General features: G+C 46.0%; 2 protein-coding genes across 2 annotated transcripts; both read right to left on the reverse strand.

Annotated features, from left to right (window-relative positions):
* Window positions 1-12,423: 12,423 nt before the first annotated feature.
* LOC115459113 (amine oxidase [flavin-containing] B-like) lies at window positions 12,424-87,574 on the reverse strand (the record flags this gene model as incomplete). Its single annotated transcript, XM_030188978.1, has 5 exons — window positions 87,464-87,574; window positions 40,012-40,106; window positions 37,951-38,088; window positions 21,366-21,470; window positions 12,424-12,515 (listed from the first exon to the last, which is right to left on the reverse strand). Coding segments are annotated over exons 1-5 (476 nt in total), but the record flags the coding sequence as incomplete, so codon positions are not given.
* Window positions 87,575-117,476: 29,902 nt separating this feature from the next.
* Window positions 117,477-118,801, reverse strand: LOC115459112 (norrin-like). Its single transcript, XM_030188977.1, has 2 exons — window positions 118,685-118,801; window positions 117,477-117,704 (listed from the first exon to the last, which is right to left on the reverse strand). The coding sequence occupies exons 1-2, from the start codon at window positions 118,799-118,801 to the stop codon at window positions 117,477-117,479; spliced, it is 345 nt and encodes a 114-aa protein (XP_030044837.1).
* Window positions 118,802-133,313: the final 14,512 nt, after the last annotated feature.

The following is a 133,313-nucleotide window of genomic DNA, read 5'->3' on the forward strand; positions in this document are numbered from 1 at the left end:
AAACGAGAGAGTAAGAGAGCGGAACTAGAAAAGGTTCAAAGGAGAGCGACCAAATGATAAAGGGGATGGAACTCCTCTCGTATGAGGAAAGGCTAAAGAGGTTAGGGCTCTTCAGCTTGGAAAAGAGATGGATGAGGGAGATATGATTGAGGTCTATAAAAGTAAATCAAATTTTTACTTGTTCCGAAAGTACAAAGACTAGGGGACACTCGAGGAAGTTACATGGAAATACTTTTACAACAAATAGGAGGAAACATTTTTTCACTCAACGAACAGTTAAGCTCTGGAACTCTTTGCCGGAGGATGTGGTAACAGCGGTTAGCGTATCTGGGTTTAAAAAAGGTTTGGACAAATTCCTGGAGGAAAAGTCCATAGTCTGCTATTGAGACAGACATGGGAAGCAACTGCTTGCCCTGGGAGTTGTAGTATGGAATGTTGCTACTCTGAGATTCTGAATGGAATCTTGTCACTCTTTAGGATTCCAGAATCTTGATATTCATTGGGGTTCTAAATGGAATCTTGTCACACTTTAGGATTCCAGAATCTTGATATTCATTGGGGTTCTAAATGGAATGTTGGAACTCTGAGGTTCTGAATGGAATCTTGTCACTCTTTAGGATTCCAGAATCTTGATATTCTTTGGGGTTCCAAATGGCATTCATCAATGGGTCACACTAAAATATTTGCCCTCCCTATTCTCCCCATTACAATTACTTAGGAGCCACATGTGCACTATATAATTAGCCAGATTGTTAAATTTAAGAATGCACATTAGATGCTATGACGCTGGCCACACAGATCTTTCCCATGGGCTGCATGTTCCACACGCCTGCTGAAAGCCAAGTCCATTAAACCAGAAAGGAAAATCTCTGCTTTTTCCTCTCTAGATTAAATTTAGTTTCCCTTAGCAGGAGTAGCTTTATTTGTTGCTCCGAATGTGCGAACATGCTCAGTTTCATTAAACAAGCGTGCACAGCGACTGAAAACAGGGCAGGGTGCCAGGGAATGTGAGACCAGCGTGGGACAAACATTTTAGCGAGAGGGGGCTGGGGACCCCCGCCAGCCAAAGCGGGGGCTCCAGAGCCAATTTGAGGGGAGCCCAGGCCCCTGTGGCCCCCTGTAGCTATGCCACTGCCTTGTCCAAGCAATAATCACCATCTTGGACAGTTCTTCAGCCTCCAAAACCCCTTCTACTCTATAGCAAGATTACTTTAATCTCTCACTCTCTGTATAGAAGGCCAACAAAGGGGCAGGGCTGCTAAGAGACTGGGTCGGGGCCCGGGGCAGGGCCGGACCCGGGGCAAGGCCATCCCCGGGGGCCCCGCCCCTGCCGCCCTCGCCGCCCGCCCCCGAGGTCGCCGCCACCACTCCCCCCTCCACCCCCCTGAGGTCGCCACCGCTCCCCCCCCAAGATTGCCGCAGCCACTGCTCCCCTCCCCCCCGAGGTTGCCGCCACCGCTCCCCCCTTCCGTCCGCCACCAGGCCGGGCCCCCTGCATTGAAATCGCAGTCTCATCTCCGTGAAAGCAGCGCTGCAGGCAGCAGAACGCCTCCCTTCGGCCCTCCTTCCCTCCTTGTGTCCCGCCCTCGGAAGTTACGTCAGGCAAGGGGGACACAGGGAGGGAAGGAGAGCCGAAGGGAGGCGTTCTGCTGCCTGCAGCGCTGCTTTCACGGAGGTAAGACTGCGATTTCAATGCAGGGGGCAGACGGTCGATGACGGAGGGCGGGTGGGACTGCAGCCCAGGGCCATCTTTGGAGGCCCGGGGAATTTTGTCCCCCCTGCCCCCCCCCCTCGGCGGCTATGCAAAGGGGCACAGGATCGAAGAAGGCCAGCTGTAATTCTGCCATCCTTGGTTATAAAGGATTGTGAAGGCTTCCTAATCACAGAATGGTTGCTCGCTTTAGCTAATAACATCGACATTTTTTAATGGCGGTTTCACTCTTGAACAACCAATATTGTGCCTATTTATTACTGCCTTTCAACGCTTCTTCACTGCCTTCGAGTAAATCAGTTATAAATGAGCCATTATGAATGGGAGCATGAGAGGACAAGAGTAACACTGGGTAATCTATCAAGCTTCTGATTAGATATTCTTCAATAGAGAAAAGCTTTCATCTGCAGGAAGGGAACATCTGGCATTTGCAATTCAATCAACATAAAAATGCCAGCGTTGCTAGAGGACAAGTCCTATTACTGCTACTACTTATGATTTCTATAGTGCTACTAGGCATAAGCAGCGCTGTACACTTGAACATGAAGAGACAGTCCCTGCTCGACAGAGCTTACAATCTAATCAGAACAGACAAACAGGACAAATAAGGGATAAGGACAAAGAGTAGCAAGATTCCGGAATTCCAGAGTAGCAAGGTTCCGGAATCCCAAAGAATAGAAATTTCTGTGTAGAATCCCAAAGAGTAGCAAGATTCCAGAATCCCAAAGACTACTACTACTACTTATCATTTCTATAGCGCTATTAGATGTACGCAGCGCTGTACACTTGAACATGAAGAGACAGTCCCTGCTCGACAGAGCTTACAATCTAATCAGGACAGACAAACAAGGGATAAGGACAAAGAGTAGCAAGATTCTGGAATCCCAAAGACTACTACTACTACTTATCATTTCTATAGCGCTATTAGATGTACGCAGCGCTGTACACTTGAACATGAAGAGACAGTCCCTGCTTGACAGAGCTTACAATCTAATTAGGACAAACAGGACAAATAAGGGATAAGGACAAAGAGTAGCAAATTCCTGTGTGGAATCCCAAAGAGTAGCAAGATTCCAGAATCCCAAAGACTACTACTACTACTTATCATTTCTATAGCGCCACTAGACGTAAGCAGCGCTGTACACTTGAACATGAAGAGCCAGTCCCTGCTCGACAGAGCTTACAATTTAATTAGGACAGACAAACAGGACAAATAAGGGATAAGGACAAAGAGTAGCAAGATTCCGGAATCCCAAAGACTACTACTACTTATGATTTCTATAGTGCTACTAGGCATAAGCAGCGCTGTACACTTGAACATGAAGAGACAGACCCTGCTCGACAGAATTTACAATCTAATGAAGAAAGACAACAGGTCAAAGAGTAGCAAGATTCCGGAATCCCAAAGAGTAGCAAGATTCCGGAATCCCAAAGACTATTTCTACTACTGCTACCGTACTTATCATTTCTATAGCACTACTAGACATACGCAGTGCTGTACACTAAACATGAAGAGACAGTCCCTGCTCGACAGAGCTTACAATCTAATTAGGACAGACAAACAGGACAAATAAGGGATAAGGACAAAGAGTAGCAAGATTCCGGAATTCCAGAGTAGCAAGGTTCCGGAATCCCAAAGAATAGAAATTTCTGTGTAGAATCCCAAAGAGTAGCAAGATTCCAGAATCCCAAAGACTACTACTACTACTACTTATCATTTCTATAGCGCCACTGGACATGAAGGGACGGTCCCTGTTCGACAGAGCTTACAATCTAATTAGGACAGACAAACAGGACAAATAACAGATAAGGGAATTACTAAGGTGGGAATGATAAAATAGGGGTACTGAACAAGTGGTCTCACCTATATCCCGCAAAACACGAACCTCGATCAAAATTCAGATACAAATGTAGATTTAAAAAACAAACAGTCAGCCTAGGGGAGATCAAACAGTTTGTCCAGGGTCCAGGAAGAAGTTAGGCCATGCCCTGGCATTCCCATATGTCATTCATTTTGTCAGGGGGGGGAGGAGCTTTCTCAAAACTGGTCACACATTCATGTCTGGTAGGCAACTTTACCATTGTAATAATGTCACAAATATTTTGTGTGACCTGAGTCTGAAATGAGAGCTAGGATAGAGCAGTGGGGAACTGAAATGTGAAGGCCAGATTTTCAGAGGCATATATCCAGCCTCACCGGGGCCATATCTGGATTTGGAGGATGCTGGATAACCATCTTTGACTACCTCAGCTTTATTGTTGCTGGAACAGTCTGGGGGGCCATAGCTGGAAGCATCTGGGTGCTTCTGACATTCAATGTTGGTATCTGGTTAACTAGCTGGGTAAGTTGGCACAATAAAATAACTGTTCTAACATACCAGGAGAGTTATATGGGTATCAGGGCCCAGTACAGACCGTACCCTACAGAGTGGAGGAGTAGCCTAAGTGGTCAGTGCAGTAAGACTTTGATCCTAGGGAACTGGGTTCAATTCCCACTACAACTCCCTTGTGATTTGGGCAAGTCACTTAAACCCTGCCATTGCCCCTGGCATGCCTCCAAGGTCTATGCCCTAAAAATGGCCAGGATATGCCAAGACAGTCACAGAAGAGAGGGTAAAAAACAGCATACAAGCATAAACAAAAAAAAGCAACACTGGGCCTTCAGGATAGAGATAACGGTCGTCCTTTAATCTGAAAAATGACCCGACATGGGCCGTGTTTCGGCATACAAATGCTGCCTCAGGGGTCAGAATGGTTCTTATGTGGTTTAATATGGAATAAATGGAAATGAGCCACGAAGTTAGGGCACCTCGAATATGTGTTCAATTCTGGTTGCCGCATCTCAAAAAAGATATAGTGGAATTAGAAAAGGTGCAGAGAAGGGCGACGAAAATGATAAAGAGGATGGGACGACTTCCTATGAGGAAAGGCTAAAGCGGCTAGGGCTCTTCAGCTTGGAGAAAAGGCGGCTGAGAGGAGATATGATAGAGGGTCTATAAAATATGAGTGGAGTTGAATGGGTAGATGTGAAGCGTCTGTTCACAGCTTTCCAAGAATACGAGGACTAGGGGCATGCAATGAAGGTACAATGAGGTACATTTAAAAAGAATCAGAGAAAATTTTTCTTCACTCAACGTGTAATTAAACTCTGGAATTCGTTGCCAGAGAATGTGGTAAAGGCGGTTAGCTTAGCGGAGTTTAAAAAAGTTGGAAGTCCATAGACCGTTATTAAATGAACTTAGGGAAAATCCACTATTTCTGGGATAAGCGGGTAGAAAATGTTTTGTACATTTTTGGGGATCTTGCCGGGTATTTGTGAGCTGGATTGGCCACTGTTGGAAACAGGATGCTGGGCTCCATGGACCTTTGGTCTTTCCCAGTATGGCAATGCTTATGTACGTTGTGATTGTCCTATTAGATAACGGTCATTTGGCGTTTTTTTTCACAGACGGCGTTCTGTTGATTAAACGGACAATCACAAACGTAGTTGACAATATGCCCTAACTTCGTGGTTCATTTCCATTATTCCATATTAAACACATAAGAACCATTCTGACCCCTGAGGCAGGCGTTTGTACGCCGAAACATGGCCCGTGTCGGGGTCATTTTCAGATTCAAGGACGACCGTTATCTCTATCCTGAAGGCCCAGTGTTGCTTTTTTTTCTGTTTCAGGATATGTCAAGATCATATGTAACGAATTTATCTTTTTTTTTTTTTTTATTTTATTTATCGTTTTTATAAATAGTAAACAAGTATAAACTTGTAAAGAAAAATCCACTATTACAATTAAATCTAAAGATATTATTTATTCATAACACAAATTAAGTATTATAGCTTCATTTAAAGTCCACAACAGGAGTCCAAGATTCCTAAATAGGAGAAAACAGGTAATAAACTTTATAAATCAAATTTTGAGATGCAGACGAGTTTCTATTCGACTTTACTTAACTAGGAGCTCTCTAGATGTTAAAAAAGATGACAATTGGTCAGGATCAAATAAACATATTTCACGGCTTGATAGGAGATTAAACATTTGCAAGGATATTTAAGGTAAAAAGTTGCGCCAAGTTGAAGTGTCTCCTGTCTCATCTGTAAAAACTTTTGTCGTCGCCTTTGCGTTTCCCTCGCTAGATCTGGAAAAACAGGAGTTTGCAAACCACGAAAGGTTTTTTTTCTTTATTCTGAAAAAACTTCTTTAAGATCCAGATCTTGTCCGAAGGTAACGCTACTGTGGCCAACATAGTAGTTGGTGTTATCTGTTCTGAATCCGACATTTCAAGAAGGGCAGAAACATCCAATGGTTGCGCATTCTGAATATTATTCCTTTGTAAAGGATCCAAACCCTTCACAGGTATATAAAAAACCTGTGAAAAGGGCGGCATATCTTTATCTTCTCTCTCTAGAATTTCTCTGAGGTAATTTTTTAGTATCTCCCGAGGGGAGATAAGTGGTTGTCGCGGAAAATTTATAAAACGCAGATTAGATTTTGAAGTATTTTCCACATTTCTGATTTTCTCCTTAGGTTATCAAACAAAATAAAACATGGAAAAGAAAATAAGATGACACCTTTTTTATTGGACATAACTTAATACATTTCTTGATTAGCTTTCGAAGGTTGCCCTTCTTCGTCAGATCGGAAATAAGCAAATGTGCTAGCTGACAGTGTATATAAGTGAAAACATTCAAGCATTACTATGACAGTCTGACAGGGTGGGAGGATGGGGGTGGGTAGGAGGTATGGAAGGAGGCATCAAAGCATATCATTGATATTCTAACAGGATGGGTGTGGATAGGTGAGGGGTGGGGTGATCAACAGAGACATACAGCTTTATGGTTTATAATGGGCTAGGAACCCCAGATCCTTGTTAAGTCCTTTCTGTTGGGTGTTAAAATATTCAATCATTCTGACTTCAAAGGTCTTATGTTCTTGTATGGTTTTAAAGTTACCTTTCAGGATTCTCACTGTGAAGTCACTGGTACAATGTCCTGGTCCTGTAAAATGTTGACCAACAGGCGTGGGAGCCCTACTGGCACCAGTATTGTTCAAGTGATGTCTATGTAAATTGAATCTTGTCTTAAGCATCTGGCCTGTTTCTCCAATATAGCATCCTTCCTTACATTTTTTACACTGAAAGATATATACCACATTGGAAGATGATTTTCTCCTTAAATTAACCAAGTCTTTAAGCATTGTTGTTTGCTGTGATTTCAACTCTAAAACAGTAACGAATTTATCTTGTTGGATGGACTATACAGGTCTTTATCTGCCGTCGTCATCTACTATGACTACATGATACAAATGAAGCCCTGGATGTCTTCCAATTTTTAATCCTGGATTGCTTCCCTTTTCCTACTGTGTATTACATAGAGCAGGGATGCAGGAGTTCAGGCCTTGAGTGCCGCAAACAGGCCAGGTTTTCAGGACATCCCTAATAAATAAACATGAGAGAGATCTGCATGGACACCACCTCATTGCATGAAAATCTATCTCTTGCAAATTCATCATTTACATCAAATAACTATTCAAATGCTAAACTCTGTCCCTATAATAGACACAGCCCAAGCCTACACAATCCCTGCCATATACAGTGTTTACAAAAGTCCAGAGAAAAAAACCCAAAACGTTCAATGTGGAATAATCTATATATATAAAAGGCACCTTCAACGTTCTGAAGCCTCAAGCCGGAAACTTGAGGCACCAGAGATATCCGGTTTGCCAATGAGTGTCTGGCCCGCCCTCTCGAGGGCGGAGCATTCACACGCAGTGAAACGCCATCTCCCCCTGGCCCTGCCCCTCGGCGACCATTTCCCACCTCCGGAGGACTACATCGCCCGAACAACGGCGGAGGGAGGGAGGGAGGCGGGGACGCGGGCAGCGCCGACACGCGATCTCCCCCTGCCCCTCGGTGGCCAATTTCCGCATCCGCAGGACTCCCATCGCCCCGCACAACCTCCGACTCACACACGGAGCCAGCCAGCCTGCCTGCCTCCCTGAACGTGTGAGGAACGTAACCACCTTCAGCAGACGGAGACAGCCTGCTTCCCTGAACCTGTGAAGAAGGGAAACCAGCTTCACCGTCACAGTTTCACCCTGAAAGGCGGAGCGAGGGGGGGCACTTGACCCTGAAGCTGCGAGGGGGAAACGGGGAGGCCAGGAAGGGGAGGAGGGAAGACAGGGGGGAGAGGGACAAAGGGCGGAAGAAAGAGGGACCACCATCCTGAAAGGCCCGGGGGGGGGGGGGGCAACCCTGGAGCTGCAAGGAGGGGAGGGAAGACAGGGGGGACCACCATCCTGAAAGGCCCAGGGAGGGGGGGGGGAACTCCCTGAAGCTAGGATTCTCTCTCACACACACACTCGCGCATTCACTCTGTCTCTCTCACACACTTACTCTCAAACATACACACTACAATGCAGAAAAAAGGCCCCAGACGGAAGGCCCACGATCCTGAAAGCCAGACAGCGGTGGGGGGGGGTGGGGGTGGGAGGGGCCACAACCCTCAGGCGCTGTGGGGAGGACACATGGGAGGGGGAGGAGAAGGAAACGGGAAAACGAAACACAGGGGGGAGCGGGAAGGACGCCAACAGACGGAGGGGGGGCCCCTGCAGCACACTCTCATTCTCAAACACACACTCACTCTCTCACACACACACTCGCACATTCACTCTTTCTCTCTCTCACACACACTCACTCTCAAACATACACACTACGATGAAAACCTTGCTAGCGCCCGTTTCATTGCTCTCAGAAACGGGCCTTTTTTACTAGTGATTTAGATAAATAATAACTGGGGATAATCAGGTCAATAACACGTTTTCTTTGTTTACTGTTGTTTAATTGATCTCCTTGTCTTCTTTCACTCTCCCTATTTATTTTGTGGTCTAAGAAAGATTGTATATAAGTCCATAAACCACTACTAAATGGACTTGGGAAAAATCCACAATTCCAGGAATGTATAGAATGTTTGTACGTTTGGGAAGCTTGCCAGGTGCCCTTGGCCTGGATTGGCCGCTGTCGTGGACAGGATGCTGGGCTCGATGGACCCTTGGTCTTTTCCCAGTGTGGCATTACTTATGTACTTATGTCCTCTACTTGGCTCACTTTTATTACATAGAGCAGTGATTTAACCTATTGTGATGTCATAGTGGCTCATTCCACCAATAAGAGCCAACCTCATTAGTGATGTCACAATGGCTTGATTGTATAGAATGTCTGTACGTTTGGGAAGCTTGCCAGGTGCCCTTGGCCTGGATTGGCCGCTGTCGTGGACAGGATGCTGGGCTCGATGGACCTTGGTCTTTTCCCAGTGTGGTATTACTTATGTACTTATGTATCCATTATCTAGTTGAGATTGTTTTCTTCTAATATTGTATTATTGTACAGTCATCTATGTATTACTGTTTGCAAGTGACCCTTGCAAAATGAAAAATTATATATATACTAGTAAAAAAGGCCCGTTTCTGACACAAATAAAACGGGCGCTAGCAAGGTTTTCTTCGGAGTGTGTATGTTTGAGAGAGTGTATGTGAGAGTGACTGTGTGTGAGAGAGTGAATGAGCAAGTGTGTGTGTGAGAGAGAGAGAGAGAGTGAGTCTGGGTGCGAGTGTGTCTGTGTGAGAGAGTATGTGTGTGTGTGAGAATGAGAGTGTGTGCAAATGTGAATGTGAGACACAGTGTGAGAGAGAGAGAGAGTGTGTTTCACACAGATACAGTGTGTGCAAGACAGAGAGTGTTTGTGAGACACAGATTCTCTGTGAGACTGAGTGTATGAGACCAAGAGAGTGTGTGAGTGACTGTGTGACACATAGAGAGTGAATGTGATACAGTGTGAGAGACAGTGTGTGAGAGTGAGAGAGAGAAAGACATTGACTGTGAGAGAGAGAGAGTGTGTCAGAGAGAGAGAGTGTCTGTGTGACAGAGATACCCACCCCTCCCTCTCTCTCTCTCTCTCTCTGGTGTCAGCCCCCCCCCCCCCCCCTCTCTCTCTGGTGTCTGAGCGTTACTGTGCAGGACGCTGAGCTCTGGCTGTGCTTCAAGGAACTGACCAATCCTATTTAATAGAATGCACCTCCAACATTCTGAAGCCGAGAAACCTCGTGTGGTTGGTCACTTCTGCTTATGACGAACCCGGAAGTACGTGATGTCAATTCAGGAGATGGATACAGAGAGCAGGAATGCCTCAGCCATGCAGTCAGCTTCAGAATGTGGGAGGTGCCTTTTATTATATAGGATGATTAAAAAAAAAAAAGAAAAACCCAAAACGTTCTCAAACAGGTCTGTTGGATAATACTCATCTGCAGGTTAAACAACCAATTTGCCACTGGATCAATCGCTGAATTCAAAGAGAGGAATATAACTCTGTTTTAAGTCTGTAAAGCATGCTCGATAGCAGAAATGCACATGGAACAACCATGGCACAGAACTGTTGACTCACTGCGTCTTCCACCTTCCATTCAACAAACAGAATGTTGTAAGTACATAAGTGTTGCCATACTGGGACAGACTGAAGGTCCATCAAGCCCAGTATCCTGTTTCCAAGTGATGGTACTAGGGGTTCCTCATTCATTATACTGCCTTTCTGCGGTTACAATCAAAGTGGTTTACATATATTCAGGTACTTATTTTGTACCTGGGGCAATGGAGGGTTAAGCGACTTGCCCATGGTCACAAGGAGCTGTAATGGGAATTGAATCCAGTTCCCCAGAATCAAAGTCCACTGCACTAACCATTAGACGACTCCTCCACTAGCAACATTCCAGGTAGAATCTCAATAGTAGCAACAGAATCTCAAATAGTAGCAACATTCCATGCAGGGGTGTAGCCAGACTTCAGCGGGAGGGGGGTCCAGAGCCCAAGGTGAGGGGGCAGATTTTAGCCTCCCCTGGTGCTGCCGACCCCCTACCGCCACTTTTGAACCCCCCCTGGTGCTGACGCCCCCTCCCCCATCCCTTTCGACCCCCCCTCCCGCCGCTGCCACCAAGCCTTCCCCACCACCACCAGGTACCTTTGCTGGTGGGGGTCCCCAACTCCCGCCGGCTGAAGTCCTCTTCAGCGCCGGTCTCCGGCGCGTTGCTGATCTGGATTCTGTTTCTGTGAGTCCTGTCGCTCTGCATGTAGGAACATGTAGGACGTCAGGACTCACAGAAACAGAATCCAGATCAGCAATGCGCCGGAGACCGGCGCTGAAGAGGACTTCAGCTGGCAGGGGTTGGGGACCCCCGCCAGCAAAGGTACCTGACGGCGGCGGCGGAAGGGGGGTTGAATGTGGTGGGGGAGGGTTGGCGGTGGGGGGCGGGGGGAAAGCAGGGGGGCCAGAGCTAAATCTGCAGGGGCCCATGCCCCCGTGGCCCCACATAGCTACGCCCCTGATTCCATGTAGCATCTCAAATAGGGAAATGGAAATGAGACTTGATATGCTGCCTTGCTGTGGTTTTTGCAACTACATTCAAAGCGGTTTATATGTTATATACAGGTACTTATGTGTACCTGGGACAATGGAGGGTTAAGTCACTTGCCCAGAGTCACAAGCACCAGCAGTGAGAATTGAACCTGGTTCTCAGACCACTGACCTAACTATAAGGCGAGTACGTGCTCTCTGCGCTATCCTAAAAAATAATGAGCAAGCAGGACTGCCAAGAGGTGGGGGGCAAAATTCCCTGGGCCCGGCCTCCAAGGGGGGCCTGTCTCTCTCCTGCTCCTTTTGGGACCCGTGCGATTGTGTTCACAGGAGCAGGAGAGGACAGACCCCAGTGTCGGGTCCCCCTTGGAGGCCGGGAAGGAGCAGATGCAATGACGCAGGAAGGTAGGTGGTGGGGGGGCAATGACGGCCTGAGTGAGGGGCGGCAGCAGCTGCGTCTCGAGTGGGTGGGGGCGGCAGCGGTGGCCATGGCAGCCCTGCCCCAGGCCCGGCTCTGTCTCTCAGCGGCCCTGTGAACAAGGCATTAGCATGTACCTGCAAGGGGACACACATGTGGGCACAGCATGGGAGGGGCATGGGCATGTTTCCAAGTTACGCACAAAACTTAGAGAAATCTTAGATGCCAACATTTATACCTGCCATTGACTTGGTGTAACTCTTTGCACCTAACCTTAGATGCATTAATGTTGACTTACGCACAGATGCCATTATCAACACAGCTACCTCAGGGGGCCCAGTTCTAGAATCTAATATAATAATTTGCTCCTCCAACATTCCAATGTGTCTCACTGGGATCGTAACCACCTGCTGACATCACTCCTCCAACGTTCTCCTCCAACGTTCTCCTCCAACGTTCCAATGTGTGTCACTGGGATTGTAATCACATGCTGACGTCACGCCTCCAACGTTCTCCGTCCCCCCACCCTCCCAGTTCCATGGGACCCTGGAACTGGGAGGGAGGGAGGGAGGGGGGGACGACGACCCTGGAACTGGGAGGGAGGGGGGGGGCCCTGGCACACACTCTCATGCTCACACACACACACTCTCTCTCTCACAGACACACTCGCACCCAGTCTCACTCTCTCTCTCTCTGTCACACACACACACTCGCACATTCACTCTCTCTCTCTCACACAGTCACTCTCACACACACTCTCTCAAACATTCACACTCCGAGGAAAACCTTGCTAGCGCCCGTTTCATTTGTGTCAGAAACGGGCCTTTTTTTACTAGTTTTCCCATAAATGGTTGATTTAATACGTGAACGACCTTCAGTGCGATTCAGACACCTTACGTTGTCCAACAAATCTTGTCCAAGAGCTCCTTCATGGTCATCCTGTCCCATTCTTCTGCATGTGGTGCTGTCCAAGGAGCGTCACAAGGAATCTGTCATAAAAGAAGCAGATCTGTGTGGGTTTAGCTTTCAGCAGCCTAGGGGTAGCTTAGTGGTGAGCTGTGAACGAACATGTACAGGAGCGAACTCGTGCCGTTCCCGAACAATGGAAGACTCTTAGGTCAGATAACAGCTACTTCAGCTTCTGGAACAGGTTAATCTTTTCTCTTTCCAAAACTGTTATATAACAAACCATTACTACTGTTGTAAGCTTTGACCTCTACAAGACTATTCCTGATGTACTTTTATATACTCTAATCGGTCTATGCCAAGTCCACTTAGAACGTAAACTGCACTGAACCGTGAAAAGGGGATTTTAGTGGATTATAAGATTTGATTTGATTTGTACGAGTCTCTGCCTAAAAGGCAGAACGTAATTGGGTGTTTCCATCTGTGCCTCTGCTCTCAGGCTAAGCTGTTCCAAGAACAAGCTGGCACAGGAAAATTAGGTAAATTCATTTTTGGTAGGGGCACAGTTAAAACAGAGAAGAGATTCATTCTTAAGAGCAGGGCAGGTTTTCAGGATATGCAGAGCACAGATTCTTATCAACTGCGCTGTAATGTAAGGCCATGTCAATTCTGTTCTAAGGGGGGGGGGGATCATTTTCTAAATTGGCATGAAAAAGTAAGCGCCACAATGGGGCACAGAGTGCCAGTTCTAGAATGTCTTCTGAGTGCACCAGAACCGTTACTGAATACCAGCACAAAGCTGCTTTCCAGCACCAGGGCTTATGTCATGTCCGTGGCCTGGTACAATGATAGTATTCTGTAAGTTACATGTGTTGTTTGGCAGCATGCCCATGATTTTCTTTTTGTTACATTTGTACCCCGCGCTTTCCCACTCATGGCAGGCTCAATGCGACTTACATGGGGCAATGGAGGGTTAAGTGACTTGCCCAGAGTCACAAGGAGCTGCCTGTGCCTGAAGTGGGAATCGAACTCAGTTCCCCAGGACCAAAGTCCACCACCCTAACCACTAGGCCACTATTTGAGATTCTACATGGAATGTTGCTATTCTTCCATGTAGAAGTCGGCCCTTGCAGATCACCAATGTGGCCGGGCAGGCTTCTACATGGAATGTTGCTAGTGGAATAGCAACATTCCATGTAGAATCTCCAATAGTATCTATTTTATTTTTGTTACATTTGTACCCCACACTTTCCCACTCATGGCAGGCTCAATGCGGCTTACATGGGGCAATGGAGGGTTAAGTGACTTGCCCAGAGTCACAAGGAGCTGCCTGTGCCTGAACTGGGAATCAAACTCAGTTCCTCAGTTCCCCAGGACCAAAGTCCACCACCCTAACCACTAGGCCACTCCTCCACTCTATGCCCTTACTCTGCCTGTATGTCTGCAGTAGCGTACCAAGAGCGGGGCACCCCAGGTGCAGGCAGCAAGGGGGTACACGGAGCTGTCGGCTCTTTTGCTCCCCTGTCCCCCCTGACACTACTTCCTGTTCTGGAGCAGGAGACCGGCAGAGTCAACAGCCGCATGACAGCTCCGTGCACCCCTGCTAGTAGGAAGGGTGTGTGTGTGTGTGGGGGGGGGGGGGTGATGCACTTCATGGAGGGGGGATGTGACGTGCTTCAGGGGGGGGGGGGGTGATGCTCTTTGGGGAGAGGTGTGTGATGCACTTTGGGGAGGAAGGATGTGATATGCTCCGGGGGGGGGGGGGTGATGTCCTTCAGGGAGGGGGATGTAACATGCTTCGGGAAGGGGGGTGTGATGTGGTTAATGAGCTCTTAACCATCAATAATTGATAGCCTGTCTCAGTCATTGAGCCCTCTTACTCTAGAGCAGGGGTTCTCAACTCAGACCTCAGGAAACACCCAACCAGGTTTTCAGGATATTCACAATGAATCTATATGAGATAAATCTGCATGTACTACCTTCATTGTAAGCAAAAAATAAATCTCATGCATATTCATTGTGGATCTCCTGAAAATCTGACTATCCAGTTTATAATCGAAAGTAATCGCCGGCTATTTCCCGACTCAAATCGGGATATGGCCGGCGATTTTGCAAAAGCGGGGAAAAGCGTATAATCGAAAGCTAAATTTGTGATAGCTTCACCGCTTTCCCTTCACCTCGCCGGCGAAAGTTCAAAGGGGCGTGTTGGCGGCAAAGCGAAGGCGGGACATGGGCAGGCTTGGGCGTGGCTACCAGATGGCCGGCTTTCACGGATAATGGAAAAATAAAACCCGGCGATAAGCAGTATTTCGCCGGGTTTACTTGGTCCTTTTATTTTCACGACCAAGCCTCAAAAAGGTGCCCCAACTGACCAGATGACCACCGGAGGGAATGGGGGATGACCTCCCCTTACTCCCCCAGTGGTCGCCAACCCCCTCCCACACTAAAATTATTAAAATACAAACCTTTTTTGCCAGCCTGTATGCCAGCCTCAAATGTCATACCCAGCACCCTGACAGCAGTATGCAGGTCCCTGGAACAGTTGTTGTTGGTTGCAGTGGACTGCAGAAAGGCAGAGCCAGGCCCATCCCCCCCTACCTGTTCCACTTGTGGTGGGTAATGTTGAGCCCTCCCAAACCTCCCAAAACCCACTGTACCCACATGTAGGTGCCCCCCTTCAGCCCTTAGGGCTAGGGTAATGTTGCACACTTGTGGGCAGTGGGTTTTTGGGGGGATTTGGGAGACTCAGCACACAAGGGAAGGGTGCTATGCACCTGGAAGCTAATTTGGTTGTTTATAAAAGATGTTTGAAGTGCCCCCTAGGGTGCACGGTTGGTGTCCTGGCATGTGAGGGGGGACCATTGCACTACAAATGCTGGCTCCTCCCATGGCCAAATGCCTTGGATTTCGCCGGGTTTGAGATCGCCGGCAGTTTTTTCCATTATCGCGGAAAAACAAAAGTGGCGATCTCAAACCCGGCGAAATCCAAGGCATTTCGCCGGCCCACACCGTATTATCGAAAAAAAAGATGGCCGGCCATCTTTTTTGAAAATACAGTCCTGGCCAGCTGTTGCGCCGCTGCCAAAATAGATCGCCGGCGACCTATTTCGCTGGCGACGTTCGATTATTCCCCTCTATCTGTCCTGAGGACTGGGTTGAGAACCACTGCTCTAGAGTCTGAATCCCTTATTATGGATATGAACTCATTTGAAATGGCAAAGAAATAATTTCCTTCTTTCTATCAGGAATATACCCCACAGTAACAGATTTCTTTCCAGTGTCCTTAAATTTCACCTTTTTTCCCCCCACTGTTAATAGCTTTCTGGAACAAGCCAGTACTGAACCTAGGACTCTTGGGGTAAGAGATATTAGTTTTTCAGGAGGATCTATTGTGGCTCTTGAGTCTTCTATAGCCAGCCTATACCTAGTTGTGTCTTGTATTTCTGGTAATCTTGATTCCTGTTTCCTGATTGGCTAATCAGGAACCAGCGCAGGGCAGGCTTTTCTGCCAAAGCCGGTGGTGGGAGGCGGGGCTGGTGGTTGGGAGGCGGGGATAGTGCTGGGCAGACTTATACGGTCTGTGCCAGAGCCGGTGGTGGGAGGCGGGGCTGGTGGTTGGGTGGCGGAGATAGTGCTGGGCAGACTTATACAGTCTGTGCCAGAGCTGGTGGTGGGAGGCGGGCTGGTGGTTGGGAGGCGGGGATAGTGCTGGGCAGACTTACACGGTCTGTGCCCTGAAAAAGACAGGTACAAATCAAGGTAAGGTGTACACAAAAAATGGCACATGTGAGTTTATCTTGTTGGGCAGACTGGGTGGACCGTGCAGGTCTTTTTCTGCCGTCATCTACTATGTTACTATGTTTTCTTCTGAGCTTGTTTCCATAAGTGGTCTCCCCTGTTTCTCTCATGGTGGGGTAGGGCAACAACTATTAAAATGATGCTGTCACTCCTTAATTTTTATTTGTTAAGTATTCTCCCAGTCCAATTTCCAAAATCAGTTTTTGCTAATTTTGAAAAATTACTTAGTACATTCTTATGGCAAAATAAGAGTCCACGAATTGCCCTTAAAAAGTTAAAAGCTAGTGATGGTAAAGGAGGTATCAAATTCCCAGATTATGAATCATATAACCAGGTCTTTTTATTGAGAGCAGCTGCATGGTGGACGATTGATTCTTAAGATGATTATTCTCCTTATTGGCTGTCGAATGAGCAAAGAATCTCATATACTTTACCCCTAAAAGTAAGAATGAGTACTTCCTCTTTCAGTTTTGATAATTCCAGGGCTTTTTTGTGGGGGTACTTGGGGGTACTGAGTACCAACACCTTTTCCATTGTCTGCTAAAATTGACCCACGGTCCCCAAGTTTTAATGAAAGAGCTCAGGCTCTACACACCAATTCTGCCTTGTCATAGATTCTGTGACTGGTTGCAGGGGACCTGGCTATTATAGGGTGGGTCCCTCAGTGATCACCCCATTCCAAAGGGTGGCCCTGGCATTTGAGTACCGGCACCTTTTTCAGTAGAAAAAAACGCACTGGATAATTCTGACATAAATATATTAAATGACAATTTAAGTGCTATTAAGAAATTAGATGCCACTCAAAAATATTCTATATATCAATCCAAATTTACCGCCATATGGGAACATACCAACCTTAAGGTTAAGAACTCCCCTACAATCTGGCAATCAAGGAATTCACTCGTTTAGGGATATTATGGAAGACACTCATTTGGTATCATTCACATATCTACATTCTAAATTCTCCCTTATCAACCCTCAATTTTTTCGCTGTCTTCAGCTTAGGTCAGCATTAAACTCAACTTTATGTTTTTCACATCTTTCAGATAAGTCCCCAGCTATTTATAATATTTTCAATGAGGCGTTGGTAAAGGGTGACGCAACCTCTAATTATTATTCTTTCCTCTTATCTAGTTTTGACCAACACAATTCTGCATTGCAAAATTTATGGCCCAATAAATTATTAGTTAGTTACCTTATCAAATCAGCAATGGTCTGATTTCTGGTAAACAATTAACAGACCTTTAGCATCGGCACCAATTTTACAATCCCTTTATTTTCTCATGCATAGAGTGATTTGCACACCTACAAGATTAACCAGATTAGGGGGTACTTCATCTAACCTTTGTTGGTCATGTAATTCTCAGATAGGTTCGCTAGATCACATGTTGTTCTCTTGTCCTAAGTACTAAGTACTTAAGTGTTGCCATACTGGGACAGACCGAAGGTCCATCAAGCCCAGCATCCCGTTTCCAACAGTGGCCAATCCAGGTCACAAGTACCTGGCAAGATTCCAAAACAGTACAATACATTTTATGCTGCTTTCCTAGAAATAAGCAGTGGATTTTCCCCAAGTCCACTTTAACAATGGTCTATAGACTTTTTCCTTTAGGAAGCCATCCAAACCTTTTTTTAAACTCCACTAAGCTAACTGCTTTTACTACATTATCTGGCAACGAATTCCAGAGTTTAATTACACGTTGAGTGAAGAAACATTTTCTCCGATTAGTTTTAAATTTACTACTTTGTAGCTTCATTGCATGCCCCCTAGTCCTAGTATTTTTGGAAAGAGTAAACAAGCGATTCACATCTACCCGTTCCATTCCACTCATTATTTTATAGACCTCTATCATATCTCCCCTCAGCCGTCTTTTCTCCAAGCTGGAGAGCCCTAGCCGCTTCAGCTTTTCTTCATAGGGAAGTTGTCCCATCCTCTTTATCATCTTCGTCGCCCTTCTCTGGACATTTTCTAATTCCACTTTATCTTTTTTGAGATGCGGCGACCAGAATTGAACACAATATTCGAGGTGTGGTCGCACCATGGAGCGATACAAAGGCATTATAACATCCTTGTTTTTGCTTTCCATTCCTTTCCTAATAATACCTAACATTCTATTTGCTTTCTTAGCCGCTGCCGCACACTGAGCAGAGGATTTCAACATATCATCAACAACGACACCTAGATTCCTTTCCTGGTCGGTGACTCCTAATGTGGAATCATAGCTATAATTCGGGTTCCTCTTTCCCACATGCATCACTTTGCACTTGTTCACATTAAATGTCATCTGCCATTTAGACGCCCAGTCTCGTAAGGTCCTCTTGTGATTTTTCACAATCCTCCCGCGATTTAACTACTTTGAATAACTTTGTGTCATCAGCAAATTTAATTACCTCACTAGTTACTCCCATCTCTAGGTCATTTATAAATATTTTAAAAAGCAGCGGTCCCAGCACAGACCCCTGGGGAACCCCACTAACTACCCTTCTCCATTGAGAATACCGACCATTTAACCCTACTCTCTGTTTCTATCTTTTAACCAATTTTTAATCTACCTCCTATCCCATGACTCTCCAATTTCCTCTGGAGTCTTTCATAAGGTACTTTGACAAACAATAATTTATAATTATTATGGAATCAGGTATGGGATAGAATTTCAATACTATTAAATATTCATATTACTCTAAATTTCCAAATTATTATTTTTAGGTCTCTCTGTTTTCAGTTCTCTATATCCCAAACTCAGAATAAGCTATTGGATATTGAATTGGCTATAGGTATCAAAACAATATTGTCAGAATGGAGAGATAATACCAAAGTATCATTCTCCTTTTGGTGGAACACTGTCAGTCTTACTTACAAATATGAGAGTAAAATTGCTGAAAAATTAAATCGCTGTGATTGCTTTCTGGGAGCCAATTAAGCTTTTCAGCTCTAATGTTAGCTCATAAATATAGTAACATAGTACATGACGGCAGATAAAGACCTTACGGTCCATCCAGTCTGCTCAACAAGATAAACTCATTTTACATAATACATTATACTTTGTTCCGTTGCATATTTGCTCCGATTATAGCATTCATTTCTATTACAATATAATTTCTGTATGTGCTCAAAGTTATTGGATTGTTCTATCACTGGCCACAAATTAGAGTATTCTCTGTATTTCCTTTCTCATTGTCACAAATTATCTCTTTATTATGGTATCATATCTATGGTTATATAATTATTGTACCATGACAAGATGTTTTATATATATAACTCAGTACCCTCCAAGTACCCCCTCAAAAAAAGCTCTGTGTATATATATATATACACTGAGTACCGGCACCTTTTCCATTATCTCCTATAATTGACCCATGGTCCCCAAGTTTTAATGAAAGATCTCAGGCTCTACACACCAATTCTGTCTTGTCATAGATTCTATGACTGGTTGCAGGGGGCCTGGCTATTATGGGGTGGGTCCCTCCGTGATCACCCCACCCCTGAAGGGTGGCCTGGCATTTGAGTACCGGCACCTTTTTCTCTAGAAAAAAACACACTGTATATATGATCTCTTTATATTTAGCTGTTTGTTGTACAACTGTTTTTATAAAAATTCTCAATACAAATGATTTCAACTTTAAAAAGTGGGACCTTTCCTCTTTATATAGTTTTGAATCTAAGGGGACTGCTTCAAACAGATCCTTTCAAGCTAACTCAGTAATCAGATTGTCCCTAATAACCTTGGCAAATATTCTGCTTCCTCACACCTTAATTAACACCGAATTCAGGTCAGTAGTAGGCTCTTCCCGCAACATCTTAATCCTTTGCTAAAGAACACAAATGCCATTAGGTGTTGATCGTGGAAACTTGCCGTGACAAACCTGGATCAGAATAATTTTCCCATCTAAATTGTATGACCCCAAACTAAAACTGCTTCTTTCATTTCAAAAAGTGTGCCTTTATAATCTTTTCATAGTTCCTAAACCAGTGGTTCTCAACCCAGTTGGTCAGATTTTCTGGATGCTCACAATGAACATGGATGACATACATTTCCATGCAATGGAGGAGGTGCATGCAAATTAATCTCATACATATTCATAGTGAATATCCTGAAAATCTGACTGGCGGATGATCGAAACCCCTGTGCTGTTCCAAACAGCGCTGTAAAAATAGCACTGGAACAGCGCGAAGCTTTACCACCCCTATGATCACAGATAATAGCATATAAATTTAAACACACTATTATCTCTGATCGTAGGGTAAAGTGTGGGAGGATAGTGCCTGAGCATGCACTCAAGCACAATCTTCCCACATTTGTTTGACAGGTCTGGGCTGTCAAAAGCCCAGACCTGTCAAACACAGGGGCTGGAGATCCAAGTACCCCCACCCCAAGCCAAGCGACACAAGGACTGGAGGTCTGGCGGACTTCCAGTCCCCTTGACCCTCCCCAACACACGTTCGGGGGGGGGGGGGCTGGAGATCCGGTGGGTCTCCAGCCCCCCCCCCCTAGCATTCCCTTGAATAGAGCCCTGGTGGCCTAGTGGGTCTCAAGTCAAAAAAACTCTCGGTCCCTTTGAGACCCACTGGATCTCCAGCCCCCCCTGAACCTGTGTCGGGGGTGGGGGGGGTGGGGGGAAGACTGGAGGTCCACCAGACCTCTAGCCCCTGTGTCACTGGGTGGGAGGGAGGGTTGGGTCAAAGTTCCTGCTCCTGTGGGGGGGGGGGCTGCTGCATTAGGGGGAATGGGGGGCCTGATAGCTTGCAAATGCATGCTGAACAGGACACACCAATCACCATTCCTCCCCAATGGTCTGCAAACCCTAACGCCAGCTGTGAACTGGCATTGGGTTTGGCGAGCTGCTCGCTGATCATTGGGGAAGAATACATTTAGCATGCATTTGCATGCTACTTGCACTAAGAGCCCTGTTTTGCATGCTAGTTGTGTTCAGAGCCTGCGAGCGCATTGTATCCTGCGCTCGGGGGCTCTGATCATGGAGCATTAGCAAACACAGGCGCTAGCGTGGCGCTAACAGCCTCTAGCACCTGCGTTTGCATCTGATCATCTGGGCATGAGTATGACCTGAAGCCTGGGTTGATAAGTCTTGCCCTAAACGGAGGCGTATTCTGAAGACTGGACGTGGCATACACTTACCTCCTTTCCCATGGTGTCCAAAGTCCTCCAGAGGTTGTTGTAGTCTAAGTAGGCGACTGGATTCCACATGGGAGGGAAGGGGCCCTTGAAAGGATATGATTTCCCCTACAACACACAAGATTAAGATAGAAAAAGTCAGTTCAAATGATCAAAAAGACAAATCCAAGAAACATCTTTGCAGGTACCACAGTGAATTCAAAGGAGTCCACATGCATGAATCACTCATGATGGGCTATACCCAGTGTACCTCAATGTAACTCACCTTGAGCTACTACTGAAAAAGGTGTGAGGAAAATCCAAATAAATAAATAAATAAATACTTATTGCCTTCCAACAATTATTTCTCACTCCATATTACTGTAATTAACACTGCCTGCTTCTGGCATCGCTCCTGTTTGGTCAGCGCCTTTCAAGGGTTAAGTTCCTTGCCTGCTGGATCCCACACATTAGTATCTCTGCATAGCTGGGTACTTTGGGTGCTAATTTATCAAAGACTGCCCCGTTCTCGGCCCCACTCCCCTACCACTCCCCTACGTCTAGTATAGGGACAGCTATTGAAAGCACAAACCTTTGGAAATCTGATCTCTCACTTCTGTGTGGCTAACGGAGACTCAGATCCAACATGCCAGGGCAGGGGCAGCAGAACACCTTATTGTTTGGGGGGGGGGGGACCAAGCTCCTCTTCCAACCCCAGCATCTCCCCTTCCTTATCTACCATCCCATAGTCTCCCCTAATGTGTCCAGGATTTCTTTCTTTCCCTACCTCTCAACCCCCCCCCCCCCCCCAATGGTATCCAGAATTTCTCTCCTTTCCTCTCAACCCCCTCCCCCCCCCCCCCCCCCGGTGGTATCCAGCATCTCTCTCTTTTCCTTCTTTTCCTCCCCCTACCTCTTGAGCATTTCTCCTTCCCTCTCCCCCATGGTGTCCAGAATGTTTCTCCTTCCCTACCTCTCACCCCCCCCCCCCCCCCCCGTGGTATCCAGCATCTCTCTTTTTTCCTCCCCCTACCTCTTGAACATTTCTCCTTCCCTCTCCCCCCATGGTGTCCAGAAATTTTCTCCTTCCCTACCTCTCAACCCCCACACCCATGGAGTCCAGCATCTGCCTCCTTCCCTCCCTTCCTCCTCCATCTCTTCAGCAAGCATCCCTCTCCTTCCTTCCCTCCCTCCCCCTCCCAATGGTTTCCAGGATCAATCTCCTTCCATGCACCTCCCCCTTCCCCACAAGGTGTTTATTTCCTTCCCTCCCTCCCCTGCGGTGGTGATGTTACAATCTGCATAACGGAACATGCATCATGGCCAGCTGGCATGAGGCCTTAGGCATCTGTGCATGCTCAAGGCCTGTCGGCTCCCACCATCTCCAAACTTCCTCCTTGTGGACAACCTTCATACTGTCTGAATATCTGCAAAGCCCATGGGTAGTTTCACCTCTGGTCTTTGCATTAATTCATGTACTTTCAGTTTGAAAATCAACTAAGTAAAAACAGTTTTCTATAAGGCCTGTTATGAGCCATCTCGTTTCAGACCACAACCATAAGCCCATCGTCATCAATAATTTATCCTTCTCATTTAGCACAACTCAACAAATAAATTTATTTTTATTTTTTTACAAAAATCCAATATAAACAGGAAAAAAGCACTTAGCTTTAAAAGAAGAAACAGCTGGTGAAGACGGACAGCTGTTTCTTCTGCTCTATGGGAGATTTCAAGCAGGCTGCGAGAAAGAGAAGAACTCTGGCCCAGATGATCAAAAGCAAACGCGGGCGTTAGTGCCGGACTAGCGCCTGCGTTTGCCTGCGTCCCAGGATCAGAAACGGTGAGCGCATAAAACAACACGCTCGCCAGCTCTGATTGCTGATTGCATGCAAATGTGGGTCTCCCACATTTCTCCCTTATGATCAACGGGCGGGGGGGGACATGCAAGCGGCATCTTGCCTTGGGCCGGCCCTGGTGACAGCTGATGTCATATCTCCACAAAGAGGCTAATTCCTCAGGAGCTTATCGTCCCACATTTACAGACTTAAATTCCTGCTAAACTTTTGTATCAAAAGCATTTCTCTGGAGCATTCTATTTACCAGATAAACTACTATGCAAGGAGGAGTGGAGGAGTGGCCTAGTGGTTAGGGTGGCGGACTTTGGTCCTGGGGAGCTGAGGAACTGAGTTCGATTCCCACTTCAGGCACAGGCAGCTCCTTGTGACTCTGGGCAAGTCACTTAACCCTCCATTGCCCCATGTAAGCCGCATTGAGCCTGCCATGAGTGGGAAAGCGCAGGGTACAAATGTAACAAAAATAAAATAGATACTATTGGAGATTCTACATGGAATGTTGCTATTCCACTAGCAACATTCCATGTAGAAGGCTGCGCAGGCTTCTGTGAGTCTGACGTCCTGCACAGAAGCAGAAGTCTGCGCGGCCACATTGGTGATCTGCAAGGGCCGACTTCTACATGGAATGTTGCTAGTGGAATAGCAACATTCCATGTAGAATCTCAAATAGTAGCAACAGTGGAGGAGTGGCCTAGTGGTTAGGGTGGTGGACTTTGGTCCTGATGAACTGAGTTCGATTCCCACTTCAGGCACAGGCAGCTCCTTGTGACTCTGGGCAAGTCACTTAACCCTCCATTGCCCCCATGTAAGCCGCATTGAGCCTGCCATGAGTGGGAAAGCGCAGGGTACAAATGTAACAAAAAAAAAAAAACACAATAACTGTATTTGGAATAACATTACAGAAAAAAAATGCAAAGAGTAGCTCCCCCTCCCCCCAGACTACCTTACCCTTGTGGTCTAGTGGTATAGTCAAGGCCAGGAGTGATCCCCAGCTCTACTCTCAAAATGGCTGCCGTGACCCAGGGGCATAGCCAGACTTTGGTGGGAGGGGGGTCCAGAGCCCGAGGTGAGGGGCACATTTTAGCCTCCCTCCGCCAATGCCGACCCCCTCCCCCCCCCATCGCCACCACCAACTTTGACCCCCCCCCTGCTGCCGCCAACCCTCCCCCGACATCACCGTCGCCTACCTTTGCTGGCGGGGGACCCCAACCCCCACCAGCCGAGGTCCTGTTCTTCCTTCGTACGTGTAGGACGTCAGACTCAGAAATAGAACGAAGAGGACCTCGGCTGGCGGGGTTTGGGGTCCCCCACCAGCAAAGGTAGCAGACGGCAACGGCGAGTTGGCGGCGGTCGAGTCGTCGGCAGGGGGTCCAGGGCCAAATCTGCAGGGGCCCAGGCCCCCGTGGCCCCACAAAGCTACGCCCCTGCCGTGACCTCTTGTGGCAGTCTCGCAAGATTGCCACTAGAGATAATGGCAGCCATTTTGCGAGTAGAGCCAGCGTGGAAAGGAAGGACTGGGGATCATTTCTGCCCTGATTACACCCCTAGACTGTCAGGCAGTGTTGCCACATGGGCAGTGGCGTAGGAAGGGGGGGGCGGTGGGGCGGTCCGGCCCGGGGGCACGCCGCTGGGGGGGTGTCAGCTCGCTGTTTCCCTGCTCTTTCTGCCCCGGAACAGGTTACTTCCTGTTCTGGGGCAGAGAAAGCAGAGAAGCAGCAGAGCCGACGCAGCTCCCAGTGACGTGCACTGGGGGGCGGATCGGCCCTCCTGCCTGCCCTCCGCTGCAAGGTAAGGATGCGTTTCGGGGGGGGGGGTGCGCCGTGCCCTGTACCCGGGGGGGGGGTGCGCAGCGGCGACCCGCCCCGGGTGTCAGGCACCCTCGCTACGGCACTGCACATGGGAAAAAACGTTCACACCCAAAACCAGCCCCAAACCAGCCGAAAACCGCACAAAGTTAATTTGCATGCAAATGACCTCATTAATAAATATTAATGGAGTCATTTGCATATGAATGACATAATTAATAATTAATGAGGTCATTTGCATACAAATGACATCATCGCAGCCGTGGAAAAAAACCGCAGCGGGCGAAAAAAACGCTGGCAAAGCAAGAAGAAGCCGCCCAAAATCCTGCAACCCGCACATGGCGTGAAAAAGCCGCAACGGGACACAGGAAGGAGCCCAATTGGGTGGGAAACCCGCAGCCCTGGCAACATAGCTGCAGGGGGAGGGGGAGGGAGGGAGACAAACAGGACAAAGCACAAATTTTCTGCTTCCACTGAAAACACACAGTCAGTTTCAGCCAAAACCAAAACCATGGCCAAAACCAAAACCAAGCAGAAAAAGGGCTTTGGGTCAGTTTTGGCACCATAACCGAATCTGAACCCGACATTCAGTCAACCTCTAACAGGAAGGACAAAATCCATGGCTGAACCCACCAGAGGGAATTTAAGCATTAAATCTCAGCCCATGGTTCACTGCTCCACTTGCCCCCTTCTGACGCAAAGAGGGCACCAGCTACAATACCATACAGATGCATAAACCCTCAAAGGAGAGGGGCGATTCTCAGCATGGCTTTCTAGTCGATAATCAGCTATGCATCCTCTTGAAAAGCTTCACAATTTTTCCCTGTAAATAGATTAGCAGGAAGTAGAATCGATTAGAACAAGCCCAGGGTGCTACTGTAGCTTGAAGTGTGGGAAAGCAAATGTTGCCCATTCTTATATCTCAACTGCATTTCCTTTTTTGTTTGAATGAACTTAAAAGGATGCCTGGCTTGCTGCCCAGTGACCAGAGATGTTTCAGTGCCAAGTGCCAAAAACTCATCCTTTCAAGGAAACCTCTTGCCCCACCTCCAGCCCAACCACCCTCTCTCTCCTGTTCATGCACATTCAGCCCATCACGGCCCACCTGCTTCTTTTTCCAGGAACCAACATTAAGATCTGTTAATTAGTAACCAGCTGTTGGCAAAGCCATCCTAAATTCAGACAAGCAGAAGTCAAGCACCTCAGCTGACAAGTGGAACACTCCCTGGCAGCGCCTAAGTAATTCACAGAGAGTAACTATGTTGGTCTACAGTAGCAAAAAAATCACAGTGGGCTGCAGCGGCTAAAAAAGCAAATAGAACGTTAGGTATTATTAGGAAAGGAATGGAAAACAAAAGTGAGGACGTTATAATGCCTTTGTATCGCTCCATGGTGCGACCGTACCGCGAATATTGTGTTCATTTCTGTTCGCCGCATCTCAAAAAAGATATAGTGGAATTAGAAAAGGTGCAGAGAAGGGCGACGGAAATGATAAAGGGGATGGGACGACTTCCCTATGAGGAAAGGCTAAAGCGAATAGGGCTCTTCAGCTTGGAGAAAAGGCAGCTGAGAGGAGATATGATAGAGGTCTATAAAATACTGAGTGGAGTTGAACGGGTAGATGTGAAGCGTCTGTTTACACTTTCCAAAAATACTAGGACTAGGGGGCAAGCAATGAAGCTACAAAGTAATAAATTTAAAATGAATTGGAGAAAATATTTCTTCACTCAACGTGTAATTGGAATTTGTTGCCAGAGAATGTGGTAAAGGCAGTTAGCTTAGCGGGGTTTAAAAATGGTCTGGACAGCTTCCTAAAGGAAAAGTCCATAGACCACTATTATTTCTGGGATAATCAGCATAAAATGTTTTGAGCTTTTTTGGGGATCTTACCAGGTACTTGTGACCTGGATTGGCCACCGTTGGAAATAGGATGCTGGACTTGATGGACCTTTGGTCTGTCCCAGTGTGGCAACACTTATGTACTTATGACATCACCTTTCAAAGACTAGAGGCCACATCCACCTAGCCCAGTATCTTGTTTTCAACGGTAGCTGAACCAGATCATTAGTACTTGACAGAATCCCAAAATGTAGATCAGGGCCGCCGCAAAATTCTCCAGGGCCCGGCATTCAAGGGAGGCCCGCCCGGCACTAGCATTACTCTCCTGTTCCTGTGTGAGGCAGCGCCGCAGAGCAGAGTACTTCCTTTCTGCTGTGTCCAAACAGCCTCTTTGGACGCAGCAGGAAGGAGAGAAGGATTCTGCTTTTTGGCGCTGTCGCGCACAGGAACGGGAGAGTAATGCTAGCGCCGGGCCCTGGGGAAGTTTGCTGTGCACCGTGACGGCCTGCAGCAGAAGTGCAGGACAAGTAAGCGGGGTGGTGGCGGGGTGGAGAGGGGGCGGGCCCAGGGGAGTGTTTGCCATGGGCCCGGCTTTGTCTCTCAGCGGCCCTGATGTAGATAGATTCCTTAAGAACATAACCCTTTCACAGACCTGCAAGACCAGAACCAGCAACAGCTCCTGAAGTGTCACAAACCCGTAGTCCTTTCCATACACTAGGATGCTCTCACATAAGAATATAAGTATTGCCATACTGGGACAGACCGAAGGTCCATCAAGCCCAGCATCCTGTTTCCAACAGTGGCCAATCCAGGTCACAAGTACCTAGCAGAAACCCAAAGGGTAGCAACATTCCATGTAGAACCCCAAAGAGTAGCAAGGTTCTAGAATTCTAAAGAATCACAAGATTCCATGCAGAATTTCAAAGTGCAGCAACATTCCATGTAGAACCCCAAAGAGTAGCAAGATTCCATTCAGAATCCCAAGTACATAAGTACATAAGTGTTGCCATACTGGGACAGACCGAAGGTCCATCAAGCCCAGCATCCTGTTTCCAACAGTGGCCAATCCAGGTCACAAGTACCTGGCAGAAACCCAAAGAGTAGCAACATTCCATGTAGAACCCCAAAGAGTAGCCAGATTCTAGAATTCTAAAGAATAACAAGATTCCATGCAGAATTTCAAAGTGTAGCAACATTCTATGTAGAACCCCAAAGAGTAGCAAGATTCCATTCAGAATCCCAAGTACATAAGTGTTGCCATACTGGGACAGACCAAAGGTCCATCAAGCCCAGCATCCTGTTTCCAACAGTGGCCAATCCAGGTCACAAGTACCTGGGAGAAACCCAAAGAGTAGCAACATTCCATGTAGAACCCCAAAGAGTACCAAGATTCCATTCAGAATCCCAAGTACATGTTGCCATACTGGAACAGACCGAAGGTCCATCAAGCCCAGCATCCTGTTTCCAACAGTGGCCAATCCAGGTCACAAGTACCTGGCAGAAACCCAAAGAGTGGCAACATTCCATGTAGAACCCCAAAGAGTAGCCAGATTCTAGAATTCTAAAGAATAACAAGATTCCATGCAGAATTTCAAAGTGTAGCAACATTCTATGTAGAACCCCAAAGAGTAGCAAGATTCCATTCAGAACCCCAAGTACATAAGTGTTGCCATACTGGGACAGACCAAAGGTCCATCAAGCCCAGCATCCTGTTTCCAACAGTGGCCAATCCAGGTCACAAGTACTTGGGAGAAACCCAAAGAGTAGCAACATTCCATGTAGAACCCCAAAGAGTACCAAGATTCCATTCAGAATCCCAAGTACATGTTGCCATACTGGGACAGACCGAAGGTCCATCAAGCCCAGCATCCTGTTTCCAACAGTGGCCAATCCAGGTCACAAGTACCTAGCAGAAAACCAAAGAGTAGCAACATTCCATGTAGAACCTCAAAGAGTAGCAAGGTTCTAGAATTCTAAAGAATCACAAGATTCCATGCAGAATTTCAAAGTGCAGCAACATTCCATGTAGAACCCCAAAGAGTAGCAAGATTCCATTCAGAATCCAAGTACATAAGTGTTGCCATACTGGGACAGACCGAAGGTCCATCAAGCCCAGCATCCTGTTTCCAATCCAGGTCACAAGTACCTGGCAGAAACCCAAAGAGTAGCAACATTCCATGTAGAACCCCAAAGAGTAGCCAGATTCTAGAATTCTAAAGAATAACAAGATTCCATGCAGAATTTCAAAGTGTAGCAACATTCAATGTAGAACCCCAAAGAGTAGCAAGATTCCATTCAGAATCCCAAGTACATAAGTGTTGCCATACTGGGACAGACCAAAGGTCCATCAAGCCCAGCATCCTGTTTCCAACAGTGGCCAATCCAGGTCACAAGTACCTGGGAGAAACCCAAAGAGTAGCAACATTCCATGTAGAACCCCAAAGAGTACCAAGATTCCATTCAGAATCCCAAGTACATGTTGCCATACTGGGACAGACCGAAGGTCCATCAAGCCCAGCATCCTGTTTCCAACAGTGGCCAATCCAGGTCACAAGTACCTAGCAGAAACCCAAAGAGTAGCAACATTCCATGTAGAACCTCAAAGAGTAGCAAGGTTCTAGAATTCTAAAGAATCACAAAATTCCATGCAGAATTTCAAAGTGCAGCAACATTCCATGTAGAACCCCAAAGAGTAGCAAGATTCCATTCAGAATCCAAGTACATAAGTGTTGCCATACTGGGACAGACCAAAGGTCCATCAAGCCCAGCATCCTGTTTCCAACAGTGGCCAATCCAGGTCACAAGTACCTGGCAAGATCTCAAAACAATGAAATAGATTTTATGCTGTCTATCCTAGAAATAAGTGTAATCCCATGTTAAATTGGGGATTACTAGCAGAGTAAGTCCCTGTGGAGAGTCACTGGGGGGGGGGGAGTGACTGCGAGATCCCCGGGTGGGAGGAAGCCCAGCCCGAGGAGAGCAGTTCTGGAATAAAATGCAGAGAGAAAGTGAACTGAAAGGAAGAGTGACAAGGGGGGAGGAGATAAAGGTGACAGCTTGCCTTGGAGAAGGGGGAGGGGTTTGCTGTGGGTTTTGCTTGCTTGGCAATGGGAGTTCACTTTTTGGTCCCTGGTCTTTGGTTGCCTGATGGTCCCCTGCCATTGCTCTGGAGGGTAAAGGGGAGTCCCAGAACCAGAAGAAGCGAGTCCATTGGCTATGGAAGAAGAGAATGGCTGCTAAGAATAACTGTGAAGGGGAGCTCTAGGTGGGCAGCAGAGAGACCCAGCCCAGGAGCATGGGACAGGAGCCATGGAGGTGCCCATCCCGAGCCCAGGGTGAGCCAATGAAAGGAGTTCCATCCCCTTTATCATTTCGGTTGCTCTCCTTTGAACCTCTTCTAATTTCGCTATATCTTTTTTGAGATAATGCGACCAGAACCGAACGCAGTATTCATGGAATCACTCAGCACGTGTTCTCCAGCTCTGCGATCTGGCGCTTACTGTGGTGCTGGCCACGCCTTTGACCTGTTCAGCTGTCCAGTTCAAGCAAACAGCTCCCAGCTCCCAAGGGAAGAATCTGGAAAAGGGCAACATTATAACAATCTGTCCAGTGACCCCAGCATGAGTTCCCTACTAGCTCTGGGATTTTGCAAGCAGATCGCACCTTGAGTATTGTGTTCAATTCTGGTCGCCGCATCTCAAGAAAGATGTAGCAGAATTGGAAAAGATGCAGCGAAGGGCGACTAAAATGATAGCGGGGATGGGACGACTTCCCTATGAAGAAAGAATAAGGAGGCTAGGACTTTTCAGCTTGGAGAAGAGACGGCTGAGGGGAGACATGATAGAGGTATATAAAATAATGAGTGAGTGGAACAGGTGGATGTGAAGCGTCTGTTCACGCTTTCCAAAAATACTAGGACTAGGGGGCATGCGATTAAACTACAGTGTAGTAAATTTAAAACAAATCGGAGAAAATGTTTCTTCACCCAACGCGTAATTAAACTCTGGAATTCGTTGCCGGAGAACGTGGTGAAGGCGGTTAGCTTGACAGAGTTTAAAAAGGGGTTAGACGGTTTCCTAAAGGACAAGTCCATAAACCACTACTAAATGGACTTGGGAAAAATCCACCATTCCAGGAATAACATGTATAGAATGTTTGTACGTTTGGGAAACTGCCAGGTGCCTTTGGCCTGGATTGGCCGCTGCCATCGACAGGATGCTGGGCTCCATGGACCCTCGGTCTTTTCCCAGTGTGGCATTACTTTTTGGGTAGGAGGGGGTTAGTGACCACTGGGGGAGTCAGGGCTGGTCATCCCCGATTCCCTCCGGTGGTCATCTGGTCATTTAGGGCACTTTTTGGGGACTTGTTCGTGAAAAAAAGGGTCCAAAAAAAGTGACCCAAATCCGCGCTAAAAACGCCTTTCTTTTTTTGATTATTGGCCGAGGACGGCCATCTCTCCTCGGCCGATAAACACGCCCCAGTCCCGCCTTCACCACATCTCCGACATGCCCCCGTCAACTTTGGCCGTTTCCGCGACAGATTGCAGTTGAAGACGCCCAAAATCGGCTTTCGATTATACCGATTTGGGCGCCCACGGGAGCAAGACGCCCATCTCCCGATTTGGGTCGAAATATGGGCGTCTTTCTCTTTCGAAAATAAGGCAGATAGCAATCTATGGAACTTTGTAAGGCTAAGTGCTTTGAAAATACGCCTCAAAATCATCTACGGTGAAGCCCCAGGATACATAACAGACCTGATCGACTTACCAACCAGAAACATATCCGACTCAACACGAACATTTCTAAATCTTCACTACCCAAGCTGCAAAGGTCTTACATACAAATCAATCTATGCATCCAGTTTCTCCCACATAAGCACGAAATTATGGAATGCATTACCAAAGGCCTTGAAAACGACGTACAACTACCTAAATTTCCGGAAATCACTAAAGACTAACCTGTTCCAAAAGGCATACCCTACCGACGCAACTAAATGCCTGAACTCTGCTACACAACAAAACTCAAGTACGTAATGGACATTACTCAACTCTACCGTTGTACGACTCCCTAATGTGACAGTGTTACATGAACTCTATCCTATCACAACATTACCTTGTATTTGTTCACCGGAGACTTCAAAGCCTCTCCGGTACTATGTAAGCCACATTGCGCCTGCAAATAGGTGGGAAAATGGGGGATACAAATGTAACAAATAAATAAATAAACCTCTATGTCAGCAGATTCTTTCCTAAAACACATCCTAACCTGACTGTAGGAATTCCAATTTCTACATTCTATCTTGAGTAAAGTGATGTGGTAGCCATTTCAGTCCACTTTTAAAGTTAATAAATAGAAATAAATCAAAACATAGAAAAAGTAGGCCAGCGACGAAATTACGGAGCAGCCGTAACTAACATGGCGGCTGCCTCGTGTCGGCTCCCTGCCCGAATCGCCCCCACTTCCGGCTTCCCCGCTCTCCCAGGTGACGTAGGGAGACCCGCCGCGTCATTGGAGGGGAGACCGGAAGTGGGAGGGATTTCAGCGAGCGGGCTCGGTGCACTGCTTAAATGCCTGCCGACGAGACGGAGAGAGTCTCTCGGAGGCGTGCAGGCAGTCCACCGGTTTATGATACCCTTTTTCCGATCTGAAGAAGGGTTACCTTTGAAAGCTAATCTAAAGATGTATTAAGTTAGTCCAGTAAAAAAAAGGTGTCATCTTATTTTTTCTAAGTTTTGATTTATTTCTATTTATTACATTCTATCTAAAATGGGCTTGTTTTTTTATTTTTTGGACAGCCCTTCTAGGTTTCAACAGAGAAGGACAATGAAAAGTACGAACATGTTTGCCTATTGCTTTCAAAAAGCAAGTCCTAAGCCCCCAGCTGTAGCAGCTGAGCTGAGAGGTGACAGATAAGTGCAGAGGTGATATTTGACTGCTGATCTGCTGATGGTTCCTATGGCAGACAGAATAAGGGATCTCAGCTGTTCAAACTGTGGTTTTCCCCTCTGTGTTCCTCTGCCGGGAGACCGAGGCAGTCTTTACAGACCTGCCAAGATAACAGACTCAGAAGGAGACAAAAACCACTGACAGAGCAAACAGAGAGGCCTGCGCTTGCCACCGAAGCCCGGGGCAGAGCTGGTACACCTGGGCAGGGCTCCCGTCTTCTCAGAGCATTTCGAGAAGTGCATGACCCTATGATAGCGGCCAAATAAAGAGATGTGACCCCCCCACCCCCACCCCGAGGTGCTGAATAATGAGGTACCTATGGATAGGGTTACCATATGTCCGGATTTACCCGGACATGTCCTCTTTTTGAGGACATGTCCAGGCAACCGGGCAGGTTTTGCCCATCTGCCCGTTTGTCCGGATTTCTGGACAAACGGGCAGGCTGGTGGGCGGGCTGTCCAGGACAGCCCGCCCACCAGCCTATCCGTTTGTCCAGAAATCCGGACAAACGGGCAGATTGCTATCCTCCTCTCCCCTTCCCTTACTACTGCCCTGGTGGTCTAGTGACCTCTTCCGCCTTCGCGAGACTTCAACTCTCGGCGGCCATTTTGAATCGGCGCCGAGATCAGCAACAGGAAGGAAGCATGCAGGGCAGCGCTCCGGGCAGGAAAGAGGGGGCTCAAGAAAGACCCCAAGCACTCTGGCTTCAGATTCAACTGCGAAGGTTCTAGCATCTGACAGTGTTATTGAAGTTAGGACCTCCACTCCTTGATTCCGGGACCATAGGTTCTTGGTCTTTTGCGAATTCAGTTTTAGTTAGTTTGCTAAAGCCCAAGTATGGATAGATTCATCCCAGTTGTTACAGACTGAACTAAGTCTTGATGTGAGGAGGCTAACGGTCGGAGAAGCAGGATGTTGTCCGCATAGGATAATAGTAGTTCGCTTAATCCCAGGTCCTTACGCCAAGCCCCCTCCCTGCCCGTCTTCAAGTCTTTGCTTAAAGCCCACCTGTTCAATGCTGCGTTCGGCACCTAACTCTTACCTTTCAGGAATTCCAGACTGCCCCAATTTGTCTGCCCCTATCGGTCTGACTGTTCACGTGTCCTTTAGATTGTAAGCTCTTTGAGCAGGGACTGTCCTTCTATGTTAAATTGTACAGCGATGCGTAACCCTAGTAGCGCTTTAGAAATGTTAAGTAGTAGTAGTAGTATTGAGCCAAGGGAGGACATGAAGAAATTAAACAAAATGGGAGAAAATGGGGCAGTGGCGTAGCCAGACAGCCAGTTTTGGGTGGGCCTGAGCCCAAAGTGGGTGGCCAGCTGTTGCGCCGCCGCCAAAATAGATTGCCGGCGAACTATTTCGATGTTCGATTATGCCCCTCCACGTAAGCCACATTGAGCCTGCAAAGAGGAGGGAAAATGTGGGATACAAATGTAACAAATAAAAATATCCATGTTGCCCTCGGAATTGAATGCTCTGGACTTTGAGCATGCAGCCTTTACAATACTGACTAAGGGCAGTTACTGTAAATTAGTAGCAATTATCACCAATTATAGCCAATCATCTGTTCGGTTATGCACGCAACTAACCTTATGCTCTAGGTTGCACAGGCAAATTTGCGCATCAGTCAGAAATTTGGGAGTGCAATTGTCTAGAATTAGTGGATAAATAGATAATTTGTGTGTTTGAAGTTATGCGTTCTGCGGCCCGCTGAAAAACTGCCCACATAAAGTTTTTCGTTTTGCAACTGCAGTCAACTCATCAAAAATATCAAAATACTTTAAGAACACGATGATTCGCTCCATATTTCAGGGATGATGCATTATAGGTACCCTGTGACTCAGAGTTTTCCTTCCCAGACTCCCTCACCTCCTCTCCCCATCACAAACGGAGCCCTATCGCTGTATGAGAGGTTCACCACTTTCCTTCAGGGTCAGAGGTCAGCTAACCTCATAGCTTCTACAACATAGGCAGGCTGCAAACCCTCTCGCTCCGTCCCTCGCTTTTTACCCTTAACGCACTCACAGACCAAGCATGAGACCCGCCCTACAGGGAAATGACATGCTGTTGGAACCCCAATCCCCTTTAACCCTAACAGGTGAACCCAAGCGTGAAGGGGGAGGGAGGGCGGAAAACTCCTGCGCCGCTCGCTGCTGACAAAGAGACCTCCACGCTTAGTCGGCAGCTCTTTAACGGTGCATGGGGCACCCCCGAAGCCCCGCCGCCTTCCGGCCTCCCAACCAACGACAGGGAGGGGCTCCTGCCACGTCACCCAGACTGTTGGGGAAGCCGGAAGGGAAGGGTGGCCCGGGCCGGGGAGCTACCGTGCGGCAGCCTGCATGTTACCTGCGGCTGCTCGGTATGCTCCTCACCAGCCCTCAGACGTCTCAAAATATGGCAACAAGTTGCTTATCTCATTAGCCTCTTAAGCTCCTAACATTTTTTTTGCCACCATTTTGTACACATGTTCCCAACAAACAAAAAAAGTGAGGTAAGTCCAGAGAGGATATCAAGAAGTCTTTATTGAAAACAGCAAAAGGACAACCCAACACGGCCGTGTTTCGGCACAAAGGCCTGCCTCAGGGGTCAGGTTAGTCTCTTATGTTATGGCAAAAAAGCTAAACAAAAAAGTGTAGTCAGATTCCAGGCTGTTGAATTCCTGTGAAATCCTCAGTAGGAAAAAACACTGAGCTGCTGAAACCGGCTGACGACCGGCAGACATCAGTGACGTCAATTATGCAAAACCTGTGTCGGGTCGTCCTTTTGCTGTTTGCAATAAAGGCTTCTTGATATCCTCTCTGGACTTACCTCACTTTTTTGTTTGTTGCTCACGTTCGTGTGAGGTCTTTTCAGCCTTTTTTGTGCGTACACATGTTCCCACCACTACCACGACCCTGCTGTGATTTCAAGACTAAAGCCACCTAAAGGTGAACGAAGATAAACTCAGAAGCAACCCGAGTAAATACTTCTTCACAGAAATGGTGGGGAATTTGGAGAATGGCCTCCCGGTTGAAGTGGTGGAGACAAAAGCAATTCAAGAGAGCTTGAGACATGTACATAGGATCTCTAAGGGAGCGATAGAGAGAGTTGATGGTATGGATGAGCAGACTAGATAGGCCATACGGTCTGTATCTGCCTACGTTTTTCTATGTTTTGTTTTTTTCTTTGTCTCTCATTTTACACGCATAACCCTTTCACAGACCTGCAGGACTAGAACCAGCAGCAGCTCCTGAAGTGTCACAAACCCGTAGTCCTTTCCATACACAAGGATGCTCTCACATAAGAATATAAGTATTGTCATACTGGGACAGACCGAAGGTCCATCAAGCCCAGCATCCTGTTTCCAACAGTGGCCAATCCAGGTAACAAGTACCTGGCAGAACCCCAAAGAGTAGCAACATTCCATGTAGAACCCCGAAGAGTAGCAAGATTCTAGAATTCTAAAGAATAACAAGATTCCATGCAGAATTTCAAAGTGTAGCAACATTCCATATAGAACCCCAAAGAGTAGCAAGATTCTAGAATTCTAAAGAACAACAATATTCCATGCAGAATTTCAAAGAGTAGCAACATTCCATGTAGAACCCCGAAGAGTAGCAAGATTCTAGAATTCTAAAGAATAACAAGATTCCATGCAGAATTTCAAAGTGTAGCAACATTCCATGTAGAACCCCAAAGAGTAGCAAGATTCTAGAATTCTAAAGAACAACAATATTCCATGCAGAATTTCAAAGTGCAGCAACATTCCATGTAGAACCCCAAAGAGTAGCAAGATTCCATTCAGAATCCCAAGTACATAAGTGTTGCCATACTGGAACAGACTGAAGGTCCATCAAGCCCAGCATCCTGTTTCCAACACTGGCCAATCCAGGTCACAAGTACCTGGCAGAACCCCAAAGAGTAGCAACATTCCATGTAGAGCCCTGAAGAGTAGCAAGATTTTAGAATTCTAAAGAATAACAAGATTCCATGCAGAATTTCAAAGTGCAGCAACATTCCATGTAGAACCCCAAAGAGTAGCAACATTCCATTCAGAATCCCAAGTACATAAGGGTTGCCATACTGGGACAGACCGAAGGTCCATCAAGCCCAGCATCCTGTTTCCAACACTGGCCAATCCAGGTCACAAGTACCTGGCAGAACCCCAAAGAGTAGCAACATTCCATGTAGAACCCCAAAGAGTAGCAGCATTCCATTCAGAATCCCAAGTACATAAGTGTTGCCATACTGGGACAGACCGAAGGTCCATCAAGCCCAGCATCCTGTTTCCAACAGTGGCCAATCCAGGTAACAAGTACCTGGCAGAACCCCAAAGAGTAGCAACATTCCATGTAGAACCCCGAAGAGTAGCAAGATTCTAGAATTCTAAAGAATAACAAGATTCCATGCAGAATTTCAAAGTGTAGCAACATTCCATGTAGAACCCCAAAGAGTAGCAAGATTCTAGAATTCTAAAGAACAACAATATTCCATGCAGAATTTCAAAATGCAGCAACATTCCATGTAGAACCCCTAAGAGTAGCAAGATTCTAGAATTCTAAAGAACAACAAGACTCCATGCAGAATTTCAAAGTGTAGCAACATTCCATGTAGAACCCCAAAGAGTAGCAAGATTCCATTCAGAATCCCAAGTACATAAGTGTTGCCATATTGGAACAGACTGAAGGTCCATCAAGCCCAGCATCCTGTTTCCAACACTGGCCAATCCAGGTCACAAGTACCTGGCAGAACCCCAAAGAGTAGCAACATTCCATGTAGAACCCTGAAGAGTAGCAAGATTTTAGAATTCTAAAGAATAACAAGATTCCATGCAGAATTTCAAAGTGCAGCAACATTCCATGTAGAACCCCAAAGAGTAGCAACATTCCATTCAGAATCCCAAGTACATAAGTACATAAGGGTTGCCATACTGGGACAGACCGAAGGTCCATCAATTCCAGCATCCTGTTTCCAACAGCGGCCAGTCCAGGTCACAAGTATCTGGCAAGATCTCAGAACAGTAAAACAGATTTTATATTGCCTATCCCAGAAATACATAGTGGATTTTCACCAAGTCCATCTTAATAATGGCTTATGGACTTTTCTTTTAAGAAGTTATCCAAACCTTTTTTAAACCCACCTGCTGTTTTAGGAAGGAAAGAGGGAAGCTAGTCAGTCTCAGACGTACCTTAACGTGATGAACAAGGCGTTGAACCTCATTCACTTTGTAGTTCTCCACTCCAAGCTCCTTGGCCAGCCGCAGGATACGATTCTGTGTTGGTCCCACGTAGGCCCCACCAAGATCCACATACTTGACCTGCTTGTTCTGTGAAAGGGAGGAAAAACATGGCAAATAGTTGTGATTTAAGTCACATGAGCCTTTGAAACTCATATAGATTTTTATTTAAGGAGTTATACACTCACAACAGGTACCGTAATGCAGTAAATGACGGTAGATAAAGACCTGCATGGTCCATCCCAGTCTGCCCAACGAGGTGGCCAGAGCTGTGCCAGTGTGGAAAGGCTTTTGGCTACTTAATCAGCAGGCCGGGAGAGGATATTCAGCAACACACAACAGGGTCCCCTTGATCATCGCGGTAGTCTGTTTAGTGCCGGGGTGGTCCGTGGACAGAGTCAGAGTGGACCCAGAAAATATGTGGCTTTTGGCGTATTCGGTGTCTGCGCCCACATACCTAACCAAGATAGGACTATCTTTGGCTGGTTAAGGAAGCAGGTGCCGGCACCCGCATAACTTCCAAGTCCAGCAAGAACCCGGATATTTAATGCCTGGCAAGGCCTGACACTGAACATCCGGGTCCATTTTATAAGAACAGAAGAATAGCCATACTGGGTCAGACCAATGGTCCATCTAGCCCAGTATCCTGTTTCCAGCAGTGGCCAATCCAGGTCACAAGTACCTGGCAGAAACCCAAAGAGTTGCAACATTCCAGAATCTCTGAGTAGCAAGATTCCGGAACCCAAAGAGTAGCAAGATTCCATGCTATCGATCCCAGAGCAAGCAGTGGCTTCCCTTTTTAAACTCGGATGCGCTAACCACTGTTACTACATCCTCTGGCAACTAGTTCCAGAGCTTAACTATTCGTTGAGTGAAAAAATATTTCCTCCTATTTGTTTTTAAAGTATTTCCATGTAACTTCCTCGAATGTCCCCTAGTCTTTGCACTTTTGGAATGAGTAAAAAAATCGATTTACTGCTACTCATTCTACACCACTCAGGATTTTGTAGACCTCAGTCTTATCTCCCCTTATCGGTCTCTTTTCCAAGCTGAAGAGCCCTAATCTCTTTAGCCTTTCCTCATACAAGAGGAGTTCCATCCCCTTTATCATTTTGGTCGCTCTTCTTTGAACCTTTTCTAAGTCTGCTATATCTTTTTTGAGATACGGTAACCAGAACTGAATGCAATACTCAAGGTGCGGTCGCACCACGGAGCAATACAGAGGCATTAAAGTATTTTTGGTCTTATTCACCATCCCTTTCCTAATAATTCCTAGCATCCTGTGTGTGTTTTTTTTTTTTTTTTATAGAGCACTAGCTCAGTGTACCCAGCTTGGGTGCCAGCCTTCACAACTGGTTTCAGCCATGGGGGGCACATTTTGCCCCGCCTTCTCACCACTCTCAACTCCCACCACAACTCCACATACCTGGGCTGGTGGGGGACCCCAAGCCCCACCAGCAGAATCCTTCCTGCAGCCATATTCAAAGCTGCACTGCCTGCCCCACTCCCCCCCCACCCTATGCATATGCTTGGTTTTAGTGAAATTGGGGGGGGGGGGCAGGCCCCCAAGGCCTATGCAAGATAGTCATGTATTTACAGAGTAGGGTACTGCAGTGCTCCCTAGGGTGCCCAGCTGGTGTCCTGGCATGTCAGGGGGACCAGTGCACTATGAATTCTGGCTCCGCCCACGACCAAAGGGCTTGGATTTGGTCGTTTTTGAGATGGGCTTCCTCGGTTTCCATTATGGCCGAAAACCGGGGACGACCATCTCTAAGGTCGACCATCTCAACATTTAGGTCGACCATCTCTAAGGTCGACCTAAATGTTGAGATTTGGGCGTCACCGACCGTATTATCGAAATGAAAGATGGACGCCCATCTTGTTTCGATAACACGGGTTTCCCCGCCCCTTCACGGGGCCGTCCTGCGAGGACGCCCTCATGAAAACTTGGGCGCCCCGTTGGATTATGCCCCTCCACGTTAAGTCTTATTCTATGTGTCTGACTGCACATACCCTGGCAGTGAAGGTCCTTCCGCCAACCCTGTCCCGTGCCTCCAGTACAACAACACTCAGCCCTGACTCCACCAGTAACTTGGCTGCCGAGAGACCTAGAAAGAAAGAAAAAATGAGAGGAAAAATGATTTCTAATAATGGACGGTCAAAAAACCAATGGGTTGGTTTATCATGATTGATTATCGTCTGTATTCTCCAAATAAACAAGAGCCTACGAAAAACATAGAAATTGCATAAGCCGTTATAGGGCTGCCCCTTATCAGGACAGTTGCCCCAGAATATCCTGGCAGGCCACATCAGTGCTGGGACAGTCCACGGATGGCGCTGGGGTGGAATTTAGTTATCTGGTTAGTGGTGATCTTCAGCCCATTAACCAGGATAACTATTCAGATGAAGTTATGGGAGGTATAAGGCTGGCAGGGGGGGGCTGTCCAGATAGTGTCAGCACCAAAGCTAGAGTTTCAGTATCAACCACTATCTGGGCACTGGCACTGAGACCTGCATTTAATTTAAAAAAAGCAAGCTGAATATTAACCCAATAGCTGCCCATATAAAAGAGATGGCAATTAACTAACATGGAGGGGCATTTTCGAGCTGACGCCTAAGTCGGACTTTGGATGTTTTGCGCTAAACGTCCCAAATCCGAATAGGAAATATAGCCATTTTGAAAAAAAGCAAAATGTCTATCTTTTTTTTTTTTTAACATCGTTTGTGCTTTGTGCATTTATCTTTTGGGGCCATTTTCAAAACAAAAAACAAAGAAGTGAAAAACAGAGGAAATCAAGCCATTGGGATGTAGAAGGAAACAGTATTTTTAGTGGACTGGTCTCCCAGACATCCCTGGAGAGCAATGGGGCAACCTAGGGGGCACTGCTGTGGACTTCAAGTAAATGCTCCAAAGTACATATCTCACCATTGTTCCCTTATCCTGTCTCCTGAACAGCAGCGTAGCAAGGGCGGGGCGGTGGGGACGGTCTGCTGGAGGGGTGAAGAGAGCAGCCGCACGCCTGTCGGCTCCGCTGTTTCCCTGCTTCCTCTGCCCCGGAACAGGTTACTTCCTGTTCCGGAGCAGAGGGAGCAGGGAGCCAGCGGAGCCGAGAGCCGCGCGGCTGCTCACAGCAGCCAAGAATGCACCCGGAGGGGGGGAGTGTCATTGCACCAGGGGGGGGGGGGGTGTCATTGCACCAGGGGGGTGTCATGCTGCACCCGGGGTGGGGGAGGGGTGCACATCGGCGATCCACCCCAGTTGGCAGTCGAACTAGGAACATCACTGCTCCTGAGCCCTCGAAAACCCACCGCCCCCAACTCTATACCACTACGATAGCCCTTATGGGTGAAGGGGGTCAGCTAAATCTGGATACAGTAGGGTTCTGGCGAGTTTTGGGGGGGGCTGACACTTTCCATCACAAGTGTGACAGGTTGAGGTAGATAGGGACCTGGGTCCCCCACTGTGTACTGCACTGACCACTACAGTACTCCAGGGACCTGCTTGCTGCTCTAATGGATCTGGCTATAACATTTAAATCTGTCCCAGAGGCTGGTAAATACTATTTTTATTCACATTTTGGTCATTTAGGGCACCTTTTTGTGCTGTATTCATTATAAAACCATGTCTACACCAAAACGTTGACGTTTTCGTTTTTTTCCATTGTGGCTGTAAAACGTCCAAGTGTTGGGCACACCCTAATCCCGCCCCCAGCAAACCCCCTTGTGACTTGGATGCACTGCATACCAAATGCATAGAAAAATGTCTGCAAACTAGGTTTCGAAAATACCAATTTGGACATTTTGTGAATAAAATAGAACATGGAAAAGAAAATAAGATGATACCTTTTTTATTGGACATAACTTAATACATTTCTTGATTAGGGCAACCTTCGAAAGCTAATCAAGAAATGTATTAAGTTATGTCCAATAAAAAAGGTATCATCTTATTTTCTTTTCCATCTTTTATTTTGTTTGATTTCTATTGATAACCTTAAGAGTGGACTAACACGGCTACCACACCTCTCTATATGTAGAACCCCAAAGAATAGCAAGATTCTGGAACCCTAAAGAGTAACAAGATTCCAGGCAGAATCTCAAAGAGTAGCAACGTTCCACGCAGAACCCCAAAGAACAGCAAGATTCCGGAATGCTAAAGAGTGACAAGATTCCAGGCAGAATCTCAAAGAGTAGCAGCATTCCATGTAGAATCTCAAAGACTAGCAAGATTCCATGTAGAAGAAGGGCAACCTTCGAAAGCTAATCAAGAAATGTATTAAGTTACGTCCAATAAAAAAGGTATCATCTTATTTTCTTTTCCATGTTTTATTTTGTTTGATTTCTATTGATAACCTTAAGAGTGGACTAACACGGCTACCACACTCCTCTATTTGACATTTTGTGAAGAAATTCATCCAAATGCTACACTTTTGGGGCATTTTTCTCTTTCAAAAATGAGCTCGAAAGTCACCAAAGGTATATTTTAACATTTCAGGTAGAAATCAAAGAGCAAACGATTAAGAAAAAATTACCCTCGTAATCCATCTTTTACTTGTAGAATGGGAACTACATGCGTACATTTTCAACCCTCCCAAACCATTGGCCCCTTGAAACCTCTACCTCCTAAACATCTTCATGTATAAATAAGCAGCTTCCTGAAACTGCCATTTCCACATGGAGCTAACCTACACATGCACATGCCGCTTTTCCATGTGTAAACAATGCTTCTAAAATGACCTCCAATATATTTTAGTTAAAATCGGTACCATCTTCCAGTGGGACATTGAGGTTGGAAATCCATAGCTGAGCAACACCATTCAGGCACCCTAATGCACATTCTGTATCAACATCTGGGCACCCAGATTTCTGGATAGAACACTAGCGTAACATGTCTAACATTTACACGCCTGCACTTACCACAGCCGTACACCTGGCATAACTACCGATGACTAAATGCAGCAAGTGTGCATGTAACTTATTCTGTAACTTATGTGCATGAAAGGGAGCCCCACCCATGCCCCTCATGTCACTCCAATGCTCCTTCCATGCTCCTCTCATGCCCCTTTCATGGTCCTCCCATGCTCCTTCTATACTCCTCCCCTGCCCCTCCCATGCTCTACCCATGCCCCTCCCATGCTCCCCCCATGCCCCTCCAATGCTCCTCCCATGCCCCTCCCATGCTCCTCTCGTGCCCCTCCTATGCTCTTCCCATGCCCCTCATGTCCCTCCAATGCTCCTCTCATGCCCCTCCCATGCCCCTTTCATGCTCCTGTCATGCTCCTTCTATGCTCCTCCCCTGCCCTTCCCATGCTCCTCCCATGCCTCTCTCATGCACCTCTCCTTGCCCCTTCCATGCCTCTCTCATGCTTACAGCGTCTGTTGAGTTTTCAGTGCTTCACAGCGGTTTTATCATTACAAGGTATATCACTCTACATTCTGCACCCATACTTTGTGATTTCCAATCACAAGTGTTTGACCCCTGAAGCAGACGGTTGTTCCATCGAAACATGGCCCCGTGTCGGCACATATACATAGCTGGTGCTGAATAAAGTTGCTTCGGCTGATGAGATTTCCTGGTCCACCCCTACTTTCCTGTACTAGCACTTCCCTCCATGCTTCTCTCATGCCCCATCCGTACTCCTCCCATGCTTCGCCCATGTGAATGCCCCCTTGCATTTACCTCCCTGCTGTCACTTTCACAGGTAAGTGTACATTTACCCGTGAAAGTGACAGTATTCCATTTACACGCTCAAATGGTGTATAAATGCTTGTGCCCAGTTATAGAACCAGGGGGGTAAACATTTGGGGATATTTAATCAGAAGAAGCTGGTTCTTTCTGAAAACTTTCTCCAGTCTTCCAATTATCCCACACAATAAATTCTGATCATGCATCAGGGTTGACTTCTGATGCCTTAGGATACAAGTTTGGTCCTGTAACATATCACAAGCCATAACATTCTGCTGCAAACCTGGCTCCTGACCAAGACATTTCTGTTCATCCAGACACAGCATTTCCAGGCAGTCTATCTCTCTCTAGTCTCTTCTAATGTGAATACCCTGAGGAGCGGTTAACACATTCCTGCCCAACCAGCTCACAGTCTGCAGATCTGAAACAAGTATAGCAATCCCTGTGCCATCCCGCAGGAAGGAAGCCCCTACATAAGTACATAAGTATTGCCATACTGGGACAGACCAAAGGTCCACCAAACCCAGCATCCTGTTTCCAACAGTGGCCAATCCAGGTCACAAATACCCGGCAAGATCCCAAAAAAGTACAAAACATTTCATACTGCTTATCCCAGAAATAGTGGATTTTCCTCAAGTCCATTTAATAACGGTCTATGGACTTTTCCTTTAGGAAGCCGTCCAAACCTTTTTAAAACTCCGCTAAGCTAACCGCCTTTACCACATTCTCTGGCAACGAATTCCAGAGTTTAATTACACGTTGAGTGAAGAAAAAGTTTCTCTGATCACCCCTTCCTAATACAATTATGTTTATTAAAGTTTTTAATATACTGCCACTTCTAACAAAGATCGCAGCGGTTTACAATGAAATTCAAAGCACAAAACAACAACAACTGAAAAGAACTCCATAAATGAGAGGACAGAACAATCACACAAGATCAGACACAACTGATATCACATAGCCCAGAGTCAACTGCCAGGGGGTAAAGGGAAAGGGAATGTGACTTGATATACCACCTTTCTGTGGTTTTTGCAACTACATTCAAAGCAGTTTACATAGTATATAAAGGTACTTATTTGTACCTGGGGCAATGGAGGGTTAAGTGACTTGTCCAGGGTCACAAGGGGCTGTAGTGGGATCTTGAATCCACTTCCCCAGGATCAAAGTCCACTGCATTAACCACTAGCCTACTCCTCCACTAGCAACAGACCATGTAGAACCTCACATAGCAGCAACAGAATCTCAAATAGTAGCAACATTCCATGTACAGGGCCGCCGAGAGACTGGGCCGGGCCCGGGACAAGGCCGCCCCCGGGCCCGCCCCACTGCCATCCCCCCAGGTTGTCCCCCCCCCGAGGGGGGCCCGGCGCCACAGTCCCACCCGCCTCTGTGCAGGACGTCAGACGCACAGAAGCCCTGCAGAGTACAGCGAAGATCAGCTGAGAGAAGCGTGTCTGTGTGGGCCGCGCACGCCGGAGTCAGAAGACAGCACTTCTGCTGACGGGGGTTCGGGTGGAAGGGGCACGGTGGTGGGTGGGACTGCGGCACCGGGCCCCCCTTGGAGGCCTGGGCCCCGGGAATTTTGTCCCCCCTGTCCCCCCCTCTCGGCGGCCCTGTCCATGTAGAATCTCAATACGGAGAGGGAAATGGGACTTGATATACTGCCTTTCCGTGGGGTTTGCATCAAGGAGGTTTAATAGACAGGAGATGAAGTGACGTCAAAATGCTGGAACCAGTTAGGTTAGTCTGAGTTTTCCCTTACCCGCGGTGCTGTCATCCTCGAATACTCAAAACAAAGCAAGCAAACCTATGAGATGCTGCATCTACATTGTCATTCTTAATTGTTGGTAGCATTTTTATTTAATCTCACTTATATTTTCAAACATGACAGCTTGTGCAGCATACGGACGTACACAGAGGAAGCATAAAAACGGGATAACTTTTCATAGGTAGAGTAGTCATTTGTTATACATCTTAATCAGTGGTCAGTTGAAGGGGCTGGTTACAGGGACACCCTAGCACAGTGATGGGCAACCTTTTGAGCTTGGTGTGTCAAAATTCGCCAAAAAACCGAGCATAACTCGGGTGGTGTGTCACTTCGAGAAAAATCACTGCTACTAGGACTGCCCCCGGGCCCCCCTACCCGAGATTGCTGCCCACCCGAGGTCGCCGGGGCCCCCTCCACCCGCTACCGGGCTCGGAACTAACCTTAAAGCCTCCTTTCACATCGCAGCAAGCAGCAGCAGGGCAGACCTCTCCTCCTTCCTTCTGTGCTCTGCCCTCGCGGACGTTACGTCAGGTGAGGGCGGGACATGGAAGGAAGGAGTGGCCTGCCCTGCTGCTGCGACGTGAAAGGAGGCTTTAAGGTTAGTTTCTGGGAGCGAGGAGGAAGGGCGGACCACACTGCGTCGGCTCCGCGTGTCATCGAAAATGGCTACGCGTGTCAGTGCTGACACGCGTGTCATAGGTTCGCCATCAGGGCCCTAGCATGTGTTATGTTCATGCAGAGATTTTGTTTCTCCTGGTAATGGGCCACTAAAACAGACATCACGTTATGGGAATCAGGTGCTTAACATTCAGAGTTTCTAACTATCTATTTATTTATTTATGACAGTCATGTCCCACATTTAACATGTATTAGGTCAAAACCTGGGAGCATTTGAAAACTTTTTTTTACCTGTGCCTAGATGGTTTGTGGGAACTTGCTCCTTCCATTTTGAAGAACGCAGTAGTATATTATAAATATGCACTTAGTATTGCTTATTACTATTATTTACTACTGGTTGATATAAAGCAGAAGTTAACCAAGTCAACTTCATGCTTTGTTATATAATTTTTAATAGTATTTTTCTCAGTCATTACCCAAATACAAATAAAATTATAATTAAATTACATTCCTCCCCGGGAACTCCGTTCACTGGGTAAATCTCTCTTATCTGCACCCTTCTCCTCCACCGCTAACTCCAGACTCCGTTCCTTTTATCTTGCTGCACCATATGCCTGGAATAGACTTCCTGAGCCGGTACATCAAGCTCCATCTCTGGCCGTCTTCAAATCTAAGCTAAAAGTCCACCTTTTTTATGCTGCTTTTAACTCCTAACCCTTATTCACTTTGTTCAGAACCCTTATTTTATCATCCTCACTTTAATATTCCCTTATCTCTTATTTGTCCTGTTTGTCTGTCCTAATTAGATTGTAAGCTCTGTCAAGCAGGGACTCTCTCTTCATGTTCAAGTGTACAGCGCTGCGTACGTCTAGTAGTGCTACAGAAATGATAAGTAGTAGTGGTAGTCTTTGGGATTCTAGAATCTTGCTACTCTTTGGGATTCCGGAATCTTGTTACTCTTTGGGATTCTGAATGGAATCTTGCTACTCTTGGATTCCGGAATCTTGCTACTCTTTGTCATTATCCCTTATTTGTCCTGTTTCTCTGTCCTAATTAGATTGTAAGCTCTGTCGAGCAGGGACTCTCTCTTCATGTTCAAGTGTACAGCGCTGCGTACGTCTAGTAGCGCTTTAGAAATGATAAGTAGTAGTGTTTGGGATTCTGGAATCTTGCTACTCTTTGGGATTCTGGAATCTTGCTACACTTTGGGATTATCTCTTGTTTGTCCTGTTTGTCTGTCCTGATTAGATTGTAAGCTCTGTCGAGCAGGGACTCTCTCTTCATGTTCAAGTGTACAGCGCTGCGTACGTCTAGTAGCGCTTTAGAAATGATAAGTAGTAGTGTTTGGGATTCTGGAATCTTGCTACTCTTTGGGATTCTGGAATCTTGCTACTCTTTGGGATTATCTCTTGTTTGTCCTGTTTGTCTGTCCTGATTAGATTGTAAGCTCTGTCGAGCAGGGACTCTCTCTTCATGTTCAAGTGTACAGCACTGCGTACGTCTAGTAGTGCTATAGAAATGATAAGTAGTAGTAGTAGTAATGTTAATTATGCGATCGTGTCTGCCTCTTATGGTAGCTTTTGTTAATTAAAGCCGTGTCAGAAAAATATTTGCAAGTGCGATTTTATTATGTAGGCAAACAATACACTGCCAAAATACAAAACAGGAAGCAGCACAGTATTAGTCGCCAAGTTTATACAAAGATGATTATTTTCAGTGGGAAATAAATCTGTTGGCTGCCTGCTATGTGAATATTCCATCACTGTTTAATTATTGCTACCAATTATTACATATTTAGGGCGTATGCCTTAAACATAGATTGTTTACATTTGTTTACCTAGACCTTGCATGCACATGGTATTTCTTATTAAACCAAAGTGTGTTTAAACAATTTGGTATGAACTGTGTTGTTTATGGCTTTACTTGTTATGAAATGCTTTGAATCCTACTGTTGTGTTATTTTGGCCGGTGGAGACAGTCAGATGGGCTCATAGGGAGGGAGGGGAGTACGGGAGGGAGGGTTCTTGGAGTAAAAGCAAAAGTTTTTATTGTGCCATGTTGGATGGTTTACTGTTTTTTTTTTTTTCTTGATCTGTATGAAGTTTATCAACCAACATGTTTTGCACTTAATAAAGATGATTAAAACATAAAAAATAAGTTTTGGATGTTACTGAATTCTATTATTCTGTCTCACTGTATTTCCAGTTTTGGCACAGTATCAGCCATCACAAGAACAAATTATAAGAAAACCAATGGTCTTATAGCCCATTTAGTTATGTTTCCACAAATGAGAGATCTGTTTGACAGAAAATATTTGTATTATTTTGACTTGCAAACCACTTGTCCCTGAAACATGCTCAAACAACAGAATAATCCATTTGTGTTATCTAACAGGTAAAGTTCTACAAAACAGATGAAGACGTGATTACATGTGCCCCAATGAAAGGAGAGCTGAATTCAGCTTCCATTTAATTTCAATATATTCCATCATCTTTATAACACTAGGCTTCCCAAAGCAGATTACAACAACATTTAAGATGAACCCATCAGGAAACAGGATATCCTCACTGAAATTTGGCTATCTGTATTGTATACAGTGTATTTATTTAGTGTTGTGTCGAAAAATGAGCACAAAATATAGAATTTTTTCCCTAGGGAGCCGGAATGGGAATTGACAGCTTCACAGATCTACTACAATCTAATTAGGACAGACAAACAGGACAAATAAGAGGGAATTACTAAGGTGAGAATGATAGAACATGGGTACTGAACAAGTGAATAAGGGTTAGGAGTTAAAAGCAGCATCAAAAAGTTGGGCTTTTAGCTTAGATTTGAAGACGGCTAGAGATGGAGCTTGTCGTACCAGCTCAGGAAGTCTATTCCAGGCATATGGTGCAGCAAGATAAAAGGAACAGAGTCTAGAGTTAGCGGTGGAGGAGAAGGATGCAGATAAGAGAGATTTACCCAGTGAACTGAAGAGATTTTAGACTATGTGAGAAATTTTACAGTTATTTTCAATTTCAGTTTTGTACAAAAACTTAGGAGGCAGTGATATAATTTAGAACCTCCAGTCAACCAATGTGCGTGCCAATTTTATAACAACATCTGGGAACTAAGATGTCATTTGTGAGACCCTGGGTGATGGTCGTGGGGTAGGGTTACCATATTTTGTCCCCCAAAAAGGACACATGCCCCGCCCCTTTCACACCCACCCTGCCCCCATTTGACACCCTCGCTCCGCCCCCTGTCATAGTTTCCCCTCTCCCCTGTCACACACCCCGTCACCCCCCTCCCCTTACCTAACTACTGCCCTGGTGGTCTAGTGACTTCTTTGGGGCAGGAAAGAGCCCCCTCTTTCCTGCCCGGAGTGCTGCCGTGCATGCATCCTTCCTGTTGGTGATCTCAATGCCGATTCAAAATGGCCACCAAGAGTTGACGTCTCGTGAGGTCACGTCAACTCTCGGCAGCCATCTTGAATTGGCGCCGAGATCAGCAACAGGAAGGATGCATGCAGGGCAGCGCTCCGGCCAGGAACGAGGGGGCTCTTTCCTGCCCCGAAGGCGGAAGAGGTCACTAGACCACCAGGGCAGTAGTAAGTAATGGGAAAGGAGGCTAGCAATCTGCCCGTTTGTCCAAGTTTCTGGACAAATGGGCAGGCTAGCGGGGGGGGGGGGGGGCGTCCTATAGTTTCTTTATGATTTGTTCTTTGCATCCCGATAGAATTCCATTGCAGTAGTCTACCTGGCTTAGTACCATTGATTGTATCAAGTTGCGGAATATTTCCTTGGGGAAGAATGGTTTCACGCGATTTGAGTTTCCACATTGAGTGAAACAATAGCGTTCCTAGCTCTTTTCACACTTCAATAACCACTGTCCTGTTTTCTGCACACCTCATTTTTCTTTTGCTGTCAGGAATCCGTAGCTGTGCCCCCCTTTTTGGACCCACGTTTGATTTTTACTTGCAGGCCTCAGCGCCTAAATTTATGCAAGTAATTTCTAATTGACGCCAATTAGAACCAATGATTGATTGTTAGGGCCCAATTATGGCACTAATTGGCTCATTATTCAATTGCATTATGGGCACAAATTGGGGATGCGCACAATGTTTAGCTACTTTTATAGAATTGGGGTGATAAAGTCCATTCTGTTAAATACTTTTATTCTATTAAATAGTTCGAATGCTCTCATTAGGAGCTCAAATATTGAACTTAATCATCAGAAAAACTTATCTTTCCTTCTTCTTTCTTCCCGTAACAGCACGAGAGAACTGACACAGATCTTCAGTCTACAGCAGAAACATCCTCCATGGACAAGCAGTGGCTCCTATCCACTACCCTTTCTCTAGATTTGATTTGCATTGGATCCAACCTTCAATCGAATAAAACTTGTGTCTTTAATTGTTACTGTAGGGGATACTCTATGTCTGCTGCATCTCTAGCCATAGGCAGCCTCTACTTTGTGCTTAATTCAGTAATGCTCTGAGACAACCCTATTACATCTGTCCTTTGATATTGTATCACCAAAGACTGCTACCCTAATGAAAGACAAGCAGCCAACTGCTATGCAAGGTAAGGCCGCTGAGTAACAGCATTTGTAGAATTCTAGACAGCGCCCTGTGGAAAGACTGGGATCACCATCCACCGTGGCTGAGGAGAACCCACTCTGCTACCACCACGCCCTTCAAACAGTGGCATTCTCTGCAGCCACAGAGGTCATGTATCCGTAAAGCTGCCATGCAAGTGTTGCATTGACTCAGTGGCTCTTGCATCATTCGCCATCTCCTTTAGAACGTATGGAATATTACAGAAATACACATTCAAGACTCATTGGGGAAGCGGGTCGGCTAAATCCCATGGTCGGTGCTTAGCCCAGATATTCAGTGCCGGGCCATTTATGGTGACTAGCATTACATATCCAGGGGGGTTATTCGGCTGTTTTAAGCTTCTGGCTAAGGGGGCCCTTTTACTAAAGGTTGGAACACAGCAACAGGTAACTACCACTGGGCTACCACGGGGGGCCTGGCAGTAGTTCCCATCCCCAGCCCGCGCCAAAAACAATTTTCTATTTTTGTAACGCCGGTGCTTACCCAGCAGTAATCGGGCAGCGCCACCAGGTTAGCGAGGGAGCCCTTTCCGCCACCTCAATGGGTGGTGGTATGTGCTCCCCCCCCCCACTGAAATGGCCGCACGGCATGTGGTTCACTTACCGCACAGCAGGGCCGTAGCTACGGGGTGCCACGGGGGCATGGGTCCCCCCAAATTTCAACCGGGCCCCAGGTTTGGCTGGTGGGGGTCCCCAACCCCCACCAGCCGAAGCCTTCTTCAGCGCCGGTCTCTGGCACAGCCACGTTCTCTGCCTGCAGGGGGCAGACAGCGAACGTGGCTACACCGGAGACCGGCGCTAAAGAAGGCTTCGGCTAGCGGGGGTTGGGGACCCCCGCCAGCAAAGGTATTTGTTTGTGAGGGAGTGAGGCGAGGCAGTGGGTGGGCGAGGAGGCGAGGTGAGGCGAGGGGGGTGGCGGGGTGGCACTCAAAATGTGCCCCCAACCTCGGGCTCTGGCCCCCTCCCACCGTGAGGTCTGGCTACGCCCCTGCCACGCGGCCATTTCTTTTCCAGCAAATAAAAGACAGCCTTTTACCCTCTGTGGTAAAAGGGGGCCTCAGTGCGAGTCAAAAGCACGTGCTGACGCTAGCGCAGACCCACTTTTATCGCAGCTTAGTAAAAACACCCCTTAATATTCAGCACTGGCTGGTTAAGTTTGTAGCAGCCAGAGATAGGCCTGCTATTGAAGCGGTCCGATATGGCTGCTTAACTTAGCTAGTGAAGCGCTAAATAGTCGTGTCTAGCCAGCTATATTGCGCGATATAGCCAGTTAGCCACTATAGAGCACGGCTATCCCCTGCTGAATATTCACGGATAACCGGTTAAGTGCTATTTAACTGGCCAGGAGACATTCCTGGCTGGTTAAATACTTTTGAACATCAGGGGGATTATGAATGGCTTAAATTCTAGACCAAAAATAAGCAAAATCTCTGTAGGACACCGCCCTCTTCCTTCTAAGGAGCCCTTTTACTGAAGTATGTTAGGCACTTAAAATGCGATGTAGCATGCGATAACTACTACTACTACTTATCATTTCTATAGTGCTACTAGACGTACGCAGTGCTGTACACTTGAACATGAAGAGACAGTCCCTGCTCGACAGAGCTTACAATCTAATCAGAACAGACAAACAGGCCAGATAAGGGATAAGGACAAAGAGCAGCAAGATTCCGGAATCCCAAAGAGTAGCAAGGTTCCGGAATCCCAAAGACTACTACTAGTTATCATTTCTATAGCGCTATTAGACGTACGCAGTGCTGTACACTTCAACATGAAGAGACAGTCCCTGCTCGACAGAGCTTACAATCTAATCAGAACAAACAGGTCAGATAAGGGATAAGGACAAAGAATAGCAAGATTCCGGAATCCCAAAGAGTAGCAAGATTCTGACTACTACTACTACTACTTATCATTTCTATAGCGCTACTAGACGTACGCAGCGCTGTACACTTGAACATGAAGAGACAGTCCCTGCTCAACAGAGCTTACTATCTAATTAGGACAGACAAACAGGACAAATAAGAGACCAGGGAATTACTAAGGTGGGAATGATAAAACATGGGTACTGAACAAGTGAGTAAGGGTTAGGAGTTAAAAGCAGCATCAACAAGGTGGGCTTTCAGCCTAGATTTGAAGACGGCCAGAGATGGAGCTTGACGTACTGGCTCAGGAAGTCTATTCCAGGCATATGATGCAGCAAGGTAAAAGGAAAGGAGTCTGGAGTTAGCAGTAACATGTTTTCATTATTTTGACATTTATCACACACTAACCCACGTACTAAGGGCATTCAGTGTTACGGGCAGAGCATGGGTGGAGAGTGGGCATGGAAGGCATATTGTAGGTAGTGCACAACACATACTACGCTCTAACCATCATTTCCGCAGTTAGCTTGGGCCTACTTAATGCGACCTGAGTACGGTTCAGTAATGGACATTTTAATGCGGGACTTGCTTAAGGACATGCTGGGCAAGTCCCTATAAGTTGCTGTGTTAGATTTGGAACGACCATTGCATAAATATTCTGTGTTAAGCCAAAATAACTGAAAAATCTAATGGATGTTACTATAGGGCCCCCAGGGCCACCGCTGAGAGACATACGTAGACCTGGAGCAAACAGTCTTAGGGGGGCCCCCACCCCCGCACCATCAGTTAAGAAACATAGGGGCGTAGCCAGCAGCCCATGGAGGGGGGGAATCTGGGGCCACCCATTTATTTCTGCTCTCTCCCCAACTCTATCCCACCCGCCTATTAAAAACGTTACCTTTGCTGGCTGGGATGACCAAGCCTCCCCTGATGTAAAGAAGTTGGCAGCATGTTCTCTAACCACTGACCCCAGCAATCCTCGCGCATGCTCAGTTCATGTGCGCAAACTGAGCATGTGCAGAGTGCTGGCGTTGGCTGCTAGAAAGCATGTTGCCGACTCCCTCACTCCAGGGCAAGTTTGGGCTTTGGAGCTATTTGGCTGGCATCCCCACCAGCCATTCAAGGTACTGCAGTTGGGCAGGCCGAAGCCCAAAGTGGAAGCACCCCATGCCACTGGGTCAGCCAGGCCCCCCCTTCGAGGCTGGGCCTTGGAAATCTTGCCCCCCCCTCTCAGAGGGCCTGAGAGCCCCCTAAGAGACAGCCATTCCACAGCTGACCCTACAAAAAAATGTCCTAAAACTCCAATATTTCGGGTCCATTCTCTGAAGCCTTTACCCGTCTTGCCCCAGTAAGGTGTCCTTGAAGAGTATTACCTTTAGTCATTTGGCAGAGCAATGCAAGATTACCATTAAATGAAAAGACTCAATTTCCACATATAAAGGGAATCTAAATGTTTACTTTCTGATTTTTTAGCTGCCACCTCTAGCCTAGCGGTTAGTGCAGTGGACTTTGATCCTGGGGAACTGAGTTCAATTCCCACTGCAGCTCCTTGTGACTCTGGGCAAGTCACTTAACCCTCCATTGCCCCTGGTACAAAATAAGTACCTGAATATATGTAAACCGCTTTCAATGTAGTTGCAAAAAAAAAAAAAAAAAACAACTCAGAAAGGCGGTACATCAAGTCCCATTTCCCTTTCCCTATTTCAGATTCTAAATGGAATGTTGCTGCTATCTAAGATTCTACATGGAATGTTGCTACTATTGAGATTCTGTTGCTACTATTGGAGATTCTAAATGGAATGTTGCTACTATTTGAGATTCTACATGGAATATTGCTATTCCACTAGCAACATTCCATGTAGAAGCCTGCCCTTGCAGATCAGCAACGCGGCCGCGCAGGTCCGTTTCTGTGAGTCTGACGTCCTGCACACATGTGCAGGACATCAGACTCACAGAAACAGAAGCCTGCGCGGCCGCATTGGTGATCTGCAAGGGCAGGCTTCTACATGGAATGTTGCTAGTGGAGGAGTAGCCTAGTGGTTAGTGCAGCAGACTCTGATTCTGGGGAACAGGGTTCGATTCCCACTGAGGCTCCTTGTGACTCTGGGCAAGTCACTTAACCCTCCACTGCCCCTGGTACAAAATAAGTACCTGAATATATGTAAACCTCTTTGAATGCAGTTGCAAAAAAACCTCAGGAAGGCGGTATATCAAGTCCCATTTCCCTTTCTGCCCCAGAAGTACAAAGCAAGGAACTTTTCAGGACGAAGCAAATGAATACATTGAAGAGAAATGCACAGATTATTAGCTTTCTTTGAAGCCTCCAGCGAGTAGCAGACTCAGGCTTCCATCCATTGAGTGATGGCAGGGTAGCAGGTCTTGGAAAGTTGCTATGGCAACCAAAAGCCCAACGACCTCTTGTTATCCGGGAGAGCAGAACTAGAAATTCTGGCTTTCACCTTCTTTGCTTTGAGCTGTTTTAAGTGTAGCAAGGCAATCATAATGAAACCCCTGTTGAAATCCTTTCCAATTTGCCTTTCAAACATGCATTCCGAAGTCTAATCGCTGTACGTTACAGAAATGTCAGACATTGCAATCATCAAACTTTCATATCCTGCTGAATAGGTTATTGCTTTGTCTGTTAGAATTGTTTGCTGTGCCCGAGGAGAGCTGTCAGCTGGTTTTGAAAAGAAAGAAACTGGAAGGGGGCACGTCCAGGACTAATGGGGAAAATTTCTGTAGGGAAAGGTAGTGAATGCATGGAAAGGCCTTGAAGGGAGGAAATGGAAACAAAAACTTTGAAGGTATCTGAGTGGAGGAGAGGCCTAGTGGTTAGGGTGGTGGACTTTGGACCTGGGGAACTGAGGAACTGAGTTCGATTCCCACTTCAGGCACAGGCAGCTCCTTGTGACTCTGGGCAAGTCACTTAACCCTCCATTGCCCCATGTAAGCCGCATTGAGCCTGCCACGAGTGGGAAAGCGCAGGGTACAAATGTAACAAAAATAAAATAGATACTATTGGAGATTCTACATGGAATGTTGCTATTCCACTAGCAACATTCCATGTAGAAGGCTGCGCAGGCTTCTGTGAGTCTGACGTCCTGCACAGAAGCAGAAGTCTGCGCGGCCACATTGGTGATCTGCAAGGGCCGACTTGTACATGGAATGTTGCTAGTGGAATAGCAACATTCCATGTAGAATCTCCAATAGTAGCAACAGTGGAGGAGTGAACAGTGGAGGAGTGGCCTAGTGGTTAGTGGTTAGGGTGGTGGACTTTGGTCCTGAGGACATGAGTTCAATTCCCACTTCAGGCACAGGCAGCTCCTTGTGACTCTGGGCAAGTCACTTAACCCTCCATTGCCCCATGTAAGCCACATTGAGCCTGCCATGAGTGGGAAAGCAAAGCACAGGGGTACAAATGTAACAAAACAAAAAGAAAAGTTAAGAGGAAATAGACTTAGGAAGAATCTAAGAAATTACTCTTTAATGAAAAGGGTGGTGGATGCATCAGGGGCGTAGTCAGACTTCCGTGGGAGGGGGGTCCAAAGCCTGAGGGGAGGGGGCACATTTTAGCCCTCCCCCGGCGCCGCCGCCATTGCCACCCCCCACGTCTTTTCCGACCCCCCTCCCACCGCAAACCCTCCCCCGCCGCCGCCTACCTTCACTTTTGCTGGCGAGGGACCCCACTCCCCGCCAGCCGACGTCCTCTCCGTCCTGCCCCTGCTCTTGTTGCATGCATTGCTGACATCCTGCACGTTGTACGTGCATGACGTCAGACTCAGAGAACAGAGTTCTGTTCTCCGAGTCTGACGTCGCACGTACAACGTGCAGAACATCAGCAATGCATGCAACAAGAGCAGGGGCAGGACGGAGAGGACGTCGGCTGGCGGGGACTGGGGTCCCCTGCCAGCAAAAGTGAAGGTAGGCGGCGGCGGGGGTGGGTTCGCCGGGAGGGGGGTCCAAGCTGGAATCTACGGGGGCCCAGGTCCCCTCAGGCCCCACGTAGCTACGCCACCGATTCGTGGAATGGCCTCCTGGTGGAGGTCGTGGAGTTGAGAATTTAAGGAAGTGTGGGACAGGCATGTGGAATCCCTTAGGAAAAGGAGGATTTAGGGGTTACTGTGGAAGGGCAGGCTGGATGGGCCATTTGGCCCTTATCTGCCATCATGTATCTATGTTTTGTTCGTACTTGTATGCATTTCTAGTCTTAATTATTGTAAGCCCCATAGAACTGAATAATTAACATTCAGATTACGTGGGCTATAAGCACCAATAAATATAGATATACATGTAACTTATATTCTATAAGGTACGTGCATAACTTATAACTTTGTGCCCCACCCACATCCCTCCCAAACCTCGCCTAAGTGTACATCCACGTTCAAACTACGATAAGTGCATATTTATAAACTAGCTTGTAGAGTCTTCTGAGAAGATGAAGCTGTCACCTACATATACCACAACACGTTGATGTAGTAGCTCCCGGAATATATCATTGGCCGGGTGTTGAAAGGTCACAAGGGCATTTCTTAAGTCAAATAGCATTATCAGATATTCACAATGTCCATGTCAGGTACAAAAGGCAGTTTTCCATTCACCCTCCTTTTGAATATGAATAAGGTAATAGGCCCCCAAAGGTTGAACATTGTGAAGATTTGGGCTGCTTGGACGCATTCCAACAATTTGTCGATGAGTGGGAGCAGATACTGATTCTGGATGGTGTGCCTGGTAATCCATACATTGCCGAAGGGAACTGTTTTTCTTGGGCACAAAAAAGATTTGGTCTCGGACTGGAGAAGTGGACAGTAGAGGTGTCTACATGGACATAATCTGGTCCTCATCCTCAACTATCCCCAGTCAGTTGGATCCATCCACACCCCATCCCTGCATCTTCTTCCCCATTCCCCATCATACTACTGCTGTCCCCTCACCATCACCAGTTTCTTTCCTATCCCGGTACCCAACCCGTATTTCAGCGATCTTGTAAATTCAAGAAAAACATTTTCTTATTATTAGCACTTTATGTTAAGCAAGTAAATAAAAACTTAAGCAAACAAGTACGTAAGTACCTGTAAGTAAGCTGTTTTCTTAACAATCAAAGTCCATAATGTTCTCTCTGTTCCACTGAATTGTGCTCATGGACGTATTCTGGTCCCCATTCCCACTCATCACCAATCAGTTTGGAACCGTCCCCATTCGATTCTTTTCCATCCCCACCCCATCCTGGCATAAATAGATCTTTTGTCACCAGCACTAGGGATTCCCTTGGATTTTCCAGGGTCTCCATCTCCATGTGAAGTCTAGTGGACAGTCTGATAAATCCCTTCTTCAGATTCTCCTGCAAATAAGTGTTCTGCTGTGGTTTTACAGCCTGCCTCACTGACACAGCACTAACAGGCTACTCAACAATTACTGTGGATTCTTTTGTATTCGTATTACTACTACTACTTAACATTTCTAAAGCGCTACTAGGGTTACGCAGCGCTGTACAATTTAACATGGAAGGACAGTCCCTGCTCAAGGAGCTTACAATCTAGAAGACAGGTGTACAATCTAAAGACAAGTGTACAATCTAAAAGACAGGTGTAAATCTTGAGACAAGTGTTAGGTAAATGAGACTTTTATTAGAGATTCTAAGATACATAATGATTAAGCTATATACACAATGATTAGCTATATAACTGAAAAGAAACAATACCTATCTAGTTAAAAAGAAACAATCATTACATCACTGGTCCCTACATCCAAGCAATGCTAGGAGTTTCTAGACCAGGAAAAGAAGCAATAATACACTATACATACATCACTGGTCCTTACATCATCCAGGCCCTTATCATCAGCTGGGGGACCCTGTTCACAGCGAAAGCCAGGAGTTTCTTTGACCAGGAAATATGGTTCTCTGCACAGTACTTACGTTACTCACAGACGAGCTCCCAATTTCACTGACAGAAACCCCCTTTTTTTTTATTAGACTTAGAACTCATGTTCAGAGCTAAGGAAAATTACAGAATGCTTAAGATGTGGGAATGTGGTCACATGTTTCTCAGTCCAGGAAACATGCTCCACCTCCCTCTTCACATACCAAATTAATTAGAGCTGTGTCTTATCTTTTTTTTCACACAAACAGAATTACTTCTAATCAGAAATACAAACCCCCGAGTGCACTTGTCGGTCAAGACAGAGTTGAAAAACAATCTTTAAATTTCACTTCTATTACAATAAGACTGTGCTCTGGCTCCATGAGGGAGTACATTCTGCCAAATGGGACTTCAGTCCCAGGTTGAAAGTCTATCAGGCAGCTGTAAGATACTCTGTGGCCCCTTTATCAAACACATTTCAATGGTGAAAGTATTATTCTGGTAAGCACCCAGCTTCCTCCAGAGTGGCTGTGCATCCCTGGACATCCATAGCAGCATCCTCTGGGTCCTGCTCTGTCATTTCCAAAGAAGACAAACAAATTTCTTGGAAAAACAGAGCTGGGAAAGTGATCTAGTGAGTTCTCTACTGGATATGAGGTTCTTGCCATTCTAACCAGGGCATCTGCAGGATTATAATTTAATGTGGTACACAAATCAGATCAAATTGTATCACTTCCTGGTGATCCTGGCCCATAGTCATTTTAAGTGATATAGATGTGCTAGCAAAAAAAAAATCATTTTGTTTAGTTTCATGTGTCATTTGCTGGCCTTTTCATTTTGTTTTTATAGAGTTTTTCTAGGGCACAACTGGACAAGAGTAACATTTAAGCAACAGGAAACAAGCCCAGAAGAGAGGCAGAAATGCTCAAGCCTGCCCTGCACTGGTTCCTGATCAGCCAACCAGGAAACAGGAATAAAGATTACCAGAAATACAAGACACAACTAGGTATAGGCTGGCTATAGAAGACTCTTAAGAGCCACAATAGATCCTCCTGAAAGACTAATATCTCTTACCCCAAGAGTCCTAGGTTCAGTACTGGCTCGTTCCAGAAAGCTATTAACAGTGGGGGAAAAAGCTGAACTGTAATGATACTGTTGATCACAGCCTACTCCTTGGTATGCTGTCCTCACTTGGATTTCAGGGCTCTGTTCTTTCCTGGTTTTCTTCTTATCTCTCCCAGTGTACCTTTAGTGTATACTCTAGTGGATCCTCCTCTATTTCTATCCCACTGTCAGTTGGTGTACCTCAGGGATCTGTCCTGGGACCTCTTCTTTTCTCCATCTATACTTCTTCCCTTGGTACTCTGATCTCATCCCATGGTTTTCAGTATCATCTTTACGCTGATGGCTCCCAGATCTACCTCTCCACACCAGAAATCTCAGCCGAAATCCAGGCCAAAGTATCAGCCTGCCTGTCTGACATTGCTGCCTGGATGTCTCAGCACCATCTGAAACTAAACATGACCAAGACTGAAATTCTCATCTTTCCCCCTAAACCAACCTCTCTTCCTCCCCCATTCTCTGTTTCTGTGGATAACGCTCTCATCCTTCCTGTCTCATCAGCTCGTAACCTTGGGGTCATCTTCGACTCCTCCCTCTCCTTCTCTGCACATATTCAGCAGACTGCTAAAACCTGTCGTTTCCTTCTCTATAATATCAGCAAAATTTGCCCTTTCCTTTCTGAGCACACTACCAGAACCCTCATCCACACTCTCGCTTAGACTATTGCAACTTGCTTCTCACAGGTCTCCCACTTAGCCATCTCTCTCCTCTTCGATCTGTTCAAAATTCTGCTGTACGACTAATATTCCGCCAGTATCATAATGCTCAAATTAGCCCTCTCCTCAAGTCACATCACTGGTTTCCTATCCGTTTCCACATACAGTTCAAACTCCTCTTATTGACCTATAAGTGCATTCACTCTGCAGCTCCTCAGTACCTCTCCACTCTCATCTCTCCCTACATTCCTCCCTGGGAACTCCGTTCACTGGGTAAATCTCTCTTATCTGCACTCTTCTCCTCCACCGCTAACTCCAGACTCCGCTCCTTTTATCTTCTGCACCATATGCCTGGAATAGACTTCCTGAGCTGGTACGTCAAGCTCCATCTCTGGCCGTCTTCAAATCTAAGCTAAAAGCCCACCTTTTTGTTGCTGCTTTTAACTCCTAACCCTTATTCACTTGTTCAGAACCCTTATTTTATCATCCTCACTTTAATATTCTCTTATCTCTTGTTTGTCCTGTTTGTCTGTCCTAATTAGTTTGTAAGCACTGTCGAGCAGGGACTGTCTCTTCATGTTCAAGTGTACAGCACTGCGTACGTCTAGTAGCGCTATAGAAATGATAAGTAGTAGTAGTAATGATACTGGAAAGAAACCTGTTACTGTGGGGTATATTCCTGTTAAGCAAAATACCAAAACAAGCGTAGCTTCAAAAATTCCCAAACTATGCACCTTTACCAAAACCAAAACCTTTTCAATCACAATCCATATTTTTTTTTCACATTCATTGATGAACTAAAGGAGGAAAAAAGCCTCAGCAGTCAAAGGTTATCGGCTGTGGAAATCAAATATTGTTGAAGCACTCTCATAGGAGAACCATAGCTGCCCAATGGCTTAGCCCAATCATTGGCAAAAACCTCCTGAAAAACCTTTTTATTTATTTTTTTTCAACTTTGTATCCAGTCTCTTAAAATTTCTTCATTTATTTCAACTTAATTTCCAAACTCTTAAAATCTCTTCAGTATCTTCCTATATAACGACTTGTTTGCAGCTGCATAACCACACTATGAATGTATTCATTTAAACATATTCTCAATGCACATCACTTAACTTTAGAAGTGTTTGTCCACGTAGATGCTCTTCACATCAATTCAACTCTAGGGGACCGGGGTCAGGCAGGAACATCCCTAGAGTTGGAGACTCTTTGAGATTCTGAATGGAATCTTGTCACTGTTTAGGATTCCAGAATCTTGCTATTCTTTGGGGTTCTACATGGAATGTTGCTACTCTTTCAGATTCTGCATGGAATCTTGTCACTCTTTAGGATTCCAGAATCTTGCTATTCTTTGGGGTTCTACATGGAATGTTGCTACTCTTTGAGATTCTGCATGGAATCTTGTCACTCTTTAGGATTCCAGAATCTTGCTATTCTTTGGGGTTCTACATGGAATGTTGCTACTCTGTGAGATTCTGCATGGAACCTTTGCACTCTTTAGGATTCCAGAATCTTGCTATTCTTTGGGGTTCTACATGGAATGTTGCTACTCTTTCAGATTCTGCATGGAATCTTGTCACTCTTTAGGATTCCAGAATCTTGCTATTCTTTGGGGTTCTACATGGAATGTTGCTACTCTTTGAGATTCTGCATGGAATCTTGTCACTCTTTAGGATTCCAGAATCTTGCTATTCTTTGGGGTTCTACATGGAATGTTGCTACTCTGTGAGATTCTGCATGGAACCTTTGCACTCTTTAGGATTCCAGAATCTTGCTATTCTTTGGGGTTCTACATGGAATGTTGCTACTCTTTGAGATTCTGCATGGAATCTTGTCACTCTTAGGGATTCCAGAATCTTGCTATTCTTTGGGGTTCTCTACATGGAATGTTGCTACTCTTTGAGGTTCTGCATGGAATCTTGTCACTCTTTAGGATTCCAGAATCTTGCTATTCTTTGGGGTTCTACATGGAATGTTGCCATGATTTAGGTTTTTGCCAAGTACTTGTGACCTGGCTTGGCCACTGTTTGGAAAACAGGATACTGGGCTAGATGGACCACTGGTGTGACCCAGTATGGCTACTCTTATGTTCATGCACTGAGAAGGCTTCCATCAGTCCAGCTAGTAGTCTGCACAGTGTAAAACCCTGCACACACTTCCAGACAGACTGAGTGACCACGATTTTCAGATGACTGATTTATCTGGGAGAACGGCTTTGAAAATTCTCCTCTTAATATCTTTCAGACTGCAGAAAGACAGAATGACAAATGATCATACATGAAACTAATTATCCAGTATTTTAAATCAATTATCCACACCATAAAATTCAAATCACGGAATATGACTAGTGGTTACCAAGCACTTGGAAATCTCACATATATTACAGGGCAGGGCTGGGGAAAGGCAGAGGCTGAATGACACTTTGCACAGTCTGAGCAGGTGCAATGGATATGAGCTAGATGTCCAAAGACAGAACAGATCTCTTGATCTCCAGATACACCTTAATGAAAAAAGGCTGCAGTCGGCATACATCAAGGAAATAGCTTTCCGCTATTGTCTGCTGTGAACAGGGTGCACAGTAACTCTCTCCTTAAATTAAAGTCTGTGGCTCAGACATAATATGATTTACAATGCAGTTATTGCACTACCCCTAGAAACCGTTCCTTCCTCTTCGAAAGCAGAAACCTAACCTCCACTTCCGATATAAACAGTGAGACCGCAGATCTGAATACTGAGCATGCCACTGGCATAGAGCTGCAAAGAAATGTCACCTTGAAACTCGCAACCATGATTTGTATCCTGTGCTTACTACTGAAAAGCAAAACACAATAGAATAAAGGACGGTGTGAAATCCCCCGTCCACGGAAGACCTGGAGCACGCTTGGAAGCACTGCAGAAAATGGAAGCCATTCATTGCTTTCGTTCTTACATCTTGATGTTATTTAAACATAAAACCAAAGAAAATGTGTAGTCAAATTGGGTTTAACGAAATATATTTTTTATTCTCCGGATCAGCTGAAATCGTTTCTAGAGTTGAAACAATTGAAACAACATGAAAAGAAATAGTTGGGCGACTGTCAGCTTTTGTTAAAATACTGTTCTTTATATGTAATCTTCTCTAATTAATAAACGCCCCCTCAGGAATTGAGGTCTAAGAAAGTGTAACATGTTACTTAATTGAACTGTTAAGTTCTCATATTGCTATATTTAGTTTTGATTTTCCTTTCCTTTTTTACCTAAATTTGATTTTATTGGGCTGCCAAAAAGTTCTGGATTACTGGTCCTGTTGTACTTCCTTGAATCAACACGGATAGCAACAGGAAGGTTCCTGAGACTTTGGAAATTGAGTGGTGCAGGGGTTGGGATGGAGGGGATGGGAAGGGGAGGGGAGGGGTGGGGTGGGGGGGGTGGAAAGGGCGGTTTACAAGCTGTATGGTTCATGCATAGTATCTTATTGTTTGTAAGTTGGCAATATTGATATGTTGTGTGTTGTGTTGCTTAACTTTGAGTTATCAATAAAATTAATTTAAACTTTAAAAAAAAAAAAATTTACTTCAGTGCACTAGAAGCAAAGTGCCAGTCAGCTAAAACAGCTCCTGAGCAGCACAAAGAGACTGTATTGATACCAAGAGGCCCAGAAATTCTGCCATTTGCTAATACAACTCAAGCAGTGAAGTGCTGAGGGCTCAAAGTAATATTGGGCCCAACGAGAGTTTACTACGATGGCTAGACGACCTACCGGAGAATGATCGCCAAAAGACAGTGGATCCAGGGTTTAAAAACACTTACCTGGAGAGCATCTGATATCCAGATTAGTGTGTCATTGGCTAGGGACATCTGTTCATCTTCAGTGACACTCTCTGGATAATGTCACCGAAAATCAATACAGACTGCCCCACGCTATCAGGACAGTACCAGAGTGGTGCACGGGTAAGGCAAGAGCAGGGCATGAAATTATCCGGAGAGCAGAGAATATTTAGCACTACCGTCCGGATAACGTGGGACAGAAAAGATGCTGTCCTGGGTAATCTGAGATAGTTATCCAGCCAGTTCCTCTGAATATGAGCATTATCCGGATAAGTCCAGTAGTTGGCATTTCATCCGGACAGTCAGCATTATTACCTGGACAGCAGTCAATCCTGAACATCTAGGAATATTTTTCAACATTTCAATGGGTGTTCAAAAGAAACACTGACGATGAAGTTTTAATGGGCAAGGAGCAGGTTTTTGAGATTATAACGTTTAGAGACTCGTCCAGAGATTCCTTCCATTGCTGCAAGATAACATCCCTCCCCCCCTGCCCTTCAAAAAAAAAATCTGTCCCTAAGAGATAAACGCAACTGCACCCTCACTGGATATTCTGACTTCTTATGGAAGGTCACGAATAACTGTAGGCCAGTGGTTCCCAAACCTGGTCCTGGAGGCACCCCAGCCAGTCAGGTTTTCAGGATATCCACAATGAATATTCATGAGAGAGATTTGCATGCACTGCCTCCAGACTCCCTTCCTGGGATCAGGGGCGTATCTGTGTGGGGGCGTATCTGTGTGGGGCCACAGGGGCCTGGGCCCCCGCAGATTTCGCCCTGGACCCCCCTACTGCCGCCGTCGGTACCTTTGCTGGTGGGGGACCCCAACCCCCACCAGCCGAGGTCCGCTTCCTCCTGCCGCTGCGAGTTTTTTAAAGTTCTTCATCGGGATTCGTCCTCCGTCACTCTGTGCTGCTGTTCAAAGAAGCTGCTAGCTGAATGCAGTTTCGGACTGAGTCTGACGTCGCTGCTGCACGTTGTACATGAGTCTGACGTCCTGCACGTACAACGTGCAGCAGCGACGTCAGACTCAGTCCGAAACTGCATTCAGCTAGCAGCTTCTTTGAACAGCAGCACAGAGTGACGGAGGACGAATCCCGATGAAGAACTTTAAAAACCTTGCAGCGGCAGGAGGAAGCGGACTTCGGCTGGTGGGGGTTGGGGTCCCCCACCAGCAAAGGTACCCACGGCGGCAGGGGGGGGGTCGGAAATGGCGGCGGCGGCGGCTGGGGGGGGGGCTATAATGTGCCCCCTCACTCTGGCTTCGGCCCCCGCTACCGCCGACTTTCAGATACGCCCCTGCCTGGGATTCTTTTCTAGTCCTACCAGGCCTTGCAGCCTGGGACTTACATAGTAACATAGTAGATGACGGCAGAAAAAGACCTGCACGGTCCATCCAGTCTGCCCAACAAGACAACTCATGTGTGCTACTTTTGTGTATATAAGTCTGCCCAGCACTAGCCCCGCCTCCCAACCACCGGCTCTGGCATAGACCGTATAAGTCTGCCCAGCACTATCCCCGCCTCCCACCACCGGCTCTGGCACAGACCGTATAAGTCTGCCCAGCGCTATCCCTGCCTCCCAACCTCCAGTCCCGCCTCCCACCACTGGCTCTGGCACAGACCGTATAAGTCTGCCCCGCACTATCCCCGCCTCCCAACCTCCAGCCCCGCTTCCCACTACCGGCTCTGCTATCCAATCTCGGTTAAGCTCCTGAGGATCCTTTCCTTCTGAACAGGATTCCTTTATGTTTATCCCACGCATGTTTGAATTTCGTTACAGTTTTCCTCTCCACCACCTCCCGCGGGAGGGCATTCCAAGCATCCACCACTCTCTCCGTGAAGAAATACTTCCTGACATTTTTCTTGAGTCTGCCCCCCTTCAATCTCATTTCATGTCCTCTAGTTCTACCGCCTTCGTATCTCCGGAAAAGGTTCGTTTGCGGATTAATACCTTTCAAATATTTGAACGTCTGTATCATATCACCCCTGTTTCTCCTTTCCTCCAGGGTATACATGTTCAGATCAGCAAGTCTCTCCTCATACGTCTTGTTACGCAAATCCCATACCATTCTCGTAGCTTTTCTTTGCACCGCTTCGATTCTTTTTACATCCTTAGCAAGATACGGCCTCCAAAACTGAACACAATACTCTAGATGGGGCCTCACCAACGACTTATACAGGGGCATCAACACCCCCTTTCTTCTGCTGGTCACACCTCTCTCTATACTTTCTCCCAGGACCCATTCTGTCCTCCAGCTGGGAGACAGGCTGAGCTTCCCTCTCCTCCACCTCCACTCTGAGAGCCTACAAACAGAACTCCTCCCTCCTCAACTGCTGGGCTCAGACTGACTGCAAGAGCCTCAGCATGAGGCGCCCCCTAGGGTCCACCTTAGGAGTCAGCACTCAAGAAAAAGATCTAGGTGTCACTGTAGACAATAAGCTGAAATCTTCTGCCCAGTATGTGGCAGTGGCCAAAAAAAGCAAACAGGATACTAGGAATTATTAGGAAAGGGATGGTAAATAAGACCAAAAATACTACAATGCCTCTGTATCGCTCCATTGTGTGACCGCCTTGAGCATTGCTTTCAATTGTGGTCGCCATATCTCAAAAAAGATATGCGGAATTAGAAAAGGTTCAAAGAAGACCGACCAAAAGGGGATGGAACTCCTCCCATATGAGGAAAGGCTAAAGAGGTTAGGGCTCTTCAGCTTGGAAAAGAGACAGATGAGGGGGGATATGACTGAGGTCTACAAAATCCTGAGTGGTGTGAAACAAGTAGAAGTGAATTGATAAGAACATAAGAATAGCCATACTAAGTCAGACCCATGGTCCATCTAGCCCAGTATCCATCTTCCAATAGTGGCCAATCCAGGTCACAAATACCTGGCAGAAACCTAAAGAGTAGCAACATTCCATTCAACCAATCCTGGGGCAAGCAGTGGCTTCACCCACGTCCATCTCAATAACAGACTATGGACTTTTCCTCCAGGAACTTGCACAAACCTTTTTTAAACTGCTGTTACCACATCCTCTGGCAGCGAGCTCCAGAGCTTAACTATTCTTGGAGTGAAAAAATATTTCCTCCTAATTGTTTTAAAAGTATTTCCATGTAAGAGTGTCCCCTGGTCTTTGTACTTTTGGAAAGAGTGAGAAATCAATTCACTTTTACCTGTTCTACTCCACTCAAGATTTTTTGTAGACCTCAATCCTATCCCCCCTCAGCCGTCTCCTTTCCAAGCTGAAGAGGCCCAACCTCTTTAGCCTTTCCTCATATAGAAGGAGTTTCAACTCCCTTTATCATTTCAGTCGTTCTTTTTTGAACTTTTTCTAATTCCACTCTGCCCGATATTCGAAAGTTATTTAACTGGCCAGGAACAGCACCTAGCCAGTTCAATACACCCAAACTGGCTATCCGCCAATATTCAGTGGTTATGTCCTGTGGTTATGTCCTGTGACATAGCCGGTTACCACTGATTTTTCAATGGCTGATCGGTTAAGGTTAGCAGCCACATAGACCGTTTGTTGAGATACGGTGAACAGAATTGAACACAACACTCAAGGTGAGGTTGCACCATGGAGCGATAATTCCTAGCATCCTGTTTGTCTTTTCAGCGTATTCACGTAGATCTTTCACTTGAGTACTGACTCCTAAGGTAGACCCCATCATCAGGTGGTAACTATGATTTGGATTATTCTTCCCAATGTGCATCACTTTGCATTTGTCCATGCTAATTTTCATCTGACATTTAGATGCCGTCTTCCAGTTTCCTAAGGTCTTCCTGCAACTTTTCACAAACCACAAAGTAGGGTATACACAAAAAGTAGCACATATGAGTTTGTCTTGTTGGGCAGACTGGATGGACCATGCAGGTCTTTTTCTGCCGTCATTTACTACGTTACATGTGTTTTGATAACTTTGAATAGTTCTGTGTCGTCTGCAAATTTAATCAGCTCACTCATCGTTCCGATTTCCAGATCATTTATAAATATGTTAAATAGTACCGGTTCCAGTATAGATCCCTGCGGTACTCTACTATTCACCCTGGCCATCTAATCCTACCCTCTGTTTTCTGTCCAATAACCCAATTCCTAATCCACAGAAGGACATTCTATCTTATCCCATGACTCTTTCATTTTCTCAGGAGTCTCTCATGAGGAACTTTGTTAAAATCTAGATCCACTATATCAACTGGTTCACCTTTATCCACATGTTTATTTACGCCTTCAAAGAAATGAAGCAAATTGGTGAGGCAAGACTTCTCTTGGCTAAACCCATGCTGATTCTGTCCCATTAAACTGTTTGTCTATATGTTCTGTAATTTTATTCTTTATCATAATTGTTTCCACTATTTTGCCCAGCACTGAAGTCAGTCTTACTGGTCTGTAATTTCTCAAATTACCCCTATGGTTATCAATAGAAATCAAACAAAATAAAACATGGAAAATAAAATAAGATGATACCTTTTTTATTGGACATAACTTAATACATTTCTTGATTAGTTTTCGAAGGTTGCCCTTCTTCGTCAGACAATCTGACGAAGAAGGGCAACCTTCGAAAGCTAATCAAGAAATGTATTAAGTTATGTCCAATAAAAAAGGTATCATCTTATTTTATTTTCCATGTTTTATTTTGTTTGATTTCTATTGATAACCTTAAGAGTGGACTAACACGGCTACCACACTCCTCAAATTACCCCTGGAACCCTTTTTAAAAATCGGCACTACATTGGCCACCCTCTAGTTTTCAGGTACTAAGGATGATTTTTAAATGACAGGTTACAGATCACTAACAGCAGATCAGCAAATTCATGTTTGAGTTCTTTCAGTACCCTGTGGTGTATGCCATCTGGTCTAGGTGATTTATCACTCTTTAACTTGTCGATTTGGATCAGTTCATCTTTTTTACTCTTTCAAAAAATGGAAAGAGTAGGGAACAATCAATGAAGTTACATGGAAATATTAAAATACTAATAGGAGGAAATATTTTTTCACTCAGCGAATAGTTAAGCTCTAGAACTCACTGCTGGAGGATGTGGTAAGATCGGTTAGCGTATCTGGGTTTTAAAAGGTTTGGACATAACTTTCTGGCTTTTGATACCTTAGCTCAAGACTACGATTTGCCTCCTTCCCATCATTATGTCTGTTTGCAACTGAAGCATCTTTTAATGACCAAATGCTAAAGGGAATGTCTGGCTGGGGAGTATACGTTTCTAGAAGATATCTTTGAGGACTTTCGACATACAAAGTTTTTGGTTAGCATTTTTCATACCTTCAGGACTCCCTACCAGCTCCTGGGGTATATAGGCAGAGATGGGAAATTGAGCTGAATCTTACCATTCTTCCAGAGGAATGGGAAAAGTTGGAACAGTCATTAGCTAAAATTGCCACAGCATCTCATCTTAAGGAGAACAATGTTAAGATCTTATATACTGTTGGTACTTGACCCCAGATCGCCTCAGCAAATGGTTTCCACAATGGAGGAGTGGCCTAGTGGTTAGGGTGGTGGACTTTGGTCCTGAGGAACTGAGTTGGATTCCCACTTCAGGCACAGGCAGCTCCTTGTGACTCTGGGCAAGTCACTTAACCCTCCATTGCCCCGTGTAAGCCGCATTGAGCCTGCCATGAGTGGGAAAGCGCAGGGTACAAATGTAACAAAAATAAAATAGATACTATTGGAGATTCTACATGGAATGTAGATACTATTGGAGATTCTACATGGAATGTTGCTATTCCACTAGCAACATTCCATGTAGAGGGCTGCGCAGGCTTCTGCTTCTGTGAGTCTGACGTCCTGCACGTCAGACTCACAGAAGCAGAAGCCTGCACGGCCACATTGGTGATCTGCAAGGGCCGACTTCTACATGGAATGTTGCTATTGGCAACATTCCATGTAGAATCTCAAATAGTAGCAACAGTGGAGGAGTGGCCTAGTGGTTAGGGTGGTGGACTTTGGTCCTGGGGAACTGAGGAACTGAGTTCAATTCCCAGCGCAGGCAGCTCTGTGTGACTCTGGGCAAGTCACTTAACCCTCCATTGCCCGCTGCATTGAGCCTGCCATGAGTGGGAAAGTGCAGGGTACAAATGTAACAACAAAAAAAATCTAATCTGGCTTGCTGGAGGTGGAGTGGCCACCGAGGTATATTTGGTCACATATAGAAATATCCAGTGTACCTGAAAGTAACTCACCTTGAGCTACTACTGAAAAAGGTGTGAGCAAAATCTAAATAAATAAATATTATTATTATTAACATTTTGTATAGCGCTACCAGAAACACGCAGCGCTGAACACCTAACACAGAGAGACAGTCCCTGCTCAATAGAGCTTACAATCTAAAAATACAGACAGACAAGACAATTAAGGGCGAGGGAAGTACTGGGTGAGAAGGAACAAGGGGAGGGCAATTGAGTAGTGGCTAGGAGCCAAAAGCAGTGGTGAAAAGGTGGGTTTTCAGCATAGATTTGAAAATAGGTAGAGATGGAGCTAGACGTACAGGCTCAGGAAGTCTATTCCAGGCATAAGGTGCTGCGAGGGAAAAGGAACGAAGCCTGGAGTTAGCAGTGGAGGAGAAGGAGGACGACAAGAGAGATTTGTCCAGTGAGCGGAGTTCACGGGGAGGAATGTAGGGAGAGTGGAGAGGTAATGGGGGGCTGCAGAATGGATGCATTTAAAGGTCAGTAAGAGAAGTTTGAACTGTATGTGGAAGCGGACAGGGAGCCAGTGAAGTGACTTGAGGAGTGGGCTAGTGTGGGTAAAACGATTTTGGCGGAAATAAGTCGTGCTGCAGAATTTTGGACAGACTGGAGAGGAGAGAGATGGCTGAGTGGAAGACCAGTGAGAAGTAAATTGCAATAGTCCAAGCGAGAGGTGACAAGGGTGTGGATAAGGGTTCTGGTAGCATATTCAGAAAGGAAGGGGTCGGATTTTGCTAATGTTGTAGATAAAGAAACGACAGATTATGGCGATCTGTTGAATATGCACAGAGAAGAGAGAGGAATCAAAGATGACTCCAAGGTTACGAGCTGAGGAGATAGGGAGGATGTGAGAGCCATTAACAGAAATAGAGAAAGGGGGAAGAGGGGAGGTGGGTTTAGGGGGAAAAATGAGAAGTTCAGTTTTAGTCATGTTTAGCTTCAGATGGCGTTGAGACATGTCCTAAAGCATGCTCATTTTGGAAGTCTATTCAATTCCAGATTTTATGGCATCCTGGCCTACGGATCCCTTGGGACCCTGGGATCTTCTTGCTCAACACAGGCATTCCTGGACTCCGCAAAAGACAAATTATACTTGTTAAGACATTTCCTACATGCAGCTAAACTGATACTTGCAGCATGTTGGAAGGACTCTGGTATTCCCTCTTTGAACCTCTGGAGGGTCAAACTTCATTATATCTACAACATGGAGAAGCTGACTGCCATTTGTCGGAAGTCTGAATCTCACTCGAAGCGGATTTGAGGTGCCTTAAAAGATGTGGACTCCTTGTGACTGCTGAGTGACTTCCCTTGATTTTACTTTACTTGCTGTTTGTGAATCCTACATTTAGACTGTGGTCAAGAACATCCCCCCCCCCCCCCCCCCCCCCTTGGCTTCCTTTGCATTTTAGTTTAGGAATGGGTTAAACATTTATAAATAAGGAAGTATTCTGTGTTGTGGTTTACTTGCATTTTTGTACGTTGCGTTGATCTTTTTGCTTGTTTGATTCTTTGCTCTACTTGTATTGTGCAAATTTCAATAAAGACTTCCTGTTACAATTAAAAAAAAAAAAAGGTTTGGACAAATTCTTGGAGAAAATGTCCATAGTCTGCTATTGAGATACACACGGGGAAGCCACTGCTTGCCCTGGGATTGGTAGCATGGAATCTTGCTACTCTGAAATTCTGCATGGAATCTTGCTGTACCTTATGATTCTGGAATGTTGTTATTTTTGATGTTCCGGAATGTTGCCACTCTTTGGGTTTCTGCCAGGTACTTGTGACCTGGATTGGCCACTATTGGACACACAGGATACTGGGCTGGATGGACCACTGGTTTGACCCAGTAGAGCAATTCTTATGTTCTCCTGTTTAAAACGAGACTTGGAATCCATAGCGTTACAGGAGCTGCCAAACATCTGCCCTGAGTTCATCAGAGCCTCCTGAAATAACAAAGTTAAAACAACTGTGAACTAAGGAAAGTTTGTATTGGAACCGAGCAAGAATTTCTCCAGCCTAGAACTGAAACGAGCCCTGAACATTGAGAGAGGGCTCGGAAGAAAAGAATGGACAGCCCTGAAACAATGGGTGCTTTACAGAAAGCAGTGCGAGTCATCGGTAGGTTAAATTCATCGATGCATGGACTGATATACGTTTCGGGGGTCAGTTTTACAAAGGAAGGTATATATTTACATATAATGTCCCTATCCACTGATATTCAAAATCTACAGGGATCACTCTGGGCTCAAAGTAACCACCTCAGGACTATCCATATAGCGAAGGGGCGGAGGACAGAGGGCAAGATATATACCAAGAAACTGTTCAGTTGGTATATGGATAATTATATGCCTTGATTAATCCTGCCCAGTGGTCTAAAAGATGTAGCACTATCCGTATTATGAACTAGACCTTGTAAATGGAGCACAAATTTCGGTGCTGATAAAATGCACACTGAGTGCTATTCTTTGAATGGCGTTCTGAGTTGGGCACCATTTATAGAATAGCGAGTAGCGCCGAGATCCATGTCCAACTTTCGGGCGTGAGGATTTACACCAACTGAAACCTGGTGTAATTCCTAGTGTGTAAATTGGGTATGGATTCCCCGAATTCTATAATACTGTGTGCATCTTTAGTCAACGCCCTTGACTCGCCCGTGCCCCTCCCACGCTAAAAGGTTTGCGCACTCATCTTTATAGAATAGCGCATTGCAAGATGCACGCACAAATCTAAATTGTTGCCAATTAATGCCAATTGATTGTTAGTGGCCAATTATTGGTGCTAGTTGGCTCACTGCAGTGGCGTTCCTAGGTCAGCTGCCACCTGGGCAGATCGCCACTGCGCACCCTCCTCGGTCCATCACCCCCCCCCCCTGGCACATGATCACACACCTCCAGCGCATCATCACACCCCCCCCGGTGCATCACCCCTCCAAGTGCATCACTCTTACCTCCTGGGGGGGTGCAGGGAGAGGTCGTGCGGCTGTCAGCTCCACCAGTTCCCTGTCCTGGAACAGGAAGTAATGTCAGAGGGAGCAGGGAACTGGCGGAGCCCACAGCCACGCGGCTGCTCCCTGCACCCCCCTGTACAGTGCAGTCGGGGCACACCGCCCCCACAGCCCCGCCCTTGGTATGCCACTAGCTCACTACTCATATTACGTGTGCAAATTGGGCACAATCCCAAATTTGCACATACAATTTTTAGTACCATATACAGAATCCAAAGGTATATGTGTATTTATTTCCGTTGTATATAAAATGTGTGCTTCAAACTTAAGAAACTATGAATGGATTGTCCTGTAGGGGAGGGAAGGGGATTGGGCAACTGCCCCCCCCCCCCACCTCCTCCTGGGCCACTGAGTTAAATAGCATATTCCCTCCATCCCCTTAAAGGTGCAGGAGTTTACAGGTCAGCAATATAGGAATAGTAGTAGTAGATACCAGGCTGTCTTGCTCCTGTGCCTTTAAGAGGTCAGACTTGGAGAAGACACACTGCTGCTGGTATTTGTTGCCATCAATGGAGGGAGGGGCTTACAATAAGAACAGCAGCATCGAGGTTAGGAGACGGAGGGAGGAGGAGGGACTAAGGGGAGAAGACATTGTTTACATCAGTTGAGGGAGGAGCTTGCACTAATAACAGGCGGAGCAGCACAAGCTGAAGCACCAAAGTTAGATGAAAGAGGAAGGAGAGGGAGACTGAGGGAAGTGGAGGGGCAGGGACAGGATCCTCATTGCCTAGGCCAATTTTTTGATACAATCCACTCTTGTATGGAACCACGAGATCTCTGTCTCCATTAGGAAGCTCAGTTTTGCATTAAGGCTTATGGAATATGTGCTCTGCATACTTATCAGGAGTTGAGAGGTGTGGTAGCCGTGTTAGTCCACTTTTAAAGTGTACTCTTTAGTCCCAACACAGACTCAAAAAGAAGAGAATGGCACACATCCTTGCAATATATCCAGCTGCAAGCTATGCCCAAACATTTCACAGGACCCCGCAGTCATTCACAAAGGAAAAATATTCAACATAAAGGAATCCTTTACATGCTCATCTTCCAATGTGGTATACATCATCCAGTGTAAAAAATGTGACCAAGGATGCTATATTGGAGAAACAAGCCAGATGCTAAAGACAAGATTTAATTTACATAGACATCACATGAAGAATGCCAGTGCCAGCCAAGACTCCACCCCTGGGGGCAGCACTTTACAAAACCAGATCACTGTACCAGTGATTTCATAGTAAGAATCCTGAAAGGTAACTTTAAAACAATACAGGAACGTAAGACCTTTGAAGTCAGAACGATTGAATATTTTGACACCGAACAGACAGGACTTAACAAGGATCTGGGTTTTCTAGCCCATTATAAACCTTAAAGTTGTATTGCTCTGTTTGTCACCCTCCTCTCATCTATCCACCCCCATCCTGTTAGACTGTCATTGAAATGCTTTGATGTTTCACTTATATATACTGTCATCTACCACATTTGCTTATTTCCGATCTGACGAAGAAGGGCAACCTTCGAAAGCTAATCAAGAAATGTATTAAGTTATGTCCAACAAAAAAGGTATCATCTTATTTTCTTTTCCATTTTTTATTTTGCTTTATTTCTATTGATTACCTTTATCAGGAGTTAAATGCTCGTTCTACCAGGTTCAATAGCGGTAGAGTTACAGTTCTAAAATAATTCCCTAAGTCTGACATGACATTAAAACAGTCAACAGTGCTCCATCCAAAGCCAAATGCGTTGAGCATCAACCAGCCACAGAGAGACAAGGGTGGTTCTAAAAATGGTAGGATCACAGGTCTCTCAAATTCCTACTGCACAGTAACGATAGTGAAGACTCAAAAAACCCAGATGAAAGAGTACGCTCTGCCACCAAGTCTGTCGCCTGGTCTTCGCTCTTATACTGGAGGAACAGGGAAGAAGATTAGGGACTTATGGAAACAAGTGCTAGGACGTTACCACAGTTGTCTCTTTTTAGTGTATGGCCGTTCAAGAGAGATACATCTGCTTACTGTACATTTCAAATGTTCGAAAAACGCTCTTAGGAGCTTAGTTACTATAGTAGAGAATGACATGGGGACAAAGTTTGTCCCCATCCCCTCGGGCTCTATCCCATCCCCACTCCATCCTCATCCCTGTCCCATCCCCGTAGGCTTTGTCCCTGTCCTGTCCCCGTGGGCTCTGTCCCTGTCCCCATCCCTGCGGTTACAGCAGGTCCCTGTCCCCATGTCATTCTCTTTACTATAGTCCAGTAGGATTTGCAATTACCACTTAGAATTTACCAAAATTATTAGGCATTAACTGCAGTCTCTGAATTGACCATTGGGGGTATTCCCAACATCTTCCAGTACAATTAACACCAGCTATGAAAATATTGCCCCCTTCCCACTCTCTTCCCCTCATCCCCGTGCCCCCAAATACCTGATGTTTCTGGTGGGGATCCCCAAGCCCTGTTGGCCAAAGAGGTCCTCCACTGCTGGCTTGGCAGTTGGTGGCACTTTAGAAAGTCCAGCAGGGCTTGGGGATCCCCACCAGAAACATCAGGTATTTGGGGGCACATCAGCCTCCCCCTCCCCCATGCCTGCTCAGTTTTCAAGCATGCACAAAACCCAAGAATGCACACGGCGAGGGGGGCCAGGGCAGCAGCAGTGGTGGCCCATAGGAAGAGCCACCTACTGCTCCTACGTAGTAGCCCACGTTGATAACTTCCCCCCCCTTGAAGTAAAAGAAATGTCTCTATAAATCATAATCACTGCTATATGTAATAAAAGTGAGACAAACATAGGACAATCAAGCCATTGTGACATCACTGATGAGGTTGGCTTTTATTGGTAGAATGAGGCATTATGACATCACAATATCAGCTCTGGTTAAGTCACTGCTGTTATATAAAAAAATGAGTCAAGTACAGGGAGATATGATAGAGGTCTATAAAATAATGTGTGGAGTTGAACGGGTAGATGTGAAGTGTCTGTTTATGCTTTCCAAAAATACTAGGACTAGGGGGCATGCGATGAAGCTACAATGTAGTAAATTTAAAACGAATCGGAGAAAATGTTTCTTCACTCAACGTGTAATTAAAACTCTGGAATTGGTTGTCGGAGAATGTGGTAAAGGCGTTTAGCTTAGCAGAGTTTTTAAAAGGTTTGGACGGCTTCCTAAAGAAAAAGTCCATAGACCCATTATTAAGTTGGACTTGGGGAAAATCTGCTATTTCTGGGATAAGCGGTATAAAATGTTTTATACTTTTTGGGGATCCTGCCAGGTATTTGTGACCTGGATTGGCCACTGTTGGAAACAAGATGCTGGGCTCGATGGACCTTTGGTCTGTCCCAGTATGGCAATACTTATGTACTTATGTAGGACAATCAAGTCATTGTGACATCACTGATGAGGTCAGATCTTAGGCATTGGTGGAAGGAGGCATTATGACATCACAATCTCAGCTCTGGGCTACCATTAAGACTGGTTATTTTACCACTAACTCATGCTTTTTTAGCACATTTCCCATTTTATACATGAGACCTAGTTACTAATAACTGAGGTTAACCGTAACATAACATCTTATCAGTAGCTCATGATAACTCCCGCCCACTACCCAACCTGTGGCCCTGTGCCATATATGGCTGCTTCCAGAGGTACCAGAGAGCTGATTTAGAATGATTCACTCATAACAAGGTGAATGGGCACCATCTAATTTCTGAGTTAATGAATAGCCAACAGTTTCATAAACCTCTGGATAGCAAACAATGTAGAAGATTTTAAAATGTGATGAAGGTCAAAAGAACAAAAAGTATTTTGTTGCCACACAATTTCATTTTTTTAAAAGAAAGGACTAGGCAGCTGATTGAGGACTTTCAACCTTGCCCTGTGCTGACGCTTCATGTGAACTTTGAAAGCAGGAAGCCCAGCGGTTTCACCCTGCTAACCTCAACGGGAGATCCAGATCTGATCAGGGAGCTGCTGTTGCAAACTCTGTCTTGACCTCATTTCAACTCAGAGTCGGAAAAACTATTCACACCAAAAGCAAGAATCATTTCCACAGACAATAATGGAGTCTGTCTGTAGAAAGGGCAGTTTAATAACAGGGTGTCCGTATTAACATTACTTTCACAGGTAAATGTACAATCCTATATAATAATTCTCACCTCCAACGTTCTGACTTGCTGCCTGGGACCGTGGCTCATTCCGAGTTGGTCAGGACAGCTCCGTAGATCAGGCTGACATCACCGTAGCCATTATGATGTCAACTTCAGAACCCGGGGGAGGGGGGGGAAACCATGCCTCACAGCTGATCCATATCCAGAGGAGGGTCGCTGGACATGGGTGGCTGGAGGGGGGGCAGGGGGAGAGGAGGGTCGCTGGACATGGGTGGCTGGAGGGGGAGCCAGGGGAGAGAGGAGGGTCGTTGGACATGGGTGGCTGCAGTGGGCGCAGGGGGAGAGGAGGGTCGCTGGACATGGGTGGCTGGGGGGGGCAGGGGGAGAGGAGAGTCGCTGGACATGGGTGGCTGCAGGGGAGCCGAGGAAAACCTTGCTAGCGCCTGTTTCATTTGTGTCAGAAACGGGCCTTTTTTACTAGTTATGTTTATAAGTAGCAGCAACCCCCTAAGTGATATTTATTTGTTTATTTATTTGTTACATTTGTATCCTACATTTCCCACCTATTTATTTTATTTTTATTTTTGTTACATTTGTACCCCGCGCTTTCCCACTCATGGCAGGCTCAATGCGGTGGCCAATGGAGGGTTAAGTGACTTGCCCAGAGTCAGAAGGAGCTGCCTGTGCTGGGAATCGAACTCAGTTCCTCAGTTCCCCAAGACCAAAGTCCACCACCCTAACCACTAGGCCACTCCTCCACTCAATGCTGGCTCAATGTGACTTACATAGTACCGGAGAGGCTTTGAAGTCTCCGGTGAACAAATACAAGGTAATGTTGTGATAGGATAGAGTTCATGTAACACTGTCACATTAGGGAGTCGTACAACGGTAGAGTTGAGTAATGTCCATTACATACTTGAGTTTTGTTGTGTAGCAGGGTTCAGGCATTTAGTTGGGTCGGTAGGGTATGCCTTTTGGAACAGGTTAGTCTTTAATGATTTCCGGAAGTTTAAGTAGTTGTACGTCTTTTTCAAGGCTTTTGGTAATGCATTCCATAATTGCGTGCTTATGTAGGAGAAACTGGATGCGTAGATTGATTTGTATTTAAGACCTTTGCAGCTTGGGTAGTGAAGATTTAGAAATGTTCGTGTCGAGTCGGATATGTTTCTGGTTGGTAAGTCGATCAGGTCTGTCATGTATCCTGGGGGCTTCACCGTAGATGATTTTGTGAACCAGGGTGCAGATTTTGAAAGCAACGCGTTCTTTGATTAGGAGCATGGAAATGGCATAGCACATAATTGGAGGGGTGTGGGCAGTGCTGCCACCTCTACTGTAATGACGTGCTCCCACAGTTACACCAGTTCCATGGCTGGGGTAATTGCGCAACTTAATGAAAGCACAGAGAGGGTTCAAAGTACAGAACAAAGTCCAAAGAGCAAAAAGAAGCACCAGAAGCCTTCAAAATCGTTTCCTTAATCGTATAACTTGAACATCAATCTCTCCTTAGTAACCGGACACGGGCTGTGTTTCAGCGCACAGCGCCTGCGTCAGGGGTCAGTTAGGTTGTAACATCTAAGATGCTCGATGAGGAGCAACGGAACTATCTCTGTTAAATCCCAATTATTCTGTTCGAGCAACGAAATCACTCCATCAATGTTTTCGATACCAGCGCAAGCCTGAAAATCAATGAAGCGATTACGTTGCTTGAACAGAATAATTGGGATTTAGTGGAGAAAGTTCCATTGCTACTCATCGAGCATCTTAGATGTTACAACCTAATTGAACTCTGACGAAGGTGCTGTGCGCCGAAACACGGCCCGTGTCATAAGAACATAAGAGTAGCCATACTGGGTCAGACCAATGGTCCATTTAGCCCAGTATCCTGTGTTCCAAACAGTGGCTAAGCCAGGTCACAAGTGCCTGGCAGAATCTCAAAAAGTAGCAACATTCCATGTATAACCTCAAAGAATAGCAAGATCCTGGAATCCTAAAGCGTGACAAGATTCCATGCAGAATCTCAGAGTGGCAACATTCCATGTAGAACCCCAAAGAATAGCAAGATTCTGGAATCCTAAAGAGTGACAAGATTCCATGCAGAATCTCAAAGAGTAGCAACATTCCATGTAGAACCCCAAAGAATAGCAAGATCCTGGAATCCTAAAGAGTCACAGATTCTATGCAGAATCTCAGAGTAGCAACATTCAATACTACAAATCCCAGGACAAGCAGTTGCTTCCCATGTCTGCCTCAATAGCAGACTATGGACCTTTCCTCCAGGAATTTGTCCAAATCTTTTTTAAACCCAGATACGCTACCCTATGTTACCACCTCCTCCGGCAAAGATCCATCCCTTTCTGTAGATAGAATGTATTTGGATACAGGCAGCAGATGATGTTTTGTATATTCCTGAGAATCTAGCATGTGATGTTTTTGTTCTTTCCTGAGAAAGTAGCAGAATAGCAGGTGATGTTTGTACATTCCTGAGCAGGTTCACGAGCTGTTCATGTAGAGTTGTTCTTGTAAGCAATGCATGATCATGGTTGTGTAAGAAAAATGTAACCAATAGTAATGATAATACATGTAATATCCATGAATATTTATAGAGTATATAAGAAGGGGATTGACTCCCAAATAGAGAGTTTTTTGCCCAGACACACGAGAGGAGAGTTATTTTGCAACATCTGGTGATCCCCGACGTGATCGGTGAAAACGTGACGTACTTACTACGACTGGAACAGTCAGCGCGCCATTCCTTCTACGGAACACTGTAAGTATGGGGGGAAATTTAACATCATCACATAAACAACATGCACAGGAGCTATATACTATAACGCAAAGATATGGTTCCTCCCGAAATCCAATAACTCTTAAAGATATAGAGCGTTTAATTGAGGAAATAGTTTGTCAATGTCCCTGGTATCCAGAGAAGGGATCATTCGATCCTCAAACATGGGAAAAGATAGGGCAGCAGTTTCGTTTAGAGCCTAGAGTTTCGACTCCTATATTATTGACTTGGAGAGAGATATATTCTACTATAGTAATTCTCTCTTCTGGATTGACAGGCATTACTAACGAAAATATATCCAACAAATTGCCAGGCAAGACCTGGTCTCTTTTACCTCCCGCGACTCTTGGACCTACACCTTCTCCTCCTTCTTGTCGGCTGGCCACCGATATGGGAAGGGAAGAGCAAAACAAAACTCCTGACTTTACTACTACTACCCCTAATACCCAATTGAAAATATCCAAAACAACAACGCTAATGATAGCGTTATTATTACCAAAACACCAAAGAGCGTAGAACGACCTAGTTTAATTCAATTAGGTATACAGCAAGCACGAAAAAATGGTGAATTCATTTGGAACGATGATCTATGGGATAATTCGGAACCTAATCCTAATTTATACCCAGTTACTAGAACTACAACAATAGAGGCAGGGAACGAAACACATCATGCAGAATGGACTGCTCTACCTTATCAAGTTTTGAGAGAATTACGTAGAGCTATCGTAGAATCAGGTTTAAAAAGTTCATTTGTTCAAGGCATGATAGAAGGGATTAGTAACGGTTACTTAATGACTCCAAAAGATTGGAAAGACCTTTTCCGTATGCTGTTAACTCCTGCGCAATATGTAGTGTGGGATAATGAATATAAGCAAGCAGCACAACTTATCACTGGGACTAATTTGGTGCCTGATCAAATTTATGGATCGGGACCATTTTCAACCCTTGATATGCAAATTCAACAAAACGATACCTGTTTTCAAGCCATAGGCACTTGTATCTTGCGAGCATTTAAAGAACACCAGAAGGGAATAAACCAACAAAATCTTTTGCATCAATTAAACAGGGTGCAACCGAATCTTACCTTCAATTTGTTAATCGATTGCAGGAAGCTGTAACTAGGCAAATTGATAATCTTGATGCGCAAACAGAGTTATTGATTAAATTAGCCCAAGAAAATGCAAATTCAGATTGCAAAAAGGCATTGCAGACTGTAGCTCATCGCCCAGGAATTACTTTAGCAGATTTATTGAGCGCATGTGCAGATGTGGGGACTCATGGTTATTCTATGAATTTGTTAGCAGGAGCTATACAAAAAGGTAATAAGCCACAGGGGACGTGTTTTAATTGTAAGAAACCAGGACATTTTCGAGCTCAGTGTAGAGCCCCAGGAGGGGGTGCCAACTTTGCAAAAGGACCTTCTCGACCTTCTCGAAAATGTCCTCGATGTCAAAAAGGATATCATTGGGCCAATCAATGTCGCTCTAATCCAATTAATTCCACACCGCCACCCCCCAAAAAACTTTGCTCCGGGTTAACTCCTAACCTCGGTCCAAAGGGAGTGCAAGGGTCTTTTGCTCATAGTACTACTGCTACACAAGGTAGTGCAGGAATTGACCTTATTGCAGCGGAATGTAAAACTGCCATCTTACCTCATGAAGTTTTGGTATATAATACTACCTTTAAAGGACCCATTCCAGCGGCTACTGTAGGTTTAGTATTACCTCGCTCCTCTGCATCGAAGGCAGGTATTCATGTTATCCCTGGAGTTATTGATGCTGATTACACAGGCATTGTTAAAATTCAAGTATGGTCCTCATCACCTTTAACAATTTCTCCCGGGGACTCGTGGGCACAATTAATTATTTTACCATATTTTACAGCACCTATTCCTTCTACTGTCTCTCGTACAGGGGGCTTTGGATCTACGCGACAGGTAAGTGCAGTTTTAAAACCGGTTTCTAATGCACGACCCACTGCTCAATTTTTATTGCAACAAAAGCCCTTTGTTGGTATATTAGATACCGGGGCGGATGTTTCTGTCATAGCTTATAAACAATGGCCTGTGGAATGGCCCATTGAAGATACTTCACATGTGACAGGAATAGGGGGAACTCAGTCAGCCTCCCAAAGTTCTCAATGGTTATCTATTACATATCCTAACGATACCAAGGTTCTAGGACATATTAAGCCCTGTATTTTACAAGTACCCTTAATTTATGGGGTCGTGACCTTTTGGAACAATTAGATGCATCATTGATCCTACCTGATTAACAGTTCATAAATATGTCTTTTTCTCTTCCTTTGGAATGGAAAACTGACAAACCTGTTTGGGTAGAGCAGTGGCCGATTACCAGAGAAAAACTGTTGATTTTACATCAATTGGTGGAAGAACAATTACAATTAAATCACATTGAGCCTACCAATTCTCCATATAATACTCCGGTATTTGTGATCAAGAAAAAATCCGGAAAATGGAGATTTTTACATGACCTACGAGCTATTAATGCGATTTTAGAACCAATGGGCCCGTTACAATGTGGTATTCCAAATCCTAATTTGATTCCTTATGATTATCAATTAGCTATTATAGATCTGAAGGATTGTTTTTTTTCAATTCCTCTCCAGGAAAAAGATTATAAATACTTTGCTTTTACTGTTAACCCTCCAAGGTTACTTGGAGAATCGCCTTTCTTCTCTCTTTATAGGTCATATCCGCAGTCATCAACCTTTTCCTGGTGGTCTGTCTGAAGGGAATGCTCGAGCGGATCGCCATCTTCATTTTTTCTCCACAGCACACTGCAGTCATGAACTTCATCATCAAAATGCACCTAGCCTAGCTCGCCAGTTTCAAATTTCTTTAGAAGAAGCTAGAGCTATTATCAAAAATTGTCCACAATGTTCCTTTTCAGCTCCTACTACCTTTTTTCCTGGAGTTAATCCTCGTGGTCTGGAAGTTAATAGCCTCTGGCAAATGGACGTTACTCACTTTCCCCCTTTTGGTCAATGGTCTAAGCTTCATGTGGTTGTTGATACTCATTCTGGATTTTTGTGGGTCACTGCACAAAAAGGGGAAACTACATCTCATGTCCGCTCTCATCTTCTCCAAGCTTTTGCGGTCATGGGTGTTCCTAAAACTCTCAAGACAGACAATGCCCCTGCTTATACTTCCACCTCCTTACAGGAGTTCCTGACCCTCTGGCATATTGAGCACCTTTTTGGTATCCCCTATAACTCCACTGGTCAAGCTATTGTTGAACGTGCTAATCGCACACTGAAAACTGCTTTAAGTAATCTGACTACAAAAAAAGACGGTATTCTCCGTCATAGAGTAAGCATTGATGAATGCTTAGCACAAATCCTTTACACACTGAATCATCTCAATCTCATCAATAATCCTGCTACAAAAACTTTTTCTTCCAGATTTGAACAACATTTTCGTACTCCTGCCCCACCTTTATCTCGTCCTTTGGTCATATACCGACAACTACCTTCTGATCAGTGGAGTTCCCCTGTGCCTCTCCTTACCTGGGGTCGTGGTTACGCTGCTGTTCAAACAGATTCTGGCCCGGTGTGGATTCCAGCAAAGTGGGTGAAACCTCATGTCGTGGCATCAAGGTCTTCACAACCCAATTCCCAATTTCACACTCACCCTTCAAGGACCGCAGATGCAAACACGCAAACGGTCAGTGACTCGTCAACCTAATGCTCCTGTTACTTGGGGACAAATTAAAGCCTTGAGTCAACAAGCTACAGAGACTTTAGAAAAAGCTCATATTGAAAAGACTGATGATAACTTCGTAGTGGCTATTATTGCAGCGCTTAATGCTAATTCCATTACATTGCTTCTACTGTGTTGTTGTTTGTACATACCTTGTGGACAGTCACAATTACTTCCCACAAAAAATATTTGGGAAGCGTTTGCAATTTCACTGAACCAAACTGATTTCTGTCTTTCTCATCAAAAGGCAGTTGGAGAAGTTTTGGCAACTTGCCTGATTCCAGTATGTCATGATCCTAAAGATATGCAAAATGATACTTGGTTTTATTCACAGCTTCCTGTTAATTCATCCTATCGAAATGCTTCTTATGAATACCATAATTGGGGAACACAAACCCTGTTGCCGCCTACTTTGGCAATGCATGTGAGAACCAATCAAATAGCTAGTATCAATATGACATGTGCTCGTATGGTTAATTGTACCCGATCAAATTGTGTTAATTTTGGACCAACTTTGTTAAATTGTAGCTCCTACGAAAATGTTTCATATATTTATAAATTTACTCATTTACCCCCTGGCTGGTTTTGGTCATGTGGAATGTATACCTTTAATTATATTCCAGCTAATATATCTGATGGTACTACATGCTGTCTAAGTCGACTCACTATGGTACTTCCCAGTAAACATATTTTATTTTCTAACTCCTCACATATGCGATCCAAGCGTATGACCCTTGCTGCCAATTGCAATGATAATGTTAAATTTCTGAGTCAAACTGAATATCTGGCACTTGCATTTTCATTAATAGGTGTCCCTGCATTGGCAGCGGCAAATGCAAAAAATATTCGTGAATTAGCCTGTTGGGCAATTAAATCAATCAATGCAACCTCCACTGCTATTAGTTTACTTAATGCTGAGCAACAGCAATTACGTCATGGAGTTTTACAAAATCGAGCAGCCATTGATTATCTTTTATTACTTAACCATCATGGTTGCGAAGAGTTTCAGGACATGTGCTGTTTTAATTTATCTGACAATTCAAAGGCCATTGACAAACAATTAGCTTTCCTACGGAATTTAACTACTCATATTACTATTCATAATAACCTACTCTCTGATGTATGGGATCAATTGTGGCAATGGATCCCTTGGACCTGGCTCCGCCCTATTATCCAGTATTTAGTCATTGGTATTTTTGTTTTCACTATTTTTTGCTGTTGTATACAATGCATTCCTAACCTTTTTTCTTTATGTTTTCCTCGTCCATTCGCTCCAACACGTCACTCTGCTCAATATGTTATAAGCTATTACAAACATCTCCACCTCCATCTCCAGCTGGCACACCACGGAGATTTCATTAAAAAAAAAAAAGGTGGAGATGTAGATAGAATGTATTTGGATACAGGCAGCAGATGATGTTTTGTATATTCCTGAGAATCTAGCATGTGATGTTTTTGTTCTTTCCTGAGAAAGTAGCAGAATAGCAGGTGATGTTTGTACATTCCTGAGCAGGTTCACGAGCTGTTCATGTAGAGTTGTTCTTGTAAGCAATGCATGATCATGGTTGTGTAAGAAAAATGTAACCAATAGTAATGATAATACATGTAATATCCATGAATATTTATAGAGTATATAAGAAGGGGATTGACTCCCAAATAGAGAGTTTTTTGCCCAGACACACGAGAGGAGAGTTATTTTGCAACACCTTTCCTAATAATTCCTAGCATCCTGTTTGCTTTTTTGGCCGCCGCCGCACACTGAGTAGAAGTCTACAACGATACCCAGATCTTTTTCTTGAGCGCTGAGCCCCCACAGTGGGTCACTAAGGAGAGATCGATGTTTCAAGTTATACGATTAAAGGAACTGTGCCCCGATTTTGAAGGCTCCTGGTGCTTCTTTTTGCTGTTTAAATGAAAGGCATGCCGAGTAATCTATAATGAAATCTGAAAATTCAAAATAGGAGACTTATCCATATACCAGCCACCCATGAGTTATCAGGGGGAAACACACACACATACAATCAGAGCGATTCTGAAGCCATCTCACCTACGGAAAGCGAGATAAAAAGCGGCGTTTTTGTGCTTTTTTTTCACTTTGCTAATTTCATGGCTGAATCATATTGCTTGCTATTTTTTTTATTATTATTATTTTAAACTGAATTTCTAGGACTGCTGCTGTAAAAAAAATATGCTTCCGTGTCAGCCCCTTCCCCCCATCCTTCCACCCCCACCAGGCAATCACATTCCCCTACAAAACAGCCCATCTGTTGGTATCTACATTTCTCAAGGTAACTCCTTAAGCTTTCCAGGTTTCTCCGTCATCCCACCCATGAAGTAAGGAAACCTGAGAGAGAGAGATTCTGAATGTTCATGAAAGACTCCCTCGAATGGACAGTAGTTGCGACTGACACCCACTGCTCCCGAGTTTGAAACCTGAGCGAATTCAACCTCTTTTTATGTCTAAATTCACACCTGTAAGCTTGCAACATTGTTGCTCTCGTTTTATGCTCAGTTCAGTTCATTTTTTCCCCCTTGTTTGTTTGGTGCTGTTCTGGGCTCTGGTAGGTCACTGTGGCACATCAGCTGAAAGCCAGTTCAACTCCCTACAGTTCCAGCTAGTTTCAGGGCAGAAACCAGTACAGAGTCAGAAAGGGAAGGTGGGCACAGGAGACTAGGAGAGCTGGGAGCAGGGGAGGCGGGGGAGGGGTCCATAGATCGTGGGCACAGCTTCTCCTGTGCCAACTTGTAACCTTCTTTTGCCGACCCATCCCCACAGTAACACCACCTAATCCTGACTGACTATCCGCTGTACACAATAACCAGACAGTTAAAATGAAAACAGGGTGGCCAGTGATACCGGGCACTGCCAGTCAGGCAGTAGATTAACAGATATGGAGACAGATGGCCAATTATATAAGAAATAAAAATGAAAAGAAAAAGTGACTTTGTCCCTATGCTTCACTACTGGGAAAGGCAATGGTCCTTTTCTCCTACCCTGCCCTTCCCAAACTCCCCTCCTGCCACTAAAAAAGACCCTCAGATTAGCTTCGGCCACGCTGGTGAAGGACCAGGAGAGGTGGGGGCACGCCATCCGAGCACCGCTTGCCACAGGAAGAGTAAAATGCTGGCTCTGATGCAGTCTGTGAACCTAAATGCTGCCCCATCCCTAAAGCTCCTTCGGCTACTGGCAAGCACGAGAAGAAGCACAGTGAAGCTCCCTGCAGAGGACATGATCATAGTGTCAGAGATGAACCACAGTCCTGGCTCAGAAAATCACTAATCCTTTCAGAGCTGAGTTAAGTGGATGCCTGTCACTGTCAGATTTGTCATTCTTCTGTGTAAGGGCTGAGAATGCAGATTAACTCATACCTCCAGCGTTGATTTTTATTGATTTTTTTTTTTCAGTGGTAGCTCAAGGTGAGTTACATTCCCTGTCCTGGATGGCTTACCATCCAATTTTGTACCTGAGGCAATGAAGGGTTAAGTGACTTGCAAGAGCAACAGTAGGATTTGAACCAGGGTTTCCCTGGCGGTCACCCCAGCCGGTGCCCTAACCTCTAGACTCCTCCACTCTCCACCTGCAGCCCAATCTTTGTGCACATTATCATGCGGTGTTTGCACAAGTTATCCTTAATTCTGACAGCTGCAGCACTGCCATCCTGACCCCAGAGGGTCAAGAGTTTTTGGGACTGACCTGAGATGCCTCCTCCAATAACGATCACGTCACATGTGTTGCTCATGGTGCCCAGGTCTTGTCTTCCTCCCTCTCCTTGTCCCCTTCAGCCGGCACTTGTGACAGCCAGAGTCCCTGACAGACAAGTGGAGCTGCTGTGGAGACCTCTCTTCCTACTTATAGGTCCATTTAAAAAAAAATGGCGCTGGCTGGCCTTAACCGGGCTCTTTGCGCCACCTGCTGGATTGCTTGAGTATTTCAAACATAAAAATAAAAAACAAACTTTAAGGTGATAATTGGACCAGCCTAATACATTAATCCAATCAAAAGGTATCACTTTATTTTTTTTGTTGTTGGCCTTTATTTCTGTGCATTCAAGTGGACTTGTGTAGCAACCAAAGCACTGGATTCCTGAATAACATTACCAAAAATAACCTGCATTTATCAGTTGTGTAAGTTAGTGCCATGCACCTGGCTGGAGCATTTCAAGCTGCTCTGCTCCTTTTTAATATCCACGCCGTTTTTCAGCTGATTTGATATTCTGATATTCTCTTTTCTCTGTTTTTGGGCTTGGCAGATTCCTCCAGCTCACTCGGTACACAGGCTGGGTACTGTGGTTTATGATTTACATGGAGGGACATTTTCGATATGACGTCTAAGTCATAGTAACATAGTAACATAGTAGATGACGGCAGAAAAAGACCTGCACGGTCCATCCAGTCTGCCCAACAAGATAACTCATATTTGTGTATACCCTACTTTGATTTGTGCATCTGCTCTTCAGGGCACAGACCGTATAAGTCTGCCCAGCACTATCCCCGCCTCCCAACCACCAGTCCCGCTTCCCACCACCGGCTCTGGCACAGACCGTATAAGTCTGCCCAGCACTATCCTCACCTCCCAACCACCAGCCCTGCCTCCCAACCACCGGCTCTGGCACAGACCGTACAAGTCTGCCCAGCACCATCCCCGCCTTCCGATCTTGACTAAGCTCCTGAGGATCCATTCCTTCGGCACAGGATTCCTTTATGCTTATCCCACGCATGTTTGAATTCCGTTACCGTTTTCATTTCCACCACCTCCCACGGGAGGGCATTCCAAGCATCCATTACTCTCTCCGTGAAAAAATACTTCCTGACATTTTTCTTGAGTCTGCCCCCCTTCAATCTCATTTCATGTCCTCTCGTTCTACCACCTTCCCATCTCCGGAAAAGGTTCGTTTGTGGACTTTGAACGTTTTGCACTAAACATCTCAAATCCAAAAAGAAAATATAACTATTTTCAAAACAGCAAAATGTCTCTTTTTTTTGTCAAAAATGGCCACATGCTAGATGGTTTTGTGCTCTGTGCGTTCATCTTTTTGTTCTGCTTTTGAAAAAAAAAACATCTAAGTGCAACACTCACAAATTCAAGCCATTGGGATGTAGGAGGAGCCAGCAATCGTAGTAGACTGGCCACACGGACATCTCAGCAGAGCAATGGCAGAACTGCCAAGTCTCCCGCATGCAGCGGGAGACTCCCGCTTTGGCGGGCCATCTCCCGCTCTCCCGCCAAAGCGGTGAAGTCTTCCACTGAGATGTCATCGGCCGCCGCTGCTGCTGCTTCTCCCAATGCAGAAAAACAAAAAGCAAACGCGCAGAGCTGCAGCACTGCCTTCAGGCATGCGCTGTCAGTTCTGCCAGTCCTCCGCCCCCGGAACTCAAAGTTGACATCAGGGGGGGGGGGGGCAGAGGGCCGACAGCGCATGCCTGAAGGCTGCTGCGGCCCCATGTTTGCTTTTTTTTTTGTCGTGGACGTGGTTGGCTGGTTGCCGCACAGAGCACAGGCTGCATCATGGTGGAGGGAGACCGTAGGGATCGAATGAAAAGTTGAAGCCAATTGGTCTCTGTTTCTCCTTCAACAAAGCAAGCAAAATTGTAACCTCTGAGCTGCTGCATCCATGGCTGTCATTTTTATATTGTTGGTAGCATTGTGTTTTTTTAAATTTATCTCACTTATATTTTCAAAAATTGCTGGCTTGTGCAGTATACAGATGTACTCAGAGGAAGTATAATAAGGGAATAACTTTTCATAGGTAGAGTAGTAATTTGTTAGAAAGTGTAATCAGTGTATCATTTGGAGGAGCTGGTTATAGGGACACCCTAGCACTGTTATATTGGTATTGGTGCAGAGATTTTTTTTCTCAAGGTAAACGGCCTCTAAAACAGACATCATGTTATGAGAATCAGGTGTTCAACATTGAGTTTCTATTTATTTATTTAATTATTTATATAATTTATATCCCATAATTAAACATGAATTGGGTTGAAACCTGGGAGCACTTAAAATCTTTTTTTTTCCCTATGCCTACATCAAAAGAAATTCAAGCTGACACAAGGTAGAGTGGGCGGAGCCAAGCCAGAGTGGGTGGAGCCAAGTCAGAATGCACGTGGCTGGAGCATGTACTAAAATCTCCCTCTCAAAAATCAGGACCCCTTGGCAGCTCTGCAATGGGGCACCCACCCCGTGGAGTGGCATAATCGAACGGGGCGCCCAAGTTTTCCTGGGGCCGTCCTTGTAGGATGGCTCCATAAAGGGGCAGGGAAACCCCTATTATTGAAACAAGATGGGCGTCCATCTTTCCTTTCGATAATACGGTCGGGGACACCCAAATCAGCAAATTTAGGTCAACCTTAGAGATGGTCGTCCCCAGGACTTGGTAATTTCTGATTTTCCGCGATAATGGAAAGCAAGGACGCCCATCTCAGAAACGACCAAATCCAAGTCATTTGGTCGTGGGAGGAGCCAGCATTCGTAGTGCACTGGTCCCACTAACTGAACGGAAAAAGCCCTTCCCTTAGCGATTCAGAAAGGAATGGGCATGCATGAAGGAAATCGCATGCAAATGAGCTGCTCGCTGTTAGCTCATTTGCACACGATTTCCTTCCTAAGGAGGGGAAGCCAGTGCAGAGCAGCCAAGCGTTATGCGTGACTGCTCTGTGCATGCCAAAGACGGCTTCATACATGCAGACCAGCTGCGTATATAATAGCTGTCTACAACCTTAGAAAACACAAGTTCAGGTGAAAATGTCCAAGTGCACATCAGGGATGTCTTTTTTTTTTTTAAGAGTATGGGTGAAGGCAGTTGAGGATGTCTTTCCTATGCCTTGTCCAAAATGTGGATGTTTCTGTGAGAAGAATGTCCATGCCTTTGCTATGCCTCTGATACCCCCTTTATATATTTGGATTTTGGATCACAAGTAGCAGCAGTGGGGTTTGAACCAGCCACCTCTAGATTGCAAGACCAGTGCTCTAACCACTCCACTCCTTTGAAATTTGGCCGTCCCTGTGGGGGGGGGGGGGGCAGTTGAGGACATCCAAAATGTTTGAAAGAAGGACGTCCATGCCTTCGTTATGCCTCCGCTGACAAACACATACCCCACAGGGACCTACATACTGCCCCCCTCCCCCTCACAGGGACAGCCAAATTTCAAGGGAGTGGCATGGAGTAGTGGAAGAGTGGCCTAGTGGTTAGAGCACTGGTCTTACAATCCAGCAGTGGCCAGTTCAAATCCTACTGCTGCTACTTGTGATCCAAAATCCAATTAAATAAAGGAGGTGTCAGAGGCATAGTAAAAGCATGGACGTCCTTCTCACAGAAACACCCACATTTTGGACGCCATCGCAGGGACGGAGGCATAGTGAAGGACGTCCATCACCCATACTCTAAAAAAAAAAAGACAAAAGTTTTTAAAGTTGTTTTTTTCAGGGTGGGAGGTGGTCAGTGACCACTGGGGGAGTCAGGGGAGGTCATCCCCAATTCTCTCCGGTGGTCATCTGGTCATTTAGAGCACATTTTTGTGGCTTGGTCGTAAAAAAAAAAGGACCAAGTAAAGTCAGCCAAGTGTTCGTCAGGGACGCCCTTCTTTTTTCCATTATCACTTGAGGGCGCCCATCTGTTAGGCATGCCCCAGTCCCGCCTTCGCTACACCTCCGACACGCCCCTGGGAACTTTGGTCATCCCCGCGACGGGAAGCAGTTGGGTACACCCAAAATCGGCTTTCAATTATGCCGATTTGGGCAACCCTGAGAGAAGGACGCCCATCTCCCGATTTGTGTCGAAAGATGGGCGCCCTTCTCTTTCGAAAATAAGCCTGATAGTAACATAGTAGATGACGGTAAATAAAGACCTGTATGGTCATAAGACCTTAAAAACAGCCATACTGGATCAAACCAATGGTCCATCTAGCCCAGTATCCTGCTTCCAGCAGTGGCCAATCCAGGTTCCTCCTACCCTTCGCCTTGACTACTGCAACTTACTCCTCACCGGCCTCCCACTTAGCCATCTATCCCCCCCTTCAATCTGTTCAGAACTCTGCTGCACGTCTTATATTCCGCCAGAACCGATATACTCATATCACCCCTCTCCTCAGGTCACTTCACTGGCTTCCAATCAGATACCGCATTCAGTTCAAGCTTCTCCTTCTTACCTACAAATGCACTCAGTCTGCTGCCCCTTACTACCTCTCTACCCTCATCTCCCCTTACGTTCCCGCCCAAACCTCCGTTCACAGGACAAATCCCTCCTCTCAGTACCCTTCTCCACCACCGCCAACTCCAGGCTCCGCTAATTCTGCCTCGCCTCACCCTATGCCTGGAACAACCTTCCCGAGCCCTTACGCCAAGCCCCCTCCCTGCCCATCTTCAAGCCTTTGCTTAAAGCCCACCTCTTCAATGCTGCTTTCGGCACCTAACTCTTACCTTTCAGGAAATCCAGACTGCCCCAATTTGACTTCCCCTATCGTACTGACTACTCACTTGTCCTTTAGATTGTAAGCTCTTTGAGCAGGGACTGTCCTTTTATGTTAAATTGTACAGCGCTGCGTAATCCTAGTAGCGCTTTAGAAATGTTAAGTAGTAGTAGTAGTCCCAAGTACCTGGCAAAAACCCAATTAGTAGCACCATTCCATTCTACCAATCCCAGTCCACTCAACAAAATAAACTCGCAGCCTAAGGTCTGATGTGATACTACTTATGCCTACTTGATCTTGATTTGTCCTTGCCATTTTCAGGGCACAGACCGTAGATTTATGCTAGGCCCCGGCCTTACTCTCCAAATACTGAAGCTGTCATCAAAGCCTCACTCCAGCCCATCCAAATCTGTTCAGCCACGATCAAGCCCAGACCGTAGAATTCTGCCCGGCACTGGCTTTGCTTCCCAATGTAACAGTAAGGGAAATATGTACAGTATATGTTGAGTGAATTTATTTCCTTTCTGCTTAGAAATCCTAAGGAATGGAGAACTGAGCTCATCCCCTGCTCACTGCAGTGAAGATGGATGATGGGGTAAAAGGATTAACAAAGGCCATACACCTGTAATCATGCTCCTAAACCCTACTAACTGCCTTACCCAGGGGCTACCTCCCCAGCACCCCAAGTCCTGGCATATCTGGGCAGTGGAACCAGATCCCTCTTCATTGTAACTCAAAACATTGCCCTCCTACTCATTGCCCTGGTCAAGTGCATGTCATTTTCTAAAGAAATAAAATCCTACTGGAAGTAATGATTAACTTAATGCTTGAATCTAGGGGATCATAAAAGAGGAAAAAGGACCAGCTTCGAAAAGCTTTGTTGCACGACACCAAAACTGATTGAACAGGAAGTCTTTTATTCATTTAAATAAAGAACTGACCACTTCCGAGTGTTGCTTTTCCAACTGAATAAGGATAAAGCACAGGGCCTATATATATTAGCCCTCTCCTCAAGTCACTTCACTGGCTCCTTATCCATTTCAGCATACAGTTCAAACTCCTCTTATTGACTTACAAACGCATTCACTCTGCAGCTCCTCAGTACCTCTCCTCTCTTATCTCTCCCTACACTCCCTCCTGGGAACTCCATTCATTGGGTAAATCTCTCTTATCAGTACCCTTCTCCTCAACTGCCAACTCCAGACTCCGTTCCTTTTATCTTGCTGCATCGTGCACCTGGAATAGACGTCCTGAGTCAGTATGTCAAGTTCCATCTCTGGTTGTCCTCAAATCTAGGTTAAAAGTCCACCTTTTAAAGCTGCTTTTAACTCCTAGCTCTGTTCACTTGTTCAGTACCCATGTCTGTTTTATCATTTCCATCGTAAGTAATTCCCTTATACCTTAGTTGTCCTGTTTGTCTGCCTTGATTAGATTATAATCTCTGTCAAGCAGGGACTGTCTCTTACATGTTTAGTGTACAGTGCTGAGTACATCTATTAGTGCTATAGAAATGATAACATACTAACATAACATAGTAGATGACGGCAGAAAAAGACCTGCACGGTCCATCCAATCTGCCCAAGAAGATAAATTCATATGTGCTACTTTTTTTTATTCATACTGTCCTCTTCAGGGCACAGACCGTATAAGTCTGGCCAGCCCTATCCCCGCCTCCCAACCACCAACCCCGCCTCCCACCACCAGCTCTGGCACAGATTGTATAAGACTGCCCAGCACTATCCCCGCCTCCCACCACCGGCTCTGGCACAGACCGTATAAGTCTGCCCAGCACTATCCCCACCGCCCAACCACCAGCCCCGGCACAGACCGTATAAGTCTGTCCAGCACTATCCTCGCCTCCCAACTACCAGTCCCGCCTCCCACCACCAGCTCTGGCACAGACCGTATAAGTCTGCCCAGCACTATCCATGCCTCCCACCACCGGCTCTGGCACAGACCGTATAAGTCTGCCCAGCAGTATCCCTGCTGCCCAACCACCAGCCCCGGCACAGACCGTATAAGTCTGGCCAGCCCTATCCCCGCCTCCCAACCACCAGCTCTGGCACAGACCCTATAAATCTGCCCAGCACTATCCCTGCCTCCCACCACCGGCTCTGGCACAGACCGTATAAGTCTGCCCAGCAGTATCCCCGCCGCCCAACCACCAGCCCCGGCACAGACCGTATAAGTCTGGCCAGCCCTATCCCCGCCTCCCAACCACCAGCTCTGGCACAGACCCTATAAGTCTGCCCAGCACTATCCCCGCCTCCCAACCACCAGCCCTGGCACAGACTGTATAAGTCTGCTCAGCACTAGCCCCGCCTCCCAACCACCAGCTCTGCCACCCATTCTAGGCTAAGCTCCTGAGGATCCCTTCCTTCTGCACAGGATTCCTTTATGTTTATCCCACGCATGTTTGAATTCCATTACCGTTTTCATCTCAGTAGTAGTAGTAGTCTTTGGGATTCTGGAATCATTCTACTCTTTGTCATTCCTTATTTGTCCTGTTTGTCTGTCTTGATTAGATTGTAAGCTTTGTCAAGCAGGGACTGTCTCTTACATGTTTAGTGTATAGCACTGCTTGTCTAGTAGTGCTACAGAAATTGTAAGTAGTAGTAGCAGTAGTAGTAATTAGGATTCTGGAATCTTGGTAGTCTTTGGGATTCCGGAATCTTGGTAGTCTTTGGGATTCCACACCGAATCTTGCTATTATTTGTCCTTATCCCTTATTTGTCCTGTTTATCTGTCTTGATTAGTTTGGAGGCTCTGTCGAGCAGGGACTGTCTCTTTCATGTTTAGTGTACAGTACTACTACTACTACTACTACTACTATTTAGCATTTCTATAGCGCTACAAGGCATACGCAGCGCAGCATAAACATAGAAGAAAGACAGTCCCTGCTCAAAGAGCTTACAATCTAATAGACAAAAAATAAAGTAAGCAAATCAAATCAATTAATGTGTCCAGGAAGGAGGAGAGGAGGGTAGGTGGAGGCGAGTGGTTACAAGTGGTTACGAGTCAAAAGCAATGTTAAAGAGGTGGGCTTTCAGTCTAGATTTAAAGGTGGCCAAGGATGGGGCAAGACGTAGGGGCTCAGGAAGTTTATTCCAGGCGTAGGGTGCAGCGAGACAGAAGGCGTGAAGTCTGGAGTTGGAGTAGTGGAGAAGGGAACAGATAAGAAGGATTTATCCATGGAGCGGAGTGCACGGGAAGGGGTGTAGGGAAGGACGAGTGTGGAGAGATACTGAGGAGCAGCAGAGTGAGTACATTTATAGGTTAGTAGAAGAAGTTTGAACAGGATGCGAAAACGGATAGGGAGCCAGTGAAGGGTCTTGAGGAGAGGGGTAGTATGAGTAAAGCGACCCTGGCGGAAGATGAGACGGGCAGCAGAGTTTTGAACCGACTGGAGAAGGGAGAGGTGACTAAGTGGGAGGCCAGCAAGAAGCAGATTGCAGTAGTCTAAACGAGAGGTGACAAGGGTGTGGATGAGGGTTTTGGTAGAGTGCTCGGAAAGAAAGGGGCGGATTTTACGGATGTCTAGTAGTGCTATAGAAATGATAAGTAGTAGATAGTAGGTAGCATATGGTCCAGTGACTCACCCTAGAAAGGGGCATATGACAGAGGCTTTTAGGACTAGATTCTATAAATACCACCCAAATTTGGGTGCTGAACAATGCTTAAATCCAAATTGCTGCCAATTAACACCAATACTACTACTACTACTTATCATTTCTAAAGCGCTACTAGACGTACGCAGCGCTGTACACTTGAACATGAAGAGACAGTCCCTGCTCGACAGAGCTTATAATTTAATTAGGACAGACAGACAGAACAAACAAGAGATAAGGGAATATTAAAGTAAGGATGATAAAATAAGGGTTCTGAACAAGTGAACGAGGGTTAGGAGTTAAAAGCAGCATCAAAAAGGTGAGCTTTTAGCTTAGATTTGAAGATGGCCAGAGATGGAGCTTGATGTACCGGCTCAGGGAAGTCTATTCCAGGCATATGGTGCAGCAAGATAAAAGGAACGGAGTCTGGAGTTAGCGGTGGAGGAGAAGGGTGCAGATAAGAGAGATTTACCCAGTGAACGGAGTTCCCGGGGAGGAATGTAGGGAGAGATGAGAGTGGAGAGGTACTGAGGAGCTGCAGAGTGAATGCACTTATAGGTCAATAAGAGGAGTTTGAACTGTATGTGGAAACGGATAGGAAGCCAGTGAAATGACTTGAGGAGAGGGCTAATAATTGATTGTTAATGCCCAATTATTGGCACTAATTGGCTCGTTCCTCAATTAAATTACACTTGCAAATTGGTCATGTGCCCCAGGAAGCTCTGGTTCAAGTTCAGACCCCTGTGGGAAGCAAAGCTGGCGGTTAAGCATAGACTGTCTTGAGGGGACAACCACACACAGTCCAGTCCAAAATGACCACTCTGTAGTCAGCAGCTTAAAACGTCTTCAACTTCAAACATCAGGAACATAGTAACATAGTAAATGACGGCAGAAAAAGACCTGCATGGTCCATCCAGTCTGCCCAACAAGACAAACTCATATGTGTATACCTTACCTTGATTTGTACCTGTCCTCTTCAGGGCACAGACCGTATAAGTCTGCCCAGCACTATAAAATTTATTGTACTGTTTTGGGATCTTGCCAGGTGCTTGTGACCTGGATTGGCCACTGTTGGAAACAGGATACTGGGCTTGATGGACCTTCGGTCTGTCCCAGTATGGCAATACTTATGTAACTTATAGCGTCTACGTTAGAGAATTACCCTCTTAGGGGGCAATTCTATAACTAGGCATCTCCTTTTAGGTGTTATGATTCTGCCGGCTTGGCAGGGAGAGAGGGGGGACGTCTCTTCTGATTGGCTGCCAGGGTTTGTGCTGACGTCTGTGAGTCTACTTAAGCCTGCGTGTTACTCCCAGCCTTGCTTTGACATTACTCACACTCTTGTGGTGACTTGAAAGCCACAGCTCTTGGTCAGAACGTGCTCTGTGCTCTGACTTTGATCTGAGTTCCCTGTTCAGGGATTTCTTTCCTTTCCCTTTGTTTGTGTTAGCTGGGGGCAGTGTGTGCGCGTGTGTGTGTGTGTGTGTGTTAGCTGGGGGCAGTGTGTGTGTGTGTGTGTGTGTGTGTGTAGCAGTGGCGTAGCCACAGGTGGGCCTGGGTGGGCCGGGGCCCACCCATTTAGTGCTCAGGCCCACCCAACAGTAGCACACATTTAGTGGTAGCTGATGGGGATCTCAAGCTTGGCCAGCTGAAGACATCCCCCTGATGGTAACAAAAATGCTACTCTCCACAATGCTGGCACCTGCACACGCTAAGTTTTCAGCGAATGCCTGCTGCATACTGCCAAGGTGGAAAGAAGCATTTTTCCCGCCAGCTGAAATATTTTTTTTTGTGGTGGTTGGGAGGGGGGAGAACACTTGGTGCCCACCCACTTCTTGCCTAGGCCCACCCAAAATTTGTTTTCTGGCTACGCCCTTGGTGTGTAGCTGGGCTTCCCTTCGCTGGCTGCTGCTCTCTGTGGGAAGCCAGCTGCTTGTTCCTCAGTGGGGGCTGGGCTTTGTTCAGCTTTCATCTCAGCTAGGCTGCTTGTCTGAGAGCCTCCTCTCTGGTTGTTTGTTTACTCTAAGAATTTCTCTTCCCAGTGTCCCGGCCTGCTGGCTCAGTGAGTTTAACCCTTTGTGTACTGTGTGTTTTGTGTCCCTGCCTCTGACAGTGTGTTTGTTCTATCGGCCCTGCTTCCCCTGGAGGAGCGTTCTCTCTGTTTGTTTGTTTGTTTGTTTGTTGATATAGGAAGCTCTCTCTCTCTCTCTCTGGTGTGCCTGCTGGCTCTACAAGTTTAACCCCAAACCCTGCTGTGGGTTTGGGGCAAAGGCTTTTTGCCTTCCTTTTGTGTCTGGTTCCTCTGGCTTCTGCCTGGGGCTTCCTAACCCTTTTGGGGGTTGCTGTGTTAGTTCCCCTGCCCTATTGCTGGTGTTCAGCGCGTATCTGTCATTTTGGGGTCCTGGAGGGCCCTCTGGGTTCTTTCACCCCCCCCCCCCCCGTGTGTGTCTGGGTTCCTGTTTGGCCGTGAGGCCCGCACGAGTTGCACTGTGTGCGTGGGTTCCGGTTCGGCCGCGAGGCCCGCCTGTTTGCCTATTTCCCTTCTTCCTGAGGGACTACGGGGAGGGGTAGCTTAGGGGTATTGTGTAGCTGGGGTGTGTGGTGGTGGGTCGGTCTCCCCTTGGCCTGGGTCGGCGCCCCGCTAGCCTCGGCCAGGGCCCAAGGGCTCACGATCAACCCAACGGATTACATTAGGTTTCCAATGCTGCCCAATGAGACCTGGCAGCCCTTTTACTAAGGCACATAGGTGCATATGTGCATCTAATGTGTGTCAATTTGGAACTCCCGCCTGGCTACTGTGTGCCTCGGATGGTAATTCCATTTTTTATGCGCATCCGATATGCGCGGCAGAAAATATTTTTTATTTTCTACCCCGTGGCACTAATCGGCTGTTAATCGGCAGTGTACATGCGCTGATGATTACCGCCCGGTTAATGCGTGAGACCTTACCTCTAAGTCAATGAGTGGTGGTAAGGTCTCAGGCCCAAAATGGACGTGCGCCAATGTTTATTTTGCCGCACGTCCATTTTCGGCCAAAAAAAAAGTCCTTTTTTTTGCAGGTGTGCTGAAAAATGGATCTGTGTGCTTCCAATACACATGTCTACACCAGTGCAGGTCATTTTTTCGGCGCGCCTTAGTAAGGGAAGGGAAAGGGAAATGGGACTTGATATAGCATCTTTCTGAGGTTTTTGCAACTACATTCAAAGTGGTTTACATATATTCAGGTACTTATTTTGTACCAGGGGCAATGGAGGGTTAAGTGATTTGCCCAGAGTCACAAGGAGCGGCAGTGGGAATTAAACTCAGTTCCCCAGGATCAAAGTCCACTGCATTAACCACTGTATATTCCTTCCTATGCTAGGCTTGCTACTAAGGCCTGTATGTTGCTCAGTTTGGGTCTCTCAAGTTGGCCTAACAAGTTAGCATCTTTGTAACATAGAGTGCTCTTCTCAGGAGCTGAGAACAGACACTTCACAGATGCACATTCAGCTGAGTATGCCTTTCATATAATATGGATGTAACCTTGGGAGAGACAGAGAGAGGACACAAGGGTACTGTTCTATGTAATTTTTTTGCTCTGTGACTAACTACACGCTGTGCACGCAGAACTGAAAGCTAATTAGCCAATGGCCACCGACTGTCCACGTGAACCCACATCAGGAGAAAGTTATATAATACAGGAATATCTATATAGGGCACAGGCTAGTTTCTGATTTCTAGTTTGGGAGAAATCACATGATTTATGAGAAACGCAACTTACTAAGGCTATATATGTAATTGCTGGGACAGTGTTAGCTGAGCAGTCCTCGTTATTCAGGATTCGCGTCTGGCGTTGCTGTCTGACAACCTGCTCCAGAGAGGAGAGAACCATTGTTTGTATTTGGCTTAGTGATATACCATAATAAAGATGTTTGCTGGTTGCGCCTATATCTGAGTCCAGTTCTCTCTCTGTTATTATTATTTTTCAGCCTACGAGGCTGTAGTGTTTCCCCTCCCTGTGGGGGCAAAGGGATTGGGAAAACACACCTCTGGCATCAACGCGCTTGACATGTCTGCACCCAGAGTGCATAACTGCAGTTGGGTAACTTCCTGAATTCTGCAAGTTCCATGTGTAAGTGGGTGCTCTGCCCGTAACAATGCCCCTTGCAATTAAGCGCTACGTGACTTACATGAGCCCTTATGAAATAGCTCGTAACCACTGTGCGCCATTTGCCCGCGTAAGTTGGCACCTCCTTGTGAAAGTGCCGATAGTCCGTTCATTTACGTGCACAAACATCGAGTAAATGAAAATGTCCCGATATAGAATCACCCTTCCCGCGTTTTATTTACCTGAGGGTTTTTCCTTACCTGGGGATTTCGTTCATCCGTCACATTGTTCTGGGAACTTGACATGAGATTCCAGTTTTTGGCAGAACTTTTCTACATCATTAACTTTAGCAAAGAACAGATTAAAAACTGTTATGCAATTCAGCTCTGAGCATTTGGCTGTGCAAAAATAATGGTGTTCATATTAAAAAGGGGTGTGAAGTTAAGCCTTTAACTGTGGAGATAGGCCCAGGCACCTGCGCTGGAATGCGATCTTAGTTATTGCATCATCCAGCTCCCATGCACCGAACAATGCTGAGCTGTGGATTTTGGAAAGAATGCAAATCAGAAAGCAAACAAGGGAAAACGGACAGTGATGTGCACAGTTAAAAAAAGACAACCTTTCATCAGGGGATGTCAGACATGTGAAATATTGTTACACTAGCAAAAAAGGCCCGTTTCTTTGAGAGATGAAACGGGCGCTAGCAAGGTTTTTGTGTCCAGCGACCGTCCTGTTCCCCAGCCCCCCCTGCAGGCACCCATGGCCAGGGACCCAACTGTCCCCCAACCCCCCCTCCAGGCAGGCACCTGTCCGCTGCTGTCGCTGGCGCTCCATCCCTCGGCCCCCCCCCTGCAGCCACCCATGGCCAGGGATCCAGCTGTCCCCCAACCCCCCTGCAGGCAGGCACCTGTCCGCTGCTGTCGCTCCATCCCCCGGCCCCCCCTGCAGCCACCCATGGCCAGGGATCCAGCTGTACCCCAACCCCCCCTCCAGGGACCTGTCCGCTGCTGTCGTTGGCGCTCCGCGATGCGGTGTGCATGTGAAAAATGGCCAACGAGGGGCAGGAGGAGATGGCGTTTCGTGGAGTGTGTTTGCCCCGCCCTCGTCATCATCACGTTGTGACGCGAGGGCGGGGCACACACTCTTGGGCAAACCGGATATCTCGCCCGCTTCAAAGTTCCGGTTGGAGGCTTCATAGAACGTTGGAGTTGCCTTTTATATATAGAGATTATATATAGAGATTTCTTGCTTTGCCAACAGAAAAAACGTGCAGCGTAATCTCTGTACGTAACCAAACCCTGGAGTTTTTCTGCGATCTTTCACCCTCATTTTGATAAAATGTTATTTTACACAGTCATGAATCATAATTACTCCAATCCATTTTAAAATACCTGCCCAGCAGGTACGTTTTCTAGAGCTCGCTCAAATGAGTTTGCTGCTAAATATAGATAAAGTCATTCAAATTAATTTTATTTGGATAACAGTCAAGTTTCATCCTGAATCTCTGCCAAGGGTGCGCAATTGCGATATGTAATGTTTGTTAATGTAGCATATCCTAACTTATATCCACATGTCATATTCATAGGGTTACCATTTTTTGTCCCCCAAAAAGGAGGACACATGCCCCGCCCCACCACACACCCTGCCCCACCCCATTTCACACCCCGCCCTGCCCCCTCTCACACCCTCGCTCCACCCCCTGTCACATTTCCCCTCCCCCTTGTCACATACCCCATCGCCCCCCGCTCCCCATCACCTCCCTCCCCTTACCTTACTACTGCCCTGGTGGTCTAGTGACCTCTTCGGGGAAGGAAAGAGTCCCCTATTTCCTGCCCTGTATGCATCCTTCCTGTTGGTGACCTCGGTGCCGATTCAAAATGGCCACCGAGAGTTGAAGTCTCGCGAGGTCACGTCAACTCTCAGCGACCATTTTGAATCGGTGCCGAGGTTCACCAACAGGAAGGATGCATGCAGGGCAGCGCTCCGGGCAGGAAAGAGGGGGCTCTTTCCTGCCCCGAAGGCGGAAGAGGTCACTAGACCACCAGGGCACTAGTAAGTAAGGGGAGGGGAGGCTAGCAATCTGCCTGTTTGTCTGGATTCCTGGACAAACGGGCAGGCTGGCGGGCGGGCCATTCTATAGAATGGTCCGCCCGCCAGCCTGCCCGTTTGTCCAGGAATCCGGATAAAACCCGCCCCTCAAAAAAAGGACATGTCCGGGTAAATCTGGACATATGGTAACCCTACATATGCATCGATTAAGACCTGGTCACCCCAATGAGAAAGAAAAGCCCGAGAGTTTGTCTCGACGGGCCCAGTTAAATTAGGTCTGGGCACGTTCGGGAAGGCACTGGGCAGGAAGGAGAGAGTGCGTGGGGGGGGGGGGGAGTGAGGAGGGGGTTAGTGTTCTCGGCCAGAGGGCTCGGGGCTGGAAGGATTGGTTGGCTTAAAAGAAGCCAGCCAGCCCTTGAGCCTGATTCTTGCTTCCAATTGGAGCAGAGGTTGTCGGGGGCGGGGCAGTGGGGAGGGAATAAAGGCTGGGCTTCCTCCGAGGCTCAGGGAGTTTCCTGATCCTCGGAGGCGGCTTTGAGCAATGGGCAGGCAGTCAGTGCTGGAGGAAGAAGACGTCTTCTGCTGGCGGGGCCTGGGATCCCCACCAGCCAGGGTATTTCAGCAGCGACAACGATCGGGAGGGGGGGGGGGGGCAGCAGCGACCGGAGGTGGGGTGGCAGCGAATGATGATTTGTGGGGGTGGGGATGGCAGCAGCCCTGTCCTGTGTCCGGTTCTGTCTCTAGGATGCTGTTTATCAGTGCTTTGCATCTGGCATGACAGTAGCTTATGTAGTTTCATATTTTCTTTATTTGTATCCTTTATTCCATGAATAGTATTAAAACAAATGATTTGGTTTGATATAACAGGTAAAGTGGAGGGCAGCCATTCAAAACTCAGAGTCCTGAATTTCATAAGAATATAAGAGCATAAGTATTGCCACACTGGGAAAGACCAAAGGTTCATCAAATCCAGCATCCTGTTTCCAACAGTGGGCAATCCAGGTCACAAGTACCTGGCAAGATCCCAGAACAGCACAACAGATTTTATGCTGCTTATCCTAGAATATTCAGTGGATTTTCCCAAGTCCATCTTAATAATGGCTTATGGACTTTTCTTTTAGGAAATTATCCAAACCATTTTAAACCCTGCTATGCTAACTGCTTTTAACACATTCTTTGGCAAAGAATTCCAGAGTTTAATTAATTGTTGCATGAAGAAATATTTTCACTGATTTATTTTAAATGTACTACTTATTAGCTTCTTTGCATGCCCCCTAGTCCTAGTATTTTTGATACCAAGCTCGATTTTAAGGATAAATTGCATATCACTAGCAGTAGCTCCACAAGCTCATTTTTCAGTTCTAGCAGTACTCTGGAATGAATATCGTCCGGTCCAGGAGATTTGCTACTCTTCAGTTTGTAGAACTGCCCCATTACATCCTCCAGGTTTACAGAGAATTCATTAAGTTTCTCCGACTCCTCAGCTTCGAATACCACTTCCAGCACCGGTATCCCACCCAAATCTTCCTCGGTGAAGACCAAAGCAAAGAATTCATTTAATCTCTCCGCTCCGGCTTTGTCTTCCCTGATCACCCCTTTTACTCCTTGGTCATCTAGCGGTCCAACCGATTCTTTTGCCAGCTTCCTGCTTTTAATATACCTAAAAAAATCTTTACTATGTGTTTTTGCCTCCAACGCAATCTTTTTTTCGAAGTCCCTCTTAGCCTTCCTTATCAGCGCTTTGCATTTGACTTGACATTCCTTATGCTGTTTCTTATTATTTTCAGTCGGTTCCTTCTTCCATTTTCTGAAGGATTTTCTTTTAGCTCTTAATAGCTTCCTTCACCTCACTTTTTAACCATGCCGGCTGTCGTTTGGTCTTCCGTCCTCCTTTTTCAATATGCGGAAAGGCCCCTGGCATTTCAGTCGCTGTGATATTGTTTCTCACATGCAGAGCTACTCCTCCAGCTTTACGGCCATCTCTATCCTTCCTAAATAGATTGTAGCCTGGTATGTTTACACAGTGGTGTAGCAAGGGGAGCTGCCACCCGGGGCGGGGCGGTTCGCCGTTGCACCCCCTCCCGGGTGCAGCACGATGACACCCCCCCTCAGCGCATCGACACCCCCCCCCCCAACCAAGTGCCTACCCTCCTCCGTGCAACCAGCTCCCTACCTTTAAAAGAAATATCGGAATCCGAGGGGAGGCGCAGCGCCTCACGCCTGCACATAAAAGAAATGTGGACCGTCTCATCGACCTTCTCTCACTCTGTCTGTCCCGCCCTTGCGGAAATAGGAAGTTGCGTCAGCGGAGGGCGGGACAGATAGAGCGAGGGAAGGCCCGGGTCCACATTTCTTTTACATGCAGGCGTGAGGCGCTGCGCCTCGCCTCGGATTCCGATATTTTTTTAAAGGTAGGGAGCTGGTTGGACGGAGGAGGGTAGGCACTGGGTCGGGGGGGGGGGGTGTCATCGTGCTGCACCCGGGGGGGGAGCTGGCAGGAAGCACCCCCCCTGAGCTGACACCTGGGGCGGACTGCCCCTCCCGCCCCCCTCCCTTGCTATGCTACTGTGTTTGCATCTCATTTATGGGAATCATCGAACCATGTCTCCATGATAGCAACAACGTCTACGTCTGCCTCTAACATCAGGGTTTGCAGATCATGAACTTTGTTGCTTAGACTACGAGCATTTGTGGTCATCGCTTTCCATCTACTTTTCAGTGGCAGTCTCATCTTCTGTTTAGCTTTTTCCTTAGGTTAGTTTCACTTTCTGCTATGTTGGTAAGAAGTGATTTGTTAAGACTGTTGTTGTTTTCATTGCTTTCTTTACTACTGTCACATCTTGTGACTACTGGAATTGACCTGCCTCCAAATGCCACCCCCCCAGCTTCTAGTTTAAATGCCTAGACACATATTGTCTGAATCTGTCACCAACGATTCCATGTATTGCCCCAGCTTCCTACGTACCTACAACCTTTTTGATGACACCAGGCTTTGAGCCACCTATTAAAATTCTCAGTGTTTTGTAAACTTTTCTCCCCCTTTCCAAAATGAGGAAGTACTTCAGAAAAAGCTACCGCCTGTACCAAAGGTTTTAACCCCTCCCCCAGCTCCCGAAAAGTTATTTGCACCAAAAGTGGGGTATTATTGGCCGGGTCATTTGTTTCCAGGTGGTTTTATTCTTTGAGGCAGTGGTAACAAATCGGTATGATTCTGTGCAGTGCTGGAAACTGCTTTAATTGCATCCAATTCCTGCTTAAGTTTGCTGAGCTCCTGTTTTATACTAGCAAGCCTAAGACAGATAGGACAAGCTTTAAGCCTTCAGATGGTGTGCCTTGGAACTAAAGCACCACAGTTATTACACAGAATAAAAGTCATCTTGATTGGTTGGAATGGGTATGAACAGGTGTACTATGATAAGTTAACAATCTGCAAGATTGCCTGTGTATGACTGAGGAGTAATGTTAGTGACTTTTGGGCTGTCTATATATGAGTAGAAAACCCTGGGGAGGGTGGGAGGATCTATAAGTCCCAGGGCCAGATGCACTAAACCTAATGCACTAAACCTAATAATTTACATTTTTTTTTGCCAGCCTCAAATGTCATACCCAACTCCATGACAGCAATATGCAGGTACCTGGAGCAGTTTTAGTGGGTACTGCAGTGCACTTCAGGCAGGCGGACCCAGGCCCATTCCCCACTACCTGTTACACTTGTGGAGGAAACAGCAAGCCCTTCAAACCCACCCGAAACCCACTGTACCCACATCTAGGTGCCCCCTTCATCCAAAAGGGCTATGGTAGTGGTGTACAGTTGTGGGGTTTGGGGGGGGGGGGGGGTTGTGGGGCTCAGCACACAAAGTAAGGGAACTATATACCTGGGAGCTTTTTCTGAAGGCCACTGCAGTGCCCCCTAGGGTGTCCGGTTGGTGTCCTGGCATGTGAGAGGGACCAGTGCACTACAAATGCTGGCTCCTCCCACGACCAAATGACTTGGATTTGGTCATTTCTGAGATGGGCATCCTCGGTTTCCATTATCGCTGAAAATCGGGGACGACCATCTCTAGGGATAACCATCTCTAAGGTTGACCTAAATGTTGAGATTTGGGCGCCCCCAACCGTATTATCGAAACGAAAGATGGACGCCCATCTTGTTTCAATAATACAGGTTTCCCCACCCCTTCGCCGGGACGTCCTGCGAGGACGTCCTCAGGAAACCTTGGGTGCTCCGTTTGATTATGCCCCTCCATGTGAAGTTGTAATGGTATCAGTTTATTACTGAAATATGTAGCATATTTGCTGGATTATATATACACCAATATATTTGTGTATCTTTTAAAAATATATATTGACACTACAGCAGAGAGAATAGTTTCATTTCAAGCCCCTCTCTCTCCATTCCTTTTTCTGGGAACTTCTGAGGGCAGGGATAGTTAACTACAAACACTTAACAAACACAAAAGAGCTTCCTCTGCCCTCCCACCTAACAAAGGCATGACTAAGGTGGGCACCACCTGAATACCCCATTGAAAACAAAGAACTCAGAGGAAGCATAAACAGGACATTTGCTTGTCAAAGGTATACCTGCCCCTCCCATCAGCTTCCAGACATGTGCAGAAAGGAAGGACTTGTAATGTGTATCTGCCCCAGAGACTGAACAGGACATCAAAAGACATTTGCCAGCAAACTCCAGACTGTAAGTCTCGTGATGTCATAAGACATGAGACCAAGATACCACAATGCTTTGCAAATGCTCAAGGGTTGTGTGGAAACCAGGACAAAGATCCACATGGCATATCCTCCTGCAGCTTGCAAGATATAAAAGGACAAGCTGTTTCCCAAGACTGAGATTCTCATCAACTGCCAGCAACTCAGATTTTTCTTCAGCTGCAAGCAACTCAGATCCATTCACTGCAGAAGCCCTCTTGAAACCTGCCTCCTCCTCTTGGGACCTGCCGCTCTCTTTGGGGTCCGCTGATGCCTTGCTCCTGAAACATGTGCTCATCAATCAGCTGGACCACAGCATGCTTGTAACAAGGACTTGTAAGTTAACCTACCTGCTACTTTGTTCTATTTTATGCACAGATTACCTGTAAAGATCTCTTAAAACCTACCTCTCGTGTGCAATTGTATATTAAATCAACCTTTTTGAGCTAAATACGGTCTCTTTGTGTTCTGATACTTAATTTATTTAATTTATTGCAATTATCACCTTTGGTGATTGGTGGAGAAATTAATATCCTAAAACTTATAAATACAGCATCTGCTCTTAAATTATAAACAGTAGCGAGTGCTCTCGAGCTCTTTTCCCAAAATAAATAATTTCTTGTAACAAAGTCACCACTGAGGTCCACAAACTAAAAAATTTGTAAATAAAATTTGAACATTGTTACATGCGGTTTAATGCTGTGAGTATTTACCGTTGGGGGCAGCTATTGTAAATCATTGACCCCTGCTATTGAAACAACAAGGACCTTTGTTAATGTGCTTTATCAGCACTCTGGGGTAGAGACAGAAGAAAAGGACCTACGGAAGCTAGAAGAATGGTCTAAGGTTTGGCAATTAAAATTCAATGCAAAGAAATGCAAAGTGATGCACTTAGGGAGTAGAAATCCACGGGAGACGTATGTGTTAAGCGGGGAGAGTCTGATATGTACAGACGGGGAGAGGGATCTTGGGGTGATAGTAGCTGAGGATCTGAAGGCGACGAAACAGTGTGACAAGGCGGTGGCCCTAGCTAGAAGGTTGCTAGGCTGTATAGAGAGAGGTGTGACCAGCAGAAGAAAAGAGGTTTTGGTGCCCCTGTACAAGTCGTTGGTGAGGCCCCACCTGGAGTATTGTGTTCAGTTTTGGAGGCCGTATCTTGCTAAGGATGTAAAAATAATTGAAGTGGTGCAAAGAAAAGCTACGAAAATGGTATGGGATTTGCATTACAAGACGTATGAGGAGAGACTTGTGCACCTGAACATGTATACCCTGGAGGAAAGAAGAAACAGGGGTGATATGATACAGACGTTCAAATATTTGAAAGGTATTAATCCGCAAACGAACCTTTTCCGTAGATGGGAAGGCGGTAAAATGAGAGGACATGAACTGAGATTGAAGGGGGGAAGACTCAAGAAAAATGTCAAGAAGTATTTTTTCACGGAGAGGGTGGTGGATGCTTGGAATGCCCTCTCGCGGGAGGTGGTGGAGATGAAAACGGTAACGGAATTCAAAAATGCGTGGGATAAACATAAAGGAATCCTGTTCGGAAGGAAGGGATCCTCAGAAGCTTAGCCGAGATTGGGTGGCAGAGCCGGTGAGGGGAGGCGGGGCTGGTGGTTGGGGGGGTGGGCCTTATTCTGGGCAGACTTCTACAGTTTGTGCCCTGAAAATGGCAGAAACAAATCAAGGTCAGGTATACACATAAAGTAGCACATATGAGTTTAAATTGTTGGGCAGACTAGATGGACCGTGCAGGTCTTTTTCTGCCATCATCTACTATGTTACTATATGTGGGAAATGGCAATAATCCATACTGGTGCTGGATACCTGGCTGCACAAGTTGGACTATGCAAACCACAGTCCTCAGCACTGAATTTCACTCATATCTGTGTACCTTCCAGGTGCTGTTGCTCACGTAGGTATCAATGATGGAGCCCAGACATGGACTGGCATTGACTATGCAGACCATAGGTGTCACTACTGGGTGGCAGGTGCCATCCCCCACAAAATTCCATTGCCACCTCAACAAGAATTGGCATCTGTAAGCCAAGCACCCTTGCTGTCACACATTCAGAGCATGGCCCCCACCCCCACAGTCCAGCATCTCTCTCTCCCCTGTGCCACACCTGCAATCTAGCATCCCTTCCCCCCTATCTATATTAAAATTTGGGGGGGGGGGGGTGAGTTTCTCCACAGGTTGCCAGCAGTGGTAGTGATTTGCATACTCCCTGCGCTCTCTGACGTACTTCATGTTTCCTCATAGGAGAGTTACAGAAGCAGAGGAAAGGCACGAAGACAGGTTGCAGGTAGCGTATGCAACTCATTACCACTGCATCAACCTTTGGAGAAGAAACAAAAACAGTTTAAGGTAGTTGATGGGGTTGGGGGGGGGGGTGTTTGAGAGAAAGGGGGAGATACCGGACCTGGGGTCAGAGGAGAGGAAGAGAGAGATGCTGGACAAGGGAGGGAGGGATGGATGGATGGAAGAAAAGAAAAGAGGTGCAGAACTATAGGGATATGGGGCAGAAGGGAAGACAGGTGGGCACAAGAGCTTCTGGGGATTGGGAGGAGAGAGAAAGGGAGGAAATGCTGAGCTACAAGAGTGGGAGGGAGGGGATGGAGAGGAAGGGGAGCTAAAGCTGGGTGGAACTCAAGGGAACGGAGAAAGGGGGAGCAGAGCAGAAGCTGGATGAGCCTTGGTGGAGGGAATGAAGGGGAGCAGAGCAGAAGATGTTACTTTGTACCATTTCCCTGTTATGGTTGTGAACTAAATTTTCTTTTAGAACTAAATTACTAAATACTGAATCAAGCATCTCCATTTGAATGTTGCAGATCATGAAAGTTTGGGAACTTGTGTCATATGACTGTTGAACATTAAAAAAAATAATCTAAGTATATCAAGTTTGAGTCCTGGTTCTAAAAGCACCTTGGAAGGCAAAGCCATTAACATGGGGACGATGACCTTGGCAGTACTGTAGGTCAAAAGGATCTTTCGCCAAGTGAGAAAGAAGTTCACAGGATCCCCATATCTGCCTTGATAACAGAAGGGTCAACGTCAAGTGATTTTTCTGTGCAGCAGTGGAGAAAGAGCAGATCTTCAGATAGCAAGCAATGCAGTCGGAGACCAAGAAAATATGGCAGAAAGATCCAGAAATACTTTGTACTGGGTGCCACAGGCCTGATGAAACGAAATTTCCAATCACAAGCTTTATAGGTTGCCTACACCTTACATCTTATAAACTCCCAGAGGGAGGAGCATGCCCCAAGTGCAAGCGGAAGGGGCGTCGTTAGGTCATATGTTTTGGAGATGCCCGCGGTGGGTAAGTTTGGAAAGAACCGACCCAACAGATTGCTGTGATCTGGGATGTACAATGGACAGCAGAAGTCAAGCTACTGTTCGGGCAACCGCGGCTAGCGGGCCGCCTACCAAGGGGGGTGCTGCTCATTTATCGCCAGATCTATAATGGTGGCGAAGAAAACAATTTTGTTGGCTTGGCTGTCGCTGGAAGGCCCCATGGCATCCCAATGGAGAGGGCAGATGATCCACCTGTTACGACGGAGGAGAACGAGTTTGAGAGGTCGAAAACCACTGTTTATAAAATCTTTTTGGAACTGCTGGACTCCATTTTGGCTGACATTAACACCACATGCTAGGGGGCAAATAATGAACATGTAACATGGACGCTAACCCAAGATAGCTGGAAGGCATGGACTGTGGAATGTACCTGTGAGAGAGAGGGGGGGGAGGGTTGAGGGAGGGGGGGAAGGGGAAGGGATGGGATGGGAGGGGAGGGGGGAAATATAAAAAGTTACTGGAGCAGCTCATATCTGATGTATAACATGATTCTGTGTACCAACAGAGGACGTGAAACAAGTTAGTTGAATGTAATGACAAGTTGCTTGCTGGAAAGGTTGTTTTGAAATTCTCCAATAAAAATTATTGAAATATAAACTCCAGGCGGAAGCTCTTTGGCACGATGCAAGCACTATGTGAGGCCTATCATGATCATCTCAGACCTGCCAAGTCTCCCACTTTTGCAGGTCATCTCCTGCACTCCCGCCTGAGAAGCCAGAATCTCCCGCTGAGTGGCCCTCCCCGTCCAGCGGCAGCAGGAAACGCACCATCTCATGCTGCTACCGATCCCCACGGCAGCAGGAGAAGATGTTTACGAAGGCGTTTCCTGCTGCACTGGATAGGAAGACCACTCCTTTTCCCGCTGGACACTGGCCATCAATTAGCTGTGCAGGGGCAGAGCAATGGGTCGGGATGGAGTGGAGTTGTGGGTGGGGCAGAGCTGGGGGCGGGCCCTTTATCTCCCGCTGAGTGGGTCAGCCCCCTCGACAGCTCTGTCACATTCCACATACCCTGGCCAAGGAGTGAGGTTCATTACTGTCATAGTATGTGCAAATGAATCCATTTGGAGCCATAGCTTCTGCCTCTTCCCCCCCCCCCCCCCCCCCCCCCCCCCCCCCTTTTCAACAGAAATTCCGCTGAGCACATTTTGAAAGGATATGGTTAGCAACCACAGGGAACAGAGGAAGCTGGGGCGGAAATTAAGGGAGGCAAGAGCTATACACTGAATGAAGGGAGAATAATATTTGGAGTCATCTAACAATGATATCTATGCTTTCCCTGCAAGCTCCTGTGCCTTAGGTCTGTGCTGAGCATCAGAGGAGCTCCAGCAGATCCTTACTCATTTCCCACCAGATGCTGATCAAGGTTGGGCTCTAACAGGTTAATACTCAAAGCAATGTAAGCAGTCAGTTCAAATGCTTGTGCGGGGTTATCCCCCGATATTCACTTAACTGGTCTTCACTCAACGTGTAACTAAACTCTGGAATTCATTGCCAGAGAATGTAGTAAAAGCAGTTAGTTTAGCAGGGTTTCAAAAAGGTTTGGCTAACTTCCTAAAAGAAAAGTCCATAACCAATTATTGAGATGGACTTGAGGAAAATCCACTGCTTATTTCTGGGATAAGCAGCATCAAATGTATTGTACTCTTTTTGGGATCTTGCCAGGTACTTGTGACCTGGATTGGCCCCCGTTGGAAACAGGATGCTGGGCTTGATGGACCTTTGGTCTGTCCCAGTACGGCAATACTTATGTACTTAGGATTCGGAATGGAATCTTGCTAGTCTTTGGGGTTCTAAATGGAATGTTGCTACACTTTGAAATTCTGCATGGAATCTTGTTATTCTTTAGAATTCTAGAATCTTGCTACTCTTTGGAGTTCTGCCAGGTACTTGTGACCTGGATTGGCCACTGTTGGAAACAGGATGCTGGGCTTAATGGACCTTTGATCTGTCCCAGTATGGCAATTCTTATATATATATGATATATATATATATATATTTTTTTTTTTTTGTTACATTTGTACCCTGCGCTTTCCCACTCATGGCAAGCTCAATGCGGCTTACGTAGGGCAATGGAGGGTTAAGTGAATTGCCCAGAGTCACAAGGAGCTGCCTGTGCCTGAAGTGGGAATCAAACTCAGTTCCCCAGGACCAAAGTCCACCACCCTAACCACTAGGCCACTCCACTGTTGCTACTATTTGAGATGCTACATGGAATGTTGCTATTCCACTAGCAACATTCCATGTAGAAGTCGGCCCTTGCAGATTACCAATGTGGCCGCGCAAGCTTCTGCTTCTGTGAGTCTGACGTCCTGCACGTATGTGCAGGACATCAGACTCACAGAAACAGAAGCCTGTGCAGCCTTCTACATGGAATGTTGCTATTCCACTAGCAACATTCCATGTAGAATCTCCAATAGCAGCAACAGAACCTCAAATAGTAGCAACATTCCATGTAGAATCTCCAATAGTATCTATTTTATTTTTGTTACATTTGTACCCTGCGCTTTCCCACTCATGGCAAGCTCAATGAGGCTTACATGGGGCAATGGAGGGTTAAGTGCTTTGCCCAGAGTCACAAGGAGCTGCTGTGCCTGAAGTGGGAATCGAGCTCAGTTCCACAGTTCCCCAGGACCAAAATCCACCACCCTAACCACTAGGCCACTCCTCCACTGTTGCTACTATTTGAGATTCTACATGGAATGTTGCTATTCCACTAGCAACATTCCATGTAGAAGTCGGCCCTTGCAGATCACCAATGTGGCCGCGCAGGCTTCTGCTTCTGTGAGTCTGACGTCCTGCACGTATGTGCAGGACATCAGACTCACAGAAACAGAAGCCTGTGCAGCCTTCTACATGGAATGTTGCTATTCCACTAGCAACATTCCATGTAGAATCTCCAATAGCAGCAACAGAACCTCAAATAGTAGCAACATTCCATGTAGAATCTCCAATAGTATCTATTTTATTTTTGTTACATTTGTACCCTGCGCTTTCCCACTTATGGCAAGCTCAATGAGGCTTACATGGGGCAATGGAGGGTTAAGTGCTTTGCCCAGAGTCACAAGGAGCTGCTGTGCCTGAAGTGGGAATCGAGCTCAGTTCCACAGTTCCCCAGGACCAAAGTCCACCACCCTAACCAGGCCACTCCTCCACTGTGGCTACTATTTGAGATTCTACATGGAATGTTGCTATTCCACTAGCAACATTCCATGTAGAAGTCGGCCCTTGCAGATCACCAATGTGGCCGCGCAGGCTTCTGCTTCTGTGAGTCTGATGTCCTGCACATATGTAAAATGTCAGACTCACAGAAACCTGCGCAGCCTTCTACATGGAATGTTGCTAGTGGAATAGCAACATTCCATGTAGAATGTCCAATAGTAGCAACATTCCATGTAGAATCTCCAATAGTAGCAACATTCCATGTAGAATCTCCAATAGTATCTATTTTATTTTTGTTACATTTGTACCCTGCGCATTCCCACTCATGGCAGGCTCAATGCGGCTTACATGGGGCAATGGAGAGTTAAGTGACTTGCCCAGAGTCACAAGGAGCTGCCTGTGCCTGAAGTGGGAATCGAGCTCAGTTCCTCAGTTCCCCAGGACCAAAGTCCACCACCCTAACCACTAGGCCACCCTAACCACTTTAACATTCTTGTGTTAAACGGAAAGCGGACTATTTTGTGGGCAGTATTGGGACTTATTTGGTTAAATGTCAATATTCAGCACTTAACCACCTAAGTAAAGTGGCCAAACCAGATCACATAAAGCACAGTCCTATCTTTATGCAATGTCGCTTAGACAGTTCAGTGCTGAGCATCGCACTTAACTGCATCAGATATTCAGTTCAGGTGCCCGGACATGGCTCAGGAGGACTGAATAACGAGGCATAAAGCCGGAAGGTTACGAAAACGCTCTCTGCCCTCGGCTGAATCTTTACCCCTAGGTATCCTTTCCATGCCTGACTTCACATTTTTTCTATTGTTGCATGAATAAAGGCTTATCACTTTCTTGCATTCATCCCAATATGAGTCTCTGGGTATTTCTCCTGATCAGCCTGTTTTTGTTTTCTTTTTGTCTGTCTTTCTCTGCGAACGAACGTCCCTCCTTCTGCCTATTGTGCAGGTTGACAAGTGAGGACAGAGCTATAAAGGGCAGGATCCCTCCTTCCCCTGCTGTTCCCTCATTTAGCTCTTAGCAGGGCTTGAGTCTTCCACAGATGTTTTATTTTTAGTCTAATAAGGATTTGTGGGGTGCTCAGTGTCTGCCTCCTCTCCGTCCTTCCTTCCCCATCTGTCTGTAACAAATAGTAACAGCTGACAAAGCCAGATAAAGACTTTACTATCCAAAGAACAGAGAAGGGTGACGCATGGACGTCACTAACATGCATATCTCTCAATGGTTGGATAGCAGCAGCATACCTCCGAATGCACGAACGTCACCATCACACAGACGTCCCAATGCATGGCCAACTTTCAATGCCGGGACAAAGGATTCAGGAACAGGAAACCATGAGGGACAAATAATGCTCACACCAACTCTCAACCTTTTTAACAAGATCAATTTATTTCAAGAGTCCATTGGGCTTGAATGGGTTTGCGGACAGGCTGGGAGAGGGGGGCAACTCTCTTGCAGAGCTGTGGACGGTGCATTAGATAGAGGTGATCCCCAGGGGCTTATGAGTCAACTCTTATTACTGGCTAAAATGTGTGATGAGTTTGGAAGGTTTGCCTGCATACATTTGAAACGCACACTTTTTTGATCCAAGGACTTAAATTCCTGCAATTTCCAGAAGAGGCAAAGTAGGGGGCCCTTTTACTAAGCCGCGTAAGCGTCTATGCGCGCCAAAATTGAGTTACCGCCCAGCTACCGCGTGACTCTTGCGGTAATTTCATTTTTTGGCGCACACCCGATATGTGCATCTGAAAAATCATTTTTATTTTCGGTCGCGCGTATCGGACACGCGCCAAGTGGCATTTGACTCGCGTAGGTCATTACTGCCCGGTTATCGTGTCAGACTTTACTGCTAGGTCAATGGCTGGCGGTAAGGTCTCAGACCCAAAATGGATGCGCGGCAATTTTCATTTTAGCGCACGTCCATTTTTGGCAAAAATAACAAAAAGGCGTTTTTTACAGGCACGCAGCAGAGGGTAGCTAGGTGGGGCAATGGGGGCATGGGCCCTCGTAGATTTAGCCCTGGCCCCCCTGCTTTCACACCCCCCGGCCGCTGACCCTCCCCCGCCACATTCGACCCCCCCTCCTGCTGCCACCAACCCTCCCCGCCACCGCCCTCTTCAGCGCCAGTCTCTGGCGTGTTGCTGATCTGGATTCTGTTTCTGTGAGTCCTGACGTCCTGCACGTTCCAGATCAGCGAACGCGCCGGACTCGCAGACCGGCGCTGAAGGGGACTTCGACTGATGGGGGTTGGGGACCCCCAGCAAAGGTACCTGGCAGTGGCGGGGAGGTTTAGTGGCGGCGGGAGGGGGGGTCGAAAGTTGGGGGGGGTTGGCGGCACTGGGAAGGCTAAAATGTGCCCCCTCACATTGGGCTCTGGACCCCCTTCCCGCCAAAGTCTGACTACGCCCCTGGCACGCAGGAAAATGGAACGGCGCACCCAAAACCTGCACCTACACTACCGTAAGCCATTTTTCAGCGTGCCTTTGTAAATGGACCCCAAAGTGACAGAGATGAAATTGTGCTCTACACTGATGGATTGAGTAATTCCTTCCTATTTTTTTAGGCTCCCAGCACAATCTGACCCAGCCTCTACAGGCTCTAGACTATCCCGAGCCCTCACTGAGGACCAGCCTCTCCGCCTAGTTTGGTCACATCACCCTTTTTCATGCATGAAAGGCTGTTTTACGCAATAGAAGGCCTCCTATAACATTGCCACACAGCAGGGGCATAGCCAGACCTCAAGATGGGAGGGGGCCAAAGCCCAAAATGGGGGGGGGGCACATTTGGGTCACCGCCCCACCACCGTTCCCCCTCCGCCTCACCGCCCCTTCTCTGCTGCCTTGCCGCCGCCACTGTTTAAATACCTTGGCTGTTGGAAGTCCCTAACCCCCTCTAGCTGAAGACTTCGTCCAGCGCTGGTCTCTGGCGCTGCCGCATTGCCTGCCCTGCTCTCTCTTCCCCTCATGTCCGGCATGTGAGGGGAAGAGAGAGCAGGGCAGGCAATGCCGCCACAGACCAGTGCTGGATGATGTCTTCAGCTAGAGGGGGTTGGGGACCCCCGCCAGCCAACCAGGGGCCCAGAGCAAATTTGAGGGGGCCAAGGCCCCCGTGGCCCCACCTAGCTAAGCCACTGCCACACAGTGCAATTAGGCACATTCTTCTAAGCAACTTTAGACTAGGTACGTTCGGGGGAAGACTTCATATGGCATTACAATATACCTACGTATTTTTAAAATACGTATATATTTAACTAGCTAACATCTACTGAATGTCCGTGCCTTCAGTGTAGACACAATTTCTGCAGGATTTGTGTTAATATTTCATAAAGACGCACAGTCACCTATGTATCTTTATAAAATAGGAAATACAAGGCACCTTCCCGCCATGTTATAAAATTACCTTATCAATCCTCAGCCAGAGGCCACAGACTGTAAATCTTGAGGACCCAAGTCCCACCTCTAGGTGACGATGTTGTATGAAGGCTGAGATTCTCTGCACCAGGGACCGTGAACATTACCCCCCACAGCACCCCAGCTCTAGTCAGCCAGATGGGAATAAAGCGTGGGAAGACTCCCTCCCGCCTGGCAGCGCATAGATCAGCCAGTGAGCCGTCAAAGCTGGCCCCTTCATATCTAGTGCAATGGATCCTCTAGAGTGGGCGGAGAAATCAAAGATTAGCCAGGTAATTCAGAAAGGTTTAAGACCTTTATTGGCTAGGCCAGCCTGGAGGGTGCACTCAGCTCAGCTGCCTGCCCATGGACTTGTCTAGCAAAGTATTTCTGATGTACAGTAATGTAATTCCCTCCGTATCTGGCCCTGTGTTGCAAAACCATTTCCTCTTGTTTCTATCTATTGGGTCTTGACAGCAGTTGACCCAATAAAATTCGACTAATTAGCTGTGAGACCAGCAACCTATCAGCAGACAATCCAGAGAATTGAATGACAGGCAACAGCCACCTCATGGATTAGTGGTCTTTCCTTCTACAGCTGAGTCGATATTTCATCATTACCCAGCTCTCCTCTATCCACTAAATGGTCAAAGCAGCCCAAATGCACAAATCTGTGAAATTAGGGTCCACAAGGAAGGGAAACAATGTACAGCAAAATCTTAAAAGAAAAAGTCAACTGAACTTCTAAGAAAGTGCTTCCTGAAGTCCGAAGAGGTTATTTGCAGCTGTCCAAAGACAAATTCCATTACTCAAAACTTCACCATCCAGGGGCTTCCCTTTGTGCTGAGGGTGAGGTCTCCTTTGACACTGATGGTCAGGTCTTTCGTCCCCACTGCTTACCAGTAGGACCAGTGCTCCCATTGCTCAGTGCGTTCCTTAGGAGTTACACTCTTCACAGTGGCAGGAAAGGATGTAACGGTAAGTGGCTGTCAGCCGGCGTCCTCCTGAGCAGCGCAGACGCATAGCCTTAAGCTTAGAGGTTTGAGGTCGGCAGCAGTGGCAGGTGGAGTGGAAGGGCTGTTTCAGGAGGGCACTGAAAGAGACCAGGGGGTCTGAGCGAGAGGTCTGACCGCAGCGACCTTCACAGCGAGCCAGCAAAACCATCTGCAGGAAGACAGAAAAGAGCGTCAGAGTAAGGGAAAACAGAGACCTGGAAGAAACGCAGAACGCAGAACATGGTCCAGGCTTCCTCATTCTAGGACAGGTGTCGCCTGATTATTGGACAGACACCTTGAATGTCCACTCGGATCCAGAATGTCAAAAAGTACAAAGCAGATCAGCAGTAGATACAGTCAGACAAATCTTTATTGTAGAAATTCAAACCAATACAATGCCTGACACAGGCTGTGTTTCGCCCATAAAGGGGTTGCGTCAGGGGCTACAAAATAATAATCAAAATTACAAATATAAAACATAATCATGATATCAAACCACAATACAAAACTTAAAGTAAAAAATGAAAACCATGACATGTAAAGCAAAATGAAGACTCAAATGAAACATACACAATGCTTCAAAACTGGAATATAAAAGAATTAATATAAATATATGTGCATTTACAGTAAACAGTAATAATAAATAAGTGTATAAGTTTATTCAAATTTTTGGCTTTTTTTGTTTGTTTGTAGTGTTTTGGTGGTGTATGTCCTATTTTGACTTTATTACATATGTATGTTATTCTGGCATGTATGTCCTATGGTTTTAAAGATATAAAACTAGCAAATGAAACTGGAGGTGGTCTCCCTATTGGTGCAAACAAAAATCTAGAAAATGGGGAGATCCCAATAATTAAGCGTGAGTGTGTCTGAATTTTTAGAGGAAAGGCCTCGAGAAGCCCCTAACTTAACTCAGGTTCGGGGGCTGGATTTGTCTTTTAAATACTATCGATGTGGAGATCACACGCGGACCACTGAACCCTGAGGCAGGTCTATGAAACGATGGCCATGGTTGGTCGTGGCCGACGTGCAGAAAAAATCCGCAAGATAAACCACACCAGACAAAGCTAAGTATATTCCGGTGTAGTTTTGTCGTTTTCAAGAGAAGTTGATCTAACTATTGAAGTTAAGTAAAGTGCTTTAACATACAACACTGTTTAGATCCATGGAGGTTTTCAGGCCAATGATGAAGAAGTCCAGCCCCTGAAGCTGAGTTAAGTTAGGGGCTTCTCGAGGCCTTTCCTCTAAAAATTCAGACACACTCATGCTTAATTATTGGGATCTCCCCATTTTCTAGATTTGTAAAGGTATAAAGCCAGGATGCTGATTAAATGCTATTATTATTATATTAGTGCTTACTGTAAATGTACATATATTTTATATTAATGCTTTTATTCCAATTTTGAAGCATTATTTTTTTATTTATTTTGTTACATTTGTACCCTGCGCTTTCCCACTCATGGCAGGCTCAATGCGGCTTACAGGGGCAATGGAGGGTTAAGTGATTTGCCCAGAGTCACAAGGAGCTGCCTGTGCCTGAAGTGGGAATCAAACTCAGTTCCTCAGGACAAAGTCCACCACCCTAACCACTAGTCCACTCCTCCACTGTTGGTGCTATTTGAGATTCTACATGGAATGTTGCTATTCCACTAGCAACATTCCATGTAGAAGTCAGCCTTTGCAGATCACCAATGTGGCCACGCAGGCTTCTGCTTCTGTGAGTCTGACGTCCTGCACATATGTGCAGGACATCAGACTCACAGAAACAGAAGCCTGCACAGCCTTCTACATGGAATGTTGCTAGTGGAATGCAACATTCCACGTAGAATCTCCAATAGTAGCAACATTCCATGTAGAATCTCCAATAGTATCTATTTTATTTTTGTTACATTTGTACCCTGCGCTTTCCCACTCATGGCAGGCTCAATGCGGCTGACATGGGGCAATGGAGGGTTAATTGACTTGCCCAGAGTCACAAGGAGCTGCCTGTGCCTGAAGTGGGAATTGAACTCAGTTCCCCAGGACCAAAGTCCATCACCCTAACCACTAGGCCACTCCTCCCCATTATGTATGTTGCATTTGATTCTTCATTTTCCTTTACATGTCATGGTTTTTATTTTTTACTTTCAGGTTTGAAATCATGATTATGTTTTTATATCTGTAATTTTGATTATTATTTTGCAGCCCTTGACGCAGCCCCTTTATGGGCGAAACACGGCCTGTGTCGGGCATTGTATTGGTTTGAATTTCTACAATAAAGATTTGTCTGTATCTGCTACTGATCTGCTTCATCTGTGTCCACATCGGATTTTGCAGATCGGCTGCCCTGGGATCTAGAATACCATCGGAGTACCTCAAATTCCCAATCTACAACCCATTATGACTCACTTTAGGTGATGGCATTGTAGATGTCCATTTCCAGGGGCTGATGTTCAACCCGAGGTTGGCACTCAGCCTGGATATTCAATGCCGGGCTGTTTTGAATATCTGGGTTGCTTTTCATATTCAGCGCGCTGGCCGGTTAAGGGCCCTGTTTACGAAGGTGCAATAGCGTTTTTAGCATGTGCTAACGCTAGAGACACCCATATTCTCCTATGGGTATCTCTAGCGTTAACACGCGCTAATCTTTAGTGTGTGCTAAAAACGCCTGTAGGGCGGCTTAGTAAACAGGGGCCTAACTTTATAGCGGCCAAATATAGGCCTGTTATTTCAGCTGCCCAATTTGGCTACTTAACTCTGGCCCTGATCATCCCAGATAACTAGACTCTGGTTGTAGAACTTTTGAATGAATGTACAGGTTACCCCCACCCACCCTCACCTCCCAAATGCTGTGCTAGACCCAATAATGCACAGAAAGGTTTTATTTTTTATTATTTGGATTTAGCTCACAATTTTTCATTGGTTGCTCGAGACAAGTTACATTTAGGTACTGTACCATGATAATCAGCTGGCGGAGGGGGGCATTTTTTAAACCACCACCGGTGTTACTCCAGATGTTCAATGCTTTGCCGTGTCTGCACAACTGCTTTGAATATTCAGGTTTAAGCAACTGGCTATCTCATATGTGGTTAAAGGGTCCTTTTACTAAGGCGCACTGAAAGTGGCCTGCACTAGTGTAGACGTGTTTTGGACGCACGCAGGTCCATTTTTCAGCGCGCCTGTAAAAAAAGGCCTTTTTGGGGGGAGGGGACAAAAATGGACATGCGGCAAAATTAAAAATTGGCGCGTGTCCATTTTGGGCCTGAGACCTTACTGCCACCCATTGACTTAGCGGTAAGGTCTCGCGCGTGGTGGTAATCGTCAGCGCATACACTGCCGATGGCCGCTCGGTTAGCACCATGTGGCAGAAAATAAAAACTGTATTTTGGTGCATGTATTGGACCCAGGGGCTTAGCCAGACTTTGGCGGGAGGGGGGTCCGGAGCCCGAGGTGAGGGGGCACATTTTAGCCGCCCCCCCCCGGCGCCGCCAACCCCCCCCCCCCCCCCGGCACCACCACCACCAACTTTGACCCCCCCCCCCCCGCCGACAGCCCTCTCGACCCCGCCACCAACCCTCCCCCGCCGTCGCCGTCGTCTACCTTTGCTGGCGGGGGACCCCAACCCCCCCAGCCGAGGTCTTCTTCTTCCTTCGTTCTGATGTCCTGCACGTACAACGCTTCTATCAGCCGTTCTATAATATCACCAAGACTCGCCCTTTCCTTTCTGAGCACACTACCAGAACCCTTATCCACACTCTTATCACCTGTAAACGCAAATAAACTATAACTATTTTAATTTTTAAGATATTTCACATGAAGGCATGGAGTACGCATGTTAGCTGTATGCCTATTTTGTAAAAATTTATATGAACATTCATAATGTTCATCCATGCCTCTGAAATCACACTCCCCACCTCCAGAATGACTTTTTTCAACATGAAGAGAGGATGCCGTAAGATGGATTCACCTAATCTAGCTATCTAATTCCTATTTCTGCTCTCATTTATTTTATTTTTTATTACATTTGTACCCCACGCTTTCCCACTCATGGCAGGCTCAATGCGGCTTACATGGGGCAATGGAGGGTTAAGTGACTTGCCTGTGCCTGAAGTGGGAATCCAACTCAGTTCCACAGGACCAAAGTCCACCATCCTAACCACTAGGCCACTCCTCCACTGTTGCTACTATTTGAGATTCTATATGGAATGATGCTATTCCACTAGAAGTGGCCCTTGCAGATCTCCAATGTGGCCGCGCAGGCTTCTGCTTCTGTGAGCCTGACGTCCTGCACATACGTGCAGGACGTCAGACTCACAGAAACAGAAGCCTGCGCAGCCTTCTACATGGAATGTTGCTAGTGGAAACAACATTCCATGTTAGAATCTCCAATAGTAGCAACATTCCATATAGAATCTCCAATAGTATCTATTTTATTTTGTTACATTTGTACCCTGCGCTTTCCCACTCATGGCAGGCTCAATGCGGCTTACATGGGGCAATGGAGGGTTAAGTGACTTGCCCAGAGTCACAAGCAGCTGCCTGTGCCTGAAGTGGAAATCGAACTCAGTTCCTCAGTTCCCCAGGACCAAAGTCCACCACCCTAACCACCAGTGCACCAACACCACCTTCCATAAAGAGCAAAAGATTATAGATGTTACAGTTTCAATGGCAGTAGGCTGGTTGGCACTGATTTCGGGAGGGGGGGGGGGGGGCTGCACTTCTCTGTCTAAACCAGCAGATGTCTCCCCTGCAGCAAGAAACAGAGGCATCAGCCACAAAGGAAGTACGCTACCTTCTACCAAATCAGCATGGGCTTTTCATATTTTCTAGTTTATTTTTACAAACCTGCCCAAAACGCTACAAGCCATGAGAGTTATCGTCAGCCCATCCTTCAGTTCTTAAAAGTCTGCTCCACGTTTCTCTCCAAGTTTAATTTTGTTTGATTTTTAAAGGTCTTTACATCTTTTTTTGCCCAGAAATAAATAGTTACTACATAAATACAAAATTGTGAGATCTTGGTACAGGACTAACTTACTACTTTCTTGACAGGCATTTTCAGAAGCTAAACCCCTTTCCTTGGGACAAGATGTAATAAGCAAAAGAACAGAAGACCAGAATATATAAAAGAATCTTTGTCAGAGGAGGTGGTAACAGCGGTTAGCGTATCTGGGTTTAAAAGAGGTTTGGACAAATTCCTGGAGGAAAAATCCACAGTCTGCTATTGAGACAGACATGGGAAGCAACTGCTTGCCCTGGGATTTGTAGTATGGAATGTTGCTACTCTGTGAGATTCTGCATGGAATCTTGTCACTCTTTAGGATTCTGGAATCTTGCTATTTTTGGGGGGTTCTACATGGAATGTTGCTGCTCTGAGATTCTGCATGGAATCTTGTCACTCTTTAGGATTCCGGAATCTTGCTGTTCTTTGGGGTTCTACATGGAATGTTGCTACGATTTGAGTTTCTGCCAGGTACCTGTGACCTGGCTTGGCCACTGTTTGGAAAACAGGATACCATGTTCTATGTTCTAATAATAAAGTATTCCAATGATCATCTGAAGAGGACGAGGGGACATGTAGGTGTGATCAGGTGACAGGCAGTACAGCTTTTTCCTTATAATTTAGAAAGCCCTGTTTTGGGGGGTAAGTAAAACACTTCCCCAGACTGTCTAAACGTTAGCAGAAGCTTTTCATGATGGCTGTAGGTGGCTTAGAAGACCAGTTCTTGGGATCCTTATATAAGACAGAAGAATGCCCTCCTGAAAAGCAAACCAGTGTTCCATCATGATTAGCATCCTTGTCAATAGCCACTGTGGTTTGTTTGGAAGAACCCGGCAGATTCTAATGGAAACGATCGCTCCCTTTTCTTCATGTCCAGAAGTATGAAGTGGAGACACCCAAGTCTATCTGGGCTATCATTTTTTATGGATCTGTCTCTCAGGAACCTCCCTAGACCTTTGAACTCAGCTATGCTACTAACCGCAACCATATTTTCTGGCCATGAATTCACAGTCCAACTCTTCAATGAATGGAAAAAAAACCTTTTATTCATTGTTTGATTTATATCCACTAGTGCTTTGTTTTATGAACTATCCTCTGGTCTTAATATTGTTTCACAGAGGAAAAAAACTCCGTTTATTGTTCTGAAAGTTGCATGATTTTGTAAACCTCTTTCCCCTCTCAGGTGGCTTCTCCCCATGCTGAGAATCCTACTTCCTGCTGGAATAAACTTCCTGAGCCCCTACGTCTTGCCCCATCCTTGACCATCTTTAAATCTAGACTGAAAGCCCACCTCTTTAACATTGCTTTTGACTCGTAACCACTTGTAACCACTCGCCTCCACCTACCCTCCTCTCCTCTTTCCTCTACACATTAATTGATTTGCTTGCTTTATTATTATTGTCTATTAGATTGTAAGCTCTTTGAGCAGGGACTGTCTTTCTTCTATGTTTGTGCAGCGCTGCGTATGCTTTGTAGCGCTAAATAAATGCTAATTAGTAGTAGTAAGGGAGCTGTTCCATCCACTTTACCGTTTTTTACCTTTCTCTGAACATTTTGCAGCACTGCAGTATCTTTCCTCACATTCAGCAGATTGCCAAATCCTGTCATTTCTTTCTCTATAACATCAGCAAAATCCATCCCTTCATCTCTGAGCACTCTACCAGGACCCTCATCCACACTCTTATCACCTCTCGTCTTCATTATTGCAACCTGCTTCTCACCGGCCTCCCACTTAGCCATCTCTCTCCTCTTCAATCAGTCCAAAATTCTGCTGCGCGACTCATTTTCCGCCAAGTAGCTATGCGCACATTAGCCCCCTCCTTAAGTCACTTCACTGGTTCCCTATCCGTTTCCGCATTCAATTCAAACTTCTCTTATTGATCTATAAGTGCATTCACTCTGCCGCTCCCCAGTACCTCTCCACTCTTGTTTCTCCCTATGCCCCCCCCCCCCCCCGGGTACTTCGTTCTGTGGGTAAATCTCTCTTGTCTGTCCCCTTCTCCTCTACTGCTAATTCCAGACTCCGTTCCTTTTATCTCGCTGCACCTCACGCCTGGAATAGACTTCCCGAGCCTGTATGTCTAGCCCCGTCTTTGGCCGTTTTCAAGTCCAGACTAAAAGCCCACCTCTTTGACGCTGGTTTTGACTCCTAACCACTACTCACTTGCCCTGTCCTTTTATCCCCACCTCTTTATTCCCTTACCTCTTAGTTGTTCTGTCTGTTTACCTGTCTTATTTAGATTGTGAGCTCTTTGAGCAGGGACTGTCTTTTCGGTATGGTATCAGCGCTGCATATGCCTTGTAGCGCTATAGAAGTGATAAGTAGTAGTAGTAGTAATGTAGAAGCCTGCCTTTGCAGATCAGCAATGCGGCTGTGCAGTCTTCTGTTTCTGTGAGTCTGACGTCCTGCACATACAGGACGTCAGACTCACAGAAACAGAAGCCTGCGCGGCTCCGTTGCTGATCTACATGGAATGTTGCTAGTAGAGGAGTAGCCTAGTGGTTAGGGCAGTGGAACATGGGCTGTTGTTACTATTTGAGATTCTGGAATGTTGCTATTACTTGAGATTCTAGATAGAATGTTGCTACTATTGGAGATTCTGTTGCTACTATTTGAGATTCTACATGAAATGTTGCTATTCCACTAGCAACATTCCATTTTTAGATTGTGAGCTCTTTGAGCAGGGACTGTCTTTTCGTGTAAGGTGTACAGCGCTGCGTATGCCTTGTAGCGCTATAGAAGTGATAAGTAGTAGTACTGTAGTAGTAGAACTGCTCACAAGATCCGTGTTACTGTCATAACGCAGATCGATACGTAGGCAATACGATAAACTGTACAAAGAACTTGCTTTTAGTTTATTCACCCATTTATTTATCCCAACTGACTCTGTACTAGAGAGTTGCACGGGACAGAAATCTTACCCATCCCTGCCCGTCCCTGCTGGAATCTTACCCGTCTCCACCCATCCCCGCTGGAATCTTACCCATCCCCACCCATCCCGCAAAATTTTAACCCATCCCAACCCGTCCCCGCAAGAATTTAACCCATCCCTGTAAGAATTTAATGGTACATAAAAGAAAATTCCAGTCAGCTCCCTCAGTCTGTCTCTGGATTTGAGCCACAGCACTGTAGGCAAGGAAGGAATGGAAGTTGGAACACTCTGGTGCGCACATGTAAGACTTGTCTCTGATTCACTTGCACTGTGTGCTGAGAGGTCGCCACATGCACGTGCCAGTAGGTCAGGTGACATCTGATTCTCATGCCTGTGTCAGAGCTGAGGTCTGTGCACCAGCCTGGTAGCAAAGAGGATTAATAGTAACATAGTAAGTGACAGCAAATAGACCTGAACGGTCCATCCACTCTGCCAATAGTCACACTCATGATCAATTTATCATTAAATCAGAGTGTGATATTACATACTTGATTATGGTCTTTCTTTCGTGTTTCTGGAACAAAGACCACAGAAGTCTATCTGGCCCTATCCTTATGTTCCAACTACTGGAGTTGCAGTTGAAGCCCACTCCAGTCTATTCGTCTTCTCATTTGTGGGACACAGACTGTAAAAGTCTGTCCAGCACTGTCCTCATTTTCTAGCCACTGAAGTTGCTGTCTAAGCCCTTTCCAGCCCATCCTAAACCAGATTGCCATGTATGAGACACAGACCATACAAGTCTGCCAGGTATCAGCTCTAGTTCATCACAGCCAGAGTCGCCATCTAAGCATCACTTGACACATCCACCACATGCAGCCATTTAAGGTTAGGTTTTATATAACTTCCATTTTCTAATTAGATATCCTCTGTGTTCATCCCACGCCTTTTTGAATTCCGACATCATTTGTGACTCTACCACCACCTTAATGGAAGACTTTCCACATTTGTGCTGTTAAAGCAAGGAAGAAGAAGAGAAGGAGAAGACAGCACTCAAAGAAATTGGTATTCGGTAGATGAGAGGCTGGTGCAGGTGCAGCTTACACTTCTACGAGAAGACCGCAGAACTGCTTCCATCCCCGCGGGAACCCCGCAGGAACTGCCCCCGTCCCCGCGGGAATCCCGCAGAGCTGCTTCCATCCCCGTGGGAATCCCGCAGGAACTGCCTCCGTCCCCACGGGAATCCCACGGGTTCCACGGGATTCCCAAACCCCATTCCCGTGCAGCTCTCTACTCTGTACCAACCATCTTTCTCCATCTATATATCTGCAATTGGCCCCCTCAGCTATATGGCAAACTGTACTGTAGAAAAGCATCAGAATCATTATTATCGTTATTTGAATGTTCCAACTGTGGGGCCCTGTTACAAAGACGTGTAACGGCCTACGTGCATGCAGCATGTGTCAAATCCACATTACTGCCCAGCTAGTACATACGCCTGGTGGTAATTCCGAGTTTGGCACACACTGAAAACCCGCAATAGAAAATAATTTTCTATTTTCTACCACAAGGGTGACCCTGGCGATAATCGGCAGTTGGTGCGTGCTGGACGGTTACAACCCTACTAAGGGCATAGAGGGAGTAACCTGTTTGGAGAAGCAGTTACAATCCTAACAAGGGCATAGAGGAGTAACCAATACAGAGAGACGGTTACAACCCCAAACAAGGGCACAGAGGAACTAGACTGCATGGAGAGGCAGTTACAACAACCCAAAACAAGGGCACAGAGGGAGTAACCTGTAAAGAGAGGCAGTTACAACCCCAACAGGGATACAGGGAAATAACCTGCATAGAGAGGCAGTTACAACCCTAAACAACAGCATAGAGGGAGTAACCTGCATGGAGAGGTAGTTACAACCCTAAACAGGGCACAGAGGAAGTAACCTGTAAAGAGAGGCAGTTACAACCCCAACAGGATACAGAGGAAATAACCTGCATGGAGAGGCAGTTACAACCTAAACAAGGGCATAGAGGGAGTAACCTGTTTGGAGAAGCAGTTACAATCCTAACAAGGGCATAGAGGAGTAACCTGCAAAGAGAGGCAGTTACAACCCCAACAGGGATACAGAGGAAATAACCTGCATGGAGAGGCAGTTACAACAACCCAAAACAAGGGCACAGAGGAGTAACCTGTAAAGAGAGGCAGTTACAACCCCAACAGGGATACAGGGAAATAACCTGCATAGAGAGGCAGTTACAACCCTAACAATAGCATAGAGGAGTAACCTGCATGGAGAGGCAGCCACAACCCTGAACAAGGGCATAGAGGGAGTAACCTGCAAAGAGAGGCAGTTACAACCCCAACAGGGATACAGAGGAAATAACCTGCATGGAGAGGCAGTTACAACCCTAAACAAGGGCATAGAGGGAGTAACCTGCATGGAGAGGCAGTTACAACCCTAAACAAGGGCATAGAGGGTAACCTGCAAAGAGAGGCAGTTACAACCCAACAGGGATACAGAGGAAATAACCTGCATGAGAGGCAGTTACAACCCTAAACAAGGGCATAGAGGAGTAACCTGCATGGAGAGGCAGTTACAACCCCAACAGGGATACAGGGAAATAACCTGCATGAGAGGCAGTTACAACCCTAAACAAGCATAGAGGGAGTAACCTGCATGGGAGGTAGTTACAACCCTAAACAAGGGCACAGAGGAAGTAACCTGTAAAGAGAGGCAGTTACAACCCCAACAGGGATACAGAGGAAATAACCTGCATGGAGAGGCAGTTACACTCTAAACAAGGGCATAGAGGGAGTAACCTGCAAAGAGAGGCAGTTACAACCCCAACAGGGATACAGAGGAAATACCTGCATGGAGGGCAGTTACAACTCTAAACAAGGGCATAGAGGGAGTAACCTGTTTGGAGAAGCAGTTACAATCCTAACAAGGGCATAGAGGGAGTAACCTGCAAAGAGAGGCAGTTACAACCCCAACAGGGTACAGAGGAATAACCTGCATGGAGAGGCAGTTACAACAACCCAAAACAAGGGCACAGAGGGATAACCTGTAAAGAGGCAGTTACAACCCCAACAGGGATACAGGGAAATAACTTGCATAGAGAGGCAGCCACAACCCTGAACAAGGGCATAGAGCGAGTAACCTGCAAAGAGAGGCAGTTACAACCCCAACAGGGATACAGAGGAAATAACCTGCACAGAGAGGCAGTTACAACCCTAACAATAGCATAGAGGGAATAACCTGCACAGAGAGGCAGTTATAACCCAAACAAGGACACAAATGAGTAACCTGTACAGCGTGGAAGTTACAGCCCTAAACAAAGGCATAGGGGAGTAACCTGTAGAGTGCAGAAGTTACAACCCTAACAAGGGCATAAATGAGTAATCTGCATGGAGAGGCAGTTACAACCCTAAACAACAGCATAGGGGAGTAACCGATGAGCCTGCCAAAAAAACCAAAGGTGTCCGACTTGTCTCTACTGCATTTCGGCAGCAAGTGTTAATTCACATCAAAGTGGCTTTTAGATTATCTATTGTATTATTCTGCACCCATATTTTGTGATTTCTAACAGTGAATGTCAGACCCCTGAGGCAGATGGCTGTTCTGTTGAAACACGGCCCCATGTTGGGTCATACACTTGTATGGTGCTGAATAAAGTTGTGATTGACTCCAGGCTGCGAAGATTCTTTGGTCCAACCCTACTTCTTGGATTTTTTGTTTGGATTATACGCACGGTGTTTTCACCTTTACCTTTGGGTTTTGGTTGTTGTTCTGAGGATTCTTTGCCATCAAGTCAGCAGATGGCGAATTATTTTCCCGCTAAAGTATGTGGGGTTGTGGATTTGTGCTCGTATGTTAGTGATAGTGAAGTGGGTGGAAGGGTATTATGGTCCTATTTTAGTCCAGTGGATTCCAAGCAGGTATAAAGTGTGTTTCAGACATTTAGAAATTATTATCAAAGAACGGATCATCTTCAAATCTGCACCTTAGTCCACAAAATCATGTACGGCTTAGTGCCAGGATACATGACAGACCTTATAGACTTACCAATAAGAAACAAAGTCAGATCGTCAAGATCCTACCTAAATCTACACTACCCAAATTGCAAAGGACTGAAATACAAAACAACTTACGCAGCCGGCTTCTCCTACATAAGCGCGCAACTGTGGATTGGGCTCCCAAAAGCTGTGAAACAATCCACGACCACTTGAACTTCAGGAAATCACTAAAAACCAACCTCTTCAGAAAGGCCTACCCAAACGACCCCACCAAACCCTCTTCACCTACCAACACAGCATGACTATGATCGAACAGGACATCACGCAATCTTCATCCATTCCGACACTCCACTTATACCTCATACGATCACTATACAACTTTGTATTTGTTAACCACTCACTGGGCAAATGCCTTTATGGTACCATGTAAGTCCACATTGAGCCTGCAAATTGGTGGGAAAATGTGGGTACAAATGCAACAAATAAATAAATAAATTTGTGTTTCACATCGGTGTTGACCCTAAAGTCTGATATTTCTGATTCCATTTCTTCTCTTGTTATTCGAATGTTTGAGGAAGTTGCGATACCTGCAATTCTGAAAAGAGGAGCTGTTCACTCTCTGTTGAAGAAACCTCCATTGAGTATGGACCAAGTTGAGCATTTTCATCTAATTTTCAGTCTAGGGTTTTTTTTTTTTGTTAAAGTGTTGACGTTGGTGTTGTTCCAGTTGGCTGACTTTGTGCAGCAGCATTCTTTATTGGATCCTTTTCAATTTGGGTTCTATGCGTGGCACAATACAGAAACATTGTTGCTTACAATGTTGGATGGTATTCAATCCGGTTTTGCCCAGGGTAATCGGTATTTGTTGATTTTGTTGGATGTGCAGCAGCTTTTGATACTGTTGACCATGGGCTGTTGTTGAAATGGCTCCTATCATTTGGGATTGCTGGTAAAGTTCTTGCCTGATTTCAGTCTTTCTTGGCAGAACATACCTTTCGTGTTTTGTACTTTTTTGGAATCTTGCCAGGTATTTGTGACCTGGATTAGCCACTGTTAGAAACAGGATGCTGGGATTGATGGACCTTTGGTCTTTCCCAGTATGACAACATTTATGTACTTTACTTATGTGAGCCGGTTGATATTGTGTATCTGGATTTTCAGAAGGCGTTTGACAAAGTACCTCTTGAACGACTCCAGAGGAAATTGGAGAGTCATGGGATACGAGGTAGTGGATTAAAAACTGGTTAAAAGATAGAAAACAGAGAGTAGGGTTAAATGGTCAGCATTCTCAATGGAGAAGGGTAGTTAGTGGGTTCCCCAGGGGTCTTTGCTGGAACCACTGCTTTTTAACATATTTATAAATGACCTAGAGATGGGAGTAACTAGTGAGGTAATTAAATTTGCTGATGACACAAAGTTATTCAAAGTCATTAAATCGTGGGAGGATTGTGAAAAATTACAAGAGGACCTTACGAGACTGGGAGACTGGGCGTCTAAATGGCAGATGGCGTTTAATGTGAGCAAGTGCAAAGTGATGCATGTGGGGAAAGAGGAACATGAATTATAGTTACGTCATGCAAGGTTCCACATTAGGAGTCACAGACCAAAAAGGGATCTAGGTGTCGTCGTTGATGATACGTTGAAACCTTCTGCTCAGTGTGCTGCTGCGGCTAAGAAAGCAAATGGAATGTTAGGTATTATTAGGAAAGGAATGGAAAACAAAATGAGGATGTTATAATGCCTTTGTATCGCTTCATGGTGCGACCGCACCTCGAATATTGTGTTCAATTCTGGTCGCCATATCTCAAAAAAGATATAGTGGAATTAGAAAAAGTGCAGAGAAGGTCGACGAAAATGATAAAGGGGATGGGGCGACTTCCCTATGAGGAAAGGCTAAAGCAGCTAGGGCGTATGTATGGGATGCTTGCCAGGTGCCCTTGGCCTGGATTGGCCGCTGTCATAGACAGGATGCTGGGCTCGATGGACCCTTGGTCTTTCCCAGTGTGGCATTACTTATGTACTTATGAGAAAAGGCGGCTGAGAGGAGATATGATCGAGGTCTATAAAATAATGAGTGGAGTGGAATGGGTAGATGTGAAGCGTCTGTTTACACTTTCCAAAAATACTAGGACTAGGGGGCATGCGATGAAGCTACAATGTAGTAAATTTAAAACGAATTGGAGAAAATATTTCTTCACTCAACGTGTAATTAAACTCTAGAATTCGTTGCCAGAGAATGTGGTAAAGGTGGTTAGCTTAGGGGAGTTCAAAAAAGGTTTGGACGGCTTCCTAAAGAAAACGTCCATAGACCATTATTAAATGGACTTGGGGAAAATCCACTATTTCTGGGATGCATGTGGGTAAGAGGAACCCGAATTATAGCTACGTCTTGCAAGGTTCCGCGTTAGGAGTTACGGATCAAGAAAGGGATCTGGGTGTCGTCGTCGATGATACGCGAAACCTTCTGCTCAGTGTGCTGCTGCGGCTAGGAAAGCGAATAGAATGTTGGGTGTTATTAGAAGGGTATGGAGTCCAGGTGTGCGGATGTTATAATGCCGTTGTATCGCTCCATGGTGCGACCGCACCTGGAGTATTGTGTTCAGTACTGGTCTCCGTATCTCAAAAAAGATATAGTAGAATTGGAAAAGGTACAGCGAAGGGCGACGAAAATGATAGTGGGGATGGGACGACTTTCCTATGAAGAGAGGCTGAGAAGGCTAGGGCTTTTCAGCTTGGAGAAGAGACGGCTGAGGGGAGATATGATAGAAGTGTATAAAATAATGAGTGGAATGGATCGGGTGGATGTGAAGCGACTGTTCACGCTATCCAAAAATACTAGGACTAGAGGGCATGAGTTGAAGCTACAGTGTGGTAAATTTAAAACGAATCGGAGAAAATTTTTCTTCACCCAACGTGTAATTAGACTCTGGAATTCGTTGCCGGAGAACGTGGTACGGGCGGTTAGCTTGACGGAGTTTAAAAAGGGGTTAGATAGATTCCTAAAGGACAAGTCCATAGACCGCTATTAAATGGACTTGGAAAAATTCCGCATTTTTAGGTATAACTTGTCTGGAATGTTTTTACGTTTGGGGAGTGCCAGGTGCCCTTGACCTGGATTGGCCACTGTCGGTGACAGGATGCTGGGCTAGATGGACCTTTGGTCTTTCCCAGTATGGCACTACTTATGTACTTATGTACTTATGTACTTTTTGGGGATCTTGCCAGGTATTTGTGTCCTGGATTGGCCACTGTTGGAAACAGGATGCTGGGCTTGATGGACCTTTGGTCTTTCTCAGTATGGCAATACAGTGCACTCCACTTAAGTGCAAGGTCTGGGACCAAATAAATACATGCAGTTAACCGTTGTGACCCAAAGAAGCTTGACATCTGATAAACATATGTACAGTACTGCTTATTATACGTACAGTATACAGTCTCTGTTAACTGACGTTATACAGTCTCCGTTAACTGACGTTAGGCTTACTTGAAGTAATCAGTCATAGTCCTCTGTACACTCTTGTGTCTGTGAGTTCCAAAGACTACGTAAAAACTGTCATAGCACTGAAATCCAGTGGCCTCCAGATAGGCCCGCACGGTGTTGAGACTCTCCAGCGCTCTTGCAAAAGTGACAGGAGGTTGTTGAATTTCGTCAGCATGTGCCTTGCTGCAAATTTCATCGTCTGTTTCATCATCAGCCGTTGCCTGCGTGTAGGCGCATATCTCGACATCAGTGCTGTCGTCAGCTGTTTGTAGATCGTAATCAACAGCTACGTAGTAATGAAACTCCTCTTCAGTAACACTGGCTGGGATGTCAATAGCCTGTTCATCTGACGGGTTTGCATCAGCTGCATCTGTTTCGTCCCTCTCCAAATCCCTAACAAAGCTTGCCCACTTTAGCAGTTCACAATGGTT

Source organism: Microcaecilia unicolor, unplaced genomic scaffold (assembly GCF_901765095.1).
Source record: "Microcaecilia unicolor unplaced genomic scaffold, aMicUni1.1, whole genome shotgun sequence".
Classification (NCBI taxonomy): domain Eukaryota; kingdom Metazoa; phylum Chordata; class Amphibia; order Gymnophiona; family Siphonopidae; genus Microcaecilia; species Microcaecilia unicolor.

Excerpts from the sequence above, each read along its gene's own strand:
- LOC115459112 (XM_030188977.1), bottom strand. The coding sequence starts at position 118,801 with ATGAGTGTGTCTGAATTTTTAGAGGAAAGGCCTCGAGAAGCCCCTAAC. Across the intron at positions 117,705-118,684 it reads CCATGGATCTAAACAGTGTT|ATGGTTTTGCTGGCTCGCTG; the intron begins GTATGTTAAAGC and ends GTCTTCCTGCAG.